Source organism: Rhinolophus hipposideros, assembly GCF_964194185.1.
Source record: "Rhinolophus hipposideros genome assembly, chromosome: X".
NCBI classification, from domain to species: Eukaryota; Metazoa; Chordata; class Mammalia; order Chiroptera; family Rhinolophidae; genus Rhinolophus; species Rhinolophus hipposideros.
In genome coordinates, this window is record NC_138046.1 from 5447453 (window position 1) to 5559348 (window position 111896).

Below are 111896 nucleotides of genomic sequence, written 5' to 3' on the forward strand. Positions count from 1 at the left end.
ATCCTTCAAAGGAAACAACTTGACCAAAAATCTGTGACAGAATTTTGAGACCCATTAAAACAAAGTTGAATGAGAAAAAAAGGTAAATGGCACAGAGTGTGCCAAGTATGCTATATGAATGGAAAAGGTTACCACGAGCTCACGTCTGAAGACAAGGAAAGGTCAAGAACTAGTAATTGGTGTGGCTTTTCTCAGGGAACTCTGAGGATGATCAGTGGTTCTGGCCTCTAAGAGATTTTAACAGGCCAGTATGGTAGTATGGAAAGAACACTGCAATAGAAAAGTTCTAGCTCTGGTTCTGCCCTGTGTGACCTTCAACACGTCCTTTTGCTAACCTGGGCCTAATTTGTAAAACAGCAAAAAATAATATCTAATTTGCATAACTCACAGGTTGTTATGAGATCAGACAAGACAGTTCTTATAAATTTTACAATTATACAGCAGACTACAAATAAAAGGAATTTTTCTCCTCTAAGCTCTTTACTTCACAGAACAGACAATTCTGAAGCCAAGAGATATTATAGTACTTATTCCGAGATACATAGGTACTTAGTAGCAGAGCCAAAACAAGAACTCATTCTCCTGACTCCTAGTCAAGTGCTTTCTCCACTACACCATTTTACCTTCTTCACTAACTTGGGACATGTGAGGACTCAATTAACTGAGCATGCAGGTAAAGGGTGTCTAATTCATTTAGAATAATAATCTACACATTTGCATTCACACTGTGATGAAACTTCCTGAGGAATATCTAGATATTGTCACTGTAGATTTAGGTATTTTCTATGGATTTTAATTTTAAAATGTAATTAAATTAATTAAATTAAATTAAAATTAATTGAACTTAATTAAATTAATTAAAAATGTTATAAAATGTAATGGTAAACATGTCTAGCCATTAATTGAAACAATACTGTGATCTGTGTTCTGATTAGCAAATACTGTATCAGCATAGGGATTAGAAATATGCTTATGATTCATTTTTCTGGAAGGTGTGAGATTTTCAGTTTAAGGTCAGTTTCTTAGAGATATAGGTAATAATGTGAGAAATTAATTTGACTTATACATGTTGTACACCTTAAATAGTTCAATGTTTAGAATATGGAGAATGAGAAGTCCAAGGATAAATTTTTGAAAAGCTTTGTGGAAGGTGACTGAGGAATACAATAGTATAAGTATTTAAAATGGATAGCATGGCGTGAAGGAATAAGAACATGAGGATAGAAGAAGGATGAGAAAAGAGGGCAAAGGAGAATTAGCTTAAAGGTAACTCTATAAAAGCCATTGATGATTATTTAGAGACACATTAGAAATTATTCAGTGGGTACTTAAAGCCAAGAAAGAATCCCTTTATTACTTGTCTACTCTAGGTTGTTTATCTCCAAAAGCAAATCATTGGAATGGGGCCAGTATTGCATTAGGGTTACTAATGGCTCACTGTCTATGATGGCCTACTTTTTTTTATTTGAAAGACACTTAAAGAACAAATCTTCCCTAAGTACCCGTGAGCCCTTGGACCTTCATATCACGGACAGTCCTAAATCATGGAACAGGGAAGAGGACAGAAATAGACTATCCTAGAGCTGATAGTTATGGCTTGAAACATATTGACTGGAATATTCTATAAGATTGGCCTAAGCAGGAGAGGAAGGAGAAAGAGGACCAGCAATAGAACAGAGAAGGCACAGGGACAATATGGGCCCCAAGGAGAGGTAGTTACTCTGGAAACCCCAGGATAGTGTGGAGTTTCATGGTTTAAAGAAGAGGCCCAAAACAAAGGAGTGAGGAGAGATACAAGAATTACCTCAGTCAGGAGCTTAAAAATTTTATTAAAATACCACATGCATAAAAATGCACAGAGCAATCATCTTAAGTGTACAGCTAAATAGAATTGTATATATGTATACATGCCTGCGTAACCTCCATAGAGACAAAAATATAGAGTACATCGAGCACCTGAGAAAGTTCCCTCTGGTCCTTTCTATATTACTTTCTATATTCCTTTCTATATTCCAACTGTCCCTTCGCAGGAGGTAACCCCTATTCTGACTTTTTATTATCATAGATAAGATTTGCTTTTTCTAAAAATTGGTATAAATGGGACAATACAATATGTACTCTTTTGTGTCTGGCTATTTTGCTGAGCAAACTGTTTTTGAGATTCATTCATATTGTTATATGTGTCAGTAGTTTGTAATGGTATTCAAATGAAAATTTTATTCATTCCAATATTGATGGACTTCTGGATTGGTTCCAGTTTGGGGCTATTAGAAGTAATCAGTCATATACATGCACATCTGTTTCTGTTGGATATATATTTAGGTCTTAGGGTATTCATATTTTCAGCTTCAGTAGATACTGTCAATTTTTAAAAATAGGTTGTTTCAGTTTATATTCCCACCAGCAATGTATAAAATTCCAATTGTTTAACAACCTTAGCAACACTTGGTATTGTCTGTTTAATTTAAGCCATTCAGGTGGTTGAGCGGTATACACACCGTGGGTTTAATGTGCATTTCCTGGTGGGTAATTACATTAAGCATCTTTTCATATGCTTATATTGATCATTTGGGTATCCTCTTTTATGATGTGTCTGTCAGGTCTTGTGCCCATTTTTAATTGGGCCGTTGTCCTTTGTAATTGATTTATAAGAGTTCTTCAAATATTCCGAACACGAGCCTTTTGCCATATATATGTATTGCAATCATCTCCTATTCTGTGGTTATCCTTTCCCCTTTACTAATGGTATCTTTTGATGAACAGAACTAATACACACCACCACCACCATCCCCCCACAGCAGAAAAACTTACTTCCTACTTTACAGGGATAACAAAAGCCACCTGACAGGATTTTCTTCATTTTTTTGCCGCCAACTCTACACTTGATACTTCTGCCCCCATTGTATCTTCCTTGCAACTCACTATAACACAGGAGTTGTTCTTCCTCCTAGCTAAGGCCAATCTCTTCCTCTATGCTTTGAATCCCATAGAATCTTATCATTTTAGGAACTAGACTTTATCAATTGCCCCCTATTTGTTCTGTACCTTCAAACTCTACCTTGAATTGGCTCCTCCTCATCAGTACTTAAATACTTTCATATCTCTCCCTTTTGAAGAAAACAACAAATAAACACCATTATTTCTTATCAATATTGGTACACATAGATCTAGTTCATTCACTTTAACTGCTTCAAAGTATTCTTTGAATAAATGAATCATGGTTTATTAGAGTTAAGTACATTCCAATCTTTTCCTATACAAATGCTTTGCAATGAATTTCCTTCACCTTATCTCTTTATGCATATGTACAATTTTCTACAGGGTATATGCCTAGAAGTGGATCTGTACAGCTTCAACATTTACTAGATATTGTCAAATTCTTTCCAAAGCAGTTCCACCAACTTACAATTACCAGCAATTTAAAATTTCCTAATTCTCCTCAACACTTGGTGTTATCAGACTAAATTTAATCAATCAGGTGAATATGAAATAATAGCTCATTGTGATGTGTTTCCTTGTATACTAGTGGGGTAGATTTTCTTTTAATATGTTTACTGGTCATCCAAGATTCTTCCTCTAGTAGCTGCTGGCTCATATTGTGCCCATGATTTTGGCTTGTTTGTCCTTTTTGTTTGTAGAAATTCTTTATGTATTCATAATTTTAAAACTTTGTCAGATATGAGGTGATAAATATTTTCTGGCAGTCTGTAACTTGCCTTTATCTTTGTTTATTCTGAGATATTGTAAATGTTAATGTAATTAAATTTATCAATCTTTCCCTTTATGGTTTATATTTTATGTCTTATGGTTTATTTTTATGTCTTATTAAATAATTCCTCCCTTACATAGATATCATAAAGATATTCTGCTGTTCTCTTTTCCTGAATTTATATATATGATTAATATATAATGTATATATAACTTTATATACATGTTTCATATTGTACATACCTTTTGAAACTTAAGTTTTATCACTCAATATATTTTTAAGACTTGTCTGCATTGTTACACATAGATCTAGTTCATTCACTTTAATTACATACAGTTGACCCTTGAACAACCGTTTGAACCGCTGGGGTCCACTTATGCATGTATTTTTCTCAATAAATATACAGTAAGCCCTCCGTATCCCTAGGTTTGGCATCTGAGAATTCAACCAACTAGGGATGGAAAATAGTACTTCTCATCCGCAGTTGGGAATTCTTGGATTTCTATGACATTTTCTATAGGGGACTTGAGCATCCAAAGATTTTGGTATCCGTGGGGGTTCCTTGACCCAATCCCCTGTGGATGCTGAGGGATGACTGTAGTGAAGTTTTTGGAGAGTCAAAAGTTATGAGCAGATTTTCAACTGGGCAGGAGTCAGTGCCCCTAACCTCTGCACTGTTCAGGGGTCAACTGTATACTCGTGTATGCTGTTCTCTTTTTTCTTAAGGTTTAACTCACCAGGAATCAAATTTTTAAATGTTTATAACCAGTGTGAAGTATTGATTTAAATTGATCTATTTCTATAAGGATAGCCAGTTATCCTAACACCATTTATTGAAAAGTCAATCATTTCCCCCACTGATTTATTATTCTCTCTGTGTCATATATCAAGATTACATTTATACATGGTTCTGTTTATAAGTTCATTTCTTTTGTCCATCATTTATCTATTTATGCCATAAAGCTATACTATTGTGATTATTATGGTTTTGTAGTAAATTCTGCCATCTAGGTGTGCAAGTTCTTTATACTTATTCTTCAAAATTGTCATGACTATTCTTATCTATTCTATTTTCTATATAAATTATAGTATGAATTTTAGTATCAGCATGTCAATTTCTGTAAAAATAAAATTCTGTTGATATCTTGATTATATTTTCATTTAATGTAAAGAATAATTTGAAGAGAATAATCACGTTAATGATAATGAATCTTCCCTTTATGAACATAGTATAACTATATTCAATTAGGCCTTTAAAATATTTTAAATTAAAGTTTTGTAATTTTCTTCTTAAAAGTATTACATCCTTTATGAGATTTACTTTAATATACCTTGTAATTTTTGTTGCTATCATAAATAGTACCTTCGGGAGGGGGTTCTCAGTTTTTTCATATGTATATGTCTGAGTGTGTTTTATACACATAAAGTATTTCACTATGTGACCCGTTTGCATTGCTCTTAATTTTGTGGTATATCTTTTGCTATTTAGAAAGATTTCATTTTTGTTCTAATTATATTTTTATTTTAGTGGTTTTCAAACTTTAGCATGTATCAGAATCCCCTGGAGGGCTGTTACAACACAGATTACTGAGCCTCAATTGCAGGGTTTCTGATTCAACAGGTCTGGGGTAGAACATGAGAAATTGCATTTCTAACAACTTGCTAAGTGATATGGGCCTACTGGTCCAGTACCACGCTTGAAGAACCATTATTTCATACTAATATTTACACAGAATAATTTGATCCCCCTTTTAAAAATAGTGTCTACGGATGTCCTTCATGAGTCATAATGAAATTTCCTAGTAACCTCTTTCTGCCTCTCTCCTCCTGATCCAGCCTCAGAGTTAAACTTATAACTTCTTACTCCTAGTTAATGTCTATAAGGCTATCCTCCTTCTACACCCACGTTTGTTATTTACATCATATCTACATTTCAGAATATTTAATATTTTCTTCTATCCTGTCATTCCATCTCCATTATTTATTCTTAGTTTCTAAGGTAAATATAGTTACTGCTCACCATCAAACATATGCCAAACTTCTATGATTTACTGGTTATCTGAAGCTTTTTTTCTATTAAATTCCTTAGGAAAGCATCATGTAAATAATATTTCCTGATTTTTAGCGTGTTCATTTAGCTTGTATTTATAACTGAAAGTTAATTTTTTTGGATGTAAAATCTTTGACTCCCATCTTTCTGTTGTTTAGTCATCTCATTTATAACAAGTAGTTTTCCAACATCACAACTTTTGCAGATTTATCTGAGAAAGTTTCTTCTGGAACGCTTTTTCTCTAAGATTATTCATACATACACAAACACACATACCACATTATATATGTAATATATATATATATATATATATATATATATATATATCAGATATATACATCTACCATATATGGTATATATATGGCAGATATATTATAAATATATATTATATATTATATATGATATATATATATATCATATATATACCAGGGGTGCCAAAAAATTGTATACAAGTGGACACTTTAGTCAGCATTGCTCAAGCAGTTTGTCATCATAAGAAGTATGTGGATGCTGATGGTAACCACTTGGAGCACCTCTTGTAATTGCAGAAGTCAAACGTGACTTGTATTCATCTTTTGTTATCGGTATATATTGAGTATTACAATTTTAATAGAGTTTTCCTTTCCTAAAATGTGTATACATTTTTTGGATATATATATATATATATATATATATATATATATACACACACACACACACACACACACACACACATATGTGTGTATATATATACACATATATGTGTATATATATATATATATATATATATATATACACACATACATACATATATGTCATCAACCTTTATTCTACCCAGAGCCTTTCAAAACTGGAGACTCCATGGGGAACTAGGTGAGACCACCACAGTGCACTCAGGGCTTCATTTCTTCCACTTTCCCACTTTCCACTTTTCCACTTCCCCTTCCTGTTTTGGTCTCTTTTACAGGTATTTGAATCTACACCCTAATTAAGGCCAACCCATAGCCCAGGCCAAGATAGAAAATTTTCTTCAGTGTGCCGCTCTTTTGTTGGTGGATTTTTGTCCCACAAACTGTATGTTCACAAAGTGTACCTTTGAGATTCCGCATTTCAGTTCTATGCCTTGCAAGGACCCAAAGCATCATTTCCAGTTTTCTGAAGCATTAACACTGAAGCCTGGAGCTTCCTCTTCTGGTTACATTGAAGAAAGTTACAAAAGACTCTTTTACTTGCCCTAAAAGTGAATGTCACCCAGATAAGCTACAGGATCATAATTTTAAAAACTCAGCAGATATTTTGGTTTCAGCTCTGGCATGTAAATAGCTTGAAAGTTGTCGTTCCCCTCCTTATAACAAGTAAATACTGACCAAATTGAAAAGCAGTGACTTTTCTTGGACACAGACAACTTAGGTTGCAGGGCAAACTGCCACCCCCAAATCTGGACAGACTGGCAAATCCAGAGAGGCACAGTAAAGATCTATTTACCTGGAGCAGAAACTCCATTTACCTAAATCGTAATTTTGATGAATTGGTGGAGGTTCAGTATGGGTTACCTTGACAGGGAGAAGTTTTTGGGGGCCCCAGTCTTAAGGGGGAACTCAGACTTTCCATGGGTTTTTACCTCCGTGAATCGCACCAGGTTAATATAGTAAAGAGCCAAAACAATTTCCACAAGGTTCTGGCAGGGGAAGGGAGAGTAAACATTGCATGGCCCACAAAAGAGTGTTCTCTAAACAGAGCTGTCTCTATAACAAAGAGCTGCTCTCCAGGGGAAAAGACTTTATTATCCAATCTTGGGAAAGGTCATTTGTCTGATTTCAGCCCTCTCATGCCTTCCTGTCTCGCCAACAGAGGGAAGCTATCAAATGTTGTTAAGATCACAGTGCAGGGGCACAGGCTCATAAAAAGCCTGAGATTTAATCATACGATTACAGAATGCATCCCCTGTTTCACACCTTACCACCCTACCAACAGGCTCCAGTAAAATAAGAGTGGATTACAGATGCAAGATCTGTAAGATGCAGACTCTATCTGATGAGTAGTTCTGAGGGCATACAGACACAGGGAGAGAAAATCCTAGGACACTTGATCAAGAAGAATTTGAAGCCTTGTGACACCTATAGATACTGCAACCATTAAACTCAACTCTTAGCCAGATTAAAACAAAACTTCACACTAAAGGCTATTTATCTCAGTAGTATTACCCAATATATCATGCCTGGCTTTCGAGAGAAAAAAATATAAGGCATGCTAAAAGGCAAGATAAAAAACAGTCTGAAGATACAAAACAAGCATGAGAACCAGCCTTAGACATGAAAAACTAATTGGAAATTCACAGACATGATTAATATGTTAAGGGCTCTAATGGAACAAGTAGACGATATCTCTTGAATAGATGACAAATGTAAACAGAGAAGTGGAAACTCTACAAAGTATCAAAAGGAAATTCTAGAAATCAAAACCACTGTAACAAACATGGCCAATGAAAGAATAAGTGAATGTAAAGATAGGTCAAGAGAAACCTCCCAAACTGAAATGCAAAAATAAAATATAATTTTAAAAACTCAGAACTGAACACCTATGAACTATGGGTTAATTTCAAGAGGTGTAACATACACTTAATTGGTTAGCAGAAAGTAAAGAAAGAAAGGATGTGAAGAAATATCTGAGATAATAATGGCTGAGAATTTTCAAAAATTACGGACAATCACCAAAATAGATCAGAGGAAAACATTTTTTATGTATATATATATATATATATATATATATATATATATATATATAATATATTTAAATATATATGCATATATATTTAAATATATATAAGTATTATATATGTATATATTTATTTATTTTTCAATATTCAAGAAGCCATGAAGGAAAAACACCATAATTTTAGAAGAATAAGGATAAAAATTACAGAGAACTTCTCATCAGTCACCACGAAAGGAGGAAGAAGGAGGAATGAAATATTTAAAGTACTGAAGAGAAAAACCCGCCACCTAGAATTCAATATCTAGTAAAATTATCCTGTGAAAGTAAAGGAGAAATAAATACTTTTTCAGAGAAACAAAAACTGAGGCAATTTATCACCAGCAGATATGCCCTGTAATAAATGACAAAATAAGTTCTTCAGGGAGAAGAAAAATGACAGAAGCTTGGATCTCCATCCAGAAGGAAAGCATCAGAAAAGGAACAGATAAAGGTAAAACAATTTTTAGAAAGTGTTCTTATTCTTAATTGTTCTAAAAACGATTGTTTAAAGTGATAAAAGTAAGAATGTGTTGGTGATTATAGTATATAATAGAAAGTGTGATGGCTAGAAGAAAAATCATAGGAAGGAACTGGGGTACTTATTACAAGGTTTATGCACTCCCTGTGAAGAAGTACAGTGTTATTTGGAGGTGGCTTCAGATTAATTAAAAAATGTGTATCACAAACTCTAGGACAACCACTAAAGAAAATTTCTAAAGAAGTATAACTGACATGCTAAGAAAGGAGACAAAATCGAATTATATGAAATGCTCAATTAAAACAAGAGAAGGCAGAAAAATGGGGGTGGGGGGCAAAGAAGAAATGTAACAAATGGAAAGGTTACAAAAAATGGTAGATATTAATGCATAACAATAACTTTTAGAAACCTTGCCAAACTACGAATAGAAAGGAAACTGCCTTAATCTTATAAAGGGTAACCACAAAAACCTATAGTGTGTATTATACTTAATGGTGAAATATTGGAAGTGTTCCCTCTAAGATTGGATGTGAGACAAGAATGCACACTATCAGCATGCCTATTCAACATTGTATTTGGAGTCTTAACCATTTAAATAAAGTAAGAATTAGTAATAAATTATGTAAGAATTTATAATTAAGAAGTAAAAGTGTCATTATTTGTAACTATATGATTGTGTACATAGAAAATCCAAATTACTTTACTAATTCTTAGAATTAAAAAGGTAATTGTTAAAGTCAATATAAGCCTCAGTTGTTTTTCTATACACTTGCAGAAAAGGAATAAAAATGAAAATTTAAAAACATACCACAAACAACAGAAACAAGTTATCAAATATATAGGAGTAAGTCAAATGAAGGATATGCAAGAATTCCACACAGAAACCTAAAACATTATTGAGAGAAATCCAAGATTATCTGAATAAATGCAAGGATATACCATTGCATTGGTCAGAATTCCCAAGGGAAAAAGATTATTAAGGTAGGTTAATTTGGGAGGGGGTATTTATAAAGTAACTATTTACAAAGGTATAGGTAAATTTTAGGGAAACCACAAGAACCCTATAGGACCTAGGGCTAATAATAGTGGAGGTGCAGTTACCAAGCCTAGTCCAGTAAAGAAAAAGAGGAAACAGTTATCAGAGATAGATGCTTTAAAATAAGCAGTAAGCTTCACTTGAGACCTACCTAGACAACTGTTCACGGAGAGACTTAGAGGATTAAATCCTGTGACCTCACCCTCCTCGCTCACTGTGATCTGCTTCTGGGGTACCCTCATTGGCCAAACCGAATCATAAGCCAGGGGGCAAGTAATTCCATTAACATAGTCCATATGTCTAGAACATTGGGTAGGGTGAAAAATAATGATGGGTGTGGAAGAGCAACTAGAATATATCCAGCACTCATATTAGATGGGCTAGAAAACAATATGACAAAAGTGTTAGTTCTCTCCCAGTTGAGCCAATAGATGCAATTTAATCCCAACCAAAATCTCCATGGGTTTATTTTGTGAGATTTGACAAGCTGATGGTTTACATAGAAATGCACATGGCCAAGCCATCCTTGAAGGACAAGGTGAAATATGGGTTAGCAAGGAAGATTATATAGCTAGTTTAATTAAGACTTGAGGTGTTAGTTGAAGAATAGACAAATAGGCCACTGGAATGGAATGGAGAGTCCAGAAACAGACACATGCATATACAGATACTGGATTTATTACAGAACAATAGGGAAAGGAGGGTCTTTTCAATAAATGGTGCTAGATCAATGGGATATCCACTTGGGAGAAAGTGAAATGAGGCCCTACCTCTTGCCACACCAAATACACAAAGCAACTAACAATTATAGGTAGACCGTATATCTAAAAGTGAAAGACAAAATAATAAAGCTTGTAGAACATGAGGGAGGACTGTTGTGACCATGAGTTCTTAAATGGAACATAAAAAGGACTATCTATCCATAAAGGATAGGATTTTAAATTGGATTACATTTAAATTAACAAATAATGTTTATCCATTCAGAAATACCATTAAGAGAGTGGAAGCCAAATCACAAAATGAAAGAAGAGTTTTGCTGCATATGCAATAGAAGTGTTCATGTCTAGAATATATGAAGGACTATAATGAGAAAAGTAAACAAGGCAGCCAAATATGAAACTCAGACACTGTACTACAAGAGATCTTCAAATGGCCACTGAAAATATAAAAAGACGCTTGACATTATAAATCATCTGGAAATTTTAAATTAAAACCCAATGAGTTAGTCAGGGAGATATAAAGTACAACATAAGAAATGTAGTCAATAATATAGTAATAACTACGTATAGTGTCAGGTGGGTACTAGACTTACTGAAGGGATCACTGCATAAAATACATAACTGTCCAACCATGAAACTATGCATCTGAAACTAATATAAAATAATAGTGAATGTAAAGTGTAATTGAAAAATAAAAATAATTTTAAAAAGGAAAAAAAATGAGATACCATACATACTCACAAAAAAAGGCTAAATTTTATTTTTTTTAAAGGATCCAAACCTGACATTACTAACAAATCTGTTGTCAGGCTTGTGGAATGAATAACATTCCTTTACACTGTTGGTATTTCTATGAATTGTTTCTATCAGTCAGGGTCCAGTCCAGAGACAGAAACCACACCAAATTGTTTGACCAGAGGCAAATTAATATAAAGAATTGTTAAGCAAGCATTAGACCAATAAAAGGCAAAAAGAGGAAAATGAGTTATCATGGATATAATAATGGCAGGAAGCAGCTACCACCCTTGGGGCTGGGGAACAAAGAGAAGAGTTTGGAATGACTACATGCTAGAAGCTTAGAGGAGATGTCCTACAGATGTGAAACTCAGACCTCTGAGAAAGGGGCAAGGCCTGCTGATGCTCCTGTCCCTGAGTGCAGAGAGGGGTCACCAATGGGAGACTTCTGAGGAGGGGGCACTTCCAGCCGGTGGTTACAACAAGGCTGGCTCTGGAAACATGAGGACAACTGCAAACTGGATTCAGCAGCTGCTCCCAGCAGGAATTGATGCTGCTCTAGCACTCCTTATTGGCAAAGCCTACCAGGGTGCCAGCAGGCAAATAAATGTGGTGTCCATACTATGAGCCCCAACATCACAAGGCAGAATACTCAGTGTGGGCTTGAATCTCAGAGACAATTTCTTAATAACCATTATAGTCAAACCGTTTGGCTAGCAGGCATCCATACATACCCTGTACATGTATTTTCCATTCTCTTTGTATTTTTTAACAATATGTAATTGTCCTTCACATAATCAAAATACTGTCACAGTCTCCCCCAAATGAAGAGTGATAAAGTCCGAATAGTCATTGTATACATGCCTGGATTATGTTGATTTGTCCTAAAATTTAGTTACAGCCCCATCTAAAAATTCTGTTACCTAAAGACTAAATTGTAAAGTTAACCTCCACCAACAAACTTTATCTAAAATAATAAGTACAGGAGAAAGAAAAAGAAATCAGTCAAATATTTGCATATAATTCATATATATGTATATATGTATATATACATATATATATATATAATACATACATAACAAACTAACAAAGAAACTATGTCTCATTTCTATACATACAGCTTCTGGTTCTGAGGCTGTAGTGAATACATAAAGCATCCTTCTTCCACTACCCATTCGTGTATCCTTTGCCCCAGCTTGTGTCACCTGGTGGAGAGACCCAGTTTTATTCCTGAAAGGTTTAAATCCTTAATGATCTTGCTGATTTTATGTTTGATGTAGTTTTCTATTAATTGTTACTATTGGGCACAGCAGTACTGTAGAGTTGCCCCCAGAGAATCTCCCAGGTGCCAACCATAATCTTCCTTGACACCATTGTATGGCAGCAAGCCAATTTCCCTTGGAGATCAGGATCAATCACTCCAGCTAGTAGAGTATCCCCCCTTTCCTGTCTGTTGGTTCAGTGGAATAAACATCTCCAAATATCCAATAGCAGATAGCAGTCTCAACTTCCAATTCAATGGAACCAATGGTGTGTCCCCTCCTGAATGCATTTTTCCCTTGGGAAATAAGGCCTCTAAGCCAGCAAAGCCCCAAGTGATCAGTAAAAAAACAAAAATTCTGCAAGTGGTTTATTAGGGAGCCACTTCCACTCCCGTCCCTTGATTCCCAGATACACGCATATTGTCACCCAACTGGTGCCACGACTGAGTCTTTGGCAGCACATCCACTACTCAGTCAGGCCAGCTGTCTGTAGGTGATGTGGCATGAAGTAAAACAAATGAATTCCATGACATGAGCCCACTTATAATGTACTTGATTTGCTGTGAAATCAATTCCTTATTCAGAATCATTAGAAAGCCACAATGGTGAATACGGCATTCCACGAGTGCACACGTGGCAGAGCTAGCACAAGCAGTGGAGTGAATTCATACCCGAGGCAAGTGTCTATTCCAGTGAGGACAAATTGCTTCCACTGCCCTGAGAGAAGCAATCCTATGTAGTCAACCTACCACTAGGAGGATGGCTTTTCCCTTCCAACGGAATGGAGCTAAATGTTCCACTTTTCTCTTGGCAGTTTAGGTACTCACCTGTAACAATATCCAGGCAAGCCTTGTGAGAAGATATCTCAAAATACTCCTTACCAGTGGACCCCCAGAAACTTCACTGAGGCAGTTTTGTTTCCCACTCTCTGGTTCCCATGTTTTACCAAGGTATCTAAAGTCCTTACTGTTTCCTCCTCACCAAGTACAATCACTGCAATGTCATCAGTGTAGAAGACCAGCATACTATTTTGTGGAACATCAAGATAGTCAGCATAGTTTCATATTATGGCAGAGAGCAGCAGAGTTGATGTAGCCATGAGGCCAGATTGTGAAGATGTACTGTTGACTCTGTCAGGTAAAACTAAACTGATTCTTGTGATCCTTGCAAACATATAAAGAGAAAGAATTTTCCAGGTCAATAGCTGAATACTAGGTGTCAGGGGGTGTGTTGATTTGCCCTAGTAAACAGAGCATATATCTAGAAAGCAAGTGTAACTATCTGATGAAGTATACAAGCGTCCACATTCATTTTCCAAGATCCATTCTATATCTGCACAGCCCAAACGGGAAAGTTAAATGAGGATGTGAGAGGTATCAACACCACGCTCCCTTCTTTTAAGTCTGTGATGGTGTCACTAATCCTTATAGTTTCCACAAGCATTAAGTTTTATTTTGGGCTTTTACTATCTTTGTATGAATGGGAAGTTTCTGAGGCTTATATTCTTTCTACAATAACTCTCATTTTATGGATCAGAGAGCAAATATGGACATTCTGCCACTGTCTGACTGTGTCTACTCCAATTATATATTCAAGAACTGGGAAGAATAACCACAGTATGGGTTATCTCACCTATTTAGCTACTGTGATTCAAACACAGGCCAAAACTCCATTCACCATATTTATCACCATAAACCCACATTTAGACTTATGGATCAGAGTGATGATTCGGGTCCTCAGAAATTAACATTGATTCAAAGACAGTGTCTAGTATTCCCCCAAATGTGTGAATATTTCCTTTTCCTCCAGTGCTGCTACCATGGCGAATGGCCAAAGGTCCCTTTGGAGAAGGTTTGGAATAAAAATTACAGTAAGTATTTATGGAAATGCTGCATGATCTTTCTTCAAGGGACCTAGCCTCCCCTTTAATCACAGAGCTTTGGGTCTGTTAACTTCTTAGGTCATGAAACTGGGTTCTTAAAGGAGCACTGGTGTATCAGTCACACCAGTGCTCCTCACACCAATATATTTCTCAAAGTCTCAGAGAAGGGAATGTTCTCTGGGTCATCATGGGGGATAGAGTGCGTTTTTGGGGAGTGATGATGGTGAATGTAGAAATCACATATGATAAATGCATTCCGTCATTCCTATCCCCCTAAGCCTTTGGATTCTTTCTTCTACTGAGATCTAATCCTAGTTATGAGTCTAGTGGCAAAAAGTAGTAGGGGATCTTAAGGAGAACAGATAACCCCTTGCAAGGCAACGTGGGAAAACAGTTTGGCAGTATCTACTAAAGTTGACCATATGCATATCCTATGAGCCAACATTTCTATTCCTAGGCATATGTACCTAACAGAAATGCATGCACATATGTTACAAACGACATGTACAAGAGTGTTCATGGCAGTAGTATACATTACATTCCCAAACTGGAAACAACTTTAATGCATCAACAGTAGAATGCATGAATAAATTGTGGTATACTCACACAATGAAAATCTATACAGCAATGAGGATAAATGAGCTGGTACTGTACACAATATTAAGGATGACTCTCATAAACTTAATATTGAGGGAGTGAAGACAGAACCAAACATCGTATACTCGTGTGTGTGTGTGTGTGTGTGTGTGTGTGTGTGTTCATTTATATGAAGGGTAAAACTAATTTGTATTGATAAATCAGGATACTGGTTATCCTGAGGAAGTCTCCTGGGGTGCTGGTGGCAATGTTCTATTTCTTGACCTAATTTGAGGCTGCATACGAGTAGTTGTGTTCATTTTGTGAATAGCACTGAGTTGTATAATAATAATATGTTCACTTTTCTGTATTTGTGTTCACACAAATTTAAGATTTTGTATGAGCCACAATGAGATATCACTTCACACCTGACAGAATGGCTATTACGAAAAAGACAAGTGATAACAAGTGTTGGTGAGGATGTGGAAAAAAAGGAGCCCTCATGCACTGTTGGTAGGACTGCAAATTGGTGCAGCCTCTGTGGAAAATGGTTTCGAGGTTCCTCAAAAAATTAAAAGTAGAACTATCATATGGACCCAGCAATCCCTCTTCTGGGTATTTATCCGAAGGGGAGGAAAAACACTCATTCAAAAAGGTATCTGCACCCCTGTGTCCAGTGAAGCATTATTTACAACAGTCAAGACATGGAAATAGTCTAAGTGTCCACTGACAGACAAAGGGAAAAAGAAAATTTGTTACATGCCTAAAGTGGAATATTATTCAGCCTGAAAGAAGGAAATCTTGCCATTTGTGACAACATGGATGGACCTTGAGGGCATTAGGCAAAGTGCAATAAGTCAGACAGAGAAACACAAATACTGTATGATCTCACTTATATCTGGAATCTAAAAACAAAAACAAAAACACAAAAACAGGCTCACAGCTACAGAGAACAGATTGGTGGTTGCCAGAGGCGGGGGGTGTAGGAGTGGGTAAAATGGGTCAAAAGGTATCAACTTCCAGTTATAAGATAAATGAATCCTGGGGATGTAATGTACAGCATAGCGACTACAGTTAATAATACTGTATTGTATATTTGAAAGTTGCTAAAAGAGTAGATCTTAAAAGTTCTCATCACAAGAAAACAAATTTGTAACTATGTATAGGTGATAAATGTTAACTAGACTTATTGTAGTACTCATTTCACAATATATACAAATATGGAATCATTACACTGTACACTTGAAACTAATAGAATGTTATATGTCAATTATACCTCAATAAAACTCAATTTTTGAAAAAAGAAGGAACCAAAAGAAGAGTAAAAAAATATATATTTTCTAAAAGTCAGAACAGATTCCTGTTCTGGCTTCTGATGGAAGATCTTTGGGGTAGAATAATCATGAAGCTTTGGCTTCCCACCAAATATTAATGATATCTCCCATTACTTTGAGATGAGGAACTGAACTGAGGGAGAACTTGCTTATATGACCATTTTTGGTTTAAAAACAAGACATTAAAAACATGCCCACGGGGCCGGGCTGGTGGCTCAGGCGGTTGGAGCTCCATGCTCCTAACTCTGAAGGTTGCCGGTTCGATTCCCACATGGGCCAGTGGGCTCTCAACCACAAGGTTGCCAGTTCAATTCCTCGAGTCCCGCAAGGGATGATGGGCTATGCCCCCTGCAACTAAGATTGAACATGGCACCTTGAGCTGAGCTGCCTCTCGGAGGCTCAATTGGTTGGAGCGCGTCCTCTCAACCACAAGCTTGCCAGCTCGATTCCTCGACTCCCGCAAGGGATGGTGGTCTGTGCCCCTGCAACTAGCATTGGCAACTGGACCTGAAGCTGAGCTGCGCCCTCCACAACTAAGACTGAAAGGACAACAACTTGACTTGGAAGAAAGTCCTAGAAGTACACACTGTTCCCCAACAAAGTCCTGTTCCCCTTCCCCAATAAAATCTTTAAGAAACAAACAAACAAACAAACAAAAAACAGAAAGGATTTAAAAAAAAAACATGCCCACAATGCAAAAGAATGAAGTTGGATGCCTGCATTACATCACATACAAAAATTAACTCAAAATGGACCGAAGATCTAAATTTAAGAGCTAAACCTATAAAATCCTTAGAAGAAAACATAGGTATCAATCTTCATGACTTTGGTTGAGGCAATAGTTGCATAAATATGAAAAACAAAAGCACAAGCAACAAAAGAAACAAACTAGGCATCATCAAAATTAAAACGTTGGTGCTTCCAAGGACACCATCAAGACTGTGTAAAGAGTACTCTCAGAATGGAGCATTTTTGCTAATCATACATCTACTAAAATCTTGTCACCCCAATAAATTAAAAAAAAAATCTTGTATCCAGAATATGTAAAGCATTCTTACAGCTCAATAATAAAATGACAAATAACCCAATTTTAAAATGGGCAAAGGATTTGAATAGAAATTTCTCCAAAGAAGATTTACAAATAGCCAATAAGCACGTAAAAGATCTCAACATTATTAGTCCTTGGGGAACTGCAAATCCAAACCACAACGTGATACCACTTAGCCCCTACTTGGATGGCCATAATTAAAAAAAAATAGTAATAACAAGTGTTGGCAAGGATGTGAAGAAATTGGAACCCTCATACACTGCTAGTGAGAATGTAAAATGGTGCAGCTGCTGTAGAAAACAGTCTGGCAGTTCCTCAAATGGTTAAACAGTGTTTCCATATGGCTCAGAAATTCCACTATTAGAGAAATGAGAACATATCTCTACATAAAAACTTGTACCCACGTGTTCATAACAGCATTATTCACAAAAGCCAAAAAGTAGAAACAACATAAATGTCCATCAACTGAGAAATGGATAAACAAAATGTGGTTGTATTCATACAATAGAACATTATTCAGTCATATAAAGAAATGAAGTATTGATACGTGCTACAACATGAATTGACCTTAAAAACATTAGGCTAAGTGAAATAATCCAGTCACAAGGACCACACATTGTATGATTTGATTTATACAAAATAATCAATATAGGCAAATCTATAGAGACAGAAAGTGGATAAGTGGTTGCCAGTAGTGGGGTTAGGGGTTGGGAAATCATGGGTGTGGGGTTTCTTTCTGGGGCAATGAAAATGTTCTAAACTTGATTGTGATGGTCGATGCACAATTCTGTGACTATACTAAAATTCATTGAATTGTATACTTTAAGCATTAAGTGTGTGAACTGTATGTGAATTATATCTCAATAGATCTGTTTTTAAAACATGCCCACAAATAATCAGCAAAATTGAGACTCAGGAAAAATACAGATAAACATCCATCAACAAACAAATGAGAAGAAAAAATTAAAACATGAGAGAGAGAGAGAGAGAGAGACAGAGAGAGAGAGACAGACAGAGAGAGAGAGAGAGAAAGAGAGATAAGAAATCTATATTCAAAGAGACTTAAAAGACAAACTGGGATCAAATATATGGTGATGGAAGGAGAACTGACTCTGGGTGGTGAACACACAATGGGATTTATAGACGATGTAATACAGAATTGTACACCTGAAATCTATGTAAATTTACTAACAATTGTCACCCCAATAAAATTAATTTAAAAAAAAAAAAAGACAAACTGACCAATTTCAAATTCTGGATATTATTGGGGTCAAATCAAGCAAACTAAAAAAGAGAACACATTCATCAAATGTATGAGACAATTGGAAATTAGGATACTGACTGACTATTCAATGATATTAAGGATTATATTGTTTGGCCTGGTAATGGTATTGTGGTTATGTCAAATAAAAAGTCCTCATATTTAATAGCTACATACTGAAAAATTTACAGATGAAATGATAAAATATAAAAGACTTGCTTCAAAATATCTACATGAAACAAAACAGCATGAATGGAATAGTTGAAGCTGGGTGAAAGGTAAATGGGAATCATTATAATATTCTTTCTGCTTTGGTGCAGGTTTGAAATTTTCCATTAATGAAAATTTTTGAAATAGGAAAATGCTGGAAGCTGGATGTGATGCCCCTACACCCCTACAGAGGCTGACTTTATAATGGGGACCACCCAGCTTCATTTTGGGGGTGGCCTTTGACTGCTGAGACTTTGTAGTAAAAGTATGGGCAGAGCACGAACAGGGCAGGGGTCTCTTGCACTGCTCTGTTGGAGAGGTCCTGCTCTCAGATGTACAGATGCTGTGGGATAAGATGGGGTATAAATGAAGAGCACCTTGAGTACTTGGAATGCTCTGGAACTCCAGAGACCCTGGGTCTCTTGCCCACAAAGTCAGTGATACTGGAGAAGTTGGGCCCAGCATACTGGTAATACCCTATGAAGCCCAAGTAAATCTGTGGCTATACTGGAAGGAGAGGACCTTGGCTGACATCAGCCTGACTCCTGAGTGGACAGGATACCATTTGGGAACTTGGCCTCCAGACTCTAAAGACACAATTTTTCCAGTTGGCATGTGATGGTACTCCAACTCATTTTATGAGAAACAGTTGAAGCAATAGGGAATATTTAATCTAGGGAAGACTCATGAAAGTTGGGAAGTGGCAAAACAAAGGAAAATCCAAGAAGGGTTAAGTTAAGTTGGGCAATGCATGGGGATCAGGATCAAAACCTAGGTTTGTCAGACTCCAGTGTCTTTGCTTACCAGCAGTAAAACTGGAGAGAAAGTAATAAATAATCAGAGAAAAATTAATATGATTTGGTGACTAGAATATATCTTTTCATTGTTTTATGCATTTCTTGACTCAAATCCAAAATGGATTCAAAGCCATTTATAATGCAGTGCACACATGGAATAAATCTTCTCAAATAAGGTTAAAAACTATTTAGAATCACATAATATAAGAATAACTAAACTGACAATGATTGTGTTTGATCACAAAATACTCTTACATTCATGCTGTCTTTGTGAGCAGCCATAATAATTGCCAGATTGACATAGAAGTGGCAGCCATCAATATTATTGACTTCAGTAAGTTCCTGTTGCATTAGTGGCAGTGGTATTCATAGTGTTTTGTGATATGAAAAGAGGTTTCCTCACCACACCAGTGGCACAGTGAATTTTTGATTGTTGAACCTGGAATCTTAGCCCCATGCCTGGTTCTCCGTACCTCATGATGATTCTGTGAGCTACCAACTAGCCTTTCTTTCAACTTAGTTTTTTTCAAGGTGTATTTTATATACAGTTAAGCATACAAATCTTATCTGTACAGATCAATGAGTTTTCACAAATGTAGACGCTGCATAGCCAACATCACAATCAACATACAACATTGTCATCATTCCAAAGATTACTGAGTTTGTGCTGAATCATGTCTGTTGAGAGTCAGAAATGTTCACATCCTGTTCATATCCTCGGACACAAATTAATACACTTTCAACTGTTAACAAATTTTGTCCATCAGTAGATGAGGAAAATATTGCATGGGCTAAATGATTTCTTTAAAATTTTAGAATTGATTTGTTTCTATACAGAGTGTGTAGTAGAATTGTCATAGACCAAAGTCTCTGCCAAGTTCAACATTGCACTGTGTCCAGAATATATATTTTCTGGCTAAAAGTCACTTTTAGTTACATAAGTTACATAATCAAAGTTAATTTTATTATAAATCTTCATTTCTTTCCCTGTTTCCTGCATTTTTTACCTTTTCAAAGATCACTAGTAGTTGGCTCTTTTAGTATCATTTTGACAAATCAAAATTCAAAATGACAGGGTAGCTGGTTAGCTCTGATGGTTAGAACGTGATGTTCTTAACAACAAGGTTGCCTGTTCAATCTCCACATGGACCACTGTGAGCTGCGCCCTCCACAACTAGATTGAAACAACTACTTGACTTGGAGCTGATGGGTTCGGGGAAAAACACACTTTAAAAAAAAAGTTGGGGCCGACCTAGTGGCTCAGGCAGTTGGAGCTCCATGCTCCTAACTCCCACATGGGCCAGTGTGCTCTCAACCACAAGGTTGCCAGTTCAACTCCTCAAGTCCTGCAAGGGATGGTGGGCAGCACCTCCTGCAACTAAGATTGAACACGGCACCTTGAGCTGAGCTACTGCCGAGCTCCCACGTGGCTCAGTTGGTTGGAGCACAGGCTCTCAACCACAAAGTTGCCAGTTCGATTCCTCAACTCCCACAAAGGATGGTGGGCTGCGCCCCCTGCAACTAGAAACGGCAACTGGATGTGGAGCTGAGCTGCACCCTCCACAACTAAGACTGAAAGGACAACAACTTGAAGCTGAACAGTACCCTCCACAGCTAAGATTGAAAGGACAACAACTTGACTTGGAAAAAAGGCCTGGAAGTACACACTGTTCCCCAATAAAGTCCTGTTCCCCTTCCCCAATAAAACCTTTTTTAAAAAAAGTTAAAAAACAACAACAAACAGACAAAAAACCTTGAAAAAATTCAAAATTATAAATTTTTTTCCTGTTTTTTTTTACAACACAGTTTTAATCACTTTTCACCAAACTCTTAATGTTATAAACAAGATTAGAACAAAATAAAGAGGCAACCAACTGAATGGGAGAAGATTTTTGCAAACAATGCCTCTGATAAGGGGCCAATATCCAAAATATACAAGGAACTCACGAAACTCAACAACAAAAAAACAAACAACCCAATTGAAAAATGGGTAGAGGACCTGAAGAGACATTTCTCCAAAGAGGACATACAAATGGCAAATAGACATATGAAAAAATGCACAACATCACTAATCATCAGAGAAATGCAAATGAAAACCACAATGAGATATCACCTCACCCCAGTCAGAATGGCTATCATCAACAAGACAAATAGTCACAAGTGTTGGAGAGGCTGTGGAGAAAAAGGAACCCTGATACACTGTTGGTGGGAATGCAGACTGGTGCAGCCATTATGGAAGGCAGGGTGGAGGTTCCTCAAAAAATTACGAACAGAATTACCGTATGACCCTGCAATCCGTCTCCTGGGTATCTACCCAAAAAATCTGAAAACATTTATCCATAAAGACACGTGTGCTCCAATGTTCATTGCAGCTTTGTTTACCGTGGCCAAGACATGGAAACAACCAAAATGTCCTTCAATAGATGAATGGATAAAGAAGTCGTGGTATACATACACAATGGAATACTATTCGGCGGTAAGAAAAGATGATATGGGAACATTTGTGACAACATGGATGGATCTTGAGAGTATAATGCTAAGTGAAATAAGTCAGACAGAAAAAGCAGAGAACCCTATGATTTCACTGATATATGTATATAAACCAAAAACAACAAAAGAACAAGACAAACAAATGAGAAACAACAACTCATAGACACAGACAATAGTTTAGTGGTTACCAGAGGGTAAGGGGGGTGGGGGGTGGGAGATGAGGGTAAAGGGGATCAAATATATGGTGATGGAAGAAGGAGAACTGACTCTGGGTGGTGAACACACAATGGGATTTATAGATGATGTAATACAGAATTGTACACCTGAAATCTATATAATTTTACTAACAATTGTCACCCCAATAAATTAAAAAAAAAGATTAGAGAGCATAAAATCTTCATTAAGATGCTGATAAAACCAAGATGTAGATGTTGGTCAAAGATGATGGCTCCCACACATCATTCATATACAATAGTGCACACAAGAGATGGTGGTAATTTGGTCTAGGGCAGGGGTTGCCAAATTATAAGCCCTTAGGCCAAATTCTGTTTTTGTAAATGGAGTTTTATTGGAATACATCCACACTCATCATTTCAGTATTGTCTGTGGCTGCTTTTGCTCAGTGAAGGCAGAATTGAGTAGTGGCAAACAGAGACTGTATGTGCCCTACAAACCTGAAATATTTACTATTTGACCCTTTACAGAAAAAAATAGCCAACCCTTGGCCTCTAGTGTTATCATTGCAGGTGGAGACTAATTTTATTATAGATGAGCAGGTTATATTATTGGAAGCAGAGCAGGAACAAGTCTGGTGTGTTCTGGAAACACAGGAAGGCCATAAGTGGACCTAGATACTATCATTCCCCCCCGATTTTGTAGCACATTTGTACCTATTGCTTTTTTTTTTTTATTAGTTTCAGGTGTACAAGACAAGGTAATACTTAGACGTTCATCATTTATATCCCTCACACTGTGAACCCCCCTTCCCCCATCCACTATCCCTCCGACCTCACACTGAACCATCACATTATATATATATAAAATTATAGTTGGCATTCATTAATGTTTAGCTTCTGGTGTACAATGCCATGATCAGGTATCCACAGTATCCCTGAGGTGGTCTCCCAAATAGGACGCATGTCCATCGGATACCCAACAAAATCTTTACCACATTATTGAATACCTTCCCCAAATTAATTTTCAAAAAAACCCTGAGGCCATCTTGTGGTTACCAGCTGCTTCCAAATCCCTTCACCTTTCCCCTTATCCCCAACCCCCCCACACACCCATCTAACAACTCTCGGTTTTTTCTTTGTGTCCCCAAAACTGTTTCTGATTAGTTCATTCACATAGTCTTTTCTTTAGATTCCATATATAATTTGGACATCAATTCACTCATTCAAAGACTATTCTTTAAGTTCTCACTCTGTGCCAGCACTTTCAGCTGTTTCACACATACACAAACACATAAAAATCATAATAAGGGAAACCAACAAGTAAACAATTACAATACAGAATAGTAAGTACTAACTAAAAATGAGGGGGAAAGGATGCAACTGGTGCAAAGAGGCAATAAACTTTTGTCTCACCATCCACTCGATATGTGTCTGATATTCCATGTAATCTGCCTCCAATTGTATTTAAATCACATCTCCCTTGGTTGGTTATGCCTCCCCTACTTCAGTCACTAAAATGCATCATCAATCATCATAATAGCAATAATAATCATCATAGCAGCTAATACTCATTGAGCATTTACTGTGTGACAGATACAGCTAGGTACTTGACAAATATTGTCTCATTTAATTATCACAACCCTGTGATATAGATACCATTATTATGCTCAGTTGTAAAATAGGAAATTGTAGGTCAGAGAAGTGAAGTCCTTTGCCCAAGGTCTCATATGTGCTCCACAAAGTAGCACTCAGGGCATCTACTATTTTCTCCCTTCTCTGTTCTGGCTCACTGCTGCTGCCTAATGTTAAGCTCATTGCTGTTTGATGGCATCACCTACCAAAGGAGCCCATACCAACCAATGTTTACTCCAAAGTCCTCTGTTTAGAGCATTAATATTCAAGTCCAGGGTATTGGTTCTTGAAGCTTAGTATGGTTTCTCAGAGATGCTAAATGTCAGGGAACAATGAACATAGTTTGTGAAAGAGGTCTTTGTAGTTTTTACTTGTGCTTTTCTTACAGTCCCTGCCCTTCGGTCTGCGACCAGATTACCTAGGTTTGAATCTCAGCCCTAAAACTTAAGTGCTGTGTGATCCTGGCAAAATTGCTGAACCTCTCCATGCCCTAGTTTCATTATTCTTAAAGCTGGAATAATAATATTATCTACTTTAAGTGTTTGTTATAAAACAACCCAGCGTTTGGTATGCAGTGCAGGTTTAATAAATGTTAGTTACAATTACTAAGAAAACTGCCTTCTTTTTCCTACTCTTAAACAGGCTTTATCTATCAACCTCGTGCCTCTTTCTGTACTTCCCATCTGTTCGTTTTACCTTACCTTTGTTGATCTTATTCATTCTAATTGCTACTGTCATACTCCTTCCTATGACAGGAACTTCTTTTTTAATTAAAGTTATTGGGATGACAATTGTTAGTCAAGTTACATAGATTTCAGGTGTATAATTCTGTACTACATAATATACATATCACATTGTTCTATCACGGGAACTTTGATCATGCTGGTCACTATGTCTGGAATGTTTCTTTTCCTGTTTGCCTGGCCAATTCTTGTTTGTTCTTTACACTCCATAAGGGCAAGGACTCCATCTGGGTTTTGCTTACCATTTTACACCCAGAGCTTAATACGGTTCTTGGTGTACAGTAGGAACACATTAACGTTTGTTGCATGAATACTAACCTGAGTCTAGAATCTTACCTTGTTTAGTTATTCTTCTGTATATCAATTCACACCCTAGCTATCCCCCCCTTTTTTCTGTCTACTCACTGATTCTAGACCATTTACAACAAATATTCAAATAAACAAATACTATGTTAAGTTCTGTGCTAGGGTCTCGGAAAATAAAATTGAAACGTACAAATTTTCTGCTCTCAAGAAGCTACTTGTTCATTGGAGGACACAGGCATCTAAAGATGGAAATTAAAACCCACAGTGGTGTTGTATATTTGAGGCCTATACTGGTTTCATTGGGCATAATGGATCCATGGAAAATAAGAATATCAATTTATTTGGGAAAGACAGGAAAGGATTCACAGATAAGGTAATATGTAAACTGAGTCAAAAACAAAGAGTAGCAGTTTACCAAATAGACGAGTAGGGGCAGAGCGTCTGGTGGAAAGAATTCCAGAGCAAAGGTATGAAACCTTTTCCTTTTTGTTGATCCTTACTTTTAAAAACTGTTTCTTTATTACCCTTTTGACATTAGACTAATATTTTTCATCTCTAATAACTACACCACTGCTCATTTTCCCACTTTTCAATGTTTATACATTATATATGTTGTTTGTTCTGGTTCCCAATTTTTTCCTCTGCTCTGGGTTTCCATTGCACATACTAATTTAGCACCCTTTTTGGTACTCCTTTGTAATATATGGAAGAAGTTTAGTTCCAGCAAACCTTGATAAGCCGCCATAAATAGGAGCGTAGTGGCGAGACTCTGGAGCAGCACTGAAAAGGCAACAAGACGACTCGAGCTTTACACGCACTGTGGTTTTAGGGGTCCGCCCGTTCTCTCTGCGCCTGTGACTTCAAATCTGAGACGTGAAGGCGATTTGTCGACTAGAGCGCCCCATTCCGATCCTTCTGGATCAGAGGCTACAGGACGCCTCCGCATCAGGCCAAGTCCAAGGCGCGCGAGGTGCCCACCCTGCACGGCCGGAAGGAGAGGGGCGGGGCCTGCAGGCTCGTCGCTGGGCCCGAACAGGCTGGGGGAAGGGAGCGCGGGGCGGACAGTTTCTGGGGAAAAGCAAAGGGCGCGTGCAAGCTTGCCTCCTGAGGCTCTCCTTCCTTGCCATTCCTCCCGCTTTGCTGAGTTGGGAGCCGCAACCTCCAGCACAGACAGGTAGGTCCTGCCTCACGGATCGGGGAAGGGGTGTCCTGGGTGGGGGGGTGCGAGGGATGGGGTTTGCCCAGGCGCTCGCTTTCAGGCCTGGCGCAGTGGGGGGAGGAAGTTCCCAGCCCGGCTGCTCGGCCCCGAGGCGGTGTTACTCACCTTAACTCTGGCTGCAAGGCTTTCGTCATGGTTGTGCCAGTAGCGCGGCTAAGAGTCCGCCCGGAGATCAGCGCGGGGCCAGATGGGCCTAGCGCTCCAAAAGAGCTGGAAGACCTGGAGCAGGCTCGCGTTGGGACTGACGCCCAGTATTTATTGTTTCAAATTCGAACGGACTTCCCAGTCCTGGGTCTGTTACTGACTGGGTGTCTAGCTTTCAGCGAGTCCCTGCCCTCTCCCTGCTTCACTTTGCTCGGCAGTGGAGTGGAAGGTAGAACTCGGCTGTCTGCAAGACCCTGCAGCATTGACTTTCTTTCGTTCTAATATCCACGAATGTTCTCTGCCCAGAGTTTACCCTTTGTCTACCCGTCCTGACCAACGATGCCTAGCAAGAGTCAGGAGTGGCAGGGCTGGGCATCGGAGCAGCTAGGCGAGGAAATTCTGTCTGTTCTGAAAATAACTCTGAAAAGTCTTTTTAATACTAATGACTGTCCCGAAAACTGGAAACAACATTCATTCAATGCTTAGTTGAATGTCAACTCTGAAGAATGCTCTTGTGAATGCTTTACTATTAATTATTTTAACCAGATGACTGTTAGACCAAAATGTTTTGTGTTCAATGAACACAATACACTGCTTAGCAAGTCTCATAATAAAAGACTTGAGTGATTTAACTGTCTAGACCCAATCGCTGAAAGCAAACCTTGAGCTCTCATATGTAAGAACACTTCCATAATCCATTACCATACAGCAGTTTTTAGAGTTGCTTCTTAGCTTGGTATTGCCCTTTCAGGAAACACTGGAGTAGAAGTTACATACACTTTATTTTACACGAACTTAACTATAAAGGCAAAGAAGACTTATAAATACCATGGACCGACATTGTGGTGTCGTTCCGATTCCTCCACATTAGGAACTGGTGATAATAATGACAACCATATATTATGCAAAACAGTGTAATCTTCACAACACTGAGAAGTGAATGTTTATTGATCACGATATTTAAAGAGATTATACTTTATCTCATAAGCAGTATGATGAAGGGAATGTTTGCAGGGTTGGTCGAGTCTGGGGCCGTCTTTTGGGTGCCCCACCTCATTCTTTAGTATTTCTGGGAAGTGTGGACTGGCACGGATCACTTCTGTGTTTTGGCATCTGCGTTAGGAACCACAGGCAGTTGTGTTTCTCTGCTTGTCAACCCTGGGAACAGCAGTGAAATATCCAAGCTGATCACCGGGTGACTGCAGTCTTTCTGGCAGCTTAGCTGTATTTTCTGCTGCCAGGAAGCGGGAGGGGGGGCCCAGATTAACAAACCTGTTTCGTGGGAAGAGTCTTTCTCATTGGAGCCGAAGTGCACACAGGTCCACTATTTGGGTACCTGTGGGTACCTCTTTCTACAACACCAGCTGTCCCCCGTGCTCATATGGGCTGTACATGTACCTGCCCCTGACCTCATGTACAGAATGTACAGGGTAAGAGGCTCTTGGCAAAACCCCGCCTGTGCCACACCTGCAGGTTCTAGGCAAGGAGTGGCTGACATGAAGGTGGGCGTTCTGCAGGACGTGGGGCCTGATGACTTCCCACATGGCAGAAAGTGAGAGGGAAATTCTGGGAGACACCTGCTGAGCCAGCCCGGAGTGTGACTTTAGGACTGGCTGTTTGGCAGGACCTGGGAATGCTTTGGTCATGTTTTTCCTCTGTTCATTCATTCTTTCTCTCCAAAGTCAATCAATGGAGCTTACTCCGGGCCAGGATGCTGATCCACTCACTGGGATCAGCAGCACGGGGGACAGTGAGTTTGGGAGGACAACAAGAATTCACCTCTAAGCCCGCTGGGTCCCACGCATCCTCACTTCCCCATTCCCTGTACTAATGGGTGCAAACTCTGGTCACTTCTGCATCCTGAATAGTTTTTAAACCTATCCAACTTCTGTTTGCCGCCTCTACTGTTACTCCAAAGTTCAAGCCAGCAACGTTCTATTTTATTGACTTTTTACTTCTTATTTTAAAAGACCCAAATCACTGCTTGCCCCTCAGCCCTCATGGGAAAACCACCACTCCTACTATCACCACAGCAACAACACACAACAACATACAACAGCCCAATGAGCTCTGTATGACCCCTAATAAACTGTCTAAGAGATGAACTTTCCTTTTTTCCCTCTGCTTTCCAGGGTGTTTTTAAAAGTTTGTATTGAGATATATTTTACGTGGCATAGAATTGACTCATTTTAAGTGTTTACTTCAAGGATTTTTAGTAAATCCTACATTCCAGTTTTAGACATTTCCATTGCCTCAATGACATGTCTCTCTTACCCATTTGCTGTTCACCCTTGTTACCACCCCAGCCCCTGGTCACCTCTCATCTGCTTTCTGTGCCTATGGATTTGCCTATTCTGGACATTTCACATAAGTGGTATGACACAGCATGTGGTCTTTTGTGACTTCTTTTACTTATCATGATGTTTTCAAGGTTTATCCATGTTGTCGTGTGTTATCAGTGCCTCATTACTTTTGATGGCTGAGTAATGTTCCACTGTATATACTACCTTTTGTTTATTCATCTATCATTTGATGCATATTTGTGTTGTTGGCTGCTGTGATTAGTGCTTCTATGAACTTTGTGTGCAAGTTTTTGTTTGAACACTCATTTTCAGTTCTTTTGAGTGTATATCCAGGAGTTGGGTTGCTGGGTAATATTGTAACTACATGTTTAATCTTTCCCAAATTGTTTTCCAAAGGGGCTGCTCAATTTTATACTTATTATATTTACATGTACTAACAACAACATATGAAAGTTCTTATTTCGCCACATCCCCACCTGCAATTATGTTTCTTTTCTAAAAAGATTATAGCTATCTTTGTGGATGTGAAGTAATATCTCATTATGGCTTGAATTTTAATTTCCCTAATCATTAATTAATTATATTGAACATATTTTCATCTGGTTGTTGGCCATTTGTATATGTTTTTTGGAGAAGTGTCTATTAACTATTTTGCCCATTATTCAATTAGGTTGTTTCTGTTTTCATTATTGAAATGTAAGATTTCTCTATATACTTTGGCTACAAGTCTTTTATCAGGTATGTGATCTTAAGATATTTTCCTAGTCTGTGGCTTGTCTTTTAATTTGGGGTTTTTGCTTATTGAGGTAATATGAGTTTATGACATTACTTATGTTGCAGGTGTACAACATTGTAACCCGATATCTGTATATACTACAGTGTGCCCAGCACAGTGTGCCCAGCACCAGCGTCTACTTCGCATCCATCACCATGCACTGGACTCCCTTTACTCATTTTGCCCTCCCCCCACCTTGCTCCCCACTGGTAACTGCCATTCTGTTGTCCGTATGATATTGTTTTGGTTTTTTTTTTGTGTACAGTACATAATACTTGATAATGATAATAAACAACTACTGTGTTTCCCTGAAAATAAGACCTAGCCGAACAATCAACTCTAATGCGTGTTTTGGAGCAAAAATTAATATAAGATCCGGTCTTATTTTGCTATAAGACCGAGTATAATATAATATAATATAATATAATATAATATAATATAATATAATAATATAATATACCCGGTTTTATATTAATTTTTGCTTCAAAAGACGCATTCGAGCTGATTGTCCAGCTAGGGCTTATTTTCAGGGAAATACGGTATGTTACTGTATGTGTTTATGTGTTTACTATATTATACTTTTAATCCGTATTTTAGAGTGTATCCTTTCTACTTATAAAAAAAAATTGCTGTAAAACAGCATGCCCTATTGTGCTGGCAGCAGCCTCATACATCTCCTGTTTACTGTGTTTCTTGCTGGCATGATTTTGTCTTATGCTTCATTTAATCTCATGTTGTTTTATACAGTAACATGCTTTACAGACTTGTAGCCTAGGAGCAGTAGGCTGTACCATGTAGGTTTGTGCAAGTACACTTTATGATGTTCGCACAACAATGAAATCACCTGATGACATTTCTCAGAAAGCATCTTCATTGTTAAACAGTGCATGACTACAGTTTTCATGTTTTTTGGATAAGTACCTGAAAGTGGGATAGCTGTATCATATGTTTGTTCTAGTTTTAATTTTTTTATGAACCTCCATACTGTTTTCCATGGTGGCTGCGTGAATTTACAATCCCACCAACAGTGAATGAGGATTCCTTTTTCTCCATATCCTCTCCAACACTCATTATTGTTTTTTTGATAATAGTCATTCTATAGTCATTCTAACAGGTCCTTCTAACCTCTAACAATGAGGTTATATCTCATTGTAGTTTTGATTGGCATTTCCCTAATAATTAGTGATGTTGACCATCTTTTCATGTGCCTGTTGTCCATCTGCATGTCTTCCTTGGAAAAATGTGTATTTAGATCCTCTATCCATTTTTTAATCAATTGTTTTTTGGGTTTTTTGTTATTGTTTTTATTTTTGAGTTGTACTACTTCTTTATATATTGTATATATTAACCCCTTATCAGAAATATCATTTGCAAATACCTTCTACCATACATTTGGTAGCGTTTTCATTTTGTTGATGGCTTCCTTTGCTGGGCAGAAGCTTTTGAGTTTAATGTGGTCCCATTTGTTTATCTTTGTTTTTGTTTCTCTTATTGTTAGAGTCAAATCCACCAAAACACTTCTAAGGCTGACATCCAGGAGCTTAGCACCTCTGTTTTCCTCTATGCATTTTATGGTTTCAGGGTTTACATTCAGAATGTTAAGCCAGTTTGAGTTCATATTTGTGAATGGTGTATGAAAGTGGTCTAGTTTCATTCTTTTACATGTGGCTGTTCTGTTTTCTTAACATTAATTGAAGAGATTTTCCTTTCTCTATTGCATGTTCTTGATTCCTTTGTCATAAATTGTTGTCCATATATGAGTGAGGTTATTTCTGGGCTTTTAATTCTGTCCCATTGGTCTGTCTGATTTTCTGCCAATATGATACTATTTTGATTACTGTAGATTGAAAGTGTGTGTGTGTGTGTGTGTGTGTGTGTGTAGTTTGAAATCAGCGAGTGTGATACTTCAGCCTTTGTTCTTTTTTCTCAGGATTGTTTTGGCTATTTGGGGTATTTTCTGGATCCATACAAACTTTAGGAGTTTTATTCTATTTCTGCGAAAAATACTGTTGAGATTTTGATAAGGATTCCATTGAATCTGAAGATGGCTTTAGGTAATATGGACATTTTAACAATGTTAATTCTTCCAATACATGAACTCAAAATATCTTCCATTTCTTTGTCTTCTTCAATTTTCTTCAACAGTATCTTCTAGCTTTCAGCGTACAGGTCTTTCACCTTCCTGGTTAAATTTATTCCCAGGTATTTTATTCTTTTTGTTGTGATTGTAAATGGGATTGTTTTCTTCATCTAATTTTCTGATAGTTTGTTGTTAGTGTATAGAGACACAGCAGATTTTTCTATATTGATTTTGTATCCTGCAACTTTACTGTAGTTGTTTATTATTTCCAATAGTATTTTGGGGTGTTTTTTTTCGTGTGTTTTTTTGTCTAATTGCTCTGGCTATGACTTCCAGTACTATGTTGAATAACAGTGTCATGTGGGCATTATTGTCCTGTTCTTGATCTCAGAGAAAAAGTTTTCTTTTCTTCACCATTGAGTATGATGTTACCCGTGGGTTTGTCACATGTGGCCTTTATTATGCTGAGGTACTTTTCTTCTGTACCAGTTTTTTTTTAATTAAAGTTTTGGGTTTTTTTAATTTATTGGGGTGACAATTTTTGTAAAATTACATAGATTTCAGGTGTACAATACTGTAATACATCATCTATATATCACATTGTGTGTTCACCGCCCAGAACCAGTTCTTTTTCCATCACCGTGTATTTGATCGCCTTTACCCTCATCTTCTATACCAATTTTATTGAGACTTTTTTATCAAGGATGGGAAGGTAGAGGCCTGTCAAGTCATTGCAGTGGCCCAAACATGTAACTTGAACCTGATTGTTCTGGATGTCCTAAAACCCTTGGGATATAAGAAGACAAGTGAAAATGAGCTGGAAGGAATTGGCATTTTCTTGAACAGCAACAGCAAAACCCCTAACATTGGCTTTAAGCAGAAGAATAAGGGAGGCAGTAATGTTATGACCACTTGCTTTTAGATATAATCTATTTCTTTGAACAAACTGTTACCTGTTAGATTTATTAAGAATAAGAAAAATAAAAGTTTTTATAGATATTGATATAATGGTATGTCTCGACTCTCAATTCTGTTGCATTGATCTGTATGTCTATCTTTATGCCAATACCATTCTGTCTTGATTACTGTGGTTTTATAATAAGCTTTGAAATTGTGAAGTATAAGTCCTCTAATTTTGTTTTTCAAAATTTCTGTATACATTTTACAAACACTTTGTCTATTTCTGCAAAATCAAACATGCTTTCTTTGTCTGTTTATTTTTTTAAATTTTTTATTGGGGAATATTGGGGAACAGTATGTTTCTCCAGGGCCCATCAGCTCCAAGTCATTGTCTTGCAATTTAGCTGTGGAGGGTGCAGCTCAGCTCCAACTCCAGTTGCTGTTTTCAGTCTTTAGTTGCAGGGGGCGCAGCCCACTATCCCATGCAGGAATTGAACCTGAAACCTTGTTGTTGAGAGCTTGCACTCTAACGAACTGAGCCATCTGGCCACCCAAACTGCAACTGTTTTAAGTTCATTTTCAGGTTGTTTATTGATGATATGTAGAAATGCAATTACATCCTTTATATGGGTCTTACATCCTGCAAGATTGCTGAACTCAACTTAGTTTCAGTGGTCTGTGTGCGTGTGTGTGTGTGTGTTCCTCAGGTATTTTTTACATATAGAATCAAGTCATTTGCAACTAAAACTAGTTTAATTCTTCCATTCCAATCTGGATGGCATTTATTTCTTTTTCTTGCCAGATTGCACTGAATAGAACGTCCAGTACCATGTTGAATATGAATGGTAAAACTAGACATCTGATTTTAGGGGGAAACGACTCAGTTTTTCACCATTACACATCATTGTTAGGTATAGGTTTTTCATACCATGTTTCCCCCAATATTAGACCTAGCCGGACAATCAGCTCTAATGCATCTTTTGGAGCAAAAAATTAATGTAAGACCCAGTCTTATTTTACTATAAGACCGGGTCTATAATATAATAGAATAGAATAGAATTAATAGAATTAATATAATATATACTGGGTATAATATATTATAATACCGGGTCTTATGTTAATTTTTGCTTCAAAAGACACATTAGAGCTGATTGTCCAGCTAGGTCTTATTTTCGGGAAAACACGGTAGATGCCATTTATCAGGTTGAGAAAGTTCCCTTATATTCCTAGTATTCTGAGAGTATTTGTTTTCAATGGGTGCTGGATTTTGTCAGATTCTATATCTGTATCTTACTGTGTATTTTCTCCTTTACTCTATTAATATGATGTATTACATTAACTGATTATTAGATGGTGAACCAACGTCACATTTCTGGGATAAATACTATTTAATCATTGTGTATTATACTTTGTTTATGTTGCTGGATTTAGTTTGCTAATATTGTGTTGAGGATTTTTGCATATGTATTCATGAGGGATACTGAACTGCTGTTTCCTTTTGTTGTAATGTCTTTGTCTGACTTTAGTATAGCCTCATATTATGACTTGGGAGGTGTTTCTATCATCTGGAAGAGTTTGTGAAGGCTAAGTGTTATTTCTCCTCTAATGTTTGATGGTATTCGGTGGTGAAGCCACTGGATCTGGGCTTTTCTTTTGGAGGAGAATATTTAATTACAAAATAAATTTCTTGAATTGTTATAGAGCTATTCATTTTATAAATTTCTTCTTGAGTTGGTTTCAGTAGATGGATTCTTTTGGGAAATGTGTCAATTTCCTCTAAGATATGTAATTTGTTGCCAAGAAGTTGTTTATAGTGTTTTGTTATAATACTGTTGATTTCTCTAAGATTGAGAGTGATGTCCTATCTTTCATTGTTGGTATTGATAATTTGCATCATCTCTTTTTTTCTTTTTTCATGGTGGAGGTAGCTAAAACTTTTGTCAATTTTGTTGATCTTTTGAAAGAACCAAATTTCTCTATTGATTTTCTGTTCTCTATTTCATTGATTTCTACCCTAACCATTATTGTTTACTTTCCTTGGCTTCCTTTGAGTTTAATTTGCTCGTTTTTCTAGTTTCTTTTTTAAAATTTATTGGGGTGACAATTGTTAGTAAAATTACATAGATTTCAGGTGTACAATTCTGTATTACATCGTCTATAAACCCCATTGTGTGTTCACCACCCAGAGTCAGTTCTCCTTCCATCACCATATATTTGATCCCCCTTACCCTCATCTCCCACCCCCCACGCCCCTTAGCCTCTGGTAACCACTAAACTATTGTCTGTGTCTATGAGTTGTTGTTTCTCATTTGTTTGTCTTGTTCTTTTGTTGTTTTTGGTTTATATACACATATCAGTGAAATCATAGGGTTCTCTGCTTTTTCTGTCTGACTTCTTTCACTTAGCATTATATTCTCAAGATCTATCTATGTTATCACAAATGTTCCTATATCATCTTTTCTTACCGCAGAATAGTATTCCACTGTGTATATATACCACAACTCAGCAGAGCTTGATGAAGATTCAGAAAAACCTGACTTAGCACCTAGATATGAAATGTGTTGATTTGTGTGTATAACCGTGGGTTGGAGGAAGTACACTTACATTGCCAGTTATGAGTCGTCATGGGCCAAGTCCAAGCCCAAGTTCTCTGCCTGTCCATAATGCTATCCCAGTGTGCCTGTGTAGCTCCTGGAAGAAGTCACTTAAAGACTTTTGGTGGCACTGCATTTGACATTATATCCTGTGGCATTTGTAAATATGAGGTCTGTGTACTGTAAGCAAGGGCATAGAAGGAAAACCCAAAGGACAGCGGCACATAGTACTCTTGACCCTAGACCACCCTTATTTGACATAAACTTTACTTTAACGTGTCCTGCCCTGCCTCCCAGTACCACGCACGAGCCATACTCATTACAGTAGATGCACTGATGAAATTGGCCATGTCCTGCTTGACATTATTGTCTCTCACCAAGGGCCACAGTTGCCATTCCTTTTCCTTTTTCCAGTTTGAAACCATTCTTTATTTTTAATGTAGCTAGAGATAGCTAGTAACTATATATTTTTAAGCAGAAAAAAACTGCTTTTCTTCTTACACCATTATTAGCCTAAGGACATTTCTGTTTAGAAATGATATTGAGTTTCTATGAAAATGAAGAATGTATTTGTAGAACTTAAAAGGCTAAAAGCACAGTACACATTTTCAGAAGACCAATTTTTCTTGTACCCATTTATGGTAATAGTTGCAATGTTACAATGTACTTAGGTGATGTATAGTTAAGTAAATCAAATCAAATAAGGAATCCAGAAACCACTGGTCTTGAGTTATTCACAGCATACACTGGGAATTTTGACAAAGGAGAACACATACTGGGGATGCCAAAAAATGTATACACATTTTAAGAGGTGTTGTCTATGCTTAAGCAGTAGTTTGCCGTAATCAGAGGTGTCTGGACACTTATGGTAACCACTCTGAGCACCTCTTGTAATTGCAGAAGTCAAACATGACTTGTATTCATCTTTTGTCATCGATATATATTATTACAATTTTAATACAGTTTTCCTTTCTTAAAATTTGTATGCATTTTTTGGCACCCTCTGTATTAACAAAAAGAACACTGGTGAGCTGAAATACAAGTTTCTCTGCTGAGTATTTTTAAAGGGTTTAAAAAACATGCTCGATTAGCATACAGCTTTTTCTCACTTATATAACAGATGCATTTCTATCTGTTTGGGTACAGCAAAGGGTTAGAATCTGAATCAACTTACGATCTCAGACATGTGCTATTTCAAAAATGCATTCAATGGAATTTACTTCACTGCTCCTACCACCAATTCTTCAAATAAGCAAAATACAGAGGGTCTTATCCCTTGAAATTGCACTAGCATTTTAGTTGAAAGACTGGAAAAAAACCCAGAAATTCCTGGTAGAGTGCCTGGCCTTAGTCTTATTTAATATAGGAACTGAATGTACACTAAAAAAAAATCATCATTTTCTTTATCCTTGGAGGACAGGGAAGGAGAGAAAGGAGAGGTGGAAATATGATTGCAGTATATATAAGAGCTGAATAGGAGAACACTGAATCTTTCATAGCCAACAACTCCACAATGAAGAACAACCATGAATCTCATCAGTTTTATAATTCATGTTGGATCAAGCAGTTAGGTTCCCCTCTGTGTATCTCAATTAATTCAAACCTCATACTCTCCAAAATACAAACACAAACTCAATTGGTATTTCCTAAATAGAAGATCAAATACCAAAGGGAATCTCTCCTTCCAACATCTTTTGATATGAGAAGATTTCACCGAAGTAGAAATCTAACACTTAAATATGAAGTCTCTTGGCCAAGTAAGAAACTACAGCTGTTATGGGTATTGCCATACATAGTCACTATATGTATTATGTATTAAATTAAACCCAGCATTAAATATGCTTGCACAATTATGTTGTGAATGATGATGGCAGTGAAGATGCTAGTGAAAGGGGACTATCTTTAGCTCAAGAAGAGTAAGGGGCGGGGAGGAAATGTGAAAACAAGTAGAAAGGTGACAAAGAGTTGGGCATTTTCTGACCAGGAAAGGTGATTTCTAAAATATAGAAATATAAAAAGAAAAGTATTCCCTTATTTCCCCTGTGTGGAAAGAATATGAAACATTTATTTTATGTATCAGACAAGAATAGAGCTACTGATCCAACTCTACTGCATTATAAAAAACCATCCCTTCACCACAGTGTAAAATTTAAATGCATCTGTACAGGGTACATGTTATATAAAATGTAGTAAGATTGCTGCCACACTGCCATTACTTCAAGTCCCTACCCAAGTCCCTATCCAAGTCCCTACCCTGGCCCCAGTAGTTTTATCAAAATAAATCATTTCTTTTGAAAAATAAAGCATTTAAAAAGACAAATCAAATTGGGTCAGTAACCATATACCCAACTCAAATTTTATCTATTTATGTTACATTTGCCTCCCGTGAATAAACCTTTATTTCATTCAAACTGAGCAATAAATCTTCCATACTGAAATACTTCCTTTGCCCAATTAATTCAAAGGAAAACACCAAAATGATTAGTAAAGAAAAATGGAGGGTATAACACACCCTTTTAATTTTTTTTTGTTTTTTTTGTTTTTGTTTTTGTTTTTTTTTTAGAATTCCATCTTGATTTATTCACAGTGTTTTGGAGTTTATCACTCTTCATAGTTTTTGTGGTGATTGCACTGGGTATTACAATATCTTAATTTGTTTTTAAGGTTTTTTAATTTTTAAGGTTTAGGAGGGTTCAAAATTTGTAATTCATAGTAGGAAAACGTTATCGGAATGAACACCCTAATGGCAAACCACTGTAAAAAGTTACAGCTGCATGTGGGGCAGAGGGGTAGGGATTCTCTGCAAAGCACCGCAGCTTTCTTCATGAGAGGGCCAGAGGTACACTGGTTCGTGTTATAGTGACATCCATTGGGTGATTTATGTTGCTTTTCCTTCAGCAAGGACTTTGTTTGTCAGAAGGGCATTAGGCTTGTCCTCCACATTTGGCTGACAATTTACTGATGAGATTCATAACCTGTGGGTTGCTCTGATATTTTGATCTATTGGTCAGATTCTGGACCACATCCTGAAAGGGCATCATAACTCTGGATCCGGCATGATTGCAAGAATCTCACGATCTCTAAGACTTTCATTGAGCCCAGGCACTCCTGCCATTCCAGGTATGTCCCCTCCCATTCCTGGCATTCCTCCAGGAAAATTAGTAGGCATTCCCCCAAGAAAGCCACCTGGAAAAGAGCCGTAATGAGCACCTGATTGCCCTCTGGCTTCTTCCTCCCTTTTGGCGCTCTCAGGTTCTTCCCGGGCCTTTTCCTGAGTCTTTTTTTTTAATTAAAACTTTTTTTAAATTAAATTTATTGGGGGTAACATTGGTTAGTAAAACTATGTAGGTTTTAATTGTACAATTCTATAATACATCATCTATATATTGTATTATGTGTTTAGCACCCAGAGTCAGTTCTCCTTCCATCACCTCATTTACCGTCTTCTATCACCTCCCTCCCCCCTTACCCTCTGGTAACCACTAAACTGTTGTCTATGTCTATGATTTTTTGTTTCTTTCTTTCTTTGTCTTGTTTGTTTGTTGCTTTCAGTTTTATATCCCACATACGAGTGAAGTCATATAGTCCTAGACTTTCTGTCTGACATATTTTGCTTAGCATAATCATCTCAAGATCCATCCATGTTGTCGCAAATGACAGTATTTCATCTTTTCTTATGGACGAGTAATATTTCATTGTATATACGAGGTCAGACGATTAAGTTCACAACTTTGTTGCAACGATGTTGCTAACCTTTTTTGATATCAGAAGAATTATTCATTATGAATTTGTACCAAATGGACAAACAGTTAACCAAGTTGACTATTTAGAAGTGCCAAAAAGGCTACATGAAAAGTTAAACAACCTGAACTTTTCACCAACAATTCATGGCTCTTGCATCACGACAGTGCACCAGCTCACACCACACTGTCTGTGAGGGAGTTTTTAGCCAGTCAACAAATAACTGTATTGGAACACCCTCCTTACTCACCTTATCTGGCCCCCAATGACTTCTTTCTTTACTTGAAGATAAAGGAAATATTGAAAGGAATACATTTTGTTGACATTCAGGACATCAAGGGTAATACGACGACAGCTCTGATGGCCATTCCAGAAAAAGAGTTCCAAAATTGCTTTGAAGGGTGGACTAGGCACTGGCATCAGTGTATAGCTTCCCAAGGGGAGTACTTCAAAGGTGACCATAGTGATACTCAGCAGTGAGGTAGGCAGCACTTTTTCTAGGATGAGTTCGTGAACTTAATTGTCTGACCTCGTATGTACCACTTCTTTGTCCAATCATCTATCGAAGGACACTTTGGTTGTTTGTTCCTGAGCCTTCTCAATACTTCGCATTCTTCCTTTGACCTCTCATTCTTTACATTGCCACACATAACTTTCTTCGATGTTCTGCAATTTTCTGGGTGCTTGGGGGAATTTCTTTCAGCATCACATTGGCATCTTCATCATAATCCAATTTACACGCAAGGGCAAGGTCATGGGCTGCTTCTTTCCAATGGCCCAGAAGTCTGTGTGCTTTCCCTCACCATTTGCAGGGCTGAACTGAATCGGGATTTATTTCAATAGCTCTGTCACAGGCTTGGATGGCCGCATTTGGCTCCTGTAATTTGATGAAGACACTGGCTCTCTTGCCATACAGAATGGCCAAGCGAGGATTCAGCTTGATGGCATCTGTGAACAAGCCAATGACTTTCTGTAGTTCACTATCATTTAGGGCATCAGTGACAGCCACTTCTTTATCATTTGCCTGATCCATCATCTCCTCAGTTATCTCTGCTTTTTCTCTCCCATTTCTTGAGGGGCATCAGTGTCTGGTCAATCACACCTTCATTGTCAATTTCTAGATCACTTTCCTCACTTGATGGTTCATCGGTCTCTTTTTTTTTCCTCCACCTTCTTACTATCTGTTTTTTCTTCCTTGATATTTTCTTCTGTTTTATGAGTAGCAAATGGTATTTTACTCCCCATGTTCTCCATCCACTCACTCAGGAAGTGCATTTCCTGGGTGTGCAGAATGCTCCAGTCCTGCTTACACATTGTCATGAAGGCCCAGAGCTCGCTTACTCTGCAGGCCTCTGTGGTGGGGAAGTGGTGGGAGGTAGCCATGAGGCTGTGGCCAGATTCCAGGCCCTGGTAGTAGCTCGGCGTGACCATGTAGAAGGGTTGGCTGCTGCTGTCATTATTTTTCAAACCCCCAGTTCTTTAAGCTCTTGTTTCTCCTCTCACAGCATAGTAACACTGCTCACTCTTCTTTCATGTAAAAAATATGTAGTACTCTGCTACTGTGCTTCCCCAAAAATAAGACCTCGCCAGACAATCAGCTCTAATGCGTCTTTTGGAGCAAAAATAAATTAATAAGACCCAGTCTTATTTTACTATAAGACCCGATCTTATAGTAAAATAAGACTGGGTCTTATATAATGTAATGTAATGTAATGTAATACATAATATATAATATAATTAATATAATATAATATAATACCGGGTCTTATATTAATTTTTGCTTCAAAAGACGCATTAGAGCTGATTGTCCAGCTAGGTCTTATTTTTGGGGAAACAGGGTAGTCAATGATTATCTATTTCTGTCTTTCGGCTTCACTGTTTATTCTTCTATACTGCTTAAAGATACTGCTTTAAGCAATATATTTACTCATATTTTTCCTTTTGGATTGCAATTTTTGCTCTTGCGTTACTATAAAACCACCTCTCTGTTCAGGCAGTGTGTTTTAAACACACATCAGCTAATGCTTTTGAGTATTAATCTGGCACCTTAACCCCACTACCTAGATGTTACTGGGGATCTCTTCTGGCCTCCCTCAGGATCTATATATAAATAGTCCACTGACAGTGAAATATATGTTTGTAACCAGAGCAGAAGTTGAAAACTGTCCATATTGGGGCTGAATATAACTTGAAGATGTATTTTGGTCCTATACCATTCTGGTCACCACAGTGTTACATTTAATTGTCGTGGTGCCCACAACAAAGTGTCTCTCAAATGTCCAACTAATGGGCCTCGCTGCTGCATGAGGCCACACTTGCCACGGACTGAGCATGGCAAGGACACTCATGAAGGCCTATTCCTTGAAGATGCGTTCTCCTCTAGTGGGCCCCTTCAGCTTGATAGCTCCCCAACGACCTTGTTGAAACCTTCTTAGAACTGCACTGCAGTCTAAGTCCTTACCTCTTTTCCTCACCTCCACAGGGGTTAGACCTACGCCATTGTCTGGCAGCTCTCCCAGTCTTTTCAGACTCTCTCCCCATTCTTTCTCACACATGTTTCACACAATAAATCACTTTCACATCTACTCGTATGATGCCATCTCCTTTTCAGAGGACCCAGACAAATGCAGTTGTGAACATTACAAACTGGGAGATTTCATATATAATCTGCATTTCTGGCTCCTCTCAAAAATTCGGAAGAGCTGGTGACCCTAGGCTTGTCTGGCAATAATCAGCTAAAGGTGAGTAGTGGCTAGAATTATTGGAAAGATCAAATATTCTTTAGTTTGTCCCTCTTTCCACTATTCCTTATTGTCTCTTATACTTGACTTATTTATGTTACTTGCCTAGCTCCTGTGGGCATTTAATTTTTGAGACCCTGAGGTAAAGGAGCATTCCATTAACTCATGTAATCCAGTATATTACTGTGCTAGTTATTATGCCAGGTGCTGGTGGTAGTGGGAAACATGGCATAGACTTTGCTCTCTTTGGAGCTATTTCTTGTAATAACAAACAGACAATAGCCAAATAATCACAGAAATAAAAACAAATAAATATATGATTGTAAGTTATAATAAGTACATTGAAGGAAAAATAAAAGGATCTCTGAGAAAATAACAAGAGTGTTGATCCTCTTCTTTTCCCTGTTTACACTGATGCCTGTGGTATTCTCACCCCGTTTCATGACTTTAACTATCAACTGTAGTACAACTCTCAAATTTGTATCTCCAACTCAGACCTCTCTCCTGAACTCAAGACTCACATATCCAGCTGCCTGCCTCCACTTAGAAATCTAATAGGCATCTTAAATTTTGCGGTTCCAAAACTGAGCTCCTGATCCCCTCCAAATTTGCTCAAGCAATGTTCCCTAACTTAGTTGATGACAATTCCATCCTTTCAGTTGCTTACTCAGTCAGAGTACCTTGAACCATCACTCATTTCTTTTCTCATACCTCATATCTAATCCATCAGCAAGTCCTCTGTCTGTACCTTCAAAAATACACAGAATCTGGCTTCTCTCACCACCACCACTGCCACCACCCTAGTCTACCCACTGTCACTTCTTGCCTGGATTACTGCAATAGCCTACTAACAGGTCTCCCTTCTTCTTCTCTTGGCCCCTGTACCAAGAGAAGGCCCCCCATTCTCAATACAGCAGCCAGAACAACCCTTTTAAAACATAAGTCATCATGTTACTTCTTTGTATAAAACCCTACAATGGTTCATCATCTCTATCAGAGTGTAAAACCCAAAGTTTTTCTGTGTTGGCGTAGAAGGCCCTATGTGATCTAATCTAACCACCCCCACCTTTCTGATATCATCTCCTTGATTACTCAGCGGTAGCCATAGGATTTTATGCTGTTCTTTGGCCACAACAGATACAATCCCAGCTAGTGTCTTTGCACTGGCCTACTTTACACGAGATAGCTTCATGACCAACTACCTCTTTGTTCAAATGTCATCTTTTTCAATGAAGTCTACCCTGACCACCATGTTTAAAAGTCCTACTACCCCAGTACACCCCTTTATCCTGCTGGGGGTTTTTTATAGCTCTTATTACCTTCTAATATACTATATAATTTACTTTATAAATTCTATTTTTATAAAGTAAAATTGTTTTTTACTTTATAAAAGTGCTTATATAATATACTTTATAATTGTCTGCCTCCTCCCACTAGAAGTTAAACCATATGAAAGCAGGAACGTTTGCCTCTTTTGTTAACTGATATATCCGAAGTACCTAAAATAGTGCCTGGCACAAAGTTGGCACCCAATAAATATTTGTTAAATGAATTGATTAATTAATTAGTTAATAATGGTGTCAGGGAGGGTTTCTTCGGGGAATTAATATTTAATCTGAGACCTGAAAAATGAGTCAGAAGAATGAGTGGGACAACATGATAGGCAGAGGAAACAACATACTCATGTGAAAGCCTTGAAGCAGTGGGGCAAGATAGATGGGGCCAATTATGTAAAACCTTGAGTGCCACTGTAAAGAGATGACCCAGTCTTTTTGCCTGCCCTCAGGAAGCTCTCAGCAAATAGGGAGAGAAACAATAAACAGACAATTACTATATGTGTTATAAGTGCCCCAATAAGAGTATGCACAAAGAGCTGTGAAAACACTGAGTAGGCAACTAACTATTCCTAGGGGAGTTAGGAAGAATTTACAAAGAAGGTGACATTATAGCTAGGTCTCAGGCAGGAGAGTGACATGATGAAAGTGTTTTAAGAAGATTAATCTGGCAAAAGTATGGAAAGTGGATTGGAATATGGAAGGACTGGAGGCAAAGAAACCATCTAGTTTATGGCAGTAGTCCAGGTATGAGGTGATGAAGGCATCTATAGGAATGGAAAGAGAAGGACAAATCTGAGAGACATTTGGAAGGAAAAATTGACAAGAGCTTAATGGACTCTTGGCTTTAAGCCTTTCAAGAAGTAATGCTTCTTCCTTAGTAATAACCATGAAAAGATTCAGATTGACCTATTATGTAATTGCCTACTCTGACTAGAATTTCTAGCTATGGCTGGTCTCCAAAAGTTTGTTATTGTGATTGATACTTGTTGGACCTTAATTTACATTAAGATGGCTTTAGACTCTTAAGGTTGGGAAGCTCTCAAAAACATAATTTTGACTATGAAACAGCAAATTATTCTATTAAAGGAGAAATGAGCGAAACCATAGGGCTGCACAGGAAATTTTACAATGAGCTCATAGTGCCTTTGTTTTTTTAAGGATAATATATAAAAGATGGAAAAGAAGGATGGATATAACAGGTGGCATGTGCCTAAAGAATTAGTATTTGGAAAAATAAGGCCCCAAATTACTTCAGGCTTGTAGAAATACATATTTACAAAGACAACAAAGACAATATTTTAACTATGTTCTAAGAAAGAAAAAGTTCATGTGTTCTGACATGGATAAGTTATAACTCAGATGATATCATTAAACTACTCCCAATAATCAAAGGAATTAAAGATGAAATATTGCCATTTGTGACAACAGGGATGGACTTTGAGGGTATTATGCTAAGTGAAAAAAGTCAGACAGAAAAGGACAAAAATCATATGATTTCAACATGTGTGGAATATACAATAATCAAACAAAATAAAATAAAAACAAACTCATAGATATGGAAAACAGATTGGTGGTTACCAGATGGGGAAGTAGGGTGTAGAAGGGCAAAATGGGTAAAGGGTGTCAAATGCATGATGATAGATGGACACTAGACTTTTGGTAGTGAGCACACTATAGTGTATACAGATGACAAATTATAATGTTGCATACCTAAAACATAATGTTATAAATCAATATTACCTCAATAATAATAATAAAGAAATGTCTTTAGTGTATCCTTATCTTGATTGATAGTTTGGGTTGACATAAAATTCTTGGTTACAAATAAAGTAGAGAAGTTTTAAAACACAAAAACAAAAAGACTGGATTTATGTAAATATATTGCCACTTCTAACAAAGAAAAAGAAGGAAGGGTTTTCAAGTGAGTACTTAGAAAATTACGAAGTCATCAACAAAGACATTCCACACAAATCTAATTTTTATTTCTGACAAGATCATTAGAGGGTAGTTTATGGAAATATGGGAGATATAACATGTATATTAAATGAATGAATAAATGAATGAAATTTCAGCAAGATTTTAATACATCTTTTATGGCACACTTATGAACAAGAATTATGAACCCATATTGATGTGTTACATAATTAATACAATAATATATTAATTAAGTTACCATATTCAAAGAGCACTGATTAATGGACCATAGGCCAAGGAAGAGTTTTTGATGGCCTGTTTCAGGCTGTACTTTTTGCTTGATCTAGTCAATATTTCTATTACTTAAATAAAAATTTAGAGCAGACATCTTACCAGATTTAAAGAGGTTATGAAGCTGGAAGAAAAGTAACTCAATCCAATCCCCACAAATATTTATGGAGTTCTACTATGTACTAGGAACCATGCTAGATGTTAGAGTATGAAAATGAATAAGACATAGGTCTTCCTATTGAGGAGTATCCAAGTATTACTAGGGGGAAAGACATAAAACGTGTAATTTTAGCAGAATGTATTAAGAATGAAGATAGAGACATAACAGAGTATTATGAGAGAACAAAAGAAAGCTACTTGTTCCTTCTGGGGGGTTAGGGAAGAATTCTTAGATGAGAGGATATCTCCATTGATTCCTGAAAGATGAATAAAAAAAAGAGTAGGAAGGTCTTCCAGTTTGAGGGAACAGAGAACATGAACATGAGCTTCTTAGAAACAGGAAAGCATATAGGGGATCTGAGAAACTATAAGTAATAACATACAAAGAGATAAATAGCAGGAAGTGAGGGTGAGAAGTGCTTGGGACCAAGTAATGGAAGGCATTACATAACATGATGAGGAAATCAGACTTTACCCTGAAGGCCCTAGCGATCTGTTCAAAGGGAATTACATACTGCCATATCTATTTTCTTTTAATTCACTTTTCGTAGTGTGCAAAATGGTTTAAAGGGAAAGCAAGTGTGTATATGGATAGATTAATTAGGAGTCTATTGCAGTCTTTGAGTGAGAAATAATGGTGGCCCAGAACTGGGATGGTGACAAGTAGAGATATAATGCAGTGGGTCAGGTTTGATAATCATTTAGGGGGTAAAAGTTATATAATGATATGATAATTGTCTATAAGGAGAAATTTTAAATAAAAGGTATCAATTTTGAAGCACAGATTTCATATTGAACCAGTTATACAACTGATTAGATGGTGCTGGAATCTACTGTGAGGAAGAACAGTGTGGGAGGAGTCAGTTTAGGTGTAGGGGCTATCAGGATGCCATTCATGAGTGCTTCATGAGGACAAGAATATTTATTTTGTTTATCTATATATTTCTATCACCTGTAACTGTCCTGGCAATGTGTAAAAGGCTGATATATTTGTAATAGGAGTCTTAGAAGTAGAGGAGAGAGAGAACGGTACAGAATAATATTTGAAGAAATGATTACTAAGATTTTTCTAAAAGTAACAAAAGCATTGTATTATTTTGCTCTTGCTACAAACCAAATCACCACAAACTTAGTAGCTTAAACCAACACCCATTTATTAGCTCACAGTTCTGTACATCAGATTAGGCATGGCATGACTGGGTTCTCTGGTCAGTGTGTTAAAGGCTGAAATCAGGGTGTTTTGTCTGGAGGCTGTGGCTAAGAATCCATATCCAGCCTCATTGAGATTATTGGCTGAATTCAGTTCCAAGTGGCTGTGGAACTGAGGTCATTGTTCCTTGTTCCTTGCTGCATGTCAACTGTGGGTCACTTTTAGCTCCTGGAGACTGCCTGTATTACTTGCCATGTAGTCCCCTCCATTTCAAAACCAATGGAGAATCTCCTTTACAGCAAATCCCTTTCCTCATTCAAGTCTCTTTCACTAGAAAGAGCCCTTAATGTTTCCTTCTTTCAGCAGAAGTAAAATGACTCCAAATGAAAGCTTGAAGATATACAATTGAATGAAGTATAATGGACAAGTTAAATATGTGGCTAGATCTGAATGCCCATTGATTGTATAATACAAGAATACTAATGTCATGTGGAATATCTGTGTGTGTGTGCGCATGCACACATGTGTGTATAATTAAAATATACAACAGTGGTTGAGGAAGGAGAATGTGTGGAGTTAATATAAATTCTCTAATTTGCATCATAATTTAATAAATCAAAGATAAATGTTGTAATCCCTAGGATAACTACTTTTAAAAATCAATAAAAGAATGTTTAACTAACAAGTAAACAAAGGAGGAAACAGAATGACAGAAATTGCGAATCAGTGGAAAACCAAGCAAAAGAGAAAAAGGTAACAAAACAGGAATAATTAGAAAGCAAATATTGATACAGTAGAGTTAAACTCAAGATGGACTTAGCACATCAACTAAATGACAAAGATTATCAGACTTGTTTAAAAACAAAACCTATGTGCTGTTTATAAGAGATATAAGTTAAATGTCAGGATATAAGAAGATTAAAAGTAAAAGGGTGGAAGAAGTATACAATGCAAACAGCACCCAAAAGAAAACTCATGTAAATATATTAATATCAGACAAAATATAAGGCAGGAATTTTTACTAGACATAGAGATATTTTATAATGATAACAGAGGCAATCAACCAAAAAGATAAAATTATTCTAATTTGTATACACTTAACACTCAACATATACAAAGCAAAACTTGACAGAAGTCCAAAAAAATTCAGCCATCATCAGAGATCTCAACACATGTCCCTCATTAATTGATAGAATATCAGACAAATAAAACCAACAACTAGATTGAAGAGTTGAACAATAATATTAACAAACCTGACCTGACATAGACATATGTAGATGACCACATGCAATAACAACAGAATACATATTCTTTTCTTCACACAGAAAAATAGATGCTATGCTAGACCATACAGCAAGTCTCAAAAAATTTAAAATCACTGTTGCACTGAGCATGTTTTTCGGCCACAGTGAAATGAAGGTAGAAAATAACAATAAAAACTAGAAAATGTCCCTAAAATATGTAGTATACTTTTAAGTAACCTGTAGGTCAAATTTTTAAAATCACAATAAAAATTAGAAAATATTCTCACCTGATTTAGAAATGAAAATACTGCATTTCAAAACTCATGGTGGGGGGAGGGATGAATAGGCAGAGCACAGAGGATTTTTAGGGCAGTGAAATTACTCTGTATGATGCTATAATGATGGATGCATGACATTATACATTTGTCCAAATCCATAGAATGTACACCACCACGAGAAGTGACCCCAAATGTTAACTATAGACTTTGGGTGACAGCAGTGTGTCAATGTAGGTTCATCAGTTGCAACAAACCTACCACTGTGGTGGGTGGTGTTGATAATGGGGGTGGGGAGCTATGCATGTGTGAGAGGAGGGAATATATGGAAAGTTTCTATTCCTCAACTTTGCTGTGAAATTAAAACTTCTCTACAAAATGAAATCTTAATTGAAAATGTACAATGGGTAAAAGGTCTGAACATAAACTTGACCAAAGAAGATATATAAAGGGCAATGAAGAATATGAAAATATACAAAACATCATACATAATCAAGGAAATGCAAATTAAAACAACAATGAGGTGTCACTACACACCAATCAGAATGGTTAAATCCAAAACCTGACAGTACCACCAATTTCTAACAAGGATACACAGAAAAGAGAGCTCTCATTCACTACTGGTGGAATGTAAAATACTACAACTACTTCGCATTACAGTTTGGGGTTTCTTATAATGAGAGTTTCTTAAATATAGACTTAGCATACACCCATCAGTAACGCTCTTAGGTATTTAGCCAAGCGATCTGAAAACCATGTTCACACAAAAATGTTTTTTTTTGTTTTTTTGTGTGTGTTTTTTTATTGTTTGTGTTTAGTATAAGTGTATGGCAGTGTGGAGATTTCAGCTGTCTGTGATCTGAAAGTTGGTCCTCCAAACTGTTGATTGTTGATGAGGTTTCCTTGAAGGAATGGGAATGGCAAATAAGAGGGAAGGAGGCTTTCAATTTTTATTTTATATATTTCTGGGTTCTTTAGATTTATTTCCTTTTTTTTTCTTTTCACAATGAGCAAGTTTTATTTTATAAGTAAATACAAAACAATGAAACACTTCTACAAAGAACTCTGATCACATAGAGTCCTCCCCATTTTCCCAGGCATACTTAACTGCTTTCTCTTTTACACCTCTTCACTGTACTCTGTGCTTAAGACTATCATAAATGGTAGTAGTTATCACCCTCTATTTGTCTTTCTTCCCTACTAATGGTGAGCATCTTGAATGGTAGCTGGGATTGCTGACTTATTTTTGTTTAAGAGTGGGTTTTTTTGGGGAGGGAGTAATCCCATATAAAGGAAGAAGAGTATTTGATTAAGAATCGAGCATTAGAGCAGGGTTTGAATTTTTTTTTCTTTGAAGTGCCAGATAGAAAATACTGTAGACTTTGGAGGACACATATGGTCTTGGTCTTATATTCTTCTGTTTATTTGTTTGTTTACAACCCTTTAAATGCAAACTCAATTATTAGCTTGTAGGTCATATAAAAATAGACATGGGCCATAATTTGCCAGCCTCTGTCTTAGACAGTACCTGTAGGTAGGAGGATGGGAAACAAGAAACAGCAGAAAAAATAAATGTAATCCAGATATCAGCAGAGGCTTCTCTATGCTCTGCTCCTTACCCCTACCTGTAAAAATCTCAAGAAGTTTGACTTTTGCTCTTGCTTTTCTAACCTGTTATTTCAAAAACTTCCCTAAGTCATCAGCAAATTCTAGTAAATTTAGTCATCAGCAAATTTAGTTACGGCCTCTGTGTATGTGATTGGTTTCATCCTACATCAATATGAAATTTAGACCTGGCATCACCTTACACCCTCCCACACACGCACACATGTACACATCCACTGAAAATAAGCATTTTGTGGATTTAGTGACCTTAAGGGGTTATTGAGAAGGTTCACATCAAGTACCATTCAGCTTCTCTGTAGTTGCATGTCTATTTCCCTCTTCTGCCACAGGATAAATTAATTCTTTTTAAGGTCCTATACAAATGAAGTCATTTTATTACTCTTTCTGAAACCATGACACTCAGGAGTTACCAACTCCAAGGAGATTTATCAAGATGCTTTTACCAACAGATACAGTGTATTTCCAACAATAACCATGATGATGATGATGATAGCAGCTGACATAGATAGGGCTTACTATGGGACAGACACAGTTCTAAGTACTTTAGTCGTCACACTAAATCCATGAAATACGTATTATTATTGTCCTTATTTTACAAAACAGGAAATGGAGACACTGAAAGTTTAAATAACTTGCCTACGATCACACATAATCAGTAGAAAAGAACATTCCATGGAGTCAGTGCAAGGGTGTTCAATACTGTCACAAGAGAAGAGGCCCACAAGAATAAAACTTGAAAACCAATCCTTATATGTGTTTGGAAGTTTAAATGTAGGGAATTTTTAAAGAACGCTTCAGTTAGTCGAGTAGAAGCAATATTGCAAGGCATAAAATAAGATGGCTGGTAAGCAAGTGGAAGTAATGGTTATAGCCCACTTATGCTTAGCTGTTCAGAATTTCTTCTTTGTTTAATCCTTTGTAGTTGAGGTAATTAAATCTACTTTTTTTTACATTTGTTTTCTGTGGTGTTATTCCTTTGGCCTCATTAAAGTTGTTTTATATTGTTACTAACTCTCTCTTCTTATGGTTGAATTTTCTAGGATGTGGTGCCACAGGTTGCCCTACCTACAAAGCACGATCCAGGACCTACTGAGGAGAAGAGTTACACATCGGACCCTCCAACAGCCCCACTTCAAAAGCTTACTTCCATTAACTGTCCACTGGCACCATACAGCCTCCAAGTCTCGGAACTGTGCTTGGCAGCAACATGAAGACCATTTTGGTAAGATACCTTTATTTTTCATTGTGATAAAAAACACATAAAATTTGACATCTTAACCATTTTTTACAGGTATAGTTCAGTAGTGTTAAATATATTCAAATTGTTCTGCAATAACTGATACTTTTTACATGAGCTGAAAATACTTTCTGTGGAGTATAATTTTTGATTAGGCAAATGCAAATGAAAGCCACAATGAGTGAGATACTACTAAATACCTGGTAGAATGACTGAAATCCACAACAACCTGACAACACTAAGTGCTGGCGAGGAGGCAGATCAATGCGAACTCCTATTGCTGGGATAATGCAGAAATGACACGGCCACCCTGGAGGGCAGTGTGGCAGTTTCTCATAAAATTAGACGTAGGCTTGCAGCAGTTGCACTCCTAGGTATTCACCCAACTGAGTTGTAAAATTTATATCTACAGCAAAACTCACACACGAGTAACAGCTTTATTCATGATTGTCAAAAATAGGAAGCTACCAAGATATCCTTCAATTGGTTAATTCATAAATAAACTGTAGCCCATTCATATCCTGAAATACTATTTGGCAACAGAAAGGAATGAGCTATTAATTCGCACAATGATAGCATGAATCTTCAATGCATTTTGCTAAGTGAAAGAAGCCTGACCATAAAAAGCTACATACTGTATTATTCCATTCATATGGCATTCTGTTAAAAGCAAAACTATAGGGACAAAAAACAAGTCAGTGGTTGCCAGGGTTTTGGTGGAACTAATCTGTATTGCTGTGTCGTGGCAATGATTCTGTGCATTAGAAAAAGCACCATAGAATTTTAGAGCAAAAAGTGAACATTACTGTATATAATTTTTCTTTTTTTTTTTTTTTATTCTCAAGATTTTATTGTCTTCACGATAAAAATATGAAGCTTAGAACTGGATCACTTGGCCCTTTCTCTTCTTATCTCCTCCCAGTTCAAAATGTTTGCATCTCTTAATAGCCAGCATTCTCTTAGATCTGCAGTTGGGCTCAACACATTCAAGCCTCAGGACAATCTTCTTTGTAGTTTTAGCCTTTTTGCAGAAAATTGGCTTAGTCTGCCCACCATAACCGCTCTGCTTCCTGTCATAACGCCGCTTTCCCTGCGCATACAGAGAATCCTTGCCTTTCTTGTACTGTGTCACTTTGTGGGGCTGGTGCTTGCCACACTTCTTACAGAAAGTCCGGCGGGTTTTAGGAACGTTCACCATGTTTGTGAGAGCGCTATCCGCGCGGAAAGCAATTTTTTAAAAAATCTACTAGAAGGTCAGTGACTAGGATGGAGTGCAGCCTGTGATGTATGAATCTGATCCTGTTACAAATATGTGACATACGTCATTGAAGGGAACAGAAGAGTAGGTGCTGGTATAAGTAACAATGCAAAACGGTGCTTTGACTGGAAACCATAAGGATACAGACAAAGAAGTATACATGAACACTGTACTCTAGTTGGTAAAGTTGTTTGTTACATGAGTACAGATTTGCAATTCTGAAACTGCTATATATGTGTACTGAAATTGAACACATAAAGCATGGCAGATGGTGGGAGCCCGATTTCTCACCACTAGAGAGTGTGGTTATAGATAAGCATAGAGGGAAAGGCTAGAATGAATCGTGTGATACTGGATCAGAGTTGGAGACATCAGTACAAACTCATGTTTAGCTTAATATAGATACAGATGGCTAGAGACAGAAATAATTATAGACATGTTTTTACATAAATATTAGTATATTTCCTAGTTCTGTCCACTGAGAGGACCTAGAAGCAATGACACCCCAGTAGCAATGAGCACACCCGAATCTTGGTTTCTGATACCAGTCTCCAACAAAAGGAGCCAAGGGTTCCTTGGAGAATGGCTTACTCCAAGGCTGGGACAGGGAAAATGCAAGACGAGCCCAGAGCATCTTGTGGTGCCAGAAAGGAAGGAAATGCTAAGAAGAAAAAAATATGTGGCAATGGTAAAGGAACACAGGAACTAACTAAAAGAGTTACCAACTGCCAAAGCTGGAACAATTTGAGCATGAAGATAATGTAGTATTGGATTATAACCCAAAGTATACAATTAGTACCTTGATTCCATGCTTATATAAATGATTGAATAAGTAAATAAATGGGGAGAGTAGAGACAAATGTCCCATACAGGAGAATTCCAAATAATTTATGTAGGTACTCTCCCTCCCCCAATGATGGAGGTGAATCATAACTCCCCAGTCCTATGACGTAGGCTGCACTTAGTGATTTGCTGCCAAAGAACAGAATATGGAAGGAGGGGGGAAGTAACTTGAAGTAGAGAAACCTAGCAAACACTGCGTTGACCAGGTATTCAAGGTTAACTTGAGCAGTGATAAATCATATTGATAGTATGTGCCATCAATGTGATGTGGCGAGACGGGCACTTCACTTCTGTGTGCTTCCTCCCCAAAACCTGTAATGCCACTTTAACCATGAGAAAAGCATCAGACAAACCCAAATCAGGGGATATTTCTAACAAAATGCCTGACCGGTACCTCTCAAAACTGTCAAGGTCATCAAAAACAAGGAAAGTCACAGCCCAGAGGAACCTAAGGAGACATGATGCCTAAATAGAATATGAGTCCTGAATGGGATCATGGAATAGAAAAAGGACATTAGGGGATAACTAATAAAATTCAAATAAATTATGGGATTTAGCTAATAAATAATGTATCAATGTTCATTCTTAGTTGTGACAAATGTACCACACTAATGTAAGACATTAATAATAGGGGAAACTGGATGAGGGCTATATGGCAACTTGTGTATTTGCAACTTTTCTGTAAATCTAAAACTTCAAACAAGTTTATTAAAAGAGAGGGAATTGGAGAAAGTAGTGAAAACATAAAGCCTTAAGTTTCACTATGAAAGAGAATATAAACGAGGTGGGGTGAGAGTGGGAGTGGTTTATAGAGTGAAGGGGAATATTGTTTTAAGATGGGAGATATTACAACATGTTTGCTGATGAGAATGATCAAATAGGGAGGAAAATTTTGATGATGCAAAAGGATAGAACAATTTCAGAAGTGTAGTGCCCGAGTAGGAGAGGAAAGGGGATCTAATTCATAAATGGAAGTGTTGGCCTTGGTTCAGTGCACAGATATTTCAACCGTAGTAACAGGAAGGACGGCAGACTATAGGCCACAGATGCAGGTAAGTGGGTGGGTGGGGAGCATGAGTTTGTGGAGATTCTCTTCTAATTGCTTCCATGTTCTCTTTGAAGAAGTAACCAAGGTCATCAGTTGAAATTGGGAAGGAAGAGGCAGTGTTGGCAGTTTGAGGAGAGGACAGTGTGAAATAATCTTCTTGGAGAGTGAGTGAGTGAATTTACTAGGAAATTATGCAAGGAATGTTTGGCAGTGTTGAATACTCATTTGCAATTTTTGGTGATAATTTCAAAATGAGAGTAGCCAATGCAGTTTAATTTTTTTTTCTCGCTAGCAATGTCCAGCTGCTTGTCTGTAGGCACAGAAGAGGTGAGGACTTGAGTTTATCAGGGTTGGGGCTTTGTCAGGGAAGTGTGGCAGAGGGAGAGGGGGTCGAGGGAGTTAAGGGTGTTTGCGAGGAATCGATTAAAATGATGAACAATGGAAGCTGGACTCTATAAGGAGGGAAGTGAAGACATTAAAGGAGACAAGATGATGGATAATGAAAGGAGCTTATGGTCAATGGATTGAAGCTCTTTGTGGGATTGAACGATTATTGGAGTGAGGAGTGCCCGAATAATGGAGCTGGAAAGGGAACAAGAGGTAGTCAGAGTGTTGGGAGTTTGAAATGAAAATTATGAAGGTACTGCAATTAATGGTGATGGAATTGCCAAGAATGATGACAGGGAAAGGGATGACAGGTGACAGTTGCAAGACAGTAAACTGATCTTAACTTATTTAACTATAGAGTGATTAAGGAAATACTTGATTAGCATAATGAAGAGGGGTAGAGTTATAGAGGACAGCATGAGCTTCAAAGGACAAGGAGGCAACTATTGTAACAGCATCAGAACAGCCTTGTCTTTCTCCCAGATGATCCAGAAACGAGAGCATTCTTTCCAAAGTACAGTTCGATTTTACTACTCTGATTTTAAAAATGTCTTTATAGAGGTCCACTGTTAGTGTTAGAGACAGTGATTGCCTGAATGTGGCAGGAGAAATGAGTGGAAATGGAGAGGTCATATGGATTTCAGAGATTTAGAAGGTGTAATCAACAAACCTTGGTGATTGATTAAATGTAGGTTATGAGAAAGATGAGCCAAGATGACTCCCAAGTTTCTCTTTTGTATCGACATTTTGGCAAGACCTAATTGATAAACATTTGATTAGTTTCAATTTTATACAGATCTGAGAACTTCTAGAAAACCAGAAATGGAAGCACAGTCTCTGCCTGAATGTAAGAGGCAATATCCATGAAACATAAAATGAGTAAATAAATATAAGCAGCATAAATAGCTTATGCCATATGCAAATGCAAATTAAATTAATACCTTCCAAATACTTAATTTCAAAGAAAATGTAGGGTTATTCAAAGAAGCTTCCTGGAATACATGAAGTTTTAGCTAGATTTTGAAGGAAAAGATAGTCATTTAATTAGAAGAGCTTGTGATTTCAAGGAGAAAAATGGCAAGTGCAAAGGCAAACATGAATACCAGTCACGGAATGAAAGACAATAAGCATACCAACTTGACCAAAATGCAGGGAATGTTTTAGAGCTTAAGAAATGAGTCCAGCCACATAGCAGTACAAGTTATTCCACTCCTATATGCGTATTGTATGTGCCTAGCAAGTCATAAGGTGAAAATGGCATATAGCAGGTGGCAGTCAGGATTACTGGGTATCTGTAGGGCAGGAGAAGGTCACTCATACTTTTGATGAAAAGATCCTTCTCATTTCTATGGTGTCACCTGTAGTAGAGTGAACAATAAGGCAGCCTCACCACCACTCATTGATCTACTCAGCAAACATTTAATGAGCACCCACCAGGAGCCAGGCATTGTGGTAAGTGCTAACATGCATTGATGAAGACGACACATCCCCTATCTTCAAGGTACTCACAGTAGTGTGGCAGAGACAAACACATAGACAGTTATAAAACAGTGTGATAAATGCTTTTAGGCAACATACAGAGTGCCGGAAGAACATAGGGGAGAGGTACCTAACCCCAAATGAAAAGTTATAAATGACTCCTTCCAGGATATAACCATTGAGCAGGATATAACTACAGTCTAAGCTGCATGATATTTTTTGTTTTAAAACACTTCTAAAATGCAAAAAACATTCGTATGTTCCAAGCCATACAGAAACAAGCCATGGGCTATATACTATATGGCCCACAGGCTGTAGTTTGTCCAAGCCCAGATTATCTCAGTGTTATCACTTTTGTCACCCCAAGGACATGGTTTTCAGTATTTTTAGGTTATGGATCCCATAGAAATTCTGTTGAAAGTTCTGGATCCACTCCATAGAAAAATGCAGGACTACACACACACACACACACACACACACACACACACACAACACAATGATATCTTAATACCCATTTCTCTGATTACCACGATCCACTCCATAGAAAAATGCAGGACTACACACACACACACACACCACAATGATATCTTAATACCCATTTCTCTGATTACCACTAAGGTTGGGGGAGATTTCATGTGTTTATTGGTCACTTCTGGTGACTTTCTAATTGATATCCGTCACTCATTTTTCTATTGCGTGTGTATCTTAATGATCACAGGGATTTATTCTATATGCTGGGCATTAATTATTTTACGTTTAAAATTTTTCCTGTTACTTGTCTTTTAACTTTTTATATTGTTTGCAGAATGAAAGGTTATTATTTTCATATAGACAAATTTATCTTGTTGGCTTTTTGTGTTGTATTAAAATGGTCTTTTCTACCTTAAGGTTGTCAACATATAATAGTTTTATTTTTTATGTTTTAACCTATCAGTAATTTACTGTTTTGAATGATATAAGCCAGAATCCATTTTTTCAAGTATTCATTTTTCCCAAACTAATTATTGAGTAATCCATTTTTTCTCCCTTGTTATGAAATGCCACCTTTAACATATACCATAGTTCCACATACACGTGGGTCTCTTTTGGGACTCTATTCTGTTTCCTCGATCTGTTCACCTATTCTGCACAAATGCCATGCTTTCTAAATGACTATAGTTTTATAATATGTTTTTCTATATCTATAGGTTGGTGCAAAAGTAACTGTGGTTTAAAGGGTTAAAAAAATTGCAAAAACTGCAATTACTTCTGCACCAACCTCATAGTAAGACAGTCCCCCCATTCCTTCCTTCTCCTTTTTCAAAATTGTTACTTTTTAAATTCTGAATATGATTTTTGGAATTAGCCTCTCTGGTACATGAAAATTTCCACTGGGATTTGGACCAGGAGTATGTGGGATTTGGTGTATAAATTTGGGGAGAATTTGTATCTTTTCAATATTGAATCTGCCCACCTGAATGGAGCACATTTCTCCATTCAGGTTTCTTTCAAGTCCTTCAGGGTAGTTTTATAGATTTCTCCATAGCAGTCTTGCACATTTTTGTTTCTTTCCAGACACTTTATAGCTTTTGTTCCTATGTATGTTTGATTTCAGTTTCAGTTACCTTTTCTAAATGAGTTACCTGGTGTATAGGAAAGTCAATTTTGGGTAACTTTTTATTTCGGTATAACTTCAAACTAACAGAAACATTTCAAGAATAGTACAAGGACTTTCTTGATATCCTCTGTCCACCTGGTAGAACTGCTGATGGAGCTCATGGTGACTTAAGTATTTGCATTACTTAAATACTTGAATGGTTTTATTTTCCAAATTTAGAACTCTGATCTAGTTTGAATTTATTTTAGAGATCTGGTGACAATATGAAGTACAGAATTAATTTTATTTTCTCTTTTTCAAATGGCTATTTGTGCCAACTATTTATTTAAAAGTTCATATTTTCTCCAGTGATTGTAACTACCAGTTTATTACATACCAAATTTCAATTCGGGTATTTTTTTGGACGTTATATTTTTCCATTGTTTTATCTTCCTATTCCTATAGCAACACTACACTATTTTAATCATAGAAGTTCTATAGTATGTTTTAATATCTGGTAGAGGGCCAGTGCTCCCCTCATTGCTCTTGCTTCTTTCTTGGTAGACTTTTTGAAATGAGTTTTCTGGCTACTGATTTTTTTAAGTTTTCCTAAATATTCATTAATTTGTATAAATTATAGAATATAAACTAATCAAATAATATAAACAAATGTGATTTCCCCCTCTAGAACTGCAATATGCAAACACCGTGATGCACTTTGATTACGTCTGGCTTCGCGACCACTGCCGTTCAGCATCTTGCTACAACTTGAAGACTCACCAGCGCAGCCTGGACACTGCCAGCATAGATTTATGTATCAAGCCAAAGACCATTCGTCTGGATGAGACCACACTCCTTTTCACTTGTGAGTGGACAAGAAATTTGGTCTTCTTTGGGGTACTCTTCTAAAGAACAGTTATTTCACACAAAAATGGTTTGCCCCTTTCCAAAATATTCTTTTGGTTACTTCTACTTTTTCCCTTTCTTTGGAATCATTTAATTTTTGAACCTTTTATCTTTTAAAATAAAACTGTTGTGATCCACAACTAATATCATGCTTTTTAAAATTACATTTTAGCTTTATTGAGATATATATTTGACATATAATATCGTGTAAGTTTAAGGTATAGACTGTGATGATTTATATTCACATGTATTGTGAAATGATCACTGTAACAAGGTTGGTTAACACATCCATTACCTCATGTAGATAGCTTTTTTGTGTCCGTGGTGAGAGTATTGACGATCTACTCTCTTAGTAACTTTCTGGTATACAATCTAGTATTGTTAACTATATCACCATGCTGTACATTAGATTCCCCAGAATTTATTCATCTTATAACTGGAAGTTTGTACCCTTTTACCACTATCACCCATTTCCCCAACCCCCTGCCCCTGGTAACCACCAGTCTACTCTGTTTCTATGAGTTTGCTTTTTTTTTTTTTTTTAGATTCCACATATAAGTACAGTATTTGTATTTCTCTGTATGACTTATTATTTTTTTCCTGTCTGACTTATTTCACTTATTTTATAGCTGAATTTCACACACACACACAGGATGCCAAAAAATGTATACACATTTTAAGAAAGGAAAAAACTGTATTAAAATTGTGATACTCAATATACACCAATAACAAAAGATGAATACAAGTCACGTTTGACTTCTGCAATTACAAGAGGTGCTCAAAGTGGTTACCATCAGTGTCCAGACACTTCTGATTATGTGAACTACTGCTTGAGCAACGTTGACCAAAGTGTCCACTTGTATACATTTTTTGGCTCCCCTGATGTGTGTGTGTGTGTGTGTGTCTATATGTATAATTTTCTTTATTCATTCATCTTTCAGTGGACACTTAGATTGTTTTCATGTGTTGACTATTGTAAATAATCCTGCAATGAACATGAAGGTGCAGATTTCACTTTGTGATAGTGATTTCATTTCCTTCGAATATATGCCTACAAGAGGGATGGCTGGATGATACAGTAGTTCTATTTTTTATTTTTTGAGAACCTCCATACAACTTTTGATAGCAGCTGCACCAATTTACATTCCCACCAGCAGTGTACAAGGGCCCATTTTCTCCACATCCTCGCCAACACTAGTTATTATTTGTCTTGTTGATAACAGCCATCCTAACAGGTGTGAGGTGACATTGTCATTGTGATTTTGATTTGCTTTTCCCTGATGATTAGTGATACTGAACATCTTTTCAGCTAACCTCATGCTTAATGGTGAGACTAAACACTTTCCCTCTAAGATAGGGAACATGGCAAGGAAGTCCACTCTTAACACTCTTTTTTAACACAGTTCTGGAAGTTGTAGTCATTACAATCAGGGAAGAAAAAGAAATAAAATGCATACATATCAGAAAGGAAGAAATAAAACTGTTTTTATGTGCAGATACATGATTGTCTATATAGACTGCCTCAAATAGTCTACAAAAACTACTAGAACTAATAAGTAAATGCAGTAAGGTTGTAGGATACAAGATCAACACACAGAAATCAATTGCATTTTTGTATACTTACAGTTAACATGCAGAAACTGAAATCAAAAATATCCATCTACAATGCATTCACTGAAATTTAAATACTTAGATATATATGTAACAAAGTATTGCAGGACCTATATGATGAGCAGTGAAAAATGCTGATGAAAGAAATCAAAGAAGGCCTAAGTACTTGGAGAGGCAAATCATGCTCACAGATTGGAATACCCAAAGTAGTAAAGATGTCAATTCTCTTCCAAACTGATCTATAGTTTTGATGCAATTTCTGTCAAAATATCAGCAAGATTTTTTTTGTAGATATAAACAAGCTTATTCTAAAATTTAAATGGAAAGGCACATGTCCTAGAATAGCCAAAGCAATTTTGAAAAAGAATGAAGTGGAAAGAATCATTTCCTGATGTTAAGACAGCAGTAATCAAGACAGTGTTGTGTTAGTCGAGGGGCAGACACATAAATCAATGGAACAGAAAAAGGAACCCAGAAAGAGACCCACACAGATGCAGTCAGCTGATCTTTGGCAAAGGTGCAATAGCCATTCAATGGAGGAAGAGTAGTCTTTTCAACAACTGGTGCTAGAGCAATTGGACATGTATAGGCAATAAAAAAAAGAACCTTGACCTAAGTCTTACACCTTACACAAAAATTAACTCAAAATGTATCGTGGACTTAAATGTGAGACATAAAACTATAAAACTTCTAGAAAAGAACATAGAAGAACATCTTCAGGATCTAGAACTGGGTCCCGACTGGGACGAGGACTCAATAATTCTCAAAACTTAACATAAAAAATCCAATTAGAAAATGGATAAAAGACATATACAGACATTTCACTGACTAGAATATACAAATGGCAAATAAACGCATGCAAAGATGTCCAGCATCCTTAGCCATTAGAGAAATGAAAGTTAATATCGTGATAAAATTTCACTACCTACCTAACAGAATGACTAAAATAAAAAATGGTGACAACACAAAATGCTAGAAAAGATTTTGGGAAATTGGATCAGTCATATATTGCTGGTGGGAATGTAAAATGGCACAGCTACTATGAAAAACAGTTTATCAGTTACTTAAAATATGAAACATGCAACTGCCATACACCCTAGCAATTGCACTCCTAGGCATTTATCCCAGAGTAATGAAAATTTATGTTCAAACAAGAACCTGTACATTAATGTTCACAGCAACCTTAGTTGTAATAGCGTAGGACTGGAAACTACCCAAATGTCCTTCGATGACTGAATGATGAAACAAACCATCCATAGAATGGAACAGTACTCAGCAATACAAAAGAATGAACTATGGATACACATAATAACTTAGAAAAACCTCAAAGGAATTAGTTATGTGACAGAATTAGTTATGTGAAGGAAAAAGCAAATCTGCATGATTCCACTCATGTGACGTTTGTGAAATAATGCAATTATAGAGATGGAGAACAGATAAGCAATTGCCAGGAGTTAGGGGTGAGAGGAGGAAGGGGTGTGGCTATAAGAAGATAACATGAGGGAGTCTTGTGATAGTAGAATTGAGTATGCTGACTGTACTAGTGGTTACACAAAGCTACACACATAATAAGACTGCACAGACACACACCACACACACACACACGAGTACCTGTATAACTCGTGAAATCTGAACAAACTCTTTGGAGTGTACCAATGCCACTTCCTTGGTTTCCATATTGTACTGCGGTTGTGTAAGATGTTAACAATGGAGAAGGCTCAAGGAAGGAGGCACGGGGCTTCCTTATACATTTCTTTGCAACTTCCTCTGAATCTATAATTATTTCAAAATAACAAGCTAAGAAACAAAAAGCATTGGAGGAAAGAAACATTTACAATAAAGACATCTGACTACTAATTCTCTATAATAAAAAAATGCTATAGAAAGGTTAATTAAGAAACAATTGACTTGGCAAAATATTTGCAAAAGGATAAAGACTGAAAACCATAAGTTGTAAGGTGCTATTACCGATTTGTAAGAAAACACCAATTTTCCAATTAAAAAAATGTGAGAAAGAAGTGAGCAGACAAATCATGAAAGCACGTGTCAGCAAACATTCTGTAAAGGGCCAGATAGCAATGATTTTTAGACTTTGCTGGCTGTAAGGTTTCTGTCACAACTCTTCCCAGCTATTCATTCTTCAGTAGTAGGCTTAAAACAGCCATAGACAATATGTAACCAAATGGACACCTGTTCTAAAATAGGTGTGAAAAAACAAGTGCTGGGCAGGTTTGGCCTTTTGAGCACAGTTTGGTAATACTTCCATTTAAAAAATACAGATGTCTGGGGGGGGCACGCCCCTGAGAGGTGGCTGCGGCTGCTAGTCGGGGGGGAGGGGGAGAAAGGACTGGCTGGCGGAGCAGGGCGAGTGGAGAGCCCTGATCCTGTGGCTTTGGTGGCAGGCAGCATCTCCGATGGGGGAGGAGGAAGGCGGGCGCGGAGGATAGTGGGAGGAGGGAGGAGGATGGATCAAGCTGTGGGTTGAGGTTGGGGTTGGCGCTAGCAGCAGTGGAGAGCAGGGCTGCCCCAGTAGTTGTAGGGCAGTGGAGCAAAGCAGGGGGAGGCTGGGGTTAGTAGGGATCGGGGGAGGGGAGGGGCAGGGGTAGCGAGCTGCGCTGGGCAGGTGGGGGACTCCGGAGGATGGAGCACGTGGATATCCTGGGGAAATTCATCCAGAGAGTCTAGATGACAGTGTGGAGGACAATTTAGCTCAGGATTTCATGCGATTAAGGAGATTGTCTACCAACTATAGCACAGAAAAGATTTGTCCCACAGCCACTGGAGGAAAAGAAGAAAATGTCAAAAAGAACAGATATCAGGACATACTGCCACTTGATCACAGCGAGTTAAGTTGACTTTAAATACTCCTTCTCAACATTCAGATGATATCAATGCAAATTTTATTAAGGGTTTTTATGGGCCAAAAGCATATGTGGCAACCCAAGGACCTTTAGCAAATACAGTAATGGATTTTTGGAGGATGCCATGGGAGGACAATGTTGTAATCATTGTAATGGCCTGTGGAGAACTTGAGATGGAAAGAAAAAATATGGGCGCTATCAGCGTTAGTATGGAGAAGACCCTATAACAGTTGCACCACTTAAAATTTCTTGTGAAGCTGAACAAGCAAGAACAGACGACTTCATTAGGACACGCTTACTTGAGCTTCAGAACGAGTATAATAGGCTGTCACTTTTATTATGTGAACTGGCCAGACCATGCTATTCCCTCATCATTGGATTCTATTCTGGATAGGACAAGCTTCAGGAGGAAATACCAAGAACACGAAGATGTGCCTATTTGTTTTCATTGCAGTGCACGCTGGGGAAAAGCAGGTACTATTTGGTCTGTAGATTACACATGGAATTTACTAAAGGCTGGGAAAATAACAGAGGCATTTAATGTACTTAATTTAATACAAGAAATGAGAACACAGAGGCGTTCTGCAGCACAAGCTAAGGAGCAGTATGAGCTTGTCCACAGAGCTATGACCCAACTGTTTGAAAAACACCTACAACAGATCATCATCAAAATCGCGGCGTGAGGTGAGCCCCTGTAAAGCTCTCCTGGAATTTACAACTCATCGAACAACAATAACTCCAAAAAGAACTCCCTTCACCGCACACAGATAAGACGAAGAGGCCCACTACTGAATTCACCTAAAGGTGGGAGAATCACGCGAGCGGGGGACGAGGGAAGGGAGAAGTGCGGAGATGGAGCCTCACGGGCACAGGACGCAGACCTAGATCAGTGCTCCGAGCTCGCTGCATCCCGGAACTACTGCAGCTGCAGGAGAGGGAAGAACTCGGACTGCTAGGGCTCCGCTTATGCCCCACAGGGCTGAGGCGGCTGAACCCAACAATCACGGCAGAGACCTTGGAGAAAAGACTGAGGGAAGAAGGCTGAAAACAGTGGTTTAAGCCCTCACTGGCAAGGGTAGAACGGAAGCCTTAGGCACTGAGACTAGCCACCCCCTCCCTACCCTCCCAGAGCTCGCCCCGCCCCCACCTGCCTGGTGCTACAAGCGATAAAGTAGCAGTGTCAGATCAAAAGAACAGAATATTTGCTGCTCTGAGAACTGTGCACCCCAGACACAGATTCGCAGCCCAACTAGTTCTGGCAAAGGGGAGGGAGCTGTGGAAGCGGGATCGGCTGTGGTGGTGGTCGCAGCCATTGCTCTGGACCACCTCTCACAACTCACCCCACCCCTGGCCCCACATATCTGGACGGATCCCTGCAGGAGTAAACAGAACTGCTGAAACATTCGGGCTCTGAATCTGGTGCAGAAAGAGATTTGGAACTTCAAAAGCTGTCCACATCCCCACAGGGACATGGCGCCCTATCACCCAGGCGAACTGTTAACAGAGGAGAAGCCTGTTTCCCAGGGAGTTCCCCCATTGTGTGAGAAGCTGGAATAGTGCAGAGAAAACATAGCACTACTGTGTGAGAGAGGAAAAAAAGGCTGCAGTCGGAGAAAAAATAAAACATTCTACCAACAAGTATTGGCAAAGAAAAGAAAGACCTCTTCCTATCAACCTGTTGCAGAAGCCACTCCTGTACATGTCTAGGAAGAGAAATGATAACTCAGTAATTGCCATGAATAACCACCGCAACAAGACAGCTTAGAAAGAAAGTGAAAAGTCTCCAGAAAAGGAACTTCAAGATATGGAAATATGTGACTTAAATGACAGAGAATTCAAGATTGCAGTTCTGAAAAAACTCAACGAGATACAAGAAAACACAGAAAGGCAATTTAATGAACTCACAAACACAATCTAAGAACATGAGCATTTTACAAAAGAGATTGAAATTTTAGAAAAAGAACCAAAGAGAATTTCTGGAGATTAAGAACTCAATAGAAGAAAATAAGAATGAAATAACCAGCTTAGGTAGTAGAGTTGACCAGATGGAGGAAAGAATCAGTGACATCGAAGATAGAAACCTGAAAATTACACAGATGGAAGAAGAAAGAGACTTGAGACTTAAAAGAAATGAAAGAACTCTATAAGAACTTTGACTCCATCAGAAAGAGCAATGTAAGAATAATGGGCATACCAGAAGGAGAAGAAAGAGAGAAGGGAACAGAGAATATATTCAAACAAATTGTTGATGAGAACTTCCCAAACTTGTGGATAGAACTGGATCCTCGAATCCAAGAAGCAAAAAGAACACCTAATTACCTCAATCCCAACAGGCTTTCTCCAAAGCACATTATATTGAAGCTGTCTAAAATCAACGACAAAGAAAGAATTCTCAAGGCAGCCAGGGAAAAGAAGACAGTAACTTACAAAGGAAAGCCCATTAGATTATCATCAGATTTATCAGCAGAAACTCTACAAGCCAGGAGGGAGTGGAACCAAAAATTCAAAGTATTGAAAGAGAGAAATTATGAGCCAAGAATAATATATCCAGCAAAGATATCCTTTAGATATGAAGGAGGAATAAAGACCTCTCCAGTCATACAGAAGCTGAGGGAATTTTCTAATACACGACATGCACTACAAGAAATACTAAAGGAGGCTATTCGACCACCATCAACAGGGACAATTTGTGGCAACATGAAAAGGGGGAGAGTAAAGGCCTGAACCAGAATATGAGAATGGAGAAAGTAAGCGTGCTGAAGAAAATGGAATACTCTAAATATCACACTTTCTTTTACATAAACTTAAGGGTAACCACTCAAAAAAAATCCAGAACTGAAATATATACTGTAATAAAAGAAGAAACAGACGGAACATCATAGAATACCACCACACAGAAACAACAGACAACAACAAAAAGGCAAAGAAACAATGGAGACACAGCCTTACCAGAAAACTAAAGATAGAATGACAGGAAATCCTCACATATCAATAATCACCCTAAATGTAAACGGACTGAACTCACCAATAAAAAGGCACAGAGTAGCAGATTGGATCAAAAACCTAAACCCAACCATATGATGTCTCCAAGAGACACATCTCAGCTACAAGGACAAGCATAGACTCAAAGTGAAAGGGTAGAAATTGACACTCCAAGCAAATGGCATCCAGAGAAAATCAGGATAAAGAAGTTGTGGTATATATACACAATGGAATACTATTCGGCAGTAAGAAAAGATATAGGAACATTTGTGATAACATGGATGGATGTTGAGAGTATAATGCTAAGCGAAATAAGTCAGACAGAAAAACCAGAGAACCCTATGATTTCACTGATATGTAGTATATAAACCAAAATCAACAAAAGAACAAGACAAACAAATGAGAAACAACAACTCATAGACACAGACAATAGTTTAGTGGTTACCAGAGGGTAAAGGGGGTGGGGGTAGGGAGATGAGGGTTAGGGGTTATCAAATATATGGTGATGGAAGGAGAACTGACTCTGGGTGGTGAACACACAATAAAATTTATAGATGATGTAATACAGAAGTGTACACCTGAAATCTATGTAATTTCACTAACAGTTGTCACCCCAATAAATTAAAAAATAAAAAAAAGAAAAGAAAAACACCTACAACTATAATGAAATTCGTGGAGTCCTGAACTTTGCCAATGGAGTGAATGAAATGAACACTCATCTATGGTCAGCTCCATAGATCCTGACAAACAAGATTCTTCTCCTCCAAAACCACCAAGGACCTGCAGTTGCCTTGTTTAAGGGGATGCTAAGGAAGAAATACTGCAGCCACCCGATGGAACCTCACCCAGGGCCACCCATCTTGTTACCTTCACCCCCTTTGGCTTTTCCAACAGTCACCACTGTGTGGCAGTAGAATGACACATACCATCCAAAGCCAGTGTTGCTCATGCTTTCATCATAACGACATTCAACAGACCTCAACAGAAATTATAGTAAATCAACAGAACGTCCAGGGGAAAATGAATCAACTGTTGAATAGGTAGATAAAAAACTGGAGAGAAGTTTAAGTTTTGAGATTAATAAAGTCCCTTTCCAAGAGGGACCCAAAAGTTTTAATGGAAACATACTCTTGAATTGGGGACATGCAATTAAAATTAAATCGGCTTCACCTTGCATGATTGATAAAACCTCTCAGTCGCAGGAATTGAGTTTGGGGGATCTAAAAGCTGGTGGTATTTCTCAGAATTCTTGCGTGGACCAACATGCAACACAGTCAAATAGAGCTCCAGGTATTCCACCAGAAGAAAAATCACAGAAGAATTCAGACACACCTCTAAGGCCAGGCTGCTTGCCTCTTGATGAGAAAGGACATGTAATATGGTCATTTCACTGACCTGAAAATATCCCACCTATGTCCGATTCCTCTGAAAGCAAATCCTCAGATAACCAGCCAAACAATGAAAACTGTCCTTTTAATACCAAGCTCCACAATACTAGTTGAAACCCATGATCTTGTGTATCATAAGAGTTGACCTCTCTTCAGAGCACCCTTCAGTTTTAATGACTCTCTTCACTCTGATGACAGGAACTCTGATGGTCCAGTGACCAAGAATAAAACTAATATTTCAATAGCAAGTGCTGCAGTTTCTGCTGCCACTAGTATGGAAAGAATTTCTGCAAGGAAAGTATTGCCAACATCCAGTGCTACACCTACTATAGCAGGAACAACACATTTGGGAGCAGAGAAAGATGTTGTCAGTGAAGAATCATTCACCTCCTCCCCTACCTGAAAGAACTCCTGCATCTTTTATATTAGCAAGTGAACATAATACACCTGTAAGATCTGAGTGGAGTGAAACTTCAAAGTCAGAAAGAGTCTGATCAAAACAAATCTGAATGCTTGATAATGTCTGGCAGTGAAAAATGGGATCATCCAGCAGGTCTCACACAGAGGCTTGTGTAGACTGTCCACCTACTCTCAGTAACAAGAAAGATCAAATATCAGAAAGTCCAACAGAAGCCACAGACAAGGATCAAGAGATCTACTTTGAGAATAGTAATGATTCAGGGAGCTAAAGACACTTTAATACTGGAAAATTCAAGTGCCACTGAAACCCAGATTTACTGTATTCCATCTTAAAAATGTGGGACTAACAGCTGGGTAGATTGTTACATTAGTATTTTTTGCCTGGACCGTCTAACCTGCCATATACTACACTTAGGAAAAAGTATAACACATGGTTTCTTTTGTAACTCCAAGGATTATTGCCTTGATGTCTCTTAACCCTGTTACACGCTGCTTATAGACATGTTAATATAATAATACTTCTATGATAAATTGGTTTTAAAGACTACTCTGTTGTTAATGTTTTATCATGTATGCATGGTTTTGTATATAGACAGGGCAAGTAGGGATATAATTTGATAAAATTGCACTCATAAAATTTTTGCATGGTCTAAATCTTTGTGTACCTTATTTGTAAATGATTTGCCCTGAAGTTTTAGAAAATAGTTTCTGAATTTTAAAATTGCTAGATTCATGAAGCCAGCATTGCAAGTTATCAGAGATGAAAAATTGTAATAATAATACATGTTGTAAATTGTAAGCAAAAAGTTATTTTTATAGTACATGCTGTCTAATTGTCCATCCTACTTGTCCCTGTTTTCATCTAGTCGTGGAGATACAGTAAGTGCCTTGAAACAATATTGAATTCTTTTAGCTCATGCGTGTTACTTTAATACTTGAACTCAACTGGGATTAGAAGACTATCAAAATATTTGTATGTTTCAGGATATTTGACCTGCCATTAAAATAAAACAGAAACAAAAAATAAGATGTCTAACAAGTGTTCTTATTAGCCTTATTAGTAAGTGAATCAATTAAAATTATTACAGTAAGAGCAGTTTACTTACCAAATTAGAAAAATATATTTAAAAAATAAGAATATGCAACTTTGATGGCCACACAAATATCGTTGGAGGCAATGAAAATTGGTAGACTTTCTAGAAAGTAATTTGGTTACATGAATATGTGTCCAGACTCTTAAAAGTGTATGTCTTTGGATTTAACAACTACACCTTCTATGTGTGTATTTTGAAAAAAATTATCAGAAATATAGACAAAGATGATCACTATCAAATAATAGGGATTTTTTTCAAGAAACAAACTACATGCCCCAGAAGAACAGATTGATTAAGTAAATTTTTGTAGTCAATATTTAGCAAATTATAATAATTTATTTTATGGAGATTTTCAATGATAAAATTATTGTTAAAATGTTAAGTAACAAAGGAAGGGTGCAAATATGTGTGTGTGTGTGTATGTATATATGTGTGTATATCATGTACGCATATACACACAACACACATACATATATATATATATATACATATATATATATATATATATTCACATATATGGCAAACTTTATAAAGTAAAATAATGCATAGAACAAAAAACTGGAAGAAATGATGCCAAGCTGTTAATAGTGGTTTCATCTGGGTGGTAGAATGATAAGTATCAGTGATTATTTTTATTTCCTCATACTTTCTTATGCTTTGCGTATTCTTTATGATACATTAATTATCTGGGGGGTGGGAAGCCAAAAGATACAAACAGAGACTAATACAGAGAACTAGAAAGAAGTAAAAGGGAGAGATAAGATGCCAGCATAACCTATAGCCTTTCACTCCTATTATATTCTTTGCTTATCCTGAAGATTTTATCAAAAGAATTTCGGGCGCTGTTTTTTGTTGTTGTTCTGTTTTTGTTTGTTTGTTTGTTTGTTTGCACAGCGGGCAAATTCATTTATGACGTCACTTTATCATGTTGTATTGATGTTGTATCATTAGACCAAACTGACCTAACTCATTTAGAAGAGGAAGACAGCATAGTGTAGTACTGAACCGCCGGAAGTAAGAGGCCAGAGTTCCAGTTCCAGCTGTAATACTTATTCAGCTGTGTGATCTTGAGTTAGTCACTAACTCTTCTCCATTAGTAAAATAAAGATTAGTCCCTTCTAGCTCAAAAGGTTGTGTGTAGATGAGAGGTGAGGATGGGGCAAGGGGAGAAAGAAGGAAGTAGACTAAAAAGCAACTGGGATTTTTTTCATTATCCTTCTTTGATGACTTGATAAATGCTCCAGAGCTATAATTCCATAGACTTACCTACCTGCTGGGAAGATTTATTTGTTCATTCATTCACTTATAATTCATACTACTCAATCTACAAAATATTTCTTTCTCAGGAACGTTATAGGCACTCATTCTTATTTGGTTTCATAAACAATACAGCACTGGGTGAGTGATTGCTAAAAATAACATTCTTAACCAGTAAATTATTGGCAGCATTTATAATTATTATTTTAATGCCTTTTATTTTTTTCCTTTAAAAGGGCCAGATGATCATGTGACTAAATATGATTTGGATTGGCTGGTGAGAAACAGTTATGAAGGACAGAAACAAAAGGTCATCCAACCTAGAATCTTATGGAATTCTGAAATCTACCAACAAGCCCAAGTGCCATCGGTGGATTGCCAGAGCTTTTTAGAAACCAATGAGGGACTGAAGAACTTCATGCAGAACTTTCTGCTCTATGGAATTGCGTTTGTAGAAAATGTCCCTCCCACTCAAGAACACACAGAGAAGTTGGCAAAAAGGATCAGCTTGATCAGGTAATTCATTAGTTTCCTGATATCTGCAGTGATTGATTTCCAGAGCATGAACACCAATAAAATAATGTAACAGGTATGGTCACCCTTGTTCTTAATCGATAATATTTTATGGCCTAAATAAGGAGATTCCCATTGATAGTTCTTTATTGAAGTGCAGATTTTTAATCTCTGAAGATGCTTATATGTTAAATGTGGTAAAGACTTCAAAATCATTGATACATTTTTTTTGAGCCCAACAATGCTCAAAGTGAGAGGTGTCATTGTACACTAGAGTGAGCACTAACTGTGAGTAAAGCGAACCAGGTACTAGTCTGAGTTCTACCATCAAGCAGTTGTAGGAACATAGGCAACTCCATTACACACAAAACTTTCTCTCGACACCCCCAGTGGCCTCTATTTCCCCATCTGATCAATGAGAGGATTGAATACAATGGTGTCAAAAGATCATCCCGTTTTGACCTCTCATTCCTAAGGCTTGGTTCAGAGACTGGTTGTTAATAATACTGCCTTACACCATTTAACCAGCATATTCACACCTATTATTTTCTTTGGTCATTAAAACAATCCAGATAAGTGTGTATTTTATCCCCTGTTCTACAGGTGCAGAATTTGAGGCTCAGATATCTTAAATGGCTTGCTCAGTATTGCTCATCTAGTAATCAGTGGGGCTGGAATTCAGATGGCTCAGGTTTCTTGATTCTAAGTACAGTGTTGTTTCCACTTGCTAGTCTGCATTGCTATATTTCAATATAGATTGATCTTCTGTAGTATTAAATGTGATGTAAACCTACTTTGTTAGAAATTGGTGCTTTCCTTTGACTTAAGAAGAGACAGATATAGCTCATTGTGGGACACTGCATACACCAGGTAGTATGCTGGGTCATTCGCCCTATTCTAATAGAGCACAACCAACATTTGTGAGCCGCTCAGTTTGAAACACAGGCTGAGAAAGTTCAAGTACAAGAAGCTGTGCTGGTAAGCAACAAATTGAGAGGGCTGAAAAGATTAAGTTGAAGAGGAAGAACATTTCCCGTTTGGACTTTGAGGATTCATAAAATAAATGAACTTGAAAGCTAAAGAATTAAAGCGACCTTTAGTCAGATCTGAGCTCACCAGGAAAATAACTATAAAATCTAAACCTATGATATATACCTGAGGGAGAGAAACAAGAACAGTGATACAGCAAGTCTCACTAAATACTTGCTAACATAAACTATCCTTTTCTCTTTTTCTTATTCCTCCATGTCCAAAAGATGGGTGAGCAGCTTCATTAATAACTGCTAAAAGCAGCTGCATAAAAACATTTTTTTTCTATGCAAGGAAGCTGAGTACAGCAAAGAACCTTGAAAGGAAAGCTATTAGAAGTAGGCACATAGAGAGAGATGATTCTCTAAGCTTTCGGACTACATTATACTTCCGTAGTTTCTCCCCGCTCCCCCCCACACAACTTCCTAGAGTATTAATCAGTGACAGAATTGACTGGTGGTGTTTTCCACTGTCATCTTCACCTCATAGATAGAAATCTAGAGCCATAACTCTATTGTTATTTGTGAATAATGAAAGTATTACAAAGAGTTTTGAAAGATAAGAATGAAAATTTCAAATAGCTAAAAGGTCTTCCTGTATTTCATTTGACAGGGAAACCATCTATGGGAGGATGTGGTATTTCACTTCCGACTTTTCCAGGGGTGACACCGCATACACCAAGCTAGCTCTGGATCAGCATACTGACATTACCTATTTTCAAGAGCCCTGTGGGTAAGTGAATTAGAATTTTCCAGAGCAGGGTCTTTAAATGTGATGGTGTTGAATAGTTTCTTAATCATTTTCCATTCTATCTGAACCAAGATCGTATCTGCTAATGATGACCTGTATGACTATTTCGACTCTTCTAGAAACATGATCATTTTGAAGCACCCTTGCTTAGACTTATAGAAATACATTTTTTTGAAATGATTGAAAATTCACCTTACTACATAAATGAATCTTGATTTAATTTACATTTTTTTCTCAAAGTGATAACAAATAACTTACCAAGAAGAGTGTTGGTTAACCATTAGTTTTGCAATTTGTACAGTTTTCTTATATTTAGTTATTATATTGCAAAGGGGTCAATGTTCCAAACACAGCTGCTTTGGATATGGTATAAGAGGAATTTGGATCCATTTTACAAGTTGGAGAGGAGGAATGAATGAAAAATAACCTTCACATGGAACCAGAAGTGATTGAGCCAAAAATTATATGTACCATACATTCCCCCCAGCTTTATCAAGATATAATGGACATCTAACATTGTGTAAATTGAAGGTGGGCAGTGTGTTGATTTGATACGCTTATATATGGTAATATAATTACCACAATAGCTAACAGGCAGAAGATTTTAAATGTTCTCACCACAAAGAAGAAATGTTAATTATGTGCATGATGAATAGATACCATACTTTATTTTCCTACCATTTGCCACTTACTAGAGGTACCTCTGTGGTTGTTATTTTGTTGTTGTTATTGATCTTGCTTCTGCATGTAGGTGATGAGCCTGAGGCACAATGACAGTAGTAAAGTGAGTGTATGTATGGATTTATAAAGACAATATGAGAGGGTGATAATATGCAATTGCTTGTGGTTACATTGATTTGCTTTAGGGAGTTGGAACTTAAGAATGTTTGGTTCTGGGGAGGAAGAAAAAAGCATATTTTAGAGATCCTGCTTAATGTTATTGATATACGAAGAGACCAACAGTCCTGCCTTCCTCATTCTAGGCAATGCAGAATAAAGAAAGAGGAAATGGAAAGAGAAGCAGCTGGACAGGGGTTGAAGTTCAAATACCAACTAGCTTTTCTGTGTCTGACCACTACCAGAGATAAGCAGTTGTCTGTGCCTTTAATTTAACCCTTTCTAATCAATGGCAAGGACCAACTGCTTTAGCAGTATAGTAAGAGTGGTTAAGAGTTCTGACTATGGCCTCAACCAGATTGGGATTTGCATCCCAGCTGGAACATGTATTAGCTTTGTGATCTTGGACAAAGTAACATCTCTGTGCCTCAGTTTTTCATCTGTAAAATGGGACAGCTAATAAAACCTATCCATTAGTATAGGTTGGGGATTAAATTACCTGATGTATGGAAAGTACTTGGCATACTACCTGACACATTAAGTGCTCAGTAAAGACTAGCTACTGTTATTATCATTTAAGCCATTATCATCATCATCATCATCATTTTACATGCCTTTTCCTTTCTAAAACTACCTTTGGTGTAGATCAATCCTTCACAACCTCTTTGGGGATTTTCCTCCTTTATCTTCAGCCTTGCCACACCTATCAACTCTTTCCTATCAGCTTCTCATATCTTAAATCTCTTCTTTTGTACCCTTCCTTGGACTCTGTCTCCCTCCAGCTACAGCCCCATCTTACTCTTCCCTTCACAGCTAAACTACTTTTAAAATTATCTACATTCAATGTATTTAAATTCTCATTTCCCATTTACTCCTGAAACCTATGGTCAGCTAGTTTATCCTACCCACTCCCAATTAAGATTATCCTCTCCAGGGTAAGGGGGGTGGGGGGAGGGAGATGAGGGTAAGGGGATCAAATATATGATGATGGAAGGAGAACTGACTCTGGGTGGTGAACACACAATGGGATTTATAGATGATGTAATACAGAATTGTACACCTGAAATTATGTAATTTCATTAACAATTGTCACCCCAATAAATAAATTTTAAAAAAAGAAAAAAAAGATTATCCTCTCCAGTCACCAACAGATAATTTAATTGCCATACCCAACGTGTATCTTTCAATCTTAATCTGACTTGACCCTTGGGGCGTGACATTAACCACTACCTCTTAAATATTTCTTCTCTTCTGGTTTTGCTCCTATGGTATATCTCTGAGCATTTTCCCTCAGCCTTTTGGGCTGGCTTATTTTTCTATGAGCACATCCTAAATATTGTTGTTTCTCAAGTTTTCATCTTGTCCCTCTGTTCTTACTTGAAATGATCTGTCCAAATGACTTCTTCCATGCTCTCGGCTTTAGCTATCACCTACAGACAATAAGAAATCTACCTCTCGTCTGAGTTCAACTTGCTACTAAATAACCCTGACCTAGAAGTTTCATAGAAAGCTCAATATGGCCAGAACTGACCTTTTTTATTTTAATTGTATTTATATTAGGTTCCCCTTGATTTTATTCCTTCCATCTTTATTTGCATTTATTATTTATTTTACTTTGGTGTTCACGTATCCTTATTTTTGCTTTTTCTCTAAATTTCTGTTAAGAATATTTTCTACTTTTTAAAGACTTTAGTTTTCAAGTTCATTAATCATCACCTTTCCTTTCCCTGTTAACATCTGCAGCCATATATGTATGGTTCAAGTTTTCCAACACGCCTCTAAACGGAGCTTCTTCCACAACCCCTCTAACCCCTTCATTATCATCCAGTTACACATCTGCCTACATTCTCTGTCTCAGCAAATGGCATCATCATCCATCAAGTTACCTAATGGAAAACCTGGAGTCACTCTAGGCTTTTGTCTGTTCTTCATCCTCCACATCTAATCAGTTATCAGATCTTGCCCATTCTACCTCTGTAGTATGTCTCAGGTGTGTCCTCTTTTCTGTAACACACTTCTCTGAGCTTAAGCCCTCAGCGTTTTTCTCTAGTATTTCAGGTATCCAAGTTTTCTGTTACCTTGATTCCCACCAGTCCATCTCCCATGCTATTACCATAACCAAGACTTTAAAATGTTAATATAACCATAGAGTTTCCCTGTTTAAAAATCCTCCTCTGGTTTTATGTGCTGTGCCTGTCGAAACTTCTTACCCTCTTTCTTGAATATACCTCGTTGTTTTACAGTAGTATGTTTGGTCACACTTTTTCTCTGCCTGGAATGCCCTCTCCTCACCTCAGTCTCATTCCAGCCCTACTCTTGCCCATTTTTTTTAAGACTAAGCAAAGTCATTGTCATCCCCCTCCAAAGCATTTCTTTTTTTTTAATTTATTGGGGTGACAATTGTTAGTAAATTTACATAGATTTCAGGTGTACAATTCTGTATTACATCATCTATAAATCCCATTGTGTGTTCACCACCCAGAGTCAGTTCTCCTTCCATCACCATATGTTTGATCCCCCTTACCCTCATCATCCACCCCCCCACCCCCTTACCCTCTGGTAACCACTAAACTATTGTCTTTGTCTATGAGTTTTTCTTTCTCATTTGTTTGTCTTGTTCTTTTGTTGTTTTTGGTTTATATACCACATATCAGTGAAATCATAGGGTTCTCTGCTTTTTCTGTCTGACTTATTTCACTTAGCATTATACTCTCAAGATCCATCCATGTTGTCACAAATGCTCCTATATCATCTTTCCTTAACGCCGAATAGTATTTCATTGTGTATGTATACCACAACTTCTTTATCCATTCATCTATCGAAGGACATTTTGGTTGTTTCCATGTCTTGGCCACCGTAAACAAAGCTGCAATGAACATTGGAGTACACGTGTCTTTATAGAGAAATGTTTTCAGATTTTTTGGGTAGATACCCAGGAGAGCGATTGCTGGGTCATATGGTAATTCTATTCGTAATTTCTTGAGGAACCTCCACACTGCCTTCCATAGCGGCTGCACCAGTCTGCATTCCCACCAACAGTGTATGAGGGTTCCTTTTCCTCCACAGCCTCTCCAACACTTGTGACTATTTGTCTTGTTGATGATAGCCATTCTGACTGGGGTGAGGTGATATCTCATTGTGGTTTTCATTTGCATTTCTCTGATGATTAGCGATGTTGAGCATTTTTTCATATGTCTATTTGCCATTTGTATATCCTCTTTGGAGAAATGTCTCTTCAGGTCCTCTGTCCATTTTTCAATTGGGTTGTTTGTTTTTTTGTTGTTGAGTTTCATGAGTTCCTTGTATATTTCGGATATTAGTGCCTTATCAGAGGCACTATTTGCAAAAATCTTCTCCCATTCAGTTGGTTGCCTCATTATTTTGTCAATAGTTTCTTTTGCTGTGCAGAAGTAAAGCATTTCTTTATACAATACCCCACTAGAATGATTTCTCTATTTATGGCCCCACTATATCTTGTATACAACTTGATTATAATACCTATCATGTTTTATTGGTAGTTATTTGCTTCATCTCTTTTCACTAGACTATAGGCTTCTTTAGAACAGAGACTGTATCTTATTCATGCTTGTATTCCCAGGGCCTGACACATAGAGGCTTCAGTACATGTTGAATACGTTTAGAAGATACATGTAATGACATGAATATGTCAAAGCACAAGAAAAGTACAACTGGCTATGAGGTAAAAGCAATTAGGAAATGAGATTTACTTCTTCAGGAAAAGAAAATGGCGCAAGTAGATTCAGTCATCGTTTCATATATAATTTTCTAAAATGTTGATATGTTCTCATGACTCCACTGAACAGGAGAATTTAACTTGTTTCCCTCTTTAGCATTCAAGTGTTTCACTATCTTAAGCATGAAGGAACAGGTGGCAGGACACTGCTGGTAGATGGATTCTATGCAGCACAGCAGGTCCTGCGAAAGGCGCCTGAGGAATTTGAACTCCTCAGCAATGTGCCATTGAAGCATGAATATATTGAAAATGTTGGAGAAAGTCAGAACCACATGATTGGGGTTGGGCCAGTCTTAAATATCTATCCATGGAATAAAGAGCTCTATTTGATCAGGTGAGTACCGAAGAACTATCCCTCTGTATAAATGTATTTACCAAATATTAGCCATCAAATGTAACGGAAATTCCTAAGATCCTTATATCTGCTACATTTTAATCTTGCTACTCTACAGCTTTTTATTTGTACAATTTCTATTCTTATTGTAATTCCCATAGAATAATAAATAGGCCAACAAGCAAGGACTACTAGTTGCGGGGGTGGGTGGCAGATGTTTGAGATAGTATTTAAAAATGGAAGTATTATTAAAATAAGAAATAGTTATTAAATTGTGCTCAGTGACCAAAGAGCTAAGGTACCCAAAGATATGACAACCACGGCATTTGTCTGTATCCCAGATTTCTGCAAATCTCCTAACCTGTGTATCCAACAATCTACGAGATGTCGCCACTTAGATACCTAGGATCATAAAGCACACCCTATTCAAAACTGAACACATTCTCTCCACTCATTTCAAGCCTGCTCTTCCACACCCGGTTGTTGTGAAAATAAAAATCAATTGTTGTCCCTACCTTTGCCCCAGGATTGTAGTAGGAACTACATTAATACTAATTCACTTCCCTTGGATAAGCTCCCCTGGAAAACTCTCCCAGTCATCTCTTGTATCCTCTACCTAGAACAATGAAGATGCTTGATATTTTTTCCAACATTTTATTATGAACATTTTTAAACATATAGAAAAGTTGAAAGCTTCATTTGCAATGAAAACCCATAGATCACCGTCTAAATTCTACCATTAAAATATCACTATACTTGCTTTATTTCCTATCTATTCATCTCTCTCGCTCCCTGTATCCATCTATTAATTAATCTTCTTTTTGGTTCATTTTAAAGTATAATGCAGGTATGAGTACATGTCCCCCTAAAATACTTCAACACTTGTACAATGATGTTAAAATATTAAATATACACTTGCTGAGTTTATTATTAAATTTATGCATACACCTATGTAACCCGGACCCCTAACGAGATGGAATATTACCATCGTTGCAGAAAGTACCCTCATATGCCTTCCTAGTCCAGTCCTGCTCACACACCACAGAGGAAACAACTGTCTTGATTTTTTACCACCATAAATTAGTTTTGCCTGTTCTAGAAATTCATACCATAGAATTCGTTCTTTTGTGAATAAACACCGAGGCTCTTTCCAGTTTGGGGTTATTATGAATAAAACCACCATGAACATTCATGTGAAAGTATTTTTGTAGATAATATGTTTTCATTTCACTCAGGTAAACCTAAGAGTGAAACTGCTGGCTCATAGAGTAGGTGAGTGTTTAATTTCATAAGTAACTGCCGAAACTTTTACTAAAGTAGTTGTTCCGTTTTACAGTCATCAGCAGTGTATGAGAGTTGCAGCTGCCCCACCTACTGGCCAACACTTGATGTTGTCTGTCTTGTTAATTTTAGCCATTATGGTGAGTATCTCCTTGGGATTTTAATTTACATTGATTGAGGACTAATGACATTGAGCATCTTTCCATGTGTTTATTGGCCATTTATATCTTGCGAAGCATATGATTAAATCTTTTGCCTTTTTTACATTGGCTTGTCATTTTTATTGAGTTGTAGTTCTTTATATACCCTGGTCACCAGTTCTTACTGGATGTATATTTTAGGAATATTATCTTCCAGTCTGTGGCCTACCTATTTAGTTGTTTAACAGAGTCTTTTGATGAGCAGAAAATTTTAGTTTTAATGGATTGTAATTGATCAAATTTCTTTCAATGATCATTGTTTATGTGACATGTATAAGAAATCTGTGACAACCCACATGACATGATGATATTCTCCTACATTTTAAAAAGGTATTATGGTTTTATCTTTACCATTTAAGTCTGTGATCTGTCTCAAATTATTTTCTTCTGTGTCGTGAGGTAGGGCCAGAAGTTGATATTTTTTACATATGGATATCCAGGTCCTATAGTATCATTTGTTGAAAAGACCCCTTTTTTCCCCCATTGGATTGCCTTTAAAACACTGTCAAAAATCAAATAACCATATAGATGTGCATTTGGTTCTGGGCTCTCTGTTTGATTCCATTGATCTATTTGTAGATTCTTATGACAGTTCCACACTGTCTTGGCTACTGCAGGTTTACAGTAATTCTTGAAGTCAGGTAATATGTTTGCCAACTTTGTCCTTTTTCGAGATTATTTTGGATATTCTAGATCAGGGGTCCACAAACTTTTCTGTAAAGGGCCAGATAGTCTCCATGGCAACTGCTCAGTACTGTTGTGGAAGCACGACAACAGCCAGAGATGATACATAAATCAATGTGTATGACTCTGTTCCAGGAAAACATTATTTACAAAAACAGGCAGTGAGCTGGATTTGGCCCACAACTTTTGGAAAATAACATTATTATTATTGTTATCTTATAATACTATAAAAAAAACATAACCTAATCTTGTATATCTTTTGTTAATTTTATTCCTATTTTTATGTTTCTTGGGATTTTTCTGTGGAGACAATCATATTCTATCAGAGAAGGTTGCTGGTGTGGCCAGGCAGGAGCTGGTCTAGTATTGCTGAGCAAACAATAATAGGCCACACTCCCAGAGTGCAGGCAAGAGAGCAAGTGATCACCAACTGCTGGTGTGAGTGTGCAAAGGAAGCCTTGGTCAGTGAAAGCAGAAGGACTTCAGAGCACATAGATTTCACGACCCGGGAGTGAGGGTCGAGAGCTTGCAGTGTGACCCTGTGGAACACAGGAGGTTGCAGGTAGGTCATGCAGGGGGCTTGCCCAGGGAGTCCAGACAGACAGCTGCATCTAGGTCTTGCAGGGGCTCTGGTTCACCGCGTTGAGAGGGTTGTGGAAAGGTCATCACCAGGCTCAGGCTGCAAGGTCATGTAGGGACCGAGGGCTGGACCCCACGGGCTGGTGATGTCCTCACACCTAAACAGTGGAGCCCTGGCCAGGGACAGAAATAGCAAGAGAACCTCTTTCTCCTGGAGCGTCCCTCCTGCGCCCTCTACTGAGAAAGTTTAATATTGTCCTTTCTGTAAAGGAGAAATACTGACAGGAATTCTTATATGGAGAACATGGATGTAAGGATACACTTGGAACTGAGAAGCAGTAAATTGGTAACTGACACATATATATAACTACTTTCAGCTTAATTATATCATGTTGGTAAATTTTGCATCTCGGGTCAAGAGGGATATTGGTCCACAATTTTGCTTGCTTGCTTGCTTGCTTGCTTGCTTTTCTTTCTTTCTTTCTTTCTTTCTTTCTTTCTTTCTTTCTTTCTTTCTTTCTTTCTTTCTTTCTTTCTTTCTTTCTTTCTTTCTTTCTTTCTTTCTTTCTTTCTTTCTTTCTTTCTTTCTTTCTTTCTTTCTTTCTTTCTTTCTTTCTTTCTTTCTTTCTTTCTTTCTTTCTTTCTTTCTTTCTTTCTTTCTTTCTTTCTTTCTTTCTTTCTTTCTTTCTTTCCTCCCTCCCTCCCTTCCTCCCTCCCTCCCTCCCTCCCTCCCTCCCTCCCTCCCTCCCTCCCTCCCTCCCTCCCTCCCTCCCTCCCTTCCTTCCTTTTCTTTGTTATGAGTTTGTCACATGTTGGTATTATACTGACTTTGTAAAACTCTGGTTTACCAAAGAGTTTGTGGAATATTAGTGCTATTTCCATCTTAAATATTTGCTAGAATTTACCAGGGAAACTGTCTGGAGATGGAGTTTATTTTATGGGAGGGTTTTAGATGTTAAATTTAATTTTTTCCATAGATATAGAGCTAATACGATTTTCTGTTTCTTCTTTAGTGGTTCTTTCTAGAAATTTATACATTTTATCTAAGTTGTCAGATTTGTAGTCATAAAGTCATTCATAATATTCTCTTATTATTTTCATAATGCCTACAGTCTCTATAGTGACATCAGATTCTTGGTGTTGGTAATTTGTGCTCTTCTTTTCTTGTTTAGTCTAGCTAAGATTTTATCAATTTTGTTATTCATTTCAAAGATCCACCTTACTGCTTTGTTAATTCTCTCCATTATTTGTTTCTGTTTTATTGGTTTGTGGTCTTATCTTCATTATTCCCTTATTTTTACATACTTTTGCTTTAATTCTCCTTTTTCTAGTTCTCTGAGGAAGCACCTTAGGTCATTGATTTTATACATTTAGTCTTTTCTAACATAATCATTTAATGCTATATTTTTGCCTCTAATCCCTTTTTGCTGTATCCTACAAATATTTATATGTTTTAATTTCATGGTAATTAAGTACAAAATATTTTCTAGTTTCCCTTATACTTTTTTAAACCATGTATTAATTAGAAATATATTCTTTAATTTCCCAATACTTGAGGTTTTTTTCTAGGTATCTTATCGGTTTCTAATTAGAGTCTGTTGTTATCAGAAAGCATACTATAGATTTGAAGTTTTTCATTTTTATTGACTTAGTTTTTGGCCCAGTAAATGGTCTAGGTTGGTGAACACACCATGTGCACTCAAAGAGCATGTGCATTGTTCTGCATTTCTTGGGTGAACTATTTTATAAATATCTATTAGGTCAAGGTGTTTGATAGTGTGTCCTCTCTGATTTGTTTGTCTAATTGTTCTGTCAAGTTGAGAGAACAAATAATATCGTGATTTTATTTATTTCTACCTTTAATTCCACCAGTTCTTGCTTTATGTTTTTTTAGTATCTGTTATTAAACACACACCCATTTGTGATTTTTATGTCTTCCTCATAAACTGACGTTACGTCATGATGACATGTACCTCTTTAAGTTGACTTTCAAGTTTATTTTATGTTAATATTCTCATGCTTATTGTTTGCAAGCTATTTTATTTACCCTCTTGTTGGATTTACCCCTTTATCATTATGTAATGACGTTTTTATCTTCTATTACAGTCTTTGGACTAAAATCTATTTTTTTTCCTGATATAAGTGTAGCTACCTCTGTTTTCTTTTAGTTTCTATTTGCATGGAATGTCTTTTTCTATCCTTTCACTTCAGTCTGTGTATGTCCTTAAAGCTGAAGTGAGTGTCTTGTAGGCAGCATATAGCTAGGCCTCATTTTTTATTCAGCTCCTCTTTGATTGGAGAATTTAGTCCATTATGTAATAACTGGTAGGTAGGGACTTACTATTGACATTATGTTCATTGTTTTCTGGCTGTTTTGTAATTCCTTTGTTCCTTGCTTCTCTTTTTCTCTTCATTTGTGATTTGATGATTTTCTGTAGTGGTGTGCTTAGATTCCTTTCTCTTTATTTTTTTTTATATCTGTTATAGGCTTTTGTTTTGTGGTTACCATGAGGCTTAAATACATTATATTTATAACATTCTATTTGAAGCTAACAACTTAAGCTTGAACGCATACTAAAGCTCTGTATTTTTAATCTCTTCTATATGTGTTTTATGTTTTTGATGTCACAGTTTACATCTTTTTACCTTATGTATTCATTAACAAATTATTGTAGTTATAATTGTTTTTACTATTTTTGTCTTTTAACCTTCATTAACTTTCATATTAGATTTATAAGGGATTACCCACCACCATTACAACATTAGAGTTCTGAATTTAACTATATATTTACCTTTACATGCAAGAGTTATACTTTTATATGTTTTGTTGCTCCTAATTAGTGCCTTTTCTTTTCAGCTTATAGAAATCCCTTTAACATTCACTTTAAGACTGGTCTAGGGGTAATGCACTTTCGCTTTTGCTTGTCTGGAAAACTGTCCTTCAATTCTGAATTCCAACTTTGCCAGGGAGAGTATTCATGGTTGGAAGTTTTTCCTTTCAGCACTTTGGATATATCATGCCACTCCTTTTTGGCCTTCAGTTTGGGCTGAAAAATCTTCTGTTAGTGTTATGGGGTTCGCTTATACGTAACAAGTTGTTTTAGTTTTACTGCTTTCGAAATCTTACCTTTTGACAATGTAATTATAGTGGGTGCTTGAATAATGTCATTCCATTCAACATTGTTTTATTATACCATCACGAGATGCTGTAAGAATGTTACTCTTGTTTATCAATTAGCCTATCATAAAATTGGCTTTGTTATATGTTGTTGCACTGCAGTTCCAGGAACCTATTGATGATGTTAGGTGAGGATTTATGTATATAGTGTCTTGCTGTAAGTCTCTTTGGATTCATCTTTCTGGTACTCTGCAATTTCTGGATCTGTATGTCTGGTTCTTTCTCTCGGTTAGGGGAGTTTTCAGCCATTTTTTCTTTGAATAAGCTTTATGCCCCTTTCTTTCTCTCTTCTCCTTCTGGGACCCCTATAATGTAAGTACTGGTTTGCTTGATAGAGTCCCATAATTCCCTTAAGCTATCTGTATTCTTTTTTCTTTTTGCTCTTCTGATTAGATGAATTTCACTGCCCTGTCTTTGACCTGAATAAAACTTTCTTCTACCTTATTTAGTCTGCTGTTGAATCCCTTAATTGACTTTTTCAGTTTGGTTATTGTATTCTTAGGCTCAAATATTTGTTTGGTACTTTTTTTATATGTTCTATCTCTTTGTTGAAATTCTCAGGTTGTTATGCATTGTTCGCCTGATCTTGGCAAGCACCTTTGGTCTATTACTTTGAACTCTTTATTAGATAAATCATTTATCTCCTTTCCTTAAGGCCTGTTTCTGGAATTTTATCTTGTTCTCTTGTTTAAAACATATTCCTTTGTTTCTTCATTTTCTTTGACTCTCTGTGTTGGTTTCTGCACATTAGATGAAACAGGCAACTCTCCCAGTCTTGACAAAGTGGTCTTTTGAAGGAGATGAACTTTATTGTTCAGCTAAGCCCTAGCTTTTGGTTGTCTCTCAAAGCTTTGTGACTGTCCAAGTCACCTTCTTTGTTTTTAGCGGCTCCCCATAGTTTGAGGGTGTTCTAAGACCTGTCAGTGTCCCAAAGGGGAGTATACCAGTCAGTACCTTGATACAGGCTGATTGGAAGCTATACCCTTAGACATCAGCTTTTAAAGTATGAAAGTAGACGTCTTTCAGGTAAAACTGGAGGTGGATGTTTCTGTCTGCTCCCTCTGCACTGAGCCCTGGAAGGGGCAGTTAAGAAGTGTTTCTTTCTTTGCTACAGTCCTATAGAATTTGTAATTCAAGCTCTGCTGGCTATGAGAGTCAGAAAATCAAAGGCTGTGTCCCCTGGGCAGCAGCCACAAAAAGCTGGGGTGCCAGGCACGTGTACAGGCTTATTCCAGGTAAGACACTGGTGACCTGGAGTGGAGCAGAGGGAGAATGTGGAGATGATGCCTGCTGACCTTCTCCTTATCCTGGGAAGATCACAGTCTGCCTTAGATATGTGCTAAATTAGAATCCTGACCCTCAGGCGGTGGCTTTTATAGTATGCAAATAGGCCTCTTTTAGGGAATGACTGGGATATGGGTGTTTTTGTCTGTTGTCTCTGTGCTCAGCCTGCGATAGCCATGGGGAGTGCTCACAAGCCCATTAAGAACTGGTATTTATTTGCTATAGTTTGGTGGGCCTCATGGATGCAAGTCCCATTGGCTTTCAAAGCTCGGTGTTTTGGGGGCCATCCCTCAAGTGGAAGTCTTCAAACTTGGGGCGCTATATGTTGGGTTGAAACCTTTCACTCCTCAGGGAGAAACTGGGAGTTGACTTCCCTCCTGATTGTATGTCACTGCATCAGGGGTGGGGTTTATGACAAGTTTAGGTGCCGGTATGTCTCAGCTTTTCCTCCTCATTTTGATGTGGCTTTTTTTCTCATTTGCCCAATGTCTAGGAGTCACTCAGCTAGTTTCTGGATTCTTTCAGAGAGAATTGTTCCATGTGTAGCTGTAGATTTGGTGTGTCCATAGGAGGAGGTGAGTTCAGGAGCCTCCTGTGTTGCCATCATGGACTAAAACCTTCAGCACTGTCTGTAATAGCCCCAAACTGGAAACTACTTAAATGCCCATCAACAGTAGAATAGATGAATAAATTGTGGAATTGTCACACAATAAAATTCTATACAGCACTAAGGATAAGTGAACTAATGCTATACAGAACAACAGTGGTGAATCTCGTAAGTATAGTTTTGAATAAAAGAAGTCAGATACAAAAGAGTACTTACTGTAGTATTTCATGTATACAAAGTTTTATAAAGAAGCAAAACTAATCTTTGGCGACAGAAGTCATGATGGTAGTTATTCCTGGTTTTGGGGGACAAGATGGGAAAGAGGACAAGAGAGTGTTCTGGGCTTTGATCTATTATTGACATGGACACTAGTGATATGTTCACATCATGAAAGATTTATCAAAATTTATGATTTGTGTACTATATATATAAATATATATGTGTATACACACACACACACACACACACAGTACTTCTGTAAAAAGTTAATTTGCCTTAGGTTAAAAAAAAGTCCAATATCTTAACAAAGATTTCTCAGTGGCTTTCCATAGAACTTGGAATAAAATCCAAAGTCCTTACGATGACATACAAGGCTATACGTGATCTGACCCATGGCTACCTTCTCCACATCATTTCTTACCATTATTCCTCTTGCTTACTCAGCTCCAGCCACAATGCCAACTTGCTGAACTGCAAACATAATAAAATTTCTTTCTACCCCCAAAACTTTATACTTCCTGTTCCCTCTGCCTGGAACACTCTTCCCTCAGCTTGTCACATTGCTGGTTTCTTATCATACAGGTACAAGCTCAAATGTACTTCTTCAAAAAATTCCAACATTCCATCTGAAATAGACTTTCCAGTCACTTTTTATTACATAACATTATTTTTTATCATAGCATCTATAACTAGTTATGTATTTCTTAATTGTTCATCATCTATCTTTCTCAATAGAGAAAGGACCTAGTAAACTCCCCAAAGACTTGGATCATGTCTGCTATATTCATCACTGTATCTTTAATGCCTGATGCACCACCTAATACATAGCAGGTGTTCATGTACCGTATTTTGCCTTTATGAGATACTCCTGTGTTTAATGCGTACCCACATTTTTGGCCTAAACTTTCAGGGGGAAAAAAATCTTTCTTTAAAATTTTTTAATTAAAATTATTATTTGTTTACATTTAGGTACTTGTGTTTTTATTATAAAGGAATTTTAGCATTTATTTTTTAACATATTATGGTACAAGAAATTTTATGTACGAGTAACAAATTTATGATAGTTACGCATCATAGAAGGCCAAGAACTCTTCGTCATTGCAAGTATGTCGTAAGTTCAACAAAACTGATGCTCGTAATCCAGGGTATTATCTTACATACGGATATCGTTATTGATTTCTAGAGTTACACTTTTAACTCATAAGCATAAATAAAAGAATTAAAAATATTTATATAGATATGGGATTAGTACTACCTACATATAATGCACATCCTTATTTTCCCTCACAAATTTGGGCAAAAAAGTATGCATTATACATGGCAAAATACAGTAAATGTTAGGGTTGAATGAATGAGGAATGAGTGAAGATCCCTGGATAATATGTGCACTTGACTATAGCTGGGATTTCTCCCACAAGGGGAAACACCAGAGAAGTAATAAGTAATCCTGCTAAAATGAAAGCTTTGTTAGTATATCCTCTCTTGTGCATCTCAGCTTGGTGAGAAGAAATCTTGGATCTTTCCCTAATGCTTCTGTGGAATTTGAAAGGGCATGTGCTTTAGATAAAACATTATATCCCAAGATTGGAGAAGCCAGCCAGAACACACTTCTATCCCCTACGCCCATTTTCTCCAAAGAAAAACAAAATATAGTCAATAGGCAGTGGAGTTCCTCTCTACAATCCTATACTTCTGAGAGAACTCTGACTTGTCACCTCATCTTTGGGACAAGTAATGAATATAGGGAAAGCCTTATGTAAAATTGCTCAATAAACAACAGATATCTTTCTTTAACATGTGTATGAAGAGATCTTTCTTTCTCATAATTTCATCGTAGGTACAACAATTATGATCGTTCTGTCATCAATACTGTACCTTATGATGTTGTCCATCGTTGGTATACAGCACATCGGACTCTAACAATAGAGCTGAGGAGACCTGAGAATGAGTTTTGGGTCAAACTAAAGCCTGGCAGGGTGGGTGCCAAACTCTAAGGATGTCAACTAAGCTTGTTATACTGAAGCAGTGACGAATGGGTACTTGTTTAATCTGAGTTGCAATCTTGCAAAGGAAAAAAAGAGTCGTGGGTGTTGGCTCTGGTCTTGCTACATTAAAGGACCTGGAAGCAGGACCCACCCCATATCTAGGCATCACTCAGTGACTATTTGTATGAGGAGGGGATTGAAATAGATAGTCCCTAAGGGTTCTTCCAGCTTTATGATTCCTTTCTCTTTTTTTGCTCTTGATATTTCCTCTGGATGAAGAATATCTTCAGCTTAGCATAAAACATAGTGAATAGTTTTACTTTTTGAGAAAGTATGTAATAAGAATTAAAGAGAAAGAAAAGAAAAAGAAACCAATTATCTGATTAGTTTTGATAAGAGAACAATTACTCAAGAAGCATGAACTTCTCAAGTGTGGGGCCTATTACCTACTGTGACCTTTGTAACTTTCACTTAGCCCACCACAGAGCTATGCACATCATACTTTCCAATCGTTTGGCTAATCTCAAAAGAAAACTACCTCATGGAATGTAACCAGAGAACAACATAAAGCTTTACTTTCATAATCTCTTCTGACTTAGGGTTCCTTTGGTCTGCCCTGGTTCTGATGGTGTTTATTTCTCTTCTTGCCCATTCACAGGTCCTATTTATAGATAACTGGTGTGTCCTACATGGCAGGGAATCCTTCACTGACTATCGTCAACTTTGTGGCTGCTATTTAACAAGGGATGACATATTAAACACAGCTCGTCTCTTGGGGCTTCAGGCTTAAAATTGACAGCTTTGGGATTATGAACATACCTGACACCCTGACTACCAAAATTTCATATCAGCAAAATAAGATCATGTCAAAACCTACTTCAAATTGTCTCCTTACCTCACCACACGAAACAGAAGCCACCCATGTCCCTAATAGAGAAAACTGTCAGAGAAAGGCCTCTGAGTTATCTTGTCAGCCGTTTAGGGTGGTAGCTCTCTTCCCCAAGTTATAACATCAGCTCATTTGATTTTTAGAACTTTTGATGTAATTTTGGTGAGTAAACTTCAGAAATATGATCTCCACATTGGTGGGGAAACAGTAATAATCACTAGGTAAAAGTTTGGCGCAACTAGATCAGTTAGAGAGACGTGTTCTAGAAATAACAAAGTCTTAATAAAGCAATAGTTTGCAAAAATTTTGGTCTCAGGACACCTTAACATCTTAAAAGTTACTGAGAACCCCTAAAGAATGCTTAGGTGTGGGTTGTATCAATTTATATTGATTGTATTAGGTATTAAGGCTGAGAATGTTTAAAATGCAATAATACAAAAGCACACATTCCTCAGCTATCAGAGAGATGCTGTCATCACATGGCATATAGCCTCTGGAAAAGTCCTCTGTGCAATAATGAGATTGAAAAAGGCGAATATCATTGTACTGTGTTATAAAATATAGTTTTTGACACACAGACCAACTAAAAGAGTGTCGAGGACACCTCCAGGTATCTTCAGAGCACACTTTGAGAACCAGTGAGCTGGACGATGCCTTGAGGCCTTTCCATAGGCCTGTGGATTAGTTGAGCTGAAACCCAGTATTTTTCTCTACAGTCTCCTAGAACTACAGATACTGTAGGATTTGCTTGATAGCACAACCTAAGTTATAAGGTAGAAACTGAATACAAACATAGTGTTTTATCTTGTTAGAAGGGATATCTCCATCCAAGTCATCTCTTAAGGAGCTACACTAGGAAATCACAATAGGTCCTGTGGAGTAAACCCATAAGTTTGGTGATTCTGTAAGGGATAACTGCAAAAAGTGTTTAGAGACTTATAAGGTCATATATGATAATACACACAAATATACACACACATGCACACACAAAATGCAAGAGAGGGTGCAGAGGGTTAGTCTGTCAGATTGTTCAGGGAACTCATCACGATAAACAATGTGCCTCCAAAGACCTAGAGATTACTATCCAAACTTGTATTTTGGCTTTTGATGGAATTTAGGATGCAATCTGTTTTCATCCATTTCTGGTGATCTCTTTCTCCCCCTCTCCTCAAAATACTTTACAAGTTAATTGCCAAAATTTGACTCAGTTAACTATAATATCTTGCTTCTCTTATTTTTAATGGCTTCCTTTTATATCTGGAGAGAGAGAGAGAGAGAGAGAGAGGGAGAGAGAGAGGGAGAGAGAGAGAGAGAGAGAGAGAGAGAGAGAGAGAGAGAAACATTGACAGAGAGGTATGAGGCTTATTTTCCCCCAGCTTTCATTGAAAGTGAAGCTGTACGATAACTGCACTGGCCGCTGTAGAATGATGAGAGAGAATCCAGGCTAGGATATGCACAAGAGAGAAAACAAGCATTATTTGTGAGGGGAGGAGACATAAAGGAAAGAAAAGTCAGTGTTCTGACAGGATAGAGCTTAATCTGAGGCTTTCAAGGAGTTCTCAGTTTATGGTTAGTAGTTTATACATTATCTTATTGACCCACCCAGTGTTCCAGGATATGTTCTCACAATGTTTCTGCATTTTATTTGTACTATAATAAATAGGCATCTTTAGGGGTCTTCCACAAAGTGTGTTTTCCTTTTAGGTCAAAGGATTGGAAATTAAGTTTGGGGCTTACAGAGTGTAGTCTTTAGCAATCAGAACAGAAGCAACAGCATTTTAACATGCAATCTTCTACCTCTCCTATTTTATACTCCTAAAATATGACGCCATTAATCTTCATCAGGATATTTACCTTTTTTGAAGTTTTGCCTAAATTAAGCTTGAAAATTACACTATAACTGAGGTCAGCATTGATTCATAACAAGCAAAGGACATATTCATGACCCTGGAGAGATAAGGACACAGATCATTCTTCCCCCTTACAGAAGGACTCCCTTTATCTTTTGTCTCCCCTGGGACCTTTATTCATTGTTTCACTCTCACCTGCCTAAATTTTTATTTTTTATTTTATTTTATTATTTTATTTTATTTTTTTATTAGTTTCAGGTGTACAAGACAAGGTAATACTTAGACGCCCACCATCTACATCCCTCACACTGTGAACCCCCCTCCCCCCACCCACCATCCCTCGGACCTCACACCCAGCCATCACATCACACACATAAAATTATAGTTGGCATTCATTAATGTTTAGCCTCTGGTGCACAACGCCACGATCAGGCATCCAAACCATCCCTGAGGTGGTCTCCCAAATAGGACGCGTGCCCATCGGATACCCAACAAAACCCCTACAACATTATTGAATAAGTTCCCCAAATTAATTTCCAGAAAACCCTGAGGCCATCTTGCGGCCACCAGCCGCCTCCCAATCCCTTCACCTTTCCCCTTATCCCCAACCCCCCCCCCCGCCCCCCGCCCATCTAACAACTCTCGGTTTTTTCTTTGTGTCCTCAAAACTGTCTCTGATTAGTTCATTCACATATTCTTTTCTTTAGATTCCTCATATAAGTGAGATCATATGGTACTTGTCTTTCTCTTTCTGACTTATTTCACTTAACATAATGTTCTCTAGATCCATCCATGTTGTACCTGCCTAAATTTTTAATCAAAACGTTTCTATAATGCACTCCCTTCAGAGGAAAATTTCGGAAACAGAATTATCTGAGTGCTGATCATGATGCACTGAAAGCTTTCTATGTGAGATGTTTCTTTTCTATAGGTCTTTCTGGTGTCCCCGAGAATGTAAGCATGGGCCTTTGTCTACGAAACTCCCAGCAGGGTAACTTTTACCGTTTGATTTGGTGAGATGGGATTCATAGGGCCAGGGGCGCAGTACCTAGCAGTTTCATAATACCCAATATAGTCACTTCACAATGTACGTTTGTTAGAAGAAGAATTAATTAATGACATGAGTCCTTTTCAAACAAACTCACCAGAAATTCCCACATTCTTTGTATGTCCTTCTGTGGTTGGAAGTTAACTGGTACTGATTTTTTTTCACTTTCATCTAGAGTCACCAAGCACCCAAGTTTGCCTGTGACTGAGGGCCTTCGTGGGCTGCAGAATTTAGTTTTAAAACTAGGGAAGTCTCACACAAAGCTGGACTGTTGGTCATCCTACCTTCTTGCTGCTTGCTGTATATTTTTCTTTAGTTTCCATCACTGGTTCCCATTTCTGTACAAGTGCTTTGGGAATCACAACCTGTGCAGTGTATGATGAGTAGGAAATAGATGTATGAACTATGGTGTACTGTGGTGGTTGCCAAAGCAGCATCCCCAGATCAGCAGCATCATTTGAAAATGTGTAAGGAATGACAGTTCTCAGTACCCATCCCAGACTTCCTAAACCAGAAATTCTGGGGGTGGAACCCAGCAGTTTCTGTTTAAGCAAGCCCTCCGGGGGATTCTGATGCCTGCCAAAATGTGACACCCAGTGAAAAGAAGACCCCTGTTGCTGAATTGTAGGCCCAGTTGTGATATTGACTCACCAAATGACTTGAGGCATGTACCTCCCCTATTTTGAACTACAGTTTGGTTTTCAGTTTTCTCTTCTTCAGTTGGAAATAGAGGCCTTGGACGAGGCAGCATGTAAAGACTCTGCCACTCTGTAATTTTGCTTGACCTCTCATAGCTTATGGGTACAATAAGGAAAATACCTGCCTCACAGGATTTTGTAACAAATTTGTGATTATTAAATAAGAAGTTTGCAGCATATAATGATAACCAATAATAATAGCTAACTCTTACATAGGCTACACCCTTGCATGGCTGGAGTGGAGCACATGATATTTAGTAAGATATTAGAAGAAAAAGTAAATTGAAATAAATATCCAGCCCTTAAATCCTACAGCTATGAGATAATAAGGTGTGAAGTGTGCAAAGAATTCACTCACACAATGTTAGAGCAAATAGAAAGTCTAGATAATGCTTCCCAATATTGAAATAAAAAGAATAATTGTTTAGCAACTATGATAACTATCTACGAGAGATGGGGGGCAGGAGAGAGAGAGAGAGAGAGAGAGAGAGAGAGAGAGAGACAGAGAGAGAGAGACCGAGAGAGAGAGAGAAGAGCAATATACAAGAAAAACAATGTACAACAGAATGCAAAGAACCATATAGCAGATCAAAGAAATAAACTATGAAGGGCAAAGCACAGACAAGACATGCTTAAAAACTGAAATAAGAACATGGAGGAAGGACTTTAGATGATTACAATACTGTTGAGCCAGCATTAAGATAATTTACATGACTTAAGTAAAGAACCTAATAAGTAGAATAGAAAAATATCCACAGATACAGTATGAGAGAGTTCCAGGAAAGATGATACAGGACAATCAATACTGAGACATATTCTACTTGTTATGGCACTTTAAGAAAGAATTCTCCAGGAATCTAGGCACAGAAAAAAACAATCACTTACAAGGAAACAAGTTGGTTCCATTTAAATGTAAAAGTAAAATATAAACTCTACAGAATGTTTCTGGCTCTGGGTAAAGATGGAGCAAGAATGGTCTACTAAATGCAGTTATAAAACATGGACACGGTCATGGAACAGCTATTTGAGGACTGGAAAGCAAACAGAAGCAGGCAGATTGGGGAAGAAGACTGCAATCTGAAGTACCACTAAAACAGCGATGAATTCACCACTTTTTTTCCATCCATATCCCCAGTTTAGCATAGCCTGAAAGTTGGAAGTGGGCAATGCTATGGACACAGCTCTAGTTCTGACTTGAGAGGGATGGGTACTGAGAACTGTCATTCCTTACACGGTAAGTCAGAGCGTGAAGGAAATCCCCAGTTTTTCTTTCTTTTTTCTGTCCTCTTATGTTCTGGTCCACAGGCAGTCCTGTGGCAGCAGCGGTGGTGACAGAGAAAGCAGTGATAGTGGCAGCTGCAGAGGCCTTGAGGTACCTAACACTCTGAAGGAAGGTAACCTTCCTCTCTGACTATAGGCGCTGTGATCCCAAGAGGATGGAGACACACACACATGACTTCTTTCCCCTCTTGGTCTTCTCACTGTATGACACCAGAAGAAGGCAAAGGCACAGGAAGTGTGTGGCAGACAAAGGTTAACTAAAGTCACAACTTTCCACCTAGAAGATTGAAAACGGGAAGCTCAGGGAAGCAAGAAGTACTGGGGAGATTGCAGAAAGGGAGGAGCTTGGGAACATAAAGCCAGGAAGCTGTGTATGAACTTTGGGGCTCAGCACCAAGCTGTGCATTCATGGATGTCTTCCTATACAACATAGCAAAGACTTTGAGACTGAACTAGACCTTGCCAGCTCCCAAATTGCTGATCATGCTTAACCAAACGCAATAGCACTGCAAAGTCTTTCAAAATCGGACTGACTGTAAGCCACAAACCATAGAGAGCTGATCAGAACATGTGGCCTGAACCCAAATAAATGGGCGAAAAATGAACAGAGCCTCGGAGACCTGTTGGAATATAACAAAAGAGCCAACATTTGTCTCATTGGTATACCACAGGAGAGGAGAAGGAATGGGCTGAAAAAGCATCCAAAGAAATGATGGCTGAATTTTTTCCAAGATTGGCAAAAGACATAAACCTACAGATTTAAGAACTGAGTGAAACCCAAAAAGAATAAGCTTGAAGAAATCCATTGAAACATATGCCACAGTGAAACTCCTGAAAACTAAAGACCTAGAGAAAAATCTTGAAAGCAGCAAGAGAGAAACACCTTTGTATGGGAAAAGCAAGGAGAATGGCAGTGTTTCCTCATGAGAAACCAAGGGGGTCAAAAGGGAGTAGCGTGACACTTCTCAAGTGGTGAAAGAAAAAGAACCAGAATCCTCTACAAAGTGAAATTAAAGAAAGCAGGGGAAATCAAGACATTCTAAGACGAAAGAAAAGTAGGATAATTTGCTGCCCCCAGACCAACCCTTTTCACACTGAAATATGTTTTCTGTATGAGAATCCACTAGGCATGCAGAAAACTTTGCTTGAGAGTGATGTACTGACCAATTCTGTCTAATACAGAAATTTATCCTGCTGCCAGGTATTGGAAGGATATGTCTCAGAGTTCCCCATTAGCTTTTAGTACAAGTCTGGCCTGGTTGCTGCCTGCAACCCCTTTACTGAAATTGCTCTTGTCAGGGTCCCGAGCAACACTCATTGCCCAATTCAGTGTGTACGTTTTAATGCCTATTGTTCTGGAACTCAGCAGCTTTTCCCGGGTTTGCCACTCCTTGCTCTGTTCTGTCTTCTTTCTGACCCCTTGCTCCCTTCTCCTTCTGGTGCAATTCTCTCGCAGCCCTCTATTTCTGTGCAGACACTTCTCCAGTCTCTGACCAAGAATTTTTTCTTTGTTTGCCTGCCCCTTAAAAGAAGTTGTCCTTGGTTCCCTTCTGTCTTCTCTCTATGTGCTCTCCCTGCATGATCACACTACATCCACGACCTCAAGAACTATCCTGATGACTCTCAAATTTGTACCCCCCACCCCGCCAGCCTCTCCCACCCAGGTCCAACCCCTGCACTGTCACCATGAGAGACTGCTCCTCTCTCATCCCTGACTGCAGCCCCCAGCCCCCAAGCAGACACCCCCCGCCACCCCCATCCATCCAACGAGTTGTCCCATGAGCACCTCCCACACAAAGTGACTGAAGAATGCACATGGGTTCCTTTAAACAATTTATTGATTTTTTTCAATGACTCTGCCCAAGGCATAAGACAGGCCCAGGCTGCCCGGGATGTGGGCAGGCCTGGTGGTGCCTTGGGGCTGAGACCTGGGGACCCAGGTCGGCATGGTGGGCAGCTATTGCTGAGGAGGAGCCACCTGGGAGATGGTCGTGCTCCAGAAGAGAGTGCTGAAGAGCGCGTTGTTGTGGACTGCCATATCTATCATCTCCGGAGTAATACGCCTCTGACCGCTGCTCTGGGCCTCATTGCCCGCCAGCTCAAGGATCTTGGCGGTGAGGTACTCGATGACCGCCGCTAGGTAGACAGGTGCCGTCGAGCCCAGGCGCTGGGCGTAGTGGCCTTCTCTCAGGACACGTTCCAGATGGTTCACTGAGAAGGATAGATCAGCTCTGCTGGTGCGGGAGCGGTTCTGCCTCTGGCGACGAGACGACCCTCCACGGCTCCTTCGCCCTGGCATTCTCGGCGTTGGGTGCGCTGTCTCCGACCGGCCTAGTTCTGCGGTGCAGTTCGGTGCGGTTCGGTACAGTTCAGCGAGATGCGGTAGGTGAAGTAGGGTGAGAAGCGGTGAGGTGAAGCAGGACGAGGTAAGGTGCAGTGCGCCAGCCAGTCCCAATCTCTGAAATGGCTGTTACTCAGGTCCCTACTGTGTATCCTAGCAACCACGGAACGGCCGCTCATTGGCTGAGACGCACTCTGCCTGGAACGTTCGTTGGGAGAGACCACTGCTTTCCCATTGGCCCCCGTGGGCCTGGGCCTACAAAAAAATGGCGCCTGCAGCAGCCTGCTCACCCTGCTCACTGGAACCGCTCTTTGAGGGAACTGAACTTTACCCTGGATGGGGACGTTGAAGTGAAGGATAAACGGCTTGGGACTACAAGAGTGAGGTCATGGCTGGAGATACAGATTTGAGAGTCATCAGGATAGTTCCTCCAGTCCTGACCTCGCTCTTGTACTCCCAAGCCATTTATCCTTCACTTGTATCTGGATATCCCACAGGCATCTCAAATCTGAGCTACTCCAAACTGAACCAGTCTTCCCACCCAAAACTGGACCTTCTCCTTTAGCTCTTCTCTTCAGTAATGCCGCCAAAGTGTTTAGTTGTCTCCCCTTGCATTCAGGGTCATGAAATATCTTTTTCCATTGCTTTACTTTCAGTTGTGTGTGACTTTCGATCTGAAGTGAGTCTCTTGTAGGCCACATGTATAGGTCTGGCTTTCTTATCCATTCAGCCACCCTATGTCTTTTGATTGGAGCATTTAATCAATTTATATTGAAAGTAATTTTTGAGAGGTATGTAGTTATTGCCATTTTATTCATATTTTTTTATCTTTTACCTTGTAAAGAAGTCCCTCTAAGATTCTTTGTAATACTGGTTTGGTGGTGATGAACTCCTATAGCTTTTTCTTGTCTGGGAAGCTCTTTATCTGTCCTTTGATTCTAAATGATAGCTTTGCTGGGTAGAGTAATCTTTATTGTAGGTCCTTGCTTTTCATCACTTTGAATATTTCCTGCCAATCCCTTCTGGCCTGCATAGTTTCTGTTGAGAAATCAGCTCATAGTCTTATGGAAGCTCCCTTGTAAGTAACTAGTTGTCTTTCTCTTGCTGCTTTCAGGGTTCTCTCTTTGTCTTTAACCTTTGGCATTTTAATTATAATGTGTCTTGGTGTGGGTCTCTTTGGATGAACTCTTGGAGTTCATCTTGCTTTGAACTCTCTGTGCTTCCGGGGCTTGTTTGTGTATTTCCTTCACTAGGTTAGGAAAGTTTTCCATCATTATTTCTTCGAATAGGTTCTCAATTCCTTGCTCTCTCTCTGCTCCTTCTGGTACCCCTATGATTCAAATATTTGTACGCTTGATGTTTTCCCAGAGGCCCCTTAAACTGTCCTCACATTTTTGGATTATTTTTTCTTTTTGCTGTTTTGATTGGGAGTTTTCTGCTACCTTATCTTCTAAATTGCTCATCAATCCTCTGCTTTATCTAATCTGTTGATTCCCTCTAGTGTACTCTTCATTTCAGTTATTGTAGTCTTCATTTCTGACGGGTTGTTTTTTATGTTTTCTTTCCCCATTTTTATGTTTTATATCTCTTTGTTGAAATTCTCCTAGAGATCACTGAGCATCCTTATAACCAGTGTTTGGAATTCTGCACCTGGTAGATTGCTTGTCTTCATTTTGCTTATTTCTTTTTCTGGAGCTTTGTTCTGTTTTTGTGTGTGTGTGTGTGTTTTTCCATTTGGGACATGTTTCTTTGTCTCTCCATTTTTAGCTGCCTCCTATGTTTGTTTCTATGTATTGGGTAGAGCTGCTATGCCTCCCATTTTTAGGAGAAGTGGCTTTATGTAGTAGGTGTCCTGTGGGGCCCAGTTGCACAGGCTTCCTGGTCACTGGAACAGGGTGTTCCAAGTATATCTCTTGTGTGGGTTGTGTGTCCTCTTATTGTAGTTGAGCCTTGGTTGCTGTTTCCATGTCAGTGAGTGGGATTGACCCTCGGGCTCATTGGTTGTTAGGGCTGGCTGTGACTACAGTGGAGGAGCTGTAGTGCAGGGGATGACCCTATAGAGCAGGATTCACTTTAGCAGGGTTCTGGTACCTGTACAGTCTCCTCTTTGAGTGTGTCATCCTTGGAGATGACCAGGTGATGCTCTGGCTCAGTCCAAAGTTGGGAGGCAGGCATGCCAGCCCTGGGGCTTCCTGGCAGGGGACCCACTGTTGGCCAAAATCAGCTACAGTCTGTGCCCTGCCTGGGGCCACCTGGCATGAGCCACAAAGCAATCCACAGATGGCCACTGCCTGTGCTGTACTTGGAGGTGCCTTGAGAGGCCAAGCCACGAACCAAAGCTGGCTGTCACTAGTGCTGAGCTTAGGGCTGCTCAGCCCGAGGTATAGGACATGCCAATGCCAGATGCTGCTTGTTTGGGTTTTCTGAACCTTTGTGAGATTTTATGAAAGTGTACAACATGAGCTAAGGCAGGTAGTTTGTATGGAAAAGCCACTGGAAGCTGATTGGATGTGCCCAAAAGTTGGGTGGTGGGGTGAATGACCAGTAGTAGCCATGTTGATGGAGGCTCAGATATGGCAGCCACCTGCATCTGCATGCTGGGAAGGGAGAGGGCTCAACAAAAATAACAATGGCTTCTGCCAGCTCCTCTGTCTGGGAGAAACCTGCCCCTCCCGTCCTTGCGCTGAAGCTAGACAACTCAGTTTCTCCCAGTGTGTTCCTGGCACCTTTCGAGCTGCTGCCCCAACTCTGGAGCTCAGAGTGAGTGAGTCCGTCAGTAAGTAACTCCATTTGTGGATCCTTTAAGAGGATCGCCTGGGGCTGCAGCCGCCTTCTTGTCACTCAGCTACAATCTCCGGGGGTTTTCACAGTCAGAAGTTAAGGGGACTTCTCTTCCCGGCACTGAAACCCTAAGCTGCGGAGCTTGGTGGAATGCTATGACCCCTCCCTCCTCCAGAAGGACCTCTGCAGCCAAGAAACCCTCCCATTGTTTTTAAGGAGGGCACAACTCACAGTGGCCCACGCAGGGATCAAATTGGTAACCTTGGTGCTACCAGCACCATCCTCTAACCAACTACACTAACCAGCCGCCTCCCATCCCTCCCATTTTTAATGGTCACACTTGGGTGTGGGATTAGCCCATTCCACGTCTAGGTGGCTTCCTCTGTATGTCCTTAGTTGTAGGGCTTTGCTTCAGCTAGGTTTCAGGTGATACTCAATGATGCTTTTTCTGTACTTTAGTTATAATTTTGATGTGGTTGTGAGAGGACGTAAGCATAGCATTTATCTACTCTGCCATCTTGACCAGGAATTCAGTTGTATTTCTATACACAAGCAACTGAACAATCCAAATATGAGGTTAAATTAATTCCTTTTATAGTATCATCAAAAAACAATAAAATACTGAGGGATAAATTTAATAAAAATTTGCAAGACTTGTACTCTGAAAACTGTAAAACATTGTGGAAGGAAATTGAAGAGGACCTAAAGAAATGTAAAGACATCCCATTAGTGGATTGAACATTTAATATTGTTAAATGACCACAGTCCCAAAGGCAATATACAGAATCAATGCCATGCCTATTACAATACAACCTGGCCTCTTTGTAAGAAGCTGATCCTAAAATTCACATGGAAATGCAAGGGATGAAAATAGCCGAAACAATCTTGAAAAAAAACAAAGTTGGAGGACTCTCACTTCCCAACTTCAAAACTCCGTCCAGTGTATAAAGTTCAGTTCCCTCAAAGAGCGGTTCCAGTGAGCAGGGTGAGCGGGCTGCTGCAGCGCCCGTTTTTTTGTAGGCCCAGGCCCACGGGGGCCAATGGGAAAGCAGTGGTCTCTCCCAATGAACGTGCCAGGCAGAATGCACCTCAGCCAATGAGCGGCCGTTCTGTGTTGCTAGGATACACAGTACGAACCCGAGTAACGGCCATTTTAGAGATTGGGACTGGCTGGCGCACTGCACCTTACCTCGTCCCGCTTCACCTCACCGCTTCTCGCCTTACTTCACCTACCGCATCTCGCTGAACTGTACCGAACCGCACCGAACTGCACCGCAGAACTAGGCCGGTCGGAGACAGCGCACCCAACGCCGAGAATGCCGGGGCCAAGGAGCCGTGGAGGGTCGTCTCGTCGCCAGAGGCAGAACCGCTCCCGCACCAGCAGAGCTGATCTATCCTTCTCAGTGAACCATCTGGAACGTGTCCTGAGAGAAGGCCACTACGCCCAGCGCCTGGGCTCGACGGCACCTGTCTACCTAGCGGCGGTCATCGAGTACCTCACCGCCAAGATCCTTGAGCTGGCGGGCAATGAGGCCCAGAGCAGCGGTCAGAGGCGTATTACTCCGGAGATGATAGATATGGCAGTCCACAACAACGCGCTCTTCAGCACTCTCTTCTGGAGCACGACCATCTCCCAGGTGGCTCCTCCTCAGCAATAGCTGCCCACCATGCCGACCTGGGTCCCCAGGTCTCAGCCCCAAGGCACCACCAGGCCTGCCCACATCCCGGGCAGCCTGGGCCTGTCTTATGCCTTGGGCAGAGTCATTGAAAAAAATCAATAAATTGTTTAAAGGAACCCATGTGCATTCTTCAGTCACTTTGTGTGGGAGGTGCTCATGGGACAACTCGTTGGATGGATGGGGGTGGCGGGGGGTGTCTGCTTGGGGGCTGGGGGCTGCAGTCAGGGATGAGAGAGGAGCAGTCTCTCATGGTGACAGTGCAGGGGGTGGACCTGGGTGGGAGAGGCTGGCGGGGTGGGGGGTGAGGCTGACTTATAGAAGGCTGCGCCATTGCCCTTGAGCAAGTCAGAGCCTGGCAAAGTCCCCAGAAGGATAAAGTTCCTTGCGTTGGAGCGCAAGACCATGACTGCGGCGTCGTGATAGGTGAACTTGCAATGGTGACCGGGGCGCTGCAGGATCGAGGGGTGGACAGAGCAGTTGGCATGGACTCCCATGGGGCAGCAGCTTTGACAGGAAGATTGAGGAATGATGAGGGGACAATCAAGAAAGATGCAAAGTTAACTTTTTTTTTCGTATTTAGTTACAAGCCTGAAATACTGGGGAAGATGTGAGCCTGTAAAATTAAGGACTCTTCAGTTCTTAAATGACAATAGGCAAACCTCTATGGATAACCTTTTTATTATATATCTGATAACTATATGTTATAGCACGTTCTATTGGCCAGGTTTTATCCTCATTCATAATTTTGGCAATTTTTATAAAATAAAAAGCCTTTCCTTTAAAGAAAAAAGAAAGACGAAAAGTCGGAATAAAGATCACGCGCGATCACAAGTTTCATTTTGGTCATGTTCCATTAGAGACGTTAGGAGATGCCCATAGCAACCTTGGTTAACAAGCAGTCACCACCTAACAACAGCTGGCGCAAGGCCAGGTCCAGTCCCAGAATCCGCGATTTGTATATGCAGCCTGCACTAAGCAAGGCCCTGCCCCAGGAACCCGGTATTTTGCAAATCACCAGGGCAATGTGGTGGCGTTGGGCTCCCGAGTGGGCGCGGTGGCGCGGCCAGACCCGAGACGGATGCCGGGCAAGTCCCAGCCTGCTGCCAGCGGCTGCACGTCCGCCCAGCAGAAGCGCTCGGGCTGCGAACATGGCGGCGTCCGCGGGCGGACTGGGAGGCGGTGCGGGCCCGGGCCCCGAGGCCGGGGACTTCCTGGCCAGGTACCGCCAGGTGTCGAACAAACTGAAGAAGCGGTTCCTGCGGAAACCGAACGTGGCGGAGGCCGGCGAGCAGTTCGGACAGCTCGGCCGCGAGCTGCGCGTTCAGGAGTGCCTGCCATACGCGGCCTGGTGCCAGCTGGCGGTGGCGCGCTGCCAGCAGGCGCTCTTCCACGGGCCCGGGGAGGCGCTGGCGCTCACCGAGGCCGCCCGCCTCTTCCTGCGGCAAGAGCGCGACGCGCGCCAGCGCCTCGTCTGCCCCGCCGCCTACGGCGAGCCGCTGCAGGCCGCTGCTAGCGCTTTGGGCGCCGCTGTGCGTCTGCACCTCCAGCTGGGCCAGCCAGCGGCCGCCGCCGCCCTCTGCCTGGAGCTGGCCGCCGCCCTGCGCGACCTGGGGCAGCCGGCCGCCGCCGCCGGCCACTTCCAGCGCGCCGCCCAGCTGCAGCTGCCTCTGCTGCCCCTGGCTGCACTGCAGGCGCTCGGCGACGCCGCCTCCTGCCAGCTGCTGGCGCGCGACTACACCGGTGCCTTGGCCGTCTTCACGCGCATGCAGCGCCTGGCGCAGGAGCACGGCAGCCACCCGGTGCAGCCGCTGCCGCCGCCGGTCCCGCTGCAGCCACAGCCGCAGCCGCCGGGACCCCAGCACGGACCCGGCGCGGGCCCCGCCCTGCCCGCTGCGCCGCTCCCTCCGAACGCCGGCCCTGCGACCGCGCCCTCTCCCGCCGCCCTGGGCGCCTTCTCGGACGTGCTGGTCCGCTGCGAGGTGTCCCGCGTGCTGCTGCTGCTGCTTTTGCAGCCACCGCCCGCCAAGCTCCTCCCGGAGCATGCCCACACCCTGGAGAAGTACTCCTGGGAGGCTTTCGACAGCCACGGGCAGGAGAGCAGCGGCCAGCTTCCCGAGGAGCTCTTCCTGCTGCTCCAGTCCTTGGTCATGGCTACCCACGAAAAGGACACGGAAGCTGTCAAGTCGCTGCAGGTGGAGATGTGGCCACTGTTGAGTGCCGAGCAGAACCACCTTCTTCACCTCGTTCTGCAAGAAACTATCTCCCCCTCAGGAGAGGGAATCTGAAGAGTCCCATTAGCCGAGTGACTACTTCTTGCCTGTTAGCAAACCTCCCGCATCCGCCGTTGCGTTTGGACAGAAATAAAGGATGTGGATCCCACCTTTGTTTGCTTCCTCCTCTTGCCACCACAGGGATTTAAGTGACTGAAAGCTACCTGTCTCCCAAAGACTTCTTTCCACAATAGTAGGAGAAAAGAACAATACGCTAGGCTCAGAGTGGGGGACTTAACTCTCTTCCCCAAAACTGCACCATAAATATGACAATTCTTTTAGCTCTTTCCTCCTCCACCCAACTCGCCCTGCCCCGCCCCCATTTTGTTTCATGGTATGGATCTTAAGTTGCACAGCTCTGTCTAAATACTTAAGCTATGTGGTGTTTTTATCGTGACTAATTTCTGGGTGTATTCTATATGTGATCATCCGATTTCTCTTCTGTTTTATCCGCCCCCTATGTGTTTGTGGGAATTACTTGATTCTGTACGTCACTGTTGTCGCTACAGCCCTAAGTCCATGATAAAGCCATTCCAGTACTGCACACTTGTGGTTTAGATTTACTTCATCTCTAAAATGGGAATTATTTATCTACATGTCAGGAGGCAGAAAGAACAAACGGATGTTCTCTTTCAGTTCCAAGGTGTATGCATTCATTTGAAATTGACAGTGTGCCTAGTATGCGGCCTGCGGACCACGCCAGAAAGTGAGTGTACCAGATCATTTGCAATGTGGTCCTTACTCAGGGAGCTGCCATGCAAATGTGTGGTCGGGTTGGGGGGTGTCAACCCGACCGTACAAGGTCGGGTTGGGGGGTGTCAACGCAGATGTGTCAGGTGTGCATTGGAATTCACATTTCTGGTTCTATCCTGGGAGGGACCTGTAATATCTGTGACCTCTTATTTGTAGTAGGGATCTTCCTGCAACGCTTACTTAACTGGAATAGACTTTTTGGTCCAAATGTTACACGCAAACTGACTTAGCTGTATTTTTTTTATTCTGTCTTATTTTCTTTACAATTTCAAGAGTGATAACAAGAACTCTTCAGAGTATAATCTCATCCTCAGTCATTTAGCTTTGGGAGAATGCACTTTAGGCTGAAGTATGCCTTACTGATGTTTTGAGGTGAGATTTAAGGATACAGTTTGGGGGTAGATTTTTGTTTTGCATTTTGGGGGGCATGGGGGACAGTTGTCACTATGAGTTAAGTGCCTCAAAATGGGTGGGACATTTGGGTATGCTTTTCTACTTCTATTTCAACAATGTGGAAGCAATAGGTAAGGAACTACAGGGTAGTAGTTTGAGACAGATTGAGCCACCGTTCCTGCATTCTCACTTGGCTGCCAGGAAGGGTCCTTTGGAGTCCTAAAAGCCTAACTAGTGCCGTTTATTGCAAAACCGGTAAGGGTGCGTGCTCCGTGGGCTTCTGCTTGTTCTGGTACCCTCTTAACAAGGTGCAGGCCTGGCTGGCTGCCTGCCTCACTGTCTTATGACAGGAATGTTTAGGAGTTCTGTAATGTGAATGGTGATACTATTTGGATTTGGGCTTAAGAAAAATGCTCCTGACTGAAAGAAAGAAAAAAGGGAGGGAAGGAGGGAGAGAGGAAGAGAGGAAGGAAAGGAAGAAAATTTATAGATTGATCCTCCAATGGTTGGGTACGTGACCCTTCTCCTTTGGATATGGGTATTTATTATTGGGTCAGTCTTGGTAAATCATTAAAAAGAATACCTCAAGGTGGAAAAATTTCATTGTTGTAGATCAAGATTTGTAGTCATCAGTAAATTGTTTAAGAGATGTCTTTTAGCTGAGATTTGCATCATAGGTTCCAATTTGCTTTTGTTTCTTTACATTTATATTAATTTCATGTGGTATATTAATTCAAAGAAGAAATAAATCAATTGATAATAAAAAAAGAAGAAAAAAGAAAAATGCTCCTTAAGCCTCTGGTCTAAATGCCTTGCATTCAGGAGGTGGGGGCAGGGATTGCCAGGGAGCCAGATATTGGGTATACAAGCAGTATTAATTAGAATTCTCCAGAGAAACAAAGCAAACCGAGTTGAGAGAGAGAGAGAGATTTTTAAGGAAATGGGTCACATGATTGGAAGCTTGGAAATTCCAACATGTGCAGGGTAGGCTAGCAGGCTAGACACCCAGAAAAGAGGTGCAGATGGAGTCCAGAGGCATCTGCAGGCCAAATTCCCTCTTCTTCTAAGGTGGTCAGTCTTTTTCTATTAACATTTTTTTTTAATGGTCTCAGCCCAGCCATTTATTTGCTTTAGTTTCTTTACACATAAAATGAAATATACCATCTATTAATAAACGGACAATTAAGATCAGAAATATCAACAAAATAGAATATTATTCATCCATAAAAAGGAATGAAGTAGTGACACATGCCACAACATGGATGAGCCATGAAAACACTATGCCAAGTGAAAGGAGCCAGACACAAAAGATAATGTATTATATGAGTCCATTTATGTAAAATATACAGAATAGCTAAATCTGTAAGGACAGTAAGTAGATTAATACATTAGCTAATGGGTATGGGGTTTCTTTCTGCGGTGATATGTTCAGTTGATTTTGGTGATGGCTGTATTTACAACTCTGTGATTCTATTAACATTTTTAATTGATTTGATGAGGCATTTGGAAGGTAATCTGCTTTACTCAAAATCCACTAATTTAAATGTTAATCTTAACTTAAAAAAATTCTCACAGAAACATCTAGAATAATGTTTGACCAAATTTTATTGGTCAACCTTGCATGTTGTGGCCTAGCCAAGGTGCCACATAAAAGTAACCATCACAAATACACCCTATATCAACTTGGCACCCAGACACATCTCCTTAAAACATACTTAAACTCCTAAAAAAGACAATTACAAGGTCCCACTTCGACCTAACACGATACAAATATCCTGTATACAACTGAAAATGCAATAATCATTTCCCCAGTAGAGGATGCAAAGGTAATGTTTACTCTCTTCCTTGATATCCAGAAACTTAAATACTGTGATGTAAAGCTGACAATACTTAAATACTATACTATAAAGTCAATACATTGTATGTTATGTGATAGGAGGCTAAGAGAGGGAAGAAAACAAGATATTTTATACGTACAAACACACATTCACAAACATAGTGATAAAAAATGAAGAAATATTCATGACAATTACATTCTATATTTCTGTAACTGGTCACATGACCATATCTGGTATTCATAATTACTTTCTTTCACTGTCTGTTCTGTATTCCATTTGAGCTCACCATGTACCTCAACTGGTTGTGGTTCTTTAGTTGGTGGGGTGACCCAAACTGCATTCTTCATGGGTACGGGACATTTGTCATCCTGCCTGAACTGGGTTCCTGTGGTTCTCCACTGGCTTTAACCACAAGGCATGATAAGTAATACTAAGAGATACCGTAAGGGATTGTCTATACTCCAGACATATTAGTCCTTATCTTCATTACCTACTGTGGAGTAGCAGTCCAACTTCCCCTTGGTAGTCAGGATCAACCACCCCAACGAATACCTTAACTCCCTTCTTTGCCTGCTGATTCACAGGCACAAGGAGCCCAAAGTAGCCAAGAGGCAGTCCTAACTTCCAGTTCAATGGAATCATTTCTGTGTTTCCTGGCAGAAGCATTCATCCCCCTGGAACTGATTTTTTTGGCCAGCAGAGCATAAGATCACAGGGACAGGAAGCAAAAATTTTGCTAACAGATCACTAAAGGCAAGTGATGCTACTTACCTTTAGTGAGTGGTCCATTTCCATTTGCACCCCTTGATTTCTGGGCCTGTGAATCCTGCCTTTTGGAGAAACATCCTTCTAGAGAACCTTGTGCCAGCCCTGCACGGTATTGCCTCCTAGATGGCCCTGTAACTAAGTCTTCAGTCTTCAGAAGGCCGTTCCACTGTTCTAACAAGCCAGTTGTTTCTGGATGTTGGGGGACGTGTCAAGACCAGTGAATTCCAGGAGCATGGGCCCACTGCCTCACTGCATTTGCTGTGAAGTGAGTTCCTTCATGAGAAGCAGAGTTGTGTGGAATACCATGACGGTGGGTAGGGAATTCTGTAATTCCATTGATGATAGTTTGGGCAGAAGCATTGTGTGCAGGGAAGGAAAATGCATATCCAGAGTAAGTATCTATTCCAGTGAGAATAAAACACTGCCCCTTCCCTGATAGAAGTGGTCCGATGTAATCAACCTGTCACCAGGTAGCTGGCTGATGTGGTGATGCCAGAGAATCTGGCTGAGGGGAGAGGATAAAGAAGCCATATCAGTAGTGTACAGTAATATGAAGTGAAAACTGCTACAATTTTATTCCAGCTAAAATATTACTGTAGATATCAAAAGGAGAGTACACTAAAACACAAGCAGACAGAGAGTGGAACCAAAGGTAGTTAACTCACTCTAGTTTAAGACAATTGATCTGGAGAAATCCCAGTATTTCCCCCCCCAAAAAAAGCAAAGAGAAAAAAACCAACTAATATGAACCTTACATTAAAAAAAATAATGAAAATGAGAAAGGAAGAACAGCTAGTTAACTCAAAAAAGGAGCATATCTTTAATAATAATCTACAAAATACAGAATACATTTTCTGAGATTGTTTTGGAAAAGAGGCCTATTTGCAACAGAATAGGACAGCATAAGGAGAGAACAAAGTTAGGTGAAAAGGAGATGCATGCTTATTGTTGGTATATTCTCCACTTTATGGATAAAAAAACTGAATGGTAAATAATTTAAGAATAATGTATTTGTGTATAAATCAAATTATTAATGAAGGTGAACTAGAAAATATTTGACAGACAATGGAAAGCTAACAAGGTGATATTTGATGTTCCTCCAGAATAGCCTACCATTCAACAAACAGAAGAAATAATCAAATGAAAAGCTGGAAATAAAATGAAGGCCATGTGCATAAGAATGTACAAATTAAAAATGGAAAAATTAGGAAATTAAGAAACTAGAAAGTATGTGGATTAGAGAGAGAAGATAAGGCAAAGTATAAAACCATTACAGATTAAACTAACATAAGCAACAAAGATAAGTCATCATTACAGATAATCATATAAATTACAAGGAGGGCTAGCATGAAAAAATGTTTTTAGAATATGGAGAATCGACAAAAAATGTGAAAATGATTCGAGAAAAGCAAATATGTTGAGGAGCTAGAACTTAAATCTAGGCATAGTTGACTTGAAAGTCTACATTGTCGCCCTGCCCTTGGATTCATGCACAACCACTCATCTCCAACTTTTATTGGTACATTTAGCTCATTTTAATTCCATGTTACGCTCTACACTACACCACTGTGTTTATTCAAAACAGCAGGATAGGGAAGATCAGAGTGTATCTAGGATTCTGTAGGAATCCTAGAAATCTTCTGTCCTTAAAGCCAATTCTGATATATGATCTAATAGGAGAGGAACCATACCTAAAATCTGATCCAGATTACAATGCAGCCTTTCACTGAGAAAATCTGGGAAAGAGTTCATTTGGCCCACTCAGCAGGGAAGGCCTGAGGGGAGAAAGTGGAGTATAGTAGGGCCATGGAAGCCGGCAATCTTGCACTTGTAAAATGTAAACATCTGCCCAATCAGAGGAGACAGCAGCCCTCAGGGCCTCACATCCTCTGTCCTGAACTGGTAAACTGCATCCTTTGTGCTCTCTACCTCCTGACCTACTTCTAAACTTCATCTCTTATTTACTACACACTGAGGCCTCCTCCTCATATCTGCTACTTGGTACTACACCTCAAGCACTGACCTCCACCTTCCATCCTTCCTCAGTTACTTAACCTCTCTGTGTCTGAAGTTCCTCTTCTATCCAAAGAGAATAATAATCCTGGGGTTGGCTCTGGATCCTAGTAGCTTTGGGTATGATCATATTTTCTAAAGTTCGAACAAGAACCTTATGAAACTTTCAACAACAAAAATCCAGTCCTCAAAAATAAAACAAAACAGGAAAAGGTAATAACATCAAATTTGCCATTTAGGACTAGCCCGGTGGCTCAGGAGGTTGGAGCACCGTTTTCCTAAAGCTGAGGTCTCGGGTGCGATTCCCACATGGGCCAGTGAGCTGCGCCCTCTACAGCTAAGATTGTGAACAACAGCTCTCCCTGGAGCTGGGCTGCCAGGAGCTGCCGTCTGCCGTGAGCTGCCGTGAGCTGCCAGGAGCAGCCAGTGGCCGGCAGCCCATGAGAGCTGCCGTGAGCTACTGTGAGCAGCCAGTTGATGACCAGCAACTGACTGCCTCAGCTGGGGGGACCGCAAGCCTCATAATACCAGCATGTGCCAGGGAGCTGTGTCCTACACAACTAGACTGAGAAACAACGGCTTGAACCGGAGGGGGGGGGCGGGAGAAGGAGGGGGGGAATTTGCCATTTAAACTACTGACTCAACTAATTAACAGGGACTGTAAATTTCCAACATTAAATCATGGGCCAGGGGCTTGCTTCAGGATGAACTGAAAAAACAGTTAGGAAGTCAGTGATCTCATCTATTCTAGTGATGCTGTGGACATTCCAAATCCTCATATTCTCAAAAGAATGGACTTGGCTTTGCCTCTTGCTTGTTCCCATGCTCAAGTGTCTGCCTTTCATCCAGCACAGTTTCCCTATCTGTGCAGTAAGGAAAGAATATGTTTTCCTGACAGGCCAGGACTGATGTTCACCAGTGTTACTTTATGTAATACCCCCAAGAGTCCTCTGGAGAGAAGCAGAGGGAAGGACTGTCAAGAGCTGCAGCTACATAAACTGCCTGCAAGGATAGATTTGTAGTGAATTTGGTTAATATAGGCATGGAATCCTCCAAATCAGATAAAGTGTCCCAATGTGTCCCCCCTGCCAAGACATCTGGACTATATCAATCAGGTAACTGTGTTGAAGACCTCCTTTGCTCTGCTGGTGAACACTCCATCTTTCTGTTCTCCAGGGAAGTATTTGGTCAGGAACCCACTTATTTCTCTGAAATGTTTTTCTATAACTTGGGCTCTCGGATATTTTCAGTATCAACAGGAAGAGACCTGCCTTCGAAACATTCACAAAAGCCAAACAATACTTAGAGCCTTAGAAAAAAGAGGAACTTGTTATCTCTCTCAGAGGACGTCACAGGCTATTTATTCTTGACATCCTTTTCTTACTTTACCGACACCATACACCTTCCTCTTGAAAATAAACACATGCCCTTGTGTCCCCAGAAGAACTACAAATGCTTGGCAAATGGGTGCGGGGCATTCAAGTGATTCTCTTGGGTTTCTGATAAGAAGAAAGTCTCCTCATAGTCTGTCCTTTTCTCACATCAATTTTCTTATTCTACCTTACGTTTCACTCCCACATTAGCTCCATTGTCTGTGCTCTAAGAAAACTTTGGCTCTGTGCATGCCCCTTCCCCTTCAGCAGTGCTGATCAGATGAGGTCAAGAAATACCAACTCACAAATGTTTTCTATGATCATTTTACAGTAGTAATAAGTAATACCTAAATAACTAAATGTAATAGCATAATAAGCAGAACCAAATGTGTGGTGGGTAGGGATGGAGCGTGTCCTAGTGTCAAAAGAAGAGAGATCATCAGAAATTATCAACTCACATGAAAATTCTGGAGCTGCTTCCAGCACAACCGCCAGACACAGGCAACTCAGTGCTAATGGAAAATGTGAGGGCGTGCAGCTCAGAAATTGTCCCGGAACAGCCATTTGTGCTCCCTCATTTGTCTGCGTCCAGCTCACAATGGCACTGGATTTCAGAATGACCAGCCTCAAACTCATTAAAGACTCTCCTTGTCCATAAATAAAGAGCCCTGTGTGTGTTTGTGTGTGTGTGTGTGTGTGTGTGTGTGTGTGAGAGAGAGAGAGAGAGAGAGAGAGAGAGAGAGAGAGAGAGAGAGAGAGAGAGATATCCACACCCAGAGAAGGAAACAGAAAGAAGCAAAAGCAAAAAGACAATTTTCTAGTCAAGGGATGGAAAGTACAGCGTAAGGAATATAGTCAATAATATTGTAATAACTATGTATGATGCCCGGTGGATACTAGACCTATCGAGGTGATCACTTCAAAGTTAGACATTTATATGTCTAACCACTATGCTGTATAATGAAACTAATATAATATTGTATGTCAACTGTAATTGAAAAGTTTTTTTAAAAAACTTAAATTGATTATTTCTCACAGTTATTCAAAATGCATCATTTTAACTGATCATCTGAAGTACCAATAAAGCCTAAATAGGTGTTATTCATTGAACTAGTTTGTGGTTTTGGCTTTTACTAGAGAATTGAGGTCAGGTAAGAATTAACATTGTAGTGACAAAAAAAAAAAACAAAGGAAACAATATGCTTCTCTGCTTGCCCTAACCTCATCCACATAATGACCATGAGGCAGGCTTGAAATGCATTCCAAAATTCTTGTCTATGAGCCTACTTTTGTAGCTCTGCAGCTGATGAAGGCCAACCAGTATCTGTAGGGGGAATATATCTGCAGAGAATAGCCAAGAAGGCACCTCCAGATGTTATCTGTCAGTTTTTTATAGATGCTCTTTATCAGGTTGAGGAAGTTCCCTTCTACTTCTATTTTGTTGAATTTATTTTCATGAAAGGGTGTTGGCTTTTGTCAAATGCTTTCCTTCCCCTTGACATCTATGTGATGAGCATGAAATTCCCCACCCCCTGCATTCTATTCATACGGTATATTACATTGATTTTCATGTTAAACCAACCTCACATTCACCAGGCAAGCTGCTTGAGTACGTGTGTGTGTGTGTGTGTGTGTGTTTATCCGTCGCATGATGAGAGGCCAAGGCGCTTGGGGGAACCTGCAATTAGTTTATCATGGCTGGCGAGTAGGGTGAGTGTGGGTAGGTGGTGATGGTTGTGGCTGGAGAACAGGCAGGCAGCAGCCAAGATGAAGGTCCTGGTATGCCATGCTCAGGTTTCGGAATGCCTTGTAGGCTACTGTGAGCCCACGGCAGCCATTAAGCTCGGGGGTGACATGACCTGATTTGCTTCCAGAAAGACAATTCTGGCAGTTGTGTGGAAAATAGAATAGAGAAGTTTGAGATTGGAGTTAGAAAGCTGCTGCAGTATCCCATTCAAGAAATGACTCTATGTTGAACTTTCTGAGAAACTATCAAACTCTTAGCCTACTCTGAGGGTTTGGGCTTATTCCCTCAACTCAGCACAGTACCCTGGAAAATGGAAAGAACTTGGAGCCTTCCTATTGCTGGTGAAATCTAACAGTGGCAATTGAGGGTTCCTCTGTTCACAGAGGTATTTACTGGATTTTTTCCTATATATTGCCTCAGTCCATTTCAAGTTAGAAGGTCTTAAGTTTCAAAATTTAACTGATTCACATTTTTTCCTTCAGTATTGCTTCTGGGGAATGGGGGCAAGATACAAAGTATGTTAAACAAAAGATTCTCTTTACCAGACTCTTTTTTTTTTCTGTTCCTTGGAAGACACTTTCCTTCTTTTTTCCTTCCTTCCCTCTTTCCCTTCCTCCCTTCCTTCTCTTCTTCTCCCTCTTTTTACAATTTCTTATTCATCTATTAAGTATGATGGGGAAAGGGAGATTTTTTTTTACCTTTCTTCACTCCACCATCTTTTACAAAGAAATCTCTCATTTGGTTTTAAACTGTTAATTTTTCCGTTGAGATATATTCTGGCTAACTTTGAGTTAATTAGTTTTAGACAAATTTAAGATTTCTAATCTTTCATATTTGGGACGCTAATGGATCTGTGATTATCAAAGTCTTTACATTTTTATCATTTTATCAAGTCTTATGTTAATCATCATCTCCATTTCATC

At 38.8% G+C, this 111896-nt stretch overlaps 5 protein-coding genes and 2 pseudogenes across 7 annotated transcripts; 4 read left to right on the forward strand and 3 right to left on the reverse strand.

Moving 5' to 3' along the window:
* Positions 1-26053: 26053 nt before the first annotated feature.
* Positions 26054-88041, forward strand: TMLHE (trimethyllysine hydroxylase, epsilon; the record flags this gene model as incomplete). The annotated part of the gene is made up of 8 exons (XM_081041945.1): positions 26054-26351; positions 50711-50892; positions 58187-58363; positions 70254-70533; positions 72172-72291; positions 76998-77234; positions 87104-87242; positions 87910-88041. Exons 2-8 carry the CDS (start codon positions 50712-50714, stop codon positions 88039-88041), a joined length of 1266 nt encoding a protein of 421 aa, XP_080898071.1. The 5' UTR covers positions 26054-26351; position 50711.
* On the reverse strand, positions 38117-40247 carry LOC308494303 (hsc70-interacting protein-like; annotated as a pseudogene). Its single transcript has 2 exons — positions 39580-40247; positions 38117-38463 (listed from the first exon to the last, which is right to left on the reverse strand). The product of its transcript is annotated as a hsc70-interacting protein-like (transcript).
* Positions 51746-52131, reverse strand: LOC308494798 (large ribosomal subunit protein eL42-like). Its single transcript, XM_081042730.1, has one exon. The coding sequence runs from the start codon at positions 52103-52105 to the stop codon at positions 51785-51787; it is 321 nt and encodes a 106-aa protein (XP_080898856.1). The 5' UTR covers positions 52106-52131; the 3' UTR covers positions 51746-51784.
* On the forward strand, positions 62656-67935 carry LOC308494429 (tyrosine-protein phosphatase non-receptor type 12-like; annotated as a pseudogene). The gene is made up of 2 exons: positions 62656-63555; positions 66511-67935. The product of its transcript is annotated as a tyrosine-protein phosphatase non-receptor type 12-like (transcript).
* Positions 88042-94974: 6933 nt separating the features above from the next.
* Positions 94975-95316, reverse strand: LOC308494492 (histone H2A-Bbd type 2/3-like; the record flags this gene model as incomplete). The annotated part of the gene is made up of 1 exon (XM_081042261.1): positions 94975-95316. The coding sequence occupies one exon, from the start codon at positions 95314-95316 to the stop codon at positions 94975-94977; it is 342 nt and encodes a 113-aa protein (XP_080898387.1).
* Positions 95317-99455: 4139 nt separating this feature from the next.
* LOC308494493 (histone H2A-Bbd type 2/3-like) lies at positions 99456-99797 on the forward strand (the record flags this gene model as incomplete). The annotated part of the gene is made up of 1 exon (XM_081042262.1): positions 99456-99797. The coding sequence occupies one exon, from the start codon at positions 99456-99458 to the stop codon at positions 99795-99797; it is 342 nt and encodes a 113-aa protein (XP_080898388.1).
* A 1033-nt stretch (positions 99798-100830) lies between these two features.
* Positions 100831-106592, forward strand: LOC308494305 (40-kDa huntingtin-associated protein-like). Its single transcript, XM_081041944.1, has one exon. The coding sequence runs from the start codon at positions 100841-100843 to the stop codon at positions 102101-102103; it is 1263 nt and encodes a 420-aa protein (XP_080898070.1). The 5' UTR covers positions 100831-100840; the 3' UTR covers positions 102104-106592.
* The last annotated feature ends 5304 nt before the right edge of the window (positions 106593-111896 follow it).

Coding starts and splice junctions, on each gene's coding strand:
- LOC308494798 (XM_081042730.1), bottom strand. CDS start 52,105: ATGGTGAACGTTCCTAAAACCCGCCGGACTTTCTGTAAGAAGTGTGGC.
- LOC308494305 (XM_081041944.1), top strand. CDS start 100,841: ATGTGGTGGCGTTGGGCTCCCGAGTGGGCGCGGTGGCGCGGCCAGACC.